This window comes from Labeo rohita, chromosome 10, assembly GCF_022985175.1.
Source record: "Labeo rohita strain BAU-BD-2019 chromosome 10, IGBB_LRoh.1.0, whole genome shotgun sequence".
Taxonomy (NCBI): domain Eukaryota; kingdom Metazoa; phylum Chordata; class Actinopteri; order Cypriniformes; family Cyprinidae; genus Labeo; species Labeo rohita.
Genome location: NC_066878.1, coordinates 24,271,268 through 24,414,053, shown reverse-complemented (window position 1 = coordinate 24,414,053; position 142,786 = coordinate 24,271,268). Strand labels below are relative to the sequence as shown.

The following is a 142,786-nucleotide window of genomic DNA, read 5'->3' as shown; positions in this document are numbered from 1 at the left end:
CTGTTGTCTTATTGTAAGTGATTGCTGACACTCTCAGCTTTGGTCTGTAACGGCTCTTGGCGTCTCTGCTCCAGTGTTTCAGTAGTTCTGCTGATTGGATTAGAGCTGGTGAAATGGGGCAGTTTGCTACACCTGAATACTTCATTTGCATGCTTTAAGGTCGTTACCCAGGTGCATTGTCTCCGCTTCTAAGCGCTGCCCCTAAATGTATATAAACTACAATGCATCACTGCCTTAGTTAGAGTTTTGATGACTGCAGTTAGGGTTCACACACTGTAGTGCAGCACTGGGTATTGAGACACAATCCAAGCTCTTGATTGTGCGGTGCTTTCTTTCAGATGGAGTTTGAGGCTCAGATGGATCAGGTGAAGAAGGGCACCAGATTGTGTTCACTGCCTGATATCTGTGTTCCCAGCGTCCCCACAGTACCCGCTCTACCGGTGAGAGCTGTAGCTCACTCTGAGCTCACAGAATGGTCAAGGGTCATGACATGTCATCTGATTGGTGTGTGTGTGTGTCCCACAGGCCATACTTCCTCCTCCGGTTCCTCAGCCACCCACCTCTCACTTCTACGGTCCGCACAGGTCACTTCCTCCCACCCGCACTGCCACGCCCACAGGACGCGGCACACCGCAGCCCACAGACAGACTTCCTGAAGAGCCTGTGAGCCATCGGCCTTCAGCACCACAGCACCTTACTGTGTACGACAGGATCCTGGAGCGACTGCACATGATGTTCCCTCATTACAACAGGTGCACACACACACACACACACACACGTTTGTTTTTGTGAATTGTGGGGACTTTCCATAGACTTCTATAGTTTTTATGCTGACAAAACAATATTGTCTATCCCCTAACCCAACCCTAACCCTAAACCTAGCCCTCACAGAAAACATGTTTGCATCGTTACACTTTCAGATAAACATCATTTACTATTTTTAATCATTTTTTAACAATGTCAAAAATTTCAGGTTTTACTATCCTTGTGAGGGCCATTTGGTCCCCACAATGTAGCAAAAACAAGTACACACACACACACACACACACACACACACACACACACACACACACACACACACACAAAATACACACACAGACCAGCAGTCAACGTCGTTCATGAGTAAAAACAGTGACATTATTATGATTTAAAACCACTGTCTTCTAAGTGAATGTGTTAAAATGTCATTTATTTCTGTGATGCGCAGCTGAATTTTCAGCATCATTACTCCAGTCTTCAGTGTCACATGATCCTTCAGAAATCATTCTAATCAAGGTGTTTAAAGGAGAAGTTCACTTCCAGAACAACAATTTACAAATAATGTACTCACCCCCTTGTCATCCAAGATGTTCATGTCTTTCTTTGTTCATAAAGAAATAGTTTTTTGAGGAAAACATTTCAGGGTTTTTCTCCATATAATGGACTGATATGGTGCCCCGATTTTTAACTTTCAAAATGCAGTGTAAATGCAGCTTCAGACGATCACAAATGCGGTTGTAAATGATCCCAGCTGAGGAAGAAGGGTCTTATCTAACAAAACAATAGGTTATTTTAAAGGGGTCATCAGATGTCCATTTTCCACAAGTTGATATGATTCTTTAGGGTCTTAATGAAAAGTCTATAATATACTTCGATTAAAGTATATTCCCTTCACAAACAAACGTAATCCACTGCATCTTCAGCGGCTCAGATGTCGGGAGTAAATGACGACCACTATGTTCATTATTACATCCAGCAACACAACACCTCAATCGCTCAATCGGAGATATTCTTGTCTAACTTACATCCCTGCTCCGGCATCGAAACAAAGAGGGCGGACTGTTACAGCTGATCTGAGGAAAAACGCTCTTGTCAATCAACTATTGTGTGACGCCACAACGACAGGCATCTGAGAACGGCTCAATTTGAAAAAGGGGATATTATTTTTACAGATTAATTAAAAACCACTGCATGGATTTTTATCATTATAGGGTAGATTTGTACATACACTGACAACAACATCCAATGACCCCTTTAACAAAAATAATACAATTTATATACTTTTTTTGTTCTGGTTCATGTCAGTTAGTGTATGTTGAAAAACTCCCATCTCATGTTCCCCCTCAACTTCAAAATCGTTCTATATCACTGTTTTACCTTTTTTGTTAAGGGTGTTTGATCTTCTTTGCAAACACTGTGTCTGTTCTTCTGCAGCGATGTAGGATGATTTTGAAATGATTTTTGAAGTTGAGGGAGAAAATACGATTGGAGTTTTTCGACATACACTAACTGTCTTGAGCCAGAATACACAGAGTTCAGGGAGAGAAAGACAAGACGAGCGTTTGACATTAAAAAGTATTTAAATTGTGTTTGTTTTTTGTTTTGTTTTTTTTTTTTTTTTTAAATAACCGATGGTTTCACTAGATAAGACCCTTCTTCCTCGGCTGGGATCGTTTACAACCACATTTGTGATTGTTTGAAGCTGCATTTAAACTGCATTTTGGAAGTTCAAACTCGGGGCACCATATCAGTCCATTATATGGAGAAAAATCCTGAAATGTTTTCCTCCAAAAAACAAATCATAATTTTTTTACAACTGTTGAAAGACAGACATGAACATCTTGGATGACAAGGAGGTGAGTACATTATATGTGAATCTTTGTTTTGGAAGTGGACTTCTGCTTTGATGTGCTTGAAAGTATTTAAATTTGACTTTTTGAAATGTAAGATCTGGAAAACCCTTGAAAATAGCCTTATACCTGAAGAGGTGTTTGAAATAATAAGTGTTTTGTTTTTGTTTGTTTTTTTAAGTGTTTAAGTACACACATTTTCACAAGTTCATCCAATTCAAAAACATCATACTTTTTCACTTATTTCAGTTAATGTCATAAAACTAGTGAGCTAATCCAGTATCAGTGCTGACAGTGTCGTGTAAACAGACTGAAGACGCGAAAAGAGCAACAGACAAACTGATTCAATTGAGTCATTTACGCTGGAGCCGTGCTCTAATTGATTCAGATTTGTGACTTTGATCATTCGTTACAAGTGAAAAACCAAACTGAATTAAATGACACATTAATTTTTGAATTTTGACATCGCTTGTAATGATTTTGAAAAGCACGTAGTGATGGCAAAACTGAACTGTTTCGAAGCTCTTCAATCTGATCACGTATGACAAATCATTTGGTTCGGGACATCAAATCATGTATCACGAATCATTTGATTCAGATCAGGACTTCGGAGCGTATTTAGATCAGAACAGATTTGTGAATCATATTGCAAAATGAATGATTCGCAATACACAATTTGAAGTCCCGATCTTAATAAAATGATTCGCAATACGCAAAGTTCTGATCGAAGTCAAATGATTTGTGATTCGTGTTCCGAGTCGTGATCTGAAATGACGGTCCGTGGGTGATTATTCAGATCTGGACTTCAGTGTGTGGATCATGAATCGTTTGATTCAGATTGTGAGCGCACGTGGGGAATCGTTGGTTTCAGATCAGGATTTCTGAGTGTTTTTGTGAATCTTCTTTCTGATTTTAAATGTTAGAAAACATTAAACCATTAAGGCAGTACAGTTATAAAAACAAAACGAAGAAGAAAGTGCAAAGTTTATACAAATAGAAATCCCTTAAGAAAAGTTAGTGGTTTTACTATAGTAAAAGTGTGGAATAATTTCTAAAACTTTAGAAGTGATGCTTTAGATGTGCATGTCCATTTTTATTTGTGTTTATCTTTTTTTAGAATTTGAAAGATAAGACATTGTTCAGTAAGTGAGATCTCAGATTGAAGTCCTTGAAAATCAAAAAAGTAGTGCTTAAAGTCCTTCAATGTCCTGGAATTTAATTTTACAGTATTTGTATGAACCTGTAATATGCTGATTTGCTGCTCAACAAACATTTCCGATTATTATCAATGATGAAAACAGTTGTGCTGCACAATGTTTTTGTGGAAACTGTCATGCATTTTATTTTTCAGGATTCACAGATCAATAGAAAGTTCAAAAGAACAGCATTTATTTCAAATAGAAATCTTTTGTGCTGTTATAAATGTCTTTACTGTCACTTTTGATCAATTTAATCCAGCCTTGGTCAATAAAAATATATATATTTTACTCAGTCCAAACTGTTTTCAACATTGCTAATGATCATAAATGTTTGTTGAGCAGCAAATCAGCATATTAGAATGATTTCTGAAGGATCATGTGACACTGAAGACTGGAGTAATGATGCTGAAAATTCAGCTTTGAAATCACAGGAATAAATTACATTTTAACAGATATTCACATAGAAAACAGCTGTTTTACATTCTTATAATATTTCACAATTTTACTGTATTTTTGATGAAATAAAAGCAGGTTTGTTGAGCAGAAGAGACTTTCAGAAACATGAATAAATGACGCTGGTGTGTTTGTGTAGACTGGTGCTGAATAGGTTCATCCAGGAAGTTCGCTCGTCCAGCGGAGGCGCTCTCAACGCGCTGACCTACGATGAGGTCATCAACCGAGTGGCTCAGCTCATCCTGGACCATCAGGAGAACGCGCGTGTACGTAACTGTCTCTCTCACACCCAGTTTTGCGAGAGTGTGTGTGTGTGCGCTGTGGAGTGACCATGTGGTTCCCTGTTGCAGGAGCGGATGAACATCACAGGTGGAGACGCTCCGGGTCACACGACGACTCCGTCTGATGCTGTCAGAGCGACCGGGACGCCGCCGCTCACACACGCGTGGAAGAGAAACACGTCGGAGAAACATCGCAACACGGCGCTGGCGGTAAGAATCACACACACGCTTAAACTCACCGAGCTCGTGTAACTGTAACCTCACTGAACGTGTGAACACGTGTGTGTCGTCAGCTGAACATGGAGGATCCGTGCATCATCTGTCACGAGGACATGAGTCCAGAGGAAGTGTGTGTCCTCGAGTGCCGCCACAGCTTCCACAGAGAGGTCAGGACGTTTGTTCTCGTCACGTCTGAGCGTCCGTCAGCTGTCTGATGTACGCCGACTGACTCTGTTTGTGTTTCAGTGCATCAAGTCGTGGCTGAAGGAGCAGAGCACCTGTCCCACCTGTCGGGAGCACGCGCTCTTACCGGAGGACTTTCCCATGCTGCCCGGCAGACAGCGCAAGAGCCACGCGCCCGCCGCCGCCTTCAACTGATCCACTGGACCAGCCGTATGTTCATCTGCACGTATCAGACGTCAGTCTCCTCGCTGAGCTCATGTAATCACACACTCACAGTATAACGTTTGTTTCGGTTTGGGGAAACTCTACGGACCAATCGCTCATGTTTACTTTCGGGGCACATCTGTGTTTTTCATTCCTGTAATAAAGTTCATGCACGTGAACTGTTTTTACTCATCTACTTTTATCTTTGCTTGTCATTTTACCTTGATATTTTACTTTATTAAAACATTTAACAAGTAAGTTTCTCTTGGTGATGTGTTTTAGACGCTAGCGGTGCTACATAAACATTGTGTTTCTGCAGATCAGAGATGTTCAGACTGGAGAAAAACTAAAGATCAATGAAATCATAAAACTAAAACATTTTTATTATAATACATTAATATATTTAATGATCATGTATTATAATAAATGTAAGGCTGGAATACACTACACAATTTTTACCCAGGTTTTTGCTCTGATTTACAGTCTGGAGAGGTCAATCTGCCAGACTTCATAGAACATGCTGTTGTGATTAAAGGATGGTGATGATTCCATCCATGTGCTCCATATTTTGAGCTGATTGTAGAACACGTGACAGCAGTGAGTTTGTTGTGGTCAGAATGATTGCTACGCAACTTGTGTAGTTTATTCCAGCCTTTACTGTAATGTTTTAACATGAAAACCGTCCTCTGGTAATGAAGTGTAATCGACAGAACCAGTAAAATCAGGATTCCTACAGATACTGTCAAATGAAATTGCAGGACTTTAAAGGCACTTTCAAGCACTACTTTTTTTTTTAACTTTAAACTGAGATCTCACTTATTAAACAAGGGCTTGTCTTTCACGTTCCAAAAAAGGTCAATAGAAAAAATATACTAATAAAACAAAATGGCAAAAATAAAAAGAACCATTATTCTGGCAGCAACAGGTGTTGTATACATTAAAATAAATCGCATACGTTTTAAAATAACGGTGTAGGTTTGATTTTGGCATTGGTGGGCAAATAAAGGCAGATCAAAATTGCTGCTCGGGACAATTTAGTAGTGGCTACATTATTGGCAGCGACATGAGCAGTTTCGGTCTGAATCAAATGATTCACGATACGCGATCCAATTGGACCGCTTTGAAACGGTGAATCGTTTACGATGCAATGGTTTAACTGATTCGGAGATTCAAAAAATTCTGTTTCATTCATTACTTATGTGTTTTTTAAAAACATTACAAGCGATGTCGAAATTCGAAAACAAAAGGCTCTTTTGATCTGGTTTTTGCTAGTGAATCGCTTGAACTGAATGATCAAAATCACGTGTTCGAGTCAATCGGACCGGTTCCAGCGTAAATGACTCCCTCAATTGAATCGCTTTGTCTGTTCCTTCACTTTTCTCGTCTTCAGTCTGTTTACAACGACACTGTCAGTACTGCTACTGGTTTGTCTGATTGTATGAGTCTATTATTGAGTTTAAGAAAGTGATCGTGAGCATTGTAATGTTTTTAAAGCAGTGCTGAAAAGAGCTGAGGCTACATCATTTAGTCAAAACACATTCTAGAAACAAATGAAACCCTTTATAGATACATTGTCTTTCAATAATTCAAGCACTTTCAATACCTCTTAAGGAACCTTGCTATTTTTGAGGGTTTTTCAGGCCTTAAAAGTCAAATTCAAGTACTTTAAGCACTTTGTACGAACCCTTAGTTCATGCATACACCAAAAATAAACAGATTGTAATGGGATCAGTGCTTAAACAATAAATTAGCTGAAATAAATAATGTTGGGGGAAAAAAAAAAACTTGAGTAATCGCTGGGATCAAGACATTCACACATGATGACGGACAGGACAACAGACAAAAATGACAATCAAAATGCTTTCTTGACCATTAACCGTCATCACAGAACATGTGAATGTGGTGTTAAATGATCAATGTTAAGTCTATTTGAGCTCAAAGTGGTTCAGCTGACAAAAAAAGTTTGGGAATCACTGCATTAGATGATCGTCTACAAGTAAAATCAGACAGAAATCAGTTTAATATCTGACATGTGAGCAGATGAGTTTAATAAATGCTTTTATATTACAGAAACGCATGTAAATATTCACTCGTGGTCAAAAGAGTCTTTAAATGTAAAGTACTGTGGTGAAAAAGGCAACTCTCATTCATGACAAGAAAAAAAAACAAACGATTCCTTGAACGAATCCAAAGCTTCAGATGCCGCTCGTCAAACTCGGACCAGCTTCAGCGGGAAGTTCTCCGTTATCAAATGATCGTCATGAAGAACAATCACGACGTTCACCTCGAATTCTAGCGGGGCAGAAAGAAAAATGGCAAAATGATTTGTGTACTGAAATAAACACAGATCCGGCTCTGAACGCCAGCAGGATCCTTACCGACTTTAAAGTTGGTGGTCTCCAGCGTGGGGCAGGTGAAGAGACGAGGAAACACCATGTAGATGGGGATGGAGAGGCCGCGGCACACGTCTCCTTCGGCGATCTGGATGTTCTGGATCTCGGTGGCGTCTCGGGCGTATCCCTCCGCGCAGCCTGAGCACAGATTCACAGAACACGCGTCACGTCTGCGCCGTCATAAACACGCTTGCGTGTGTGTGTGAGTCTCACCGCAGGTCTCCACCCGAACCAGCTGCAGCTCGATGCTCTTGATGGCGACCTCTGAACTCTCCACCAGCAGCTCTCCGGTCAGAGGTCGCGTGACGGCGCAGCTGGTGGCGTCCAGGTGACCCCTGATCAGGAATCTGGGTAACGAGCTCCTCTGGAACACAGAGACACAGGCGTGAGAGCCCGCGGCGAGAGCGGACGAGACGAGAGCGAGATCTCCGTACCTCTCTGACGTTCTGCAGCGTCTCTGGAGTGATGGTGAAGTCCACCGGATTCGGCTGCAGCTTCGATTTCTGCGGCTGGAAACGCGTTCGGAGTTAGGATCAGGTGAATCATCGTCTACTGTGCACGTGTGTTTCTGCTCTCACCTGGCAGTGCACCATGAACTCGCAGGTCTTGCTGAGGTCTTTGGCGAGCAGCGGGCGTCTCATGTCGCAGCGGAGCGTGTACTGAAACACAACGCAATCGTCACACGAGCGCCCGTTACGCCGGCGACCCGGCCGGAGAGAAGCTCGCTCACCTGTATGTTGACGAACACGCCGTGGTACGTCTCGTACAGGACTTTGTTGCCTTTGGCCTGCAGCGGGAACTCGAACGGGATCTCGGTTCTTCCTGCGGGGATCTTTCCGGGTTTCACCACCTCCATGTTGCTGGACACCAGCTGAATGGGCTGAAGAACAGACGAGACGACATCACGAAACACATACAGACCTTCAGAAAACCTCAACAGAAAGTCTGAGGAAATAAATAATAAATGATCGCTCTGACATCAGTTACTCTCCTGATTCGTTGTTCCAAACACAGATGTTTCAGTCAACAGTTTCTGAACAGTTAGATTTTTAATGTTTTTTAAAGAAGTCTCTTCTGCTCATCTTCTGCTATTTGATCCAAAGTACAAAACGGTAAAAATTGTCAAATATTTTTACCATTTATAACAGCTGTTTTCTATGTGAATATCTGTTAAAATGTCATTTATTTCTGTGACGCGCAGCTGAATTTTCAGCATCATTACTCCAGTCTTCAGTGTCACATGATCCTTCAGAAATCATTCTAATATGCTGATTTGCTGCTCAACAAACATTTCTGATTATTATTATGTTGATTTTTTTCAGGTTCATTCAATGAATAGACTTTGTGAGCAGAAGAGACTTCTTAAAAAATAATGAAAAACTTTAAAAGTCATTTTGACTAGTAGTGTATTTTGAAGAGCCACTGACTTCCGCAGTGTTGTCATCCCTCCTATGAAAGTTAAAGGGCACCAGCAGTTGTTTGGGTCCCAACATTCTTTAAAGTATCTTTATTTATGTTCAGACTCGGACAGGTTTGGAAGTAAATGATGGCGAAATGTGAAAACACTTCAGTGCCAGTTTTGCAGCGTAAAATGTGCACAAGGTTCCCAGTGTGTGTGAGTGTGTGTCTCGCCTTGACAGAGTTGTAGAAGGCCTCGAAGACGCCGACGCTTTTGGAGCTGAGCTGCAGGTTGACGAGTCCCTCCATACCGAGACAAACTCCCTGATGCTGCAGCGCGTCTTTACTGCTGATCACCAGCACTCCGCTCACCCGCTCCTGAAACAACAGCGAACTCACATCCTGCTCACCGATCTACAGCCACACAATCTGCAGAAACTGCTCTTACCCCCTCATGATACACTTTATTCGCTCGTTTCAGCCTGATATCCAGCGAAACGCTCATCTTCCCTGCGCACTCGCTTCCGCGTCGCCGTCATATGATCGCTGACGTCATCCGGAGGGGGCGTGGCTGCTCCGCGCGGTTTTTTTTTTTACCTTTATTAAACGTTTTTTATATTTGACCTCTTTTATTTATATACATAATAGATAAACTAATCAAATAAATTAATTTTCAAGATAAAAATAAGGCAATAAGCTTCGTGAAGGTTTACAGTGAATTTATAACAGCTAAAGGGCGTTGTTAGCGCCAATAAATTCACTGTAAAACACGGCTTCACGGGGCTTATTGCTTTTATAAAATAGTTATTTCATATACGTAGTAAAGTTTCACAAAATAGAACAGAACAAATAAAGTGTCATAATATTAATAAAAACAGTATTCCTCCGCCAGACAATGTAGTTCCTCAGAAACGGTTGTGATTGAAACAGCACACAGATGTAAACACAGGTGTGTGTTTGTAGCGGGTTCAGACCAATCAGAATCGAGGATCAGAACTATCCATGTTATAGTACTGATTAAATAACTGGATAGGAATTAAGAATTCAGTTAAAATTGAGTTAAAGCTCTTTAAAAAGTAATACTTTACAAAAATAATATACAAAATAAATAATACTCATTTATATATATATATATAATTATACTATATAAATGTATAGATATTATGTTATTTATATATATTATAGTATTTCTTTACAAGTTAAAGTTACAAATTAATTACAAACTAATAAATTCACAAAATAAATAATACTAATTAAATAAATGTGTGTGTATAAATAATATATATATATTAAAATATATTGCAAATAACTTGAAGCGTTTTAGGACGTTTCTTTAAAATGAAAACATTTTAAATACCGCAAAGCTTGGAGCAAATTTCAGAAATCTACTTTATGTAAATACTTTCTCAAGCTCATATTTTAAGTTTCTACATGATCATCAGGAGCGTTCTTACATTCTTTAACCGCTCGATCATTATTGAAAACAAAAAACAAAACAAAAACAGAAGATCTTATGAAATCATTCTGAAGTGTTTATTGAGAGCAACTACTACAATGAGCTTAATTAATGAATTAAAACGTCATGGGATTCATTAAATTGAACATTTTAATGGACTGACAGCCCTATTCTATATATACACACATATATAAGAGTTTATTTGCAAAAACAGATAACTGTTTGTTTTTAAGATGTTTCAAAAATCATGTTTTTATTGTGTTAGGTGTATTTTTTTTTTCTGTTATTATTGACAACCCAACTGCAGTTTGACTGATATGCAGAATAAAAAACATGATTTTTGAAAATGTTTAAAAACTGAGTTTTATCTGTTTTTGCAAATAAACGAGGCCTATATGTACATACACCCATTTCCCTTTAAAATACAGAATAAATCTCAAATTAAAGTGTATTAAAAGCAAATAAAATGACACTTAAGGGGTTAATTATCATATATAGCAAAGAACTTGAGAAGTTTTATGGACATTCCTTTGAAATGAAATGTTCACGACATTTAAATGCTTTAAAACTCCACATTTACGTAAGTAACGTTACTTTCTTAAGGTCTTAAAGAAGCGTGTGTTACAGCGTTTAACCACCGTTGGTCCTGAAGAAGTCAAACACACGTTAGAACTTAAGAAATGCTCCTCTGCAGCGCGTTTACGGGCTGTTCATTGTAAGTATCCGCACGATTCGTTCGTTTGTTTTCGTCGTCTTGTCGCGCACGTTCGGTCGCTTTCGCTACGCCCTACGAAACGTACACTTGATTGGCAGTTTCCATGACAACCCGAGCAGGGTTCCTGCGTCATGAGGTCATCCGGGAACTTGGCCGTGTGACGGACAGTCGTCATGGAAACGTTCTCGCTCGGCTTCCATTTTGTTCCTGACTTTTTTCTTCCTTCAAACGACGGATGCGCGCTCTCCGCGGCGCTCGATAGCGATCGAGAGATCGACCGATCACCGATCCGCGCCTCGCATCGACGAGGAGCAGCGCCGCGCGGCGACTTTCGTGCGTGAGCGAGTGCTGCGCGCGGGTTTGCAGAGCGCGCGCGCTCTCGCGCCATTTTGTCCAGGGGAAGCGGCGGCGGCGGCGCGCGCGCAGGATGAGTGACTGACGGACGGACGGCGGGACTGCTGCGCTGCGGAGCGCGCCGACGCTCACCGAGAGGCGCTGTTCTTTTCTCTACGAGGCTTCGCATCGGACATACTTTGGAAAGGGATTCCTGAGGAATTATCGCTCGTTCTCCCGGAGGATTTTCGTTCCTCTCGTCAGAAAGAGGCGCGCGCGACACGGTGAGTGATGACGGCTAGCGCCGCCGCGGCTAACGGGTTAGCTGCCCTCAGCGATCTCGAGCGCCGCGCACCGGAGGCTCGTATTCGCTCGGCCCGTCCGAATCGAGGCTCGATCCGGCGCGTTTTGCGCCTTTTCGGAGGCGCCGCGCGCTAACGGGGCCGTTTCGTCGCTCGCCTCGTTCAGGCTTCGCTCCGCGTACAGGCCCGCGCTGCTAACGTCCAGCTAGCCTCGGTGTCGACAGCTCAGCGCGAGCGTTTCACAGAGGATCCGTTCGTTTAGCGCTCGACATCACGACCTGTGACGGAACTGTCACTCTGTCCGTGCGGCTTCGTTCGCCTCATTGTTGCGCGGCTCCGGTGCCGCTAGCTGGCTAACGCTAGGCTAGCAGTGTTTTGACAGCTTTGATTCTCGTCATGTGCGCGAAACTGATTTGCGGCGTCAAACTGGCATTCGTGGAAAAAGTTGCGGGAGCCGCTGGTTGGTAGCGGACGAACAACCTTGACTAGAGTCCGAGCTGCTGCCGATGATGATGATGATGATGATGACGACGACGAGCTCTTCTTCATCATGCTTCTGTCCGCTGTTTGTGTTATTGTGTTGAGAAACAAACGCGCCGTGATTGTGATCTCATGTGTGTTTGTGTGCGTTGATAACCTGTGCTAAACTGAGGACTGATCTCATCACAGATCTTCACCAATGGTTGTGCAAGTTGAAGATCAACTCTCAAACCATCTCAAACAACGGCAAGACCCTGCTGAGACATCAGGGCTGTTCTCACCTGGAAACCACTCGCGAGTCGCTTCAGGTACTTCGTGTCTCACACACACACACGCACACATGTACAGTATGTGGTCTCTCACACGTCTGTGCTGTTCTTGCAGTGGGCTGTGGTTTGCAGATGGACTCCCCTGTCACAATGATATGAGATTTGTCAGAAGACGATGCATACAGGTGAGCCCTGATTTTTGTAACCCAGTGTGTGCAACGTTTACTCAGAGTTCTGTGCAACCAACCCTCTTTAGGTGCTTGTCTGTAGCCTCCCGTCAGGCCACGGCAGCGTTCGGAGAGAGGAGCCGAGCGCTCTATTTAGGGCAGACGGCGTGCCGCTCGACTATAAATGTTTAAAAATATAGGCCAGGGTCCCGTGGCAGCGTCCGTCTCCGGGGTGGGCTGCCGCGGGTCCCCTCTCTCTCTCTCTCTCTCTGTCTCTCTCTCTCTCTCTCTTGCACGAACTGATTCCGGGTTCCTCACCCGAGAGCTTTTCTGTCAGCAAATACTGTGTTAAACTGTGCTGGGAAATGTGTCAAAGTGCAATTCAATTTCATGCCTCTTACCCGTTTTCCTATTGGATGGAGCCTCGCAGCTTTGCCCTAGCAACAAAAGTGGGTTATTTGCATACCCTTTCCCGATTGGCTGCCGCTTTAGCCGTCCGGCCAATGGCGCGCCATCTTCCTGGTGGTAGGCTATGGTAATGAGGCACTGTTGCTGGGCTTGAGAGCGCTGGTTACCAGTGTGAATGTGCTGCATTGTGTTTGCTGGTGAGAGACGCTGATAAATGACGACTTAATGATCTGCAGAATTCCCGCTCGCTGCAGACCGTCACATTTCCAAACATCACATCCATCACAAACGCTCACATCTAGTCTTTATTGTGCTGTTATTTGCTGCTGAAGTCCTCAGCTGTCGTCTAGACGTCTGTAGTGTGAAATCATTCGTTCGCTCACGCTACAGGTCTGTCATTGCGTTCGTCTGATTTCAAACCGAAAGACCTTGTTTGTGTGCTGTTTCTGGGTTTACAATGTGACACAGTTCTCTGTGTGTGTGTGTGTGTGTGTGTTTGAGATGCTGATGCTGAGTCATAAACACACACACACACACACACACACACTCTCGATCAGCTCTGATTAGACCTGCATGTGTGTGTGTTTGAATCCATCGTTCTGAAGGACTGGAACACGTGTCCGGTGTCGTCTTGTGACAAAAGCATGATCTGCCATTTCGGGCCGAGCTTTTTCGGATCTTCTGTAACCCGATCAGGGCTTTTGGCTTGCGTTTCACCGGGGCGCTCACTGCCGCACTTTCAAACAATGACGGGAAAAGAGACTGTCATTCATGTCAAGTAAAAGCATTAGACATTTCTACATTGGAAGAGGTGGTCACCTGTCTCTGTGTGTGTGTGTGTGTGTAACAGGAGGAGAGACCTCAGCATGCAAACCCTCCTCTGTTCGGCTGGCCCCCTCGTTTTCTTTCCATTCGGCTGGTGTGCAGATGGATGCGCAGACGCCCCATTCTCACCCGCCGTTCAGTGATGGTCACCCGCAGAGCGCCGCTGACCAATCAGCCGCTGCGCTGCCGTACAACTCGCAGGCCCCGCAGGTACGCGCGGTTATAGTAGGCGCCCGAGCGTCTGTACGAGCTCACGCTCGTGCTCATGATCGCTGTCGTGTGTTTGCGTTACAGGTAACTGCTGATATGGTGATGCTTCAGAGGCGGATGCCTCAGTGTTTCCGGGATCCAGCGACTGCGCCCTTAAGAAAACTCTCCATCGAACTGATCAAAACATACAAACACATCAATGAGGTGCGTTTGTGAACTCATGTTGAACCTGATTCAAACTAATGATTTTTGTCATCCTTGTTGCATGAATAAAGGTGACCCTGGAGCACAAAACCAGTCTTAAGTATCACAGGTATATTTGTAGCATTAGCCAACAATACACTGTATGGGTCAAAATTATCCATTTTTCTTTTATGCCAAAAATCATTAGGATATTAAGATCACATTCAATGAAGATATTTTATACATTTCCTACCGTAAATATATCAAACCTTAATTTTTGATTATTAATATGCATTGCTAAAAACTTCATTTGGACAACTTTAAAGGCCATTTTCTTAATTCTTAGATTTTTTTTTTTTTTTTTTGCAACCTCAGATTTCAGATTTTCAAATAGCTGTATATTGTCCTATCCTGACAAACCACGCATCGATGGAAAGCTTGTATGTATAAATCACCATTTCCAAAAAATGACCCCTATGACTGGTTTTGTGGTCCAGGGTCACAAATGCATCACTTGTACCATATGAAATGTATTTTGCTCTTGTCCCAAGTTAAATTTTTTTATTTCCTTCTGAAGTCCCATTTTATTTTAATTAGAATGTTTTGATTATTTTTTTATAGGTAAAAACGGATGTCTATCAATTCATAAAACCAACCTAATAACCAACTTGTTGACAATAATAGGGCCCCTATGAAATTCTGTTGTGTATTTTAACATTTCTGCCAGTCGAAGACATCATCTTTTAATCTAATGAACAATTCCTTTCATTATTTTGGCAAACAAATAAAGAAGTTTAATGTTAAAATGAATAAAAATTAGTGCTGTCAAACGATTAATCACAATTAATCGCATCCAGAATAAGTTTTTGTTTACATAATATATGTTTTATATAGTGTACTGTGTATATTTATGTATATATAAATGTACACACATGCATGTGTAATTAAGACAAATATGTTATGTTTATATATTAAAAATATTTATATATAATATCAACTTTACAAATATAAATATATACAGAGAAATACATGTAAATGTTTCCTAAATATATACTGTATGTGTGTGTATTTATATATACACAATAAATATACACCGTATACAAACAAATATTATGTAAACAAAATGGGATTAATCGTTTGACAGCACTAATAAAATGTGATTTATTCTTTAAAGTTTCAATAGTAGTTTATTTGTAGTAGGGCAAATCCAGCGTTATGGATGTGACATAACTGCTTAGAGAACGTATGTGTTACCAATATACCAAACCATCTGTTTATATTGTAATATAAACCCTTGTTGATAGAGTTCTATGTTAAAAAAGGGAAATAATCATGCGTTATGGATGTGACAAAAAAGGACACTGTTTGCGAGAGACGACATACTTTGTAGGATTTCTGCAAATGAAAATGCACAAACCAGATGCAATAATACCCAACAAGTAGAGACGCGGTGGCTCTTCACGAAACATAATTTTAATTTTGATGTGTCTGTTTTTGAGGAATGTGTACTGTTATGGATGTGACAAGCCTGAAAATATCTTACCAGACTATGGAAAATCTTGCACTAAAAATTAAATTAAAATTTTAAGAAAGACCTCACAGGCATATTTGAACCACCAAATGTTGACATCTGTGCTGTCACTTTAGTAAAAACCTTTGGTAAAAACTTTTTTTCATGGTAAGGTTGAATTTTACATGGAATTACCTAGTAGCATTATTAGTGTTGGTGTTGTTGTTGTTGTTATTGTTGTTATTATTATTATTATTATTACATTGTTCATCTCAGACTTTTCCGTTTGTTTGCAGGTTTACTATGCAAAAAAGAAGCGTCGTCACCAACAGGGTCAGGGCGAGGACTCCAGTAACAAGAAGGAGAGGAAGATTTACAACGACGGTTATGACGATGACAACTTTGACTACATCGTTAAAAATGGCGAGAAATGGATGGACAGATATGAGATCGATTCTTTAATAGGCAAAGGCTCGTTCGGTCAGGTCAGTGTCTCTCAGATTCGCTAGTAAAGGTGTTTTTCGTTGCGCGGGAGCAGCGTTTGATGCGTGTGTTCGCCTCCCTCCGCGGGCAGGTGGTGAAGGCGTATGACCGCGTGGAGCAGGAGTGGGTCGCCATCAAGATCATCAAGAATAAGAAGGCTTTTCTGAATCAGGCCCAGATTGAAGTCCGACTGCTGGAGCTCATGAACAAACACGACACCGAGATGAAGTACTACATCGGTAATGTGTGACTCTATTACAGCCTGTATTCAAAGATCCTGTGGTCAGAGAAAAGATCACGACGATTTCAAAGCAATGATAATGATAATATTCTAGATTTCTTCTGCTCTCGAATATTACAGATTATTTTGCCCAAGCGTTGGTTTAGACGAGAAATTCACTTCCAGAACAAAAATGTACAGATAACGTACTCATCCCGCTGTCATCCAAGTTGTTCATGTCTGTCTTTCTTCAGTCGTAAAGACATCTCATTTTCTCCTCCAACTTCAAAATCGCCCTACATCGCTGTTTTACCATTTTTTTTTTGTTAAGGGTGTTTGATCTTCTTTGCACGTTCACTTTGTAAACACTGGGTCGGCACTTCTGCAGCGATGTAGGATGATTTTGAAGTTGGAGAAGAAAATGAGATGGGAGTTTTCCTAACTGTGTTGAACATCGCAGAGCTATGCATTTAAGGTTAAAAAGTATATAAATGTAATTTTTTTAAGAAATGACCAATCGTTTCACTAAAGATACAACCCTTCTTCCTCAACTGGCATCATTTAGAGCCTTTGAAGCTGCATTTAAACTACATTTTGGGAGTTCAAACTCGTGGACACCATAGAAATACACTATATGGAGAAAAATCCTGAAATGTTTTCCCCAAGAAACATAATTTATTAACGACTGAAGAAAGAAAGACACACACATCTTGGATGACAAGGGGCTGAGTACATTATCTGTACATTTTAGTTTTGGAAGTGAACTACTCCTTTAATGTAAAGTATGTGTGAGCATGAGGACACATTCTGTGAAATATCTTTATCATGTTGTCGTTTGTGGTGTCCGGATGAATGCTATGGAACAGTGTTTAGGGAATGAAACGCTATGTTTAGGACAGACGGTGTGTTGGTCAAAAAATATAGGTGTTGGTGTGTAAAAATATAGACCAGGGTCTCGTGTTGTCTCCAGGGTTGCTGTTGCAGGACAAACAGACTCCTGTCTGTCTGTAGAGTGGTATTGAAGGTCAGGGTTGTGTGGAGAACAGGTGCTGAAGAAGTCTTGCAGTCTTTCTGTACCTCAGAGAATGTTTTTACACAAAACCACTGAAGAGTCCTTTCAGTGAGGTCTTTATTGTAAATCCATATGAATGTCATTTCAGGAAATGAAACTCTTCCAAATGCACAGTCGAAGTGCCAGTTACGTATGGTCTAAAATCATTTGAGCCACAGAATACGTGCAGGACGTTTACGTCATTTCATTACAATACTTGCCTGAACTTTTCTTATTTTCTTTTGACCAGTCCGACCAGATAAAAGATGGGTTAGAGTTCGGTCATGTGAGTCATGCAAGCAGGGTGCAGTTAATAACATTTTATCAAAATTATTGTAGCCACGTACTTGTAATTTTTCTTACATCGTGGTGAGTTGTTTTGGGACTGTCAGTGTTTCTATGTTTTGAAAGGGATAAAACTGGCTTCTGTATTTTTGTTGTTGTTGTTGGCTGAGGTATTGATTTAGTATTCATGAGGAAGCAGACACTGCTGTTGTATCTGTTATCAGTCCAACACATGGTTTATAAGGCTACGTTTAGACTAGTGCGTTTTCGTTTTAAAACGCATGACTTTTGCTATGGTTACGTCTATCGTTTACAGATTTGCAGACCCGGTTTTAGTTTGAAAACTCCAGGGTTGCGTTTCAGTGTAAATGGACCAAAACGGAGGCTTTTGAAAATGGTGGCGTGGCTGTGCACATTCGTTCTGTGTATCGTTGATGACCGTGTAAACGATAACATCATGCTCATTGTTGTACCCATAGATATGTATAGGTAGATTCCCCATTCGACCACGCCAAGCATGTAGACGCATACAACATCTAAATAATAAAGCATCTATCTATACATATCTATGGTTGTGCCTGCATGAATGGTCATGTGACATGCGTTTTCGGTTGTGTAGTGTAGGCGGAGATCATTTCCAGTGTAGACTAGGATCGTTTTCATTTTAAAACGCCGTTTCAAAACAAAAACACGCTAGTGTGAACTGGACCTAGTCAGTGTAAGTTCTAGTGGCTGGTGTGTTCATGACATGTTCATTGAATCATTCAGCAAACTCTTCCATCCAAAGGGATTTAAAAATGAGTAATAACATAATTACCAGACAGAAACAATATTATTAGCAGAAATATTGAGTTTCAGAAGTAAATCAGGTGCGTAAGCATGGAAAAGCAGACAGATTTGGAAATTGGCCAAAAGTTGACTTATATTGTCTTTATATATGGCTGTAGAGGAATTTATTGTTGATGGTGTGACTGTCGCAGCAGATCAGGTGGATTTTGGAAATTTTACCCATAGGGAATTTATGGGAACAAGGTCAAAAAGTCACCGTCTGATTCGGACAGCGTGTTCTGTGTCTTATGGTGCTCTCTAGCTTATAAGACGTTCGTTTCCGTGTCGTCTGTCAGGCGTTACACTCATCGTCACGGTGTTTTTCTTTCTCCTCTAGTTCATCTGAAACGTCATTTCATGTTCCGGAACCACTTGTGTCTGGTCTTCGAGATGTTGTCCTATAACCTGTACGACCTGCTGAGGAACACGAATTTCCGCGGCGTGTCTCTGAACCTGACGCGCAAGTTCGCTCAGCAGCTGTGCACCGCGCTGCTCTTCCTGGCCACGCCTGAGCTGAGCATCATCCACTGTGACCTCAAACCCGAGAACATCCTGCTCTGCAACCCCAAGAGATCCGCCATCAAGATCGTGGATTTCGGAAGCTCCTGTCAACTGGGACAGCGGGTGAGACAGAGCCGTCGCCGTCTGTCCGTCATCTGTTGAACACGTTCTGTTATTCTGTAGAGTTTGTCAGTTCCGCTTTGAACCTCATTCGCTAACACGGTCGCATGTGTCCTCAGATATACCAGTACATCCAGAGCCGTTTCTACCGCTCGCCCGAGGTGCTGCTGGGAATGCCGTACGATCTGGCTATCGACATGTGGTCTCTGGGCTGCATCCTGGTGGAGATGCACACCGGAGAGCCTCTGTTCAGTGGCGCTAATGAGGTGAGTTCTGATCTGAACCCATCCTGCTCCGGTCCGGGCGCTCGACGGGCGACCCACGTCCGGCTCCGCAGCCTTTGCTTTCTAATCATGCCTAGTTACAGGTCTATATGTGACCCTGGAGCACAAAACAAGTATCACGGGTATATTTGCAGCAAAAGCCAAAAATACATTGTATGCGTTAAAATTATCGATTTTTATTTTACGTCAAAAATCATTAGGATATTGGGTAAAGATCATGTTCCATGAAGATATTTAGTAAATTTCCTACTGTAAATATATCAAAGCTTAAATATGCATTGCGTTGCTTGATTTTCTCAATGTTTTGAGAATCCGGATTTTCAAATAGTTGTATCTTAGCCAAATATTATTATTATTATTATTATTATTATTATTATTATTATTATTATTATTAACGAACTGTATTATTTATTCAGTTCTCAGATGATGTATAAAAAAATGTACCCTTATGACTGGTTTTGTGGTCCTCGGTCACATTTTTGCAGATCTAGGTAGATTACTTACAAATTGTAATCTGTTACAGATTCCAAATTACATGACAAATTTTTGTCAGTAACGTAATCCATTACATTACACATACAGACTACTTTTAGATTACTTTTGACTAACTAACTCGTTTATCACATTGATTTGAACAGGATAATCTTGTACCAAAAAAAAAAAAAAAAGAGTGAGAAAATATATTCCTTAACAACATGAAGTGCATTAAACATGAAATTACATCAAAGTTTCCCAAACTGGGGTTCCTAAAGGAACTGCAGGGGGTTTGTGAGTTTAATGAAAGGCCAACAAATAATTAAATCATAAAAATGTAAACACTTATGTATACACTTACTAAAAACGATTAAATATTTTATATTTACCTGCAAACCATATGACCATTAACCAATGTCAAAGAACCATGAACGAATGTGATACTTAATTGTTAAAATAATTATTTTAAAATCTACTTTAAGAGGTCATTGATTATGATTTCACTTTTATAACTTTAGTGTTGCTGTTTGAGCATAAACAACATCTGGAAGGTTGCGAAACTCAAAGTTCAATGCAAAGGGAGAAATTGTCTTTTACAGAACTGCTGATTGAGCAGCCTTTAAAGTAAATATATTGGGTGAACAAAAGGTTTGAGAATGTCTGCAAACAAGAAATAATGAGAATTTCTGCATTTTATTGAGTTTGAAAGACAAAACCCTTTCAATAACACATGGTTAAATAACCTGCTGAGTGATAATCGTCAGTAGTTGATGCAGTGTTGAAACACTTTAAATCTGAAATGATTTTTTAATCCATTGATCAAATGCTGTCGCCACTGGACTAATGACTGATCTATGTGTGAATGTCCACAAAACTCGACGTAAGCGGTAGACTGTTTTAGAAAGGAAAATTTAAAAGATAAAAAAGAGGAATTGGAGAGAATCAATAAATGATTATTCATTTATTGCTATTGTGTGAATAATGTAATCATGTAATCAATCATAAAAGTAGCTGTGGTCTGTATTTGAAAATGTAACTTACTCTAATTACAAGTACTCAATTTTTTTAATCTGATTACATAATCCTCATTACATGTAATCAATTACTGTCCAGCTCTGTATATTTGTAAAAATGGTAAATTGGCAGAAACCAAACATTACACCTGTAGGTAGAAATTAAACTGGCCCGATCTACACAGAAACGTCTTTTTGTTTTGCATCGTTGAAAATTTTGTCAGCTAAGGTTAAAATCTGAACCACCAGTATAAACACATCCTTACGCTTTTTCTCCTGTAGTTGTTTTCTTATCGTTCGCGACGAATGTTTTGTTGTCGGCAGGTCGACCAAATGAATAAAATCGTGGAGGTGTTGGGCGTCCCTCCCAATCATATTCTGGAGCAGGCACCTAAAGCCAGGAAGTTCTTTGAGAAGATGTCTGACAGCACGTGGTGTGTGAAGAAGACCAAAGATGGCAAAAGGGTACGATTCTTTCTTTACGTTGACTTGCATTTCGGATGTGATTCAGCGATACTGACCGTTCTCGTCTCTCCCGCGCGCAGTATAAACCCGCAGGCTCCCGGAAGCTTCACAGTATTTTGGGCGTGGAGGCGGGCGGCCCCGGCGGGCGGAGAGCCGGCGAGTCGGGCCACGCCGTCGCAGACTACCTGAAGTTCAAAGACCTGATCCTGCGGATGCTGGACTACGACCCCAAGACCCGCATCCAGCCGTATTACGCGCTGCAGCACAGCTTCTTCAAGAAGACGGCGGACGAGGGCACCAACACCAGCAGCAGCGTGTCCACGAGCCCGGCGCTGGAGCAGTCGCAGTCGTCCGGAACCACGTCCAGCACCTCTTCCAGCTCAGGTCAGAGAGGACGACGACGGTGCTCACGCGCTGATCTGAGATCGCGAGTTGTGCCGTCACCGACGCTAAACGCTCTGTGTTTTGCAGGAGGATCGTCTGGAACGAGCACCAGCGGTCGCGCCCGCTCCGACCCGACCCATCAGCACCGGCACAGCGGAGGACATTTCAGTGCCGCGGTGGGCATGGACTGTCACAACCTCTGCCCGCAGGTACCGGCCGCACCCACATACACAAACACGAACACATAAATGAGCCAAAATGACACGTTACAGCTTCTAGAGTCGGTATGTGCACGGGTTTACATCAGGAAGTCGTGTTTATGAGGTCCAGCGGTGTTTCCCACAGGGTTTTCTGAGACTATGGCAGGTTAACCTTGGTCCCACTAGAAAAGTGTGTATATTTCATAGTTAAATCTGGTTAAAGTTGAATCTGATAGCAACCCCATTTTTAGTCACCAAACTGAACTGAATAAAAAGTATCATCGAACTTTAAAATGGACCAAAAAAAATCTATTTTTAGTTGTGATAGTGTCTGCTGTTTTTGGTACTATTTAACATCATAATTGGCCGGTATGGCAATATATATTTGGTTGCCAGTTATCCCAAAAAGAGCAAAACAAACCCCTTTAAAAATGCAGTATAACAAGTAGACATGGCAAAACTGCACCAGGGAACAAATTAAATTAAATTAAATTAAATTAAATGAACAAATTAAAAGGAAATAATTTAGGAAGTAAGAATTTACTATGAAAATGAAAAATAATTCAGAAACATTTTATTTAAAGTTTAATTGCACCAACATTTATTAAATAAAAGAGAAAGAAAAATCAAACAAGGTGAAGTACTTTTCATTTCGGAAGTATTTGAGTTTATTATATAAAGCAGTTTTTTGTCGATTTTTAGAGTAACTGCATATGAAGAGTTTATTTGCAAAAACAGATAACTCCGTTTTTTTAAAATGTTCAAAAATCATGTTTTATTGTGTTAATTAGCTATATTTTTTTGTTTGTTTTTACTTTATCAAAATAACCCAGCTGCAGTTTGAGATTGATTGGAATGCACGATGAAAAAACATGATTGAGTTATCTGTTTTTGCAAATGAACTCTTTACATGTAAATAACTATATTGTGAAATATATCGTTACCGTTATGAGTCATTATTATTATTATCCATAAGACAGTAATGTTATGTAAAACAACAGTGCTTTAAGAAAATAAATATATTAGTGATTGTTATAGAAAAATTACAATACTTGCATCTTAATTTTTTGACCCTTCAGGCTTTTATTTTGGTGGAAAATTGCAGTTTGTGTCTCACTGTAAATTCAGAGAAATGCTGTCTTCATAAATGTCCTCAAATTATTCAAATATGAAAAAAAAAGCAAGCGCAATTTGGCACATGTTTTGTTTACTAAATGCCTGTTAAACACATTTGCTGCATTTACTCTAAGACGCTGAAAACACTGGAATCTGTTCAGTCTGTTGGCTCGAACACAGTGCGCAGCAGGTTCTATAGGCCACTTTTGCAATTGGATAAGCGCACTGATCCATATCACGGTTTCATTATGAAACTGTTGGGCCGCCATTCAGTAGTCAACATTTGAAGTGGATCAGAAAAGTTCATCAGAGTTGTCCTAAGACAAGAATAGGTATTGTTTTGGTTTTAGGACAACTTTGATGAAAGGTTTTGATCCACTTCAAATGTTGACTACTGTAGTCTAGAGAATTAATGGGAAACACCGGTTTCTTCTGAGGAAGAACCTGCTACTGTGAAATTCATCATCTCATGCTCAACGAGAGCTCCTTGGTCACTACTGTAGATGTCCAAATTAAGTGTTGGATGCGTTAGACCAGTGGTTCTCAATCCTGGTCCTGGGGGCCCCCAGCTCTGCACATTTTGCGTGTCTCCCTTATTTCACACACCTGATTGAGATCATCAACTCATTAGGAGAGAGATCCATGAACTGAACTAATGAGCTGATGATCTCAGTCAGGTGTGTTAAATAAGGGAGACACGCAAAATGTGCAGAGCAGGGGGCCCCCAGGACCAGGATTGAGAACCACTGCATTAGACGACTGTCTTCTCCTGTCGAGGTCTACGACTACTGTCGTGCATCAGGCCTCCTATGTGTTTACAGTCATTCAGTACTAACGGAGGGTTTGACTGTGAGAATGTGCTTTGGCTTTGTGACGTGCGGGACGTTCACATCTGTCTGTGCTCTTCCTCAGGCGAGACAGGCGTTCGCGCCGGCGCTGGGTTGGGTGGGAGGAGACGGACTTCAGCAGGCGTCCGGAGAGACTCACCCCGTCCAAGAGACCACCTTCCACGTGCCGCCGCACCAGCCCAAGGCTCTGCACCCCCACGCGTCGTCGTCGTCGTCGTCCCACCACCACCACCATCATCACCACCACCACCACCACCCGCCGCAGCACGGCCAGGGCCCCGCCCGGCCCCGGCCCCGCCTCTACTCGCCCTCTCACAGCGCCTCCACGCAGGACTCAATGGAGGTGACGCACGGCCACCTGTCCATGACCTCGCTGTCTTCCTCCGCGTCGTCCTCGTCCACGTCCTCGTCGTCCACGGGGAACCATCACTACGCCTACCAGAGCCGCCCGCTGCCGCACGGCCTGGGCTTCGGCCACAACGGCAGCATGACTTTGGGACTGGGTGCCTTCTCCAACCCGCGGCAGGAGACGGGCGTGCCGGGTCACCCCTCGAACTCTGGGCCGGGCCACTACATGGCCGAGACTCACATGGGCCTGCGGCCGGGCATGGAGCGCGAGGAGTCGCCCATGGCGGGCGTGTGCGTGCAGCAGAGCTCGGTGGCCAGCTCCTGACCAGCCTAGGCCGAGAGCGCGGGATCGGAGCGGAGCCGCCGGGACGGGACGGGGGACGGGACGGGACGGGACGGGAGAGCCGCCCGCGGACGCTTGACGCGAGGCCGTCCTCTCCTCTGACCTTTGCTTCTGTTCTCCGATCCTCAGATGGTCTCAGCGATCGCGCCGGAGCCTGAGCGCCCGCCCGCCCGCCTGCCCTTTCCCTCTTCATGTCGTGCAATCGTGTGCTTCGAGCAGAGCTTTCCCAGAGTGCAATGAGACCCCTGCGACGGGCGGCCGCGGGCAGCGCTTCTTTAAACATGGCCTTACCGTTACGGACCGAACGAAGACGAGCCGGACGTTTCTTCTTCTTCTTCTTCTTCTTCTTCTCGGAGCGACAAAAGCTTTCATGTATTTTCGACGTGCGAACGCCCTTCATTCACGACGCGCCAGGACGGAACGGCGATTCGAGGCCTTTCTTCACCACCGCGGGGCGTCCCTCTCGATGTCACAGGACCGACGTGGGCGGCGGCCGCGTCCCTTCCCGTTGCTCTTCTGTTGTGCTCGGCATGTGCGTGTTTTCCGTTGGCCCTTTCGCTTCTTTGATTTGGCTTCACGATTATGCTGTGAATTTTACACCACTTTCGTTTCTCCCTTTTGATAATTTATTGTACCAAAGGCGTTTTTTTATAGAACATAGATGTCTGTAACCAATAATGTAGCAGTTCTGCACTTTGAAGCAAAGGTGTGTGTGTGTGTGTCCTGTCGTGTCAGTAAACGACTGTCAGAACTGGAAGTGACGATGTTTGATGTGGCGGCACATTACAGAGAGCCCGATCCTGGACGCCATGGCTTACGAAATTCTGTCGCTCTGTTTTTCTTTCTCTTCATTTCCTCTTAGCAGACGCCGGTGGCGGCGGCACGAGCCGCGAGCGTTTCCCGTCGGTGGTTTTCTGTTGATTTCGCTCTGTCACGGGACGGTGGACGCGGACGCCGCGAGCTGCTCGGCTGGTCCCAGAGCAGCTGGACAGTCGGAGATCCTCTCTCTCTCTCTCTCGCAACTAAAGCAATCCGGCGGAGACCGGGAGGGAGGCGGGCGGGCGGGCCGCCCTCGCTCTCTCCCTCCGTCCGTCCGTGCGCGCGTGCGGTCGTGGCGGTTGCGAGCGGACGCACGGTTCTTTAGGGTTCCTGTGGTCACGGCATACGGAGGGAGTCCATGAAACAGGCTTCAGGTGTTTACTTTGTGACCCCATTTTAATAGCTGAAATAGAATTTATGTACATATTTATATTTTTTTAATAAAGGAAGTTTAGAACTCACTACTTTTTTCCTAATGGTATTTTGAGTACATTTACGTCAACTTGGTAACATGCAGTGGAAGTTCTCTATGGTAGTCAATGGGTATCAGTGCTTCCAGGCCAAAGTAGTTGACGAAGACGATGACGACGACGACGCTAGTACAAATGCAAAACTCTAGGGTTGAAACGGGACGGAGAGTAGATCTTCATACTTTAATCTTCTAGACAGGGTATCGTGTGTGGATGTGTGTCTCCAATCAGAACGGCATCGGGCGGCGTTTCACATGTTCGTATACTCCAGCGCTGACGTAGTATACGTAGTACAGGAACTAATTTTCCGTTTAGTTGTGTTCTTACGGCACACGCTTCAATAAATGGGTCCATTTGAAAGCAGAAGTCGGCTGTGGCAGCGGTGCGTGTGTGTGTGTGTAAGAGTGTGTGTGTGTGTGTGTGTGTGTGTGACAAACATCAGCAGCGCTCACAAACTCCTGCTAGCGTTTCAGGTTACACGTTATGATTTGAAATCTCTCTCTCCCTGGTCCGACTTTCCCCTCGGCTTCCCGTCCGGTTCGCATTCTCACTCCTCGTTTGGTTCCAGGACATGTGATGATGATGATGATGATGATGTAAACAGAACGACAGACGGATATTTGGGATCTTTATCCACAGGTTGTAAGATCAGGACTTTCTGTGTAAATTAAAGTGTCACTGAGGGGCAGTAATGGACAAACCCTTTGTACTATATTCAAGCGGTCTTATGTATGATTATAAAAAAACAAAGTTGCTTAACTTGTACCTGGTCTTCTCTCGTTTCTTCCGTTCGTGCGAGTCAAGGGTTTTCCTGCTACGACCAATGACAATCCACACACATTGTCCACAGCTCAGAGTCTGATTCTTCAGCCGGCAGCAGCTCAGCTCTCGGGGTTTGTGTCCTAATGCACAGATCACAGGGATCATGGGAAATGAATCACTGAACAGAGGCAGAGGAGGTTAGTCATACTGTACAGGTGGAACCACACCAAAACACTGCACATGAAGCCACAGCGGAGAATAGAAATAGTACAGAAGCATCAGAACAGCACCGTCACCACCATAGACTTTGACAGGGATGAGTTTATACCAATAATTAGAAATGGACAAAATGTGACCACAAAACCAGTCATAAGGGTCAGTTTATAAATTGAATAAATAATCTTTCCATTGCTGTATGGTTTGTTAGGATAGGACAATATTTGGCTGAGATACAACTGTTTGAGGGTGCAAACAAATCTAAATATTGAGAAAATCACCTTTAAAGTTGTCCAAATGAAGTCCTTAGTAATCAGAAATTAAGTTTTGATATTTACGATAGGAAATTTACAAAATATCTTCATGGAACATGATCTTTACTTAATATCCTAAAGATTTTTAGGAAAAAAATTATTTTGACCCATACAGTGTATTGTTGGCTATTGCTACAGATACACCCGTGATACTTACGGCTGGTTTTGTGCTGCAGGGTCACATATTTGATGTTAGCGCTGCTCCGTTTTTTTGGGCTCTGATTACAGCTCTCATCAATGCCAAAATGATTGAGATGATCATTTGAATCAAAGACGACAGACTTCTTAGCTCTTCTAATGTTCTTTCCTTTTTTTTTTTTTTTTTTTTTTGAATACCTTTAATTCAGTTCTTATGGGATAAAAATATCATTACAGCCCAAAGCTCGAGGCATAGTACTGGTTTGCTTCTAGCAAGTCTTTTGTGGTAAACTTGAAGGTAGTTTTGCAGCTCTTCACCAACTTTGGAAACTTCAGTGAATGTTTGGCATTATACTGAGAAACCTGCAGAATCCTCCAGACTACAGTTACTGAAAACCTCTATGAAAAACGTGAGATGAGATGAGAAGATGATCTCATCTGACAAAGTAGCTGATACATTGGACAACCAATGTGCAAACAAATGCTTCCCGTGAGGTTTATTTACATTTGTGCGTTTTTTTTTTGTTTGTTTTTTTTGTTTTTTTGTTTTTTTGTTCCTATGAACTTCTGATCGACAGTTTGACCTACTACTGTTCGTTTTTTCTATAAACATACAATAAAAGCAGAAGTTTACCTTTTTTTTACATGCAAAATAACGAAACAAACGATTTTATATGATTGTACTTTCTATTTGATTTAGTAAAATAAAAAATAAAAGAGAGCAGTAATAGTAATTTAAGATCAAATATTATGGTGCGGATATATTGCGAACAGTGAGGAAAAACTGGTTCATATGAAGTGACTTTTATTTAAATCGGTAAATTAATCAAGCCTATACCTGTTCATGTTTATTTTCTACCCCTCTTTTCTTTCTCATACTGTATTAATTTAAGTTAAAGTGAAAATCACGCTGCTTCTTTAAATGAATAGTTCACACAAAAATAAAATCATAATTTCGTGAAAATCCGCGATTTTTGTCCATATAAAATAGTTTAAACATTGTTCAAAAAAATCATCTTTATCAAAGCGAATGGGAAAAATACATATGTTTGAAAGAAGTGAACTATGACCCGTGAATAATGATAAAATTCAGTAAATAAATAAAAGGATTGATTGTTTAGGATAATAGTTTTCAAAAGAACGCTTTCTACCTTACAGCTAATTTAAGCAAAATGAGTTTTCTGTTTTCTGTCTTCTTCCAAAACCCATCTTTTTCTGATAAACAGATTTATGTTAACTAATCTTTTAATTATCTTAAAGTTTTATATTCACAAAAATAAGTCAAAAGAAACCGTCAAATATTACATTTCGTAACACTGATTTTAAAATATACTTTGAAACCGTTTCTAATATGAGATCTCGAAATAAAAAGCTTCTAAAAATACAAAATCTAAAGCTTTTCAAATTTATGTAATTGCCCTGAAATTTTATTTCTTTCTTTTTAGTATATGTTCGTGTTCATTTTGTGTTTTTTGCATAGTTTGAGATATGTAATGTTGCCTATATTTGCCTTGTGCTTTTGTATGATGATGGAACTGAAGAAAGAAAAAAAACATTTCTTCCAGGTCCGCGTCATCACGCAGTAATCCGAAGCGCCTGTGATTCGCGCGTTATGATCAGCGCTGAGAAAAGTAACGGGTACCACGTGACAACGCCGTGCTTTAAAAGCTGCGTGTGCGTAATTTACAACGGAATAATGACACTAACGAACGTCCACAGACATCCAGTCGACTCAAAGCGGAGAGTGTGAATAGCTAGGACAGTGCTTATTTATTTCTTTTATGTTGACGTCGGTGGCGTAACGGGAAGAGGCGGAGTCTGCAGCTCGACAACAGGGAAGAGCGAGATGACAGCGGGTCAGTGATCGCACTCCGGAGACTCATGGGCTCCACAGCAGTCGCTCCGCGCGCCGAAAGATGCTCATCACGCTGTGCTACATCTACCTGTGGGTGCGCTTCCAGAGATATTACACGGCCGTGATCCGCAGCGCGTTGTACCGGCTGAGCGGCGGCCAGAGCAGCTTCACGTTCTGCGCGCTGAAGCCGGAGAGAGTCGATCTGCCCCGCGAGCAGCGCTACAAACCCCCGCGGGAGGACACGCTCTTCCTCAGGCTCGGAGACAGAGTCATTTACATCACCGAGCCGCAGGTGAAGCGCCAGGTGTGTGTGTGTGTCTGTGTGTGTGTGTGTGTGTGTGTGTGTGTGTGTGTGTGTGTGTGTGGACTTGTTTTTGCTACATTGTGGGGACCAAATGTCCCCACAAGGATAGTAAAACCTGAAATTTTTGACATTGTGGGGACCGGCTTGAGGTCCCCATGGGTACAAAAGCTTATAAATCATACAGAATGAGATTTTTTGAGAAAGTAAAAATGCAGAAGGTTTTCTGTAAGGGTTAGGTTTAGGGGTAGGGTTAGGGTAAGGGGACAGAAAATACAGTGTGGACAGTATACAAACCATTGCACCTATGGAGAGTCCCCACAAAGATAATGAACCAGACGCGTGTGTCCACAACTCAGGTTCCTCATTGTTTGCATCGCACTAAAGAGCAGGTTACTGAAACATTGCCACATATGTTGAATGGCTGCCATGTTTACAAGGGAATGAACAGCCCGTCATGACAGAATAGTGAAGGACATATCAGAGCATCTGCCACCTGTAGTAAGAATATACAAGCATTCTTGTGTAAAGACGTCTATGTTTCAGTGTCTTAACAGTAATTCTGGAATCTTTTCGCATTTGTCTGCTAATACACCAGATGTTGTTGTGGTTAATGAGGGGCGTAGAGAAGTGTTCATTCTGGAGGTCGCATGCACTTTTGACTCTAGTATGGAGGAAGCCTTCATGACCAAAGTCATTAAATACCAGCCACTCCTAAATATTATTACGGAGATAGGTTATCGGGGTTGTTTATCTGTTTTTATATTTGGCAGCTTAGGACACATACATAGGTTGGTTGTGAGAGGACTTCAGCAACTTGGGATGCCAAAAAAGAGGGCAAAACAGTTAGCAAAGTATTGTGCTTTGTCTGCTATCATAGGCAGCCGCCATATATGCGGAGACGTTGTTATGTATATCCATAACATGGTGATATGCTTAATATTGTGAAGATCTGTTGTATGCTGCTGGTCCATGATTTTGTACATGCATCTTACTGCATCTGTAATATTTATGTCTCTGTAAATTATTTTCTTTTAAGTGGATTTAAATAAATTGTTAAAATGTGTGTGTGTGTGTGTGTGTGTGTGGCCCCTTCATGTGCGAATGAATCAGTGAAGTTGTTCTGGTGATTTCTCAGAATGACAGTGTGTGTTTGTGATCTGTAGGCGTGTGACGACCTCAGTAAGTGGACTCTGTTGGGCTCTTCGCTGGTTTGTGGCCGAAGACTAGAAAGCATCGCCTTCATTATTGAGGCCACTTCAAGACCGAAAGTTCCAGCGTCTCCACACAGAACCAATGAGAAAGTAAGCTCAGATCTCAGTGTGTTTACACAACACACACACACACACACACACACACACACAGATAAACAGGGTGTATCTGCACGCTTCCCTACTATACAGCAGGCGAAAAGAGACCATTTGTGTCCCAAATGATGTACTCTACACTATTGGCTATGTTCTTAACCATCTAGCGTGTGAGGTTTGAAATCAGGGTTTCTGTGGGTCTTAAAAAGTCTTAATTTGCCCATTTTAAGATTCAGAGCAGAAAGTGTTAAGGGAGACAGTTTTTTTCATGCACCTGTAAAATTTGAGATTTTGGGCTTTTTGGTTTTTCATAGTGTTTTTTTGGACTAGTGGAAAGAAAACTTCCAAATGACAATATTAAGTGTTTCTTTTATAGCACTTTATCTATTTGTGTCAACAGATTTCAATTACAATACATTTTTTCTAAGGCCGTTTTCTCAAAATGAGTTTTTTCTTCTCTTTATACTTTATTCCTGTCTATATCCTTACAGAGGGATCTGTTCAAAACAATTTATTTATTTATTTTCTTTTTCTGAATTATGGAGTGACAAAAGTGAGATACCCAACATTCTCTCTTTAAAAATATTGGACTGTAATATGTCAAAATTTTAAACCAAAATTTTTTTTAACCGACTTCATCCAGTGTTCAGATTTTTGTACTAGAAATGTATGCAAATTAGCCCACATTTTATTAAACAATGCATTTTATAAAACTTTTTGTTTGCAATTATCAATGTAATCAATCAACTGGGTAAGTAAAGCAAAAACTATTAGTTCATTTTTTTTTACCCTGTTCACCTGCAGTGTCTCGCCTTAAATTCATGAAGTTATAATTAAAGTTACAATTAAAACTGCAAAACAATTAATATTTTCCTCAGTGTTTTTGTCTTGTTTTCCAGTGCAAATATCTAAACATCCTTTAATCAATACACATTTGCTAGAGATGCAAAATGAAGATGTGAAGTCTTGTTTTTGAGAAACTGATTAGAAGTTAAATTAAAGCAATAACAAGTATCTGTCAGTGGGGAATGAAAACTTGTTTTTCCTTTGAATGAAGTTGATTTTTTTTTTTTTTTTTTTTTTTTCTTGTTTTAATCATAAACTCCTTCATTTCGATTCATTTTTCAGAATACAATACTTTTTATTTTGTTGTTTTGCTTCTCCAGTAAATGTGTCTTGATTTAAGAATCTTTAGACATTTCAATCCATCCCGCTCTTTAAAATGCACCTGTAATTTTCGGTGTGAACGCACTGCTCGCACTACTGATCCTACAGAAGAGCATAGAATAGTAAGTGTGTGATTTGGGACACACCTTATCTCACAGTGTTCATTAAACACAACACAGCCATAAACACATTGCATAACATGGTCAGATGCTAATATAGTTAGCTTTATCTTTAGAGCTGTTGGTGGGAACATCTAAAAGCTGATGTATAAGATAAAAGGTTTGTTAAGAAAGGACAATATTTGGCTGAGATACAACTATTTGAAAATCTGGAATCTGAGGGTGCAAAAAAAAAAATATATATATATATATATATATTGAGAAAATCACCTTTAAAGTTGGTCAAATGAAGTTCTTAGCAATGCAGATTACTATCAAAAATTACATTTTGATATATTTATAGTAGGAAATGTACAAAATGTCTTCATGCAACATGATCTTTACTTAATATCCTAATGATTTTTGGCATAAAAAGAAAAATCAATTTTTACCCATACAATGTATTGTTGGCTATTGCTACAGATATTACAAACAGTTTGTCTGTCGTTCAGGTGCTGAACTGGTCTGATTACTGTCTGCCGTTGGCGTACAGTCCTGGACAGCCGTACCGAGCCGTCGCTGAAGCCAGCCTGGAGAATTTCAGCCGCCTCGGTGTGGCTTTTATGGAAGACCGTCTGCATATGGACAATGGACTCATCCCTGAAAAGATAGTTTGTGAGTGACGTCACAGGGCTCTGCGCTTACTTTTATGTTTAGGAGTACTTGTGCTCTTAACTTAAAAATTTAGGAGCACATTCAAAATTTCAGGAGCACCTTCTCATCAATAATCAAAAAATCCAATCAAAAATTATCCTTTCCATTACGAGGTGAAATTTGACTCCTTAAACTGATTTACAGGGGAATTGAGTTTTTACATTTGTAATGGCATTTTTCTAACTTGAGTATGTCATCTTTTAAGTCAATTTTTTTTAAATTATATTTTATAAGCTTTTTTTCAAATTTCTAATTAAAACAACAGAATAAGAACAAGTAGAATAATTAATGTTTAAATATAACATTTTGAATATAGAAATATTAAATGATTTAAATAACTAAAAAGATACTTTAAAAATGAAACTAAATCTGCCAGTAGGTGGCAGCAAGTCACTGGTTTAATTACTGAATCATTCATTCATTTGATTCATTCGAACGGCTGATTCGTTCAGTAATAAAGCACTCTCTTTATGAATGGGAAATTGAATCATTGACTCACTAGATTCGTTTAAAAACACGTGTGTGAATGGAGATGTGCAGCGACTTGTTTCAGACTATTTTTGACGACAAATTAGCGCAAAATCAGGCAATAGTGTTATAGACAATGTAAGTCAGGTCATAATAACTTCCTGTTTATTTAATCGTATTAAATCAATATCTCATTTACAAACTCCCTTAAAATCATTCAAAGCTGTCACTCAGCTTAGTTCATTGCGATCTCTCTCTAAAGGATTGCTGAGAGATGTGTGTGATTCATTACTCAACGCTGCAAAAACACGTAGAAACCCTTGAATCTCCCCTCAGCGCAAACACACACATGCCGATGGTGTCAGTCGCACTGATGCTCATAAAGATTTTTTCATTTTCATAGTTTTCAGTCACAAACGTGGCAGGTGCGTGAATTCCTAGAGTCGCGCTAACGCCGTGTCTGTGTTTGTGTCTCCTAGCCGTGTTACTCCGAGAGACGGCCCTCAAAGAGCTGTTCGAACAGCAGCAGGACGGCAGCGTCGAAGCCAAGCGCCACAGTGAGCCGACAGAGCCGCGAGACTCTCCGCAGCTTCCCAGAAAGAGCAGCCTTCATCTGGAGGAGCCGGAGCTCCCGTCCGAACACCAGCACATGGACGGACACCACCTGCACCTCTCCAGCTGCCACGAGTGTCTGGAGCTGGAGAACAGCACCATTCTGTCGGTGAAGTTCGCCTCCGTGGAGAACATCCCGGATCTGCCCGACGACTACGCCGCCGCCGCCGCCGCCGCCGACGAGGAGAGCGTGAGGAGGAACGCCAGCGGGAAGCCGCCCAACGTGCTGGTGTTCACGGGCGGCTGCGAGGAGCGCTTCCAGAAGATCCGCTCGCTCCTGGAGGAGTGCGTGGACACGGACAGCTACGTCATCTACCACCTGCGGCCGCAGCAGGCCCTGAGCGATCCCTGGCTGGAGAACACGCTGCTGCTGGTGCTCGCCACCGACCAGACGCTCACGCCGCAGCTGCAGCTGCGCTTCCTGTCCTACCTGAGCCAGGGCGGGAAGCTCCTGGGTCTGTCGTCGTCGCTGTGTCCCGCCGGGCTCGCGCTGCGGCCCAGAGACGCGCAGAAAGACCGCATCTGCACGCTGACCTTCACCAAGTCCGACAGCACGGAGCTGCGGCTGAGCGCGTTGTCCAGCGGGAGCGTGTACGTGCGCGACGGCGACGGCGAGGTGGAGCTCTGGGGCGAGATCGGCGCGCAGGACGGCCGCGAGATGGCGATCGTGCGTGTGACTCACGGAGAGGACAGCGGAGAGGCCGTCCTGTGTCAGGTAATGACCTCTGCTCCACACGCTCATCTGCTGCTTCTCACTTCACCCACTTACACTCCGCTCTTGGTATGTGTGTGCGTACATCTGAGCGTGCAGTGCAGGGGAGTCAAACTCAATTCCTTTAAGGAGAAGGTCACTTCCAGAACAAGAATTTACAGATAATTTACTCACCCCTTTGTCATCCAGAATGTGTCTTTTCAGGACACATTTCAGGATTTCTCTTCATATAGTGGACTTCTGTGATGTCTGTGAGTTTGAATTAACATCTAAAATTAAATCTAGATTTCAGTACACCATTTGCAGTGGGTGTGTAGTTTTGTGGCATTTGCACAGTTTTGACCAGCAGGTGTCGCCAGCGTGTGGTGTTTTAAACATTTCAAAACATTGAATCAATTTGCAGAGAAATTCAGTTCAAAAGCTTTTTAAAGCTTCGCACGGCTTGATTCTGTCGTCACTACAGAGCGCTTCTCGTGTTTGTGCTCCGCAGGTGCGTTTGGAAACGGCTCCGGACGCCCATGACGCTCAAGGCTCCGCCGGCTTCTCGGAACTCAAGATGAGCAACGCCCGGCGCTACGAGGTTCTGACGGAGATCCTGACGTCTCTGGGTCTGAGGTGTGAGCTGAGTCAGGTGCCGCCGCTCAGCCCCATCTACCTGCTCGACACGCACACGGTGAGACGCGCGTCTGCGTCGCTTCATACAGCACCGATCCGTTCGGAGCAGCTTCTAATTCATCATTTATCAAACACGTTCCGTTTGATTGGTTGTGTGAGTCACAGCACCGATAACCAACACTAACCCTCACCTGGAGCGCAGGTGATGCCGAGTTCTGTCCACTAGGTGTCAGTCTTTGTTTTCATTTCAAATCAGATCGTCACAAAGAAATGAGAAAAAATGAAGGCATCTTTAATATATGTATAGAATTATTAAATGATGTGTCAATATGCATTAAATATAATTAAAACACACACACACATAGATACTGATGGATAGATATGCATGCATTTCAAGAGTAAGGGAACTCGCAGTGAAGGCAGTGAAGTGAAGCGTGTTTGACATCCGTTCCTTTAGTTTTCCAGGATCTGCTCTGGTTAACACTGCTCTCCACGACCCTCGGACAGAAACGCTTTCTTCGATGTCGATCGTTTATTAAGTGTCGTTCATCCAGTGTTGCTGGCTCTTTCAGTTGTGAAGTTTGCGTTCGCGTCTGCCATTTCCCACAATGCCTCTGTGGGCCCCCTGCTGCCGCCGCGTGCGTGTGTCCTGATGCGGAGCTGCGCTCTGCTTGTTAAGATGTTAAGGTTCCCCAGGGACGGCCGGATTGTGTGGGTCTGATGGGAGATGCGCCTCTAATTGATTAAGCGGCTCGATGTTCTCCAGCTGATAATGGGGTCATTAGCGCAGCGTTTGTCTGTTTTCACGTCCTCCTCACGTCTGCCGCCACAGGTGCTTCATCTGCCCTGATTGTATTTCACATTTCATGAAAAAAAAAAAAAAAAAAAATATATATATATATATATATATTTTGAAATGATTATTAATAATATTGTAAAAAAAAATATTTCAATTATTAAGATTATTTTAGATTATATTGTTACATAAATGTTAAGTATAAATTATTTGTTATTAAAAATAATAATAAACATTTATTTAATTAATAATAAAAATTGTTATTTTATATTTATATTTAAATGTTATTACTAATATTTTAATTATTTAGTTAAATTATTTAGTTTTTTTTTAATTATTTTTATTGTTAATTGTAGATGCTGCACAGATATATGTGACCCTGGAGCACAAAACCAGTCTTAAGTATCACGGGTATATTTGTAGCAATAGCCAACAATGCATTGTATGGGTCAAAATGATCAATTTTTCTTTTATGCCAAAAATCATTAGGATATTAAGTAAAGATCATGTTCCATGAAGATATTTTGTAAATTTCCTACTATAAATATACCAGAACTTAATTTTTGATTAGTAATATGCATTGCTAAGAACTTCATTTGGAAACTTTAAAGGTGATTTTCTCAATATTTTGACTTTTTTGCACCATCAGATTACAGATTTTCAAATAGTTGTATCTTGGACAAATATTGTCCAATCATAACAAACCATACATCACTGGAAAGCTTATTTATGTGATCTATAAATCTTAATTTCAGTTGTCTCTTATGACTGGTTTTGTGGTCCAGGGTCACATATTTCACTATATAGTTCTGGTTTTGGTGCTAATGTGATTAGCATTGGCTGGTGAACACGAATGCAGTCTGAGCGTTTTAATATACAAATCAAATCATAAGAGCTTCTCTTGCAGTTTAAACAGAAGAAGAGCAGCCAGCATGTGTCGTCATCGATTACCCGTGTTTGCTGATCGTCTCGTCTAATTAATGAGACGCTGCCAGTCAAATGGAAACACACTTTATTCACAGGCGTGTGTCGGTGAGCTGAGATTGAGTGTGTGTGTGTGTGTGTGTGTGTGTGCAGGAGCAGACGGGCCGCTTTCTGCGCTGGCTGCGGGCGCAGACGGACGGTTCGGGTGGAGTTGTGCGGAGCACGGCGGGCGTCCTGAGGGCGGTGTGGGCCGGAGACGAGCCTCCGGATCTGCGCGAGGGCGAGCTCGCGTTACACGCCGAGCCGCCCGAGAGCTTCTCCGAGCACTTCAGCCCGCAGACGTACCGCCGGCACCTGCAGACGCGGCGGCTCGGCCGGACCGTCCTGTACGCCGACGTCACCTCCACCACCATGGACCTGCTGGACGGGTACGTAAGCGCGGCTCCTCGCTTGGGGTTTGGGCCGGCGGGGGGGCTGGAACTCATTTAATGCTCGAGTGAGCTCACGGCGGTAAGAGCGGCCTAATAGAGGCCTTTGTGTGCGGCGGGACTCGCGCTGGGACGCGGCCAGCGGACGGAGCGCGGCGGCAGGTGGAAACCATTAGAGCTGTCATAAAGTTTGACAAATGGACGGCGGAGCGCGGCTGAAGTGATTGGGAGTGACAGTGTTGTCATTAGGCCTGTAAGGTAACGAAAAAGGGGCCGTGGAAAAAAAACATCTACAGTTTGATTTCCCCTCGCCTGATTATCAGAGTAATTTCCAGATGTCCCCTGTTACACTCTGATTAAGTGGTATTATTCTAGTATGAGAGTCTTGAGTGGGCGGCGTGACGGACAGGAAGTTCAGAACACCCGGCGCAGATCGTGTGCTCACAGCTCAGGGCTTTTTAGGAGCACGGTCAAAATTTCAGGAGCACCTTCTAATCAATAATCAAACAATCTCATCAAAAATTAGCATTCTTATTACGAGCTGATATTTGACTCCTTAAAGTGATTTACAGAGGAATTTTGTTTTTACCTTTGTAATGGCATTTTTCTAACTTTATTAAAAGTATGTCAGCTTTTATGTCAAATCTGTAAAAAATTATATTTTGAGCTTTTTCAAATTTCTAATGAAAAGAACAGAGAATAAGTGAGTGATAAATGAGTATTAACAAATTAATGTGTACTAATTAGTATTAGTATTAATTAGTATTATTAGTGTTATTATTAATATTATTAGTGTTATTAGTATTAATTAGTATCAATTAATTTGTATTAGTATTAATTAGTATAAACATTCATTTGTACTACAGAGGTGCACAGAAGAACAAGAAGTGTCTTGTAGGTGTATTTTCATGTGTTTAATGAGGCTCAGAGGAGCATGAGTGCAATTAAATTCATAAATTCATGTTGAGATTAATGTTTTAAATATAACATTTTGAATATAGAAATATTAAATGATTTAAATAACTGAAGGTACTTTAAAAATTAAATTAAATCTACCAGTAGTTGGTTTAATTACTGAATCATTCATTCATTTGATTCGTTCGAACGGCTGATTCGTTCAGCAATAAAGCACTCTCTTTATGAATGGGAAACTGAATCATTGACTCACTAGATTAGTTTAAAAACGCACGTTCATTCATAAAGGAAACAGCGCCGTGTGTGAATGGAGATGTGCAGCGGCTCAGTTGTGACTTGTTTCAAACTATTTTTGACAATGAAATAGAGCAAAATCAGGCAATAGTGTTACAGTCAGACAGTGTAAGTCACTTCATATTAACTTCTTGTTTATTGAACTGTTAAATCAACAACTCATTTACAAACTCCCTTAAAAATCATTCAAAGCTGTCGCTCGTCTTAGTTCATCACGATCTCACAAAGTTATAATCGCTGAAGTTCTCTACACTGCACAATCAATGTCTTATTTACACTTAGTTTATGAGAGGATTGCTGAGAGATGTGTGTGATTCATTACTCAGCGCTGCAAAAACACGTAGAAACCTTTGAATCTCCCCTCAGCGCAAACACAAATATACTGATGGCGTCAGTCGCACTGATGCTCATAAAGATTTTTTCATAGTCGCACGCAGGAGTCCTGCAGTTGCCGAACCTCAGCGATTGTCCTCTGTGTTCGCTGTCTTTACACTTCTGTCAGTTGGTTTCTCATCACGGAAGCAGAATGAGCTCTCAGCGTTTATTATTACTGCTGTGCTCACTATTATTAATATTGGAGTTTATAATATTATTATTGTGTTGATTTGATGATCACTTGAGCTCCAGATAAACAGACATTTGATTTGTCTGATCTGCGGAGGATGAGGAGGGTTATGAGAGGTGTGTGTGTGTGTGTGTGTGTGTGTGTGTGTGTGATGAGAGTATTAGTGCTCTGTTTGAGCTGCACACACTAATAATGGGCAGCCGGAGACTCTCGCTGTTTCTCACAAGGTCACAAACGGAGCGGAATCTCAACGACCCCGTGACCCCCATCACGTCTCTATTAAATCACCGCTCTGAAGCTTCACTCGTGAGATCTGCTAGAGCGGTTCAGGCCGTGAACAATTCTTTTGCTGTTTATGAACACATCTTTTAAATGAGCAGTACAGTCTTTTCCCCCCTAATTCTTTCACCAAAGCTATTCTTAATTTGCGAACCTCATAAAATAATAGTCAGGAAAATCAAGTTTGCATGCGTTTTGTTTTATGTCATATTTGATCATCAGGCTTTTATGGCTCATATAGTCTGATATAGTGAGAATATGAAGAAACAAAACAGCTCAATTTTATTCAGAGACTCAAATAGAGCAAAAATATGAATGTGCTGCAGATGCTGATGTTTATATGATGAAATTCTGATGCTTGTAAATCAATGAGATCTCTATAACAGTAGAGCAGATACTGACATCAGATGATGTAAATATCAGTGGTAAGATGAGATTGAATTGATTCAAACATAATGCAATGCAATCCAATGATGATGATTGACAGATGAACAAATAAAGATCCCGATGATCAGATTTGACACTAAAAAATGATTCATGGAGACTCGAGTAAAGCCCAGATGCTTCAGTGCTCAAGTGTTACAAACTACAGTTATTCTGACGTTTACTTTATAAAAATCAGTCAAAATTTGCTGGAAAAAACACATGTGAAGCACCAGCTAAAGGTGAATGTTTGTACAATTACACTAAAAGAGCTTTTACTGGATAAAAAAACTCTAAACTATCAATCAGACGTGCAGTAGACTGTGTGTGTCAGGTTTAACAGCCTGTTTTGATCCTTTGGAGGCCTTAAAATTCATATATAACATAGGAAAATAGTTTTATATGGTTACTGTGTTGCCTGATTAAATTATTTTGTGCACTAGAGAGAGTGAGGGATGCACTGAGCGCCTTCATTTGTGACCCTGCACCACAAAACCAGTCTTAAGTATCACGGGTATATTTGTAGCAATAGCCAACAATACATTGTATGGGTCAAAATGATCGATTTTCCCTTTATGCCAAAAATCATTAGGATATTAAGTAAAGATCATGTTCCATTAAGCTATTTTGTAAATTTCCTACTGTAAATATATCAAAACTTAATTTCTGATTAGTAATATGCATTGCTAAGAACTTCATTTGGACAACTTTAAAGGTCATTTGCTCCATATTTCGATTTTTTTTTTTTTTTTTTTTTTTTTTTTTTTTTTGCACCCTCAGATTCCAGATTTACAAATAGTTCTCGGACAAATATTGTCCTATCATAACAAACTACACATCAATGGAGATCTTATTATTTCAATTTTTAAAAATCTCATGTGAATCGTCTTTAATGTTTTTCCATTTTCAGGCAGTTCATCGTCATCTGAAGATCGATAAAGAGAAGGCATCACGTTTTGTCATTTGTGGGCTCAAACGTGGCCTGCTGGAGTTTTATAGAGGAACGCGAGACCGTGTTTTCGGAGCGGGTCGGATCTCTTTCTCTTCTTTCTCTGAGCGTAATTAACACTCTCACACACTGAGGTCGTCCTGTCGTGTAGCAATCAGTGTTTGTTTTAACAGCGAATCCAAAACCCAAACTGACACCGTGTGGAATTAAACGGCACTTCCTGTGAAAACACCGGCTCTGTGTCACGAGGGGCCGGAGGAAAAGCTGCCCAGCAGCCAAAGCATCAGGTTAGTACATGAAGTGAAATTAGTCCAATTGACCTGCGTGCTCCAGCAGCAATTACCTCAAATCGTAAGCAGATGCTCGTCGCTCTCATTTCATATTCTCGTACATCTGGCGCTCGGCGCTGGAGGAAAAGTGCGCGTCTGTGGCGAGTGTTGAGGAGCGGAGCGGGTCACGAGCGCGCGAGATCGAGTTTCAGCGACGCGCCGGGTTTCATCTGAATGCGGCAGCTCTGGATGAAGATCTCATGCTGTGAGCTCAAGAACATCACTGTCTGCTCAACGACCCTGTGTGTGTGTGTGTGTGTGTGTGTGTGTGTGTGTGTGTGTGTGAAAGTGAGAGTGTGCGTGAGAAAAAGTGTGTATGAGAGTGTGTGCAGGTTGTGTGTGTGAGTGTGCATTCATGCGGGTTTGTGTGTGTGTGCTTGTGCAAGTGTGTGCACAAGTATTTGGTTTGTGCAAGTGTGTGTGCACATTTGTGTGAGTGTGTGTATGTGCACACCATTTTGAGCGTGCATTTTTGTATTTGGTATTGTGCAAGTGTGCGCGTGTGTGTGCATGAGTGTGTGCTTTATGCGAGTGTGTGTGTGTGCATGAGTACAAGTGTTTGGTTTGTGCAAGTGTGTGCATGAGTGCGTTTATTCAAGTTTGCACGAGTGTGTGCATTTGTGAGTGTGTGCATGAGTGTGCAAGTGTGTTTGTGTGAGAGTGAGTGTGTGTTTTTGTGCTCAAGTGTAAGAGTGTACCTTTGTGCAAGTGTGTGTGTGTGTCTGTATTTTTGTCCAAGTGTGTGTGAGAGAGTGGGTGTGTGTGCATGAGTGTGCGTTTGTGTGTGTTTTACTAATAGCAGAAAGTGATTGATCAGCTCTGTTTCTGTTTGAAGATGGTAATTGCTGCAGCTCCTCCAGAAACAGGATTTTCCCAATTAATCACATTTACAGATTAGACGGCTCTGATCGATCATCACATTTATGCCCCTGACTGATCAATACTAATATACTTATGCTAATAGTTGGAAATCCAGTTTTATCGCCACACATTGACGAGTGCCGTGCGTCATATTTCTGCTCCGTACGAGTGTTTCTGCGTCTGATCGCATGTGTCCGTTTAAGAGCTTCTGTTGGACACTAACAGATCCGATGTGCTGTAGATTCTGTGACCATATGCTGAATATTAGCAATATTATTGCAGTATCTTTGTGATACTTAGGATTGCAGAAATATAAGCATAAACTTGTGTTTCCTGTGTCCAACATGCTTTTGCGTGTGAATGGAAGTCAATGAGAGTCAGAATAGATTTCTGCAATTAGAGCGTAAATACAAACTAGAGCTGCCGCTTGTTCTGTTTCTGTGTGTTTATTGAGTCTTGTTGCAGCGAGCACAACTTTTTGTAAGAATATTGTCTTTTTTTGTATCATTTGAATATTTTTATAATTCACATTTTTATGTTGGTAAATTCCAATTTGATGTTTCTTTTGTGTTCATTTAGTAAAAAGCAGTAAGTGGTCACTGTCTTTTTAATATTTTTTTTTTTTTCTGAGTTTGTTTTTTGGGGGAAGCAAATGCACAAAAATATTGAGATATATAATGAATATCACCAGAAATACAGTTCCCACTTCAGACCTGTGCTGAGACGCTCGAGCACTGCTGGGAAACATCTTCATCTGCACACCCGTGCGTGTGTGTGTGTGTGTGTGTGAGACCCCTCAGGTCTCTGGGTAACTGACCCTTTGGCTCAGCGGCCACAACAAAAGCACACACACACTCACTCGGTTGTGGTGTCTGTCTGTGTTCTGATCATCTGTTCACTCAGTGGTTAGCAGACACTTTTGTAGTGCATCTTGTGTCTGATTTACTGTGGTTAAACACTGATTTAGTGCATTTCTAGACACATTTGTGTGTCATCAGACTGTTAAATCATGTTTGTTTGTCTGCAGCGTGAGGAACTGAAATTCGTTCTTTGTTTGTGTCTTAATTACTAATGGAGCGTCTTTTCTTCTTTCACTCTTTTCAGGCCGTTACTGAGGTTTGTTCGTAATGCGGCTGCAGACGAGCTGCTTTCACAATGAGATTAACTGACCCTCGACACACACACACACACACACACACACACACACACACACACACACACACCTCATTGAGCCGCTAAGAGCATTACTGTGTGTGTGTGATCCACGGCTGATCTCATATTTGTGTTGCTGAAATTAATTTGATGCCTCTTTACATGTTAATCTGAGAGGGATTGATTTCTGCTGAACAAAGACAGAGCGAGAAATTGAGAAAGAAAAAAACAGTGAGAGCCTGAGTGGTTTATTGTAGTTTTTTTTGTTTTTGTCATGTTCGTCCAGGGTTTGTGTGTCGCTCAGTCAGTTTCTACATTTCTCTCTTTGAAGCTTTGATCTCGGTTGTTCTTGTATTTTTTTTTCTTCCCTGGCATTGAAGCAGTGATCTTGTGTTGCTAGCGCTGTGTTCCAGTTGAGCATCAGGAAAACACAAAATAGACGCTGAATTCATTTGTGATTTGTTTTTGTGTTTTGTCGTTTTATTGTGTGTGTGTATGTAGTGTTGTGGGTAACGCATTACAAGAAACGCGAGTTACATAATCAGATTACTTTTTTTTCAAGTAATTATTAAAGTAACATTACTTTTTAATTTACAAGAAAATATCTGAGGTACTTTTTTTATATATATATATATATATATAATATATATAAATAAGTAACACCAGTTACTTATTTGACCCCATGTTGAGAGAGATCAGGAGTAAGATGTTACTTTAGTTCTAGAATAAATGTGAACATGCATTAATTCATCTCACTCACAAAAAAAAAAAACTGATTCAGTATTCCTCAATATGAATAAAAACAATGAAATGCAAACTCAGAATTTGACACAAACCTATAATAATTAATAATACAAATATCCTGTTTAATTTAGTTTATTAACTAATCTCTTTGCTGCTGACCTTTGATGATCCAATTCAGCCATACTAATAAGCAAAAATTACTCAAACTAATATTTTTATTTTTATTTATTTTTTTTTTTTTTGCTGAAGAGTGTTGAGTTGTTTCTTCTCCCATGTTCTACTGCACAGACGTGAATTTACTTTTCCTTCAGCCTGAGGCTCATTCATTTCACTTTTGGTGTGAAAGGACTTTTGCATTTGCTGTCAACAGAACTTGTTATAATAAAAAAAAAAAAACAAGCCCTGCGCAGATTTAAAAAGTAATGCAAAAGTAAAATAACGTGTTACTTTTCCAGAAAAAGTAAATAAGTAACGTAATTACTTACCTTTTTCGGGAGTAGTGCAACATTGTAATGCATTACTGTTAAAAGTAACTTTCCCCAACACTGTGTGTAACATCTTGAAATGAGATAATAAATTAGACAAAAATATTTGAGTGACACAAAGCAGATTTACACCTCTCCTTTCTCACAGAAAATCAGTTAAATCAGACACACACAGGCGAGTCGTGGCCGTCTCTCTTTGCGCCGTTAGCGGCTGATGTTCTCATTAAAAGTTCATTTGTTCTGCTGAAGGACTCCAGAACCGCGGCTGCGCCTCCGTCTGTGCTCGTCAGCTCCTGATGCGCGCGGCTGCGGCCGCGTCACGATCCGCTCGCGGGGGTCTCCGCCGCTCCTGCCCAACTGTGAAAGCTCTCAATTAGCTGCACAACTCTGAGCGTCTGGCTAACCGGCCGCTGCTGCTCTGAGGTCATGATCTCGACAACTGCATCTGTGTGTGTGTGTGTGTGTTTCAGCAGAACACAGACTAAAGATCTGCCGAAATCCCACTCACTTTCTGCAGCGTTTTGCACATTTGATCATGGCTTCGGTTCTTTTTTTAGCAGTTCTCTGTGTCTGCGTTTGACACGTCAGACCGCCGGGGTTTCTGTTTTTGCAGTTTTCTTCTCATTTCTTGCTCTTGCAAGAACGTCCAGTTCAATTAAAACTCTGAGTAACGAATTCCTCCGTCTGCAAATTAGCATGTGCGGTCTGCACCCGTGTCGCTCTAGAAAACACTCTGGCTTTCAGCGTTTCACAACACCGGACGATCACACACCGACTGGTTTGCTGTAAAAACACTGTGAACTCTGTTCTGGTTCGGCTCTATCTGAACACGCCGTCCCATGATTCAGCGCTAGGTGCTCTGACGCCACGGCCCGCTTCAATAGATGGATTACGGCAGAGTCGCTCAAAGGACGGTCGCTCTTTGCATCTGAATGCTGCTCTCTGTGTGTCTCGGGCTTACGGGCTTTGAGCGGCTCAGCGGACTGAAGACGTGTCGCTTAAGCTTTTCTGTAAATGTATTTGCTCTAAATGACACGCGGATCCGAGATTCCCGAGCCTGTTACGCGAAGAGAGCTGCTTTGACCTGCGATTTGAGGACGGTGAGATGCGGCAAACCCTCCTGCGCCGGCGGTGGAGCGTGATGGGCGTTTGAGAGGATGAGATGGCACGGAAGTGACTTTATTAAAGTTCTGCAGGAGTACTGGAGGGTTTTTGCAGCAGTTACTGTGAGATTGACGCGTCCAGCGCCACCGAGGTCAAGTGGACGGCTGTTTGCTTTAGCGGGGGTGTTATCTGACAGGGCTGCTGGGATAGGAAGCCTGTGATAGGGGTCAAAGGTCAATTACAGTCCAGTGAGAAACTCTCAGTCCTCAGGGCCTCAGTGGCGTTTTTTTTTTTTTTTTTTTTTTTTTTTTTTTTGGGCGTATCAAGAATTATTTTCCTGTGTGTTGTTGTTGTTATTATTATTATTATTATTATTATTATTATTATTATTATTGTTGTGAAGCAGCTTTGAAACGATATGTATTGTATGAGGTGCCGTCTGAAGCGCTGACGTTCTCTTTGTTCCTCCTGCAGGTTGATGTTGCAGTCGCCACAGGAAACGGGGTTAATTGCCATAGCGGCGCGTCAGACGCAGGGCAAAGGTCAGCGGGTTTCCATCGGCTCTCACGCAGCCGCATTAACTCTGGTTTAACATGTAAACGAGCGTGTCATTCATTAATGCTGTGTGTCTCAGGCCGCGGGGGGGAACGCGTGGTTGAGTCCGCTGGGATGCGCCATATTCACTCTCCACCTGCAGCTTCCTGTGGACTCGCGGCTCGGCCAGAGGATCCCGTTCCTGCAGCACCTCGTCGCCCTGGCCGTGGTGGAGTCTGTGCGAACACTGCCCGGATACGAGGTGCTCACACACACACACACACACACACACACCTGTGCTGCTGCTCTACTGAAGCGGGGTTGTGGTTTTGTTTGTGTGTGTGTGTGTGTGTTTCTATGGGATGCAGAGGAAGTACTTTAAATTAATTTCAGGATTATCTCTTAAACTAGTGTGATTCAGCAGACAGGAACTGAGAGTTTGAAAGCATCTGATTGTCTGTGTCTCAGGTGTTTGTGTCAGTAATGACTGAGAAACCGTATCTTCCACAAGCACATATCAGAGTTTACATGACTAGGAAAAATCTGCTTATCATTTTGTTTTTTATTTTAGGTTTTCAAACTTTGAGGTGCCACAGATATTATTATTCTCATGCGAGGGACCCCCACACTAAAATGTTATATATAAAGCGTATTAGGGCTGTCACTTTCATGCGTTAACTGAATGAGTTAGTGATGAAAAATTACACCAAAAAAAAAACAAAATTAGTACAGTTAACACACTGTCCCCGCCCCCAGACCTGTACATCATCTTATATTTCATATAGTTGACTGACAAATATAATGCAGGGCAACAACTCCACAAATACAGTTATGACCTATAATTTAAGATATTGGTGCAAAAAAATGCCCCGCATGTGTTTTGTCTCATTTATATCACACAATATCACAGAGCAGTAGGCCACGAGTGCTGATTTTGTCCCGATCTCACAAGCTTAAATGTGTTGTTAACTTCTTATTTACAACAGTTCAGTAAATAAGAAGTTGATAGTGTTATATTTTAAACACAATATTATGTGTGTTTGCTCAACTCTGCAGAGAACATATTACCTATAAAGCCACAGCAGAATTGTTGCACGTCTCAGAGCAACACAGCGGCGTTTAGTTTCTGAATGAATCTGCGTTTTGAATGAACCGTGTGAATCAATGATTCAAAGGCCCATTTATAAAGAGAGTCATTTACTTCATTTGAATGAATTAAATGAATGAATGACTCACAGACATTTACCTTCAGGCAGATTTTTTAATTTCTTATTTAGAGTGTTATTTCATTAAAAAAAAAAAACATATTAATAAAAATAAAAACACTACAGGGATAATTCATCCAAAAAATTTAAATAGTCATTCACCCTTGTGTCGTTTCAAACCTTTCTTTTGTGGAACATGAGAGAAGGTGTTTTGAAGACTGAAGTTTTGTTTACCAGTGACTTTCATCGTATTTACAAAAAATACTGAGATGTTTCTCAAATGATCTTTTATGTTCTGTAGTTTACGTTAGGCCGTTGCAGCCTAAATGTTTGTGTAATAAATTTTATGCTGAATCAAATAAAATATTTCTTTCTAGAGCTACTGTTTGTAATGTCTACTTGATACTTTCTCATTTAACACCATAATAGTTTTAAATAATCTTTTGTGGGTATTTTCACAGCCAAATTTACTTTGCGATTAATTAGATGAATTAATCAAAACATCATAATTAATTAGATTAACAATTTTAATCGACTGACAACTCAGTTCAACATTCCAAACATAAATTTTGCCATTAATTGTAATGATTCAGTGAGATTTTAGTCTGACAGCAGCCAGTGCTCCACACACAGATCTGATCTCATCATCATCCAGTCTGTCTGGCGTCACATGAAAAAAAACAAAAATATAAAAAATAAAGAGACGGACTAAATCCAGAACTGTGGCAATGTCTCCAAGATGCTTGAAGGAACCTTCCTACAAAGCTACAGTAGTGTGGAAGGTTTTAGGAACTTGTGTAAAAATGCTGTAAAGTGAGTGTGTTGTCAAAAATAATGTGTTTAAAACTTTGCGTTTAAAACCGCTTTTGTCCTCGGTTCACTTGTGCGTAGTTTTTCAGGTCATTTTGCAGGAAGCAAAGATGACGGTCAGATCGGATCTTTGTATTGTGTGTTTTTTTTTTTTTTTTTTTTCAAGGACCCCCAGCACTCTTTTATGATCCCTGGACCTCTGCTTTTGGCTGTGCAAAGTATATGCAATATTAATAATAACCAAACAATCATGTCAACTGAAAGATAAAACTTTATTTGTTACTGTTGCTTTTCCACTATTTGAAATAACAAATGACAGGAGTGGAGTGGGTTGTTGAAAGCTCTTTCATGATGTTTCCACTTCTTCAGAGAACCAGTATCACAGGACATGTTCGTTCACACAAAAATGAAGGTTTGCTCTCAATTCAGTCACGCTCAGGCCATTCAAGGTGGAAATTGTTTTTTTTTTTTTTTAGTGCAAGTCAATGGCTACCGTCGCTTTGAGAGTCAAAACATCCTATCAGGCAACACCAGATTAATAGCTGTGGCTTCTGACCATATAATGGGGTCTTGTGAAGTGAAACGAATGAACATTGTTTAAAACATTACTACTGTGAACATTCCCGTTAAATGATTGAATGCAAACTTATATTTTCACATATTTGTGTAGGATGTCGACCTGCGGCTGAAGTGGCCCAATGACATCTACTACAGTAACCTGATGAAACTCGGCGGTGTTCTGGTCAATTCCACCTTCATCGATCGAACCTTCCACCTCCTGATCGGTAACGTCTCGCCGCCGCGTCAGCAGGTCAGTGCGTCGGCCGTGTCGCACGCGTGACGTCTGTCGTGTTTCCCGCAGGCTGCGGCTTCAACGTGAGCAACAGCAACCCGACCGTCTGCATCAACGACCTGGTGCGGCAGCAGAACCGGGAGCACGGCCTCGGCCTGGAGCCGCTCGCTACGGCGCAGCTCATCGGGCGCTCGGTCACGCTGCTGGAGCGCTACGTCTCGGAGTTCCAGCTGCACGGCTCGCAGGCGCTGCTGCCGCTCTACTACAGGAGATGGGTGCACGGGTGAGCCGCCGGCGACGCTCCTCCACATACACACGCGTGTCTGTGTGCGTGTTTGCTGACGCGTGTCTGTGTTTCAGCGGCACACGCGTGCGTCTCTGGAGCGAGGACGGGCCCGAGGCCGAGGTGCTGGGACTGGACGAGAACGGCTTCCTGCAGGTGATGGGAGATCAGGGCGTCGTGTCCGTGCAGCCGGACGGAAACTCCTTCGACATGCTGAGGAACCTGGTGGTGACCAAAACCAGCTGAAGATCTCCAGTATTTTCACATCTCTTCAGCTGACCACGACCACACAGCAGAGTTGCTTATCTGTCTATTAATACGAATTTATTTCACAGAAATGTCTCTTTCTGAGTTGTTTTCAGGTCAAACGGCTGTTTGTGACCCTTCCTGCTACCAAGTTTATGAGATTAAAGTCAGAATATTTCGAGAATAAAGTTGAAATGCTATGAGAATAATGTCAAAATACTACAAAAGTAAGGTCAAAATGCTACAAGAATTAGAAATATTTAAAGAAAGTAGAAATTATGAGAATAAAGTTAAAATAGTTAGGGTTAGTTGTAGTATTTTGACTTTATTCTTGTAATATTTCTACTTTTTTCTCATAATTTCAACGTTTTGTTTTAAATGTTTCAATTTTATTCTTATATTTCGACTTTATTTTCTTAATTTCAACTTTATTCTCGTAGTATTTCAACTTTTTTCTCGTAATTTCGACTTTATTCTCAAAATATTACAACCTTAATTTCGTAATCCTAGATTTTATTTTTTAACCTGGCACTACAACGCTGTTGTAAGAGTCAAACAGGAGATTCAACAAGAAAACGTGAATGTTGAGAAGTGGATGTGATGTTTTCTATAGAATAACAAGCATCATTGAATCACTAATGTTTATTAGTAATTATCCCGTTTTGTTTGCATTAAAGGCATGAGCAGTGTTTGCTGTGATGGATCCAGTGTAATCAGTCGCATATGCTCTTCAGGTTACGCTCGTATGACTCTCAAAATCTTCATTTGAAATCATTTAGTGGAGAAATGAGAAGGATTCTTCAAGACGTTTCCGCGCTGTAAAACTGGACTCATCTCAGGTAGACAGACGAGACAACATAATCACTGAAAAACACACTGGTTTTAGTTTGCCTTTTCTCATTAAGTGATGAGTTAGTTTAGAGAGGATTAGTGATCTGTAACTGGTTACTGTCTATTCTCAGTTAACTGAAGAGTTTGATGTGGAAATCTGACTGACGCTCCTTAAAACTTGTCTGTAGTTCTCATTCTCGATTCTGAGCTGATTTCTGGATGTTCATATCATACAACATACTCAATATTTTATAATGATTCGTGGTTTGTAAACAGATACAGGCGATTCCTTTTAAGGAAGACATTCCAGAGTTGTACAAAATGAAATAAAATGATTGTGACTGATTGATGTGTTGCTGTGAGATTCGTTCTCCGTGTTTATTCCATCAGCGAAGCGCGATCCCGTCAGTCCAGCGGCGTGTGGGTCGGGGAGCGCGCACCGCAGGTGTGTGTGTGTGTGCGCGCGCGCGCGCGCGTGTTTCCTGGCAGTGTCATGTCCATCCGTCCTCCATAAGCAGCAGCTCATCTGTCATCTGCACCTCGTGCTTCAGCCTCGTCTCTCGTCTTGATGAGGTGAAAATATTCCTCCGAGCTTCGCTAAACGGTCTGAGATCTTTCACCTCATTACAAAGACATTCATCGCCTCCCACTTTCTCACATTCGAGCACATTCGCAGCGATCGGTCTATTAAATCGCTGATCCGGTTCTTCAGGTGTTCCGGTGCTCGGCAGGACGCGTTTACTCATAAAAGCGTTTTTAAACCGAGCCTTTAGAAATCATTAAGCAAATGGCTCACCTCGGATCCATAAACGCCACATCCACAATATCCTGTTAAACAATTTCAGCTGGGGGTCCCTGAAGGTCAAACCGAATCTATCATCTATAATACCGGGCTCCAATCTTCTGTCCCCGGGGACGGACGCGGAGCCGCTGGCTCTTCTTCAAAATCATAAAAAGCCGCAGTCTTCATCAACAAACAAACACGGCGAGTATTAAACCTCCTCCGGAGGAGTATTAGATCCCGGACGCTTCATCAAAGCGTCATGTTTTTCAGGCTTTTCTCACTCGGAACGGCAGATGAAGCTCCTGCGCCAATAACAGCTTCAGTAACGGCCTGGAAAGAATCGCCACGTGTGTGTTCGGTGTTTTGTTGCTGAGAGACGCGACGCGACGCGCTCCTGTGTCATCTCATGTTTATTCAGGTTCTAATCACACTATCTCCAGTCGTTTTAGTAATCTGTTAGACTCCTGGTCTGCACCGTCAATAACGGAGCTGCACAGTGGTCGAACAGTGTAAATATGCAGCTGAATATCAGGATGTTGGACACAAGTGAGTGACCGGTTAGAGACCTGCAGGACTGGCTGTTAAACAACAGAAAACTGGACCAGCGCCCCATAAATGAATTGTGTTTCCAAAAATATAAGAGAATTATTTTCCAGTTCATTCCATTTCATCTCAGCTCAGATACAGACACGCTTCAGAAGTTGTTGATTTAACGCTGAAGTGTGTGATGTTCAGTTCAGTTTGCAGTGAAAATCAGGGTTCGCACAGAAACTGTAAAATGAAATTCCAGGACTTTTCAAGCACTTGATTTCAGTCAGAGGTCTCATTTATCAATGTCTTCTCTTTCAAACTAAAACCATGGTTCATTTTCTATTTTTTATTTTTTATTTTAAGGGATTAAAATTTGCATAAACTCGAATTTTCTGTTTTTGTTGTTTTTATAACTGTATTGCCTTAATGGTTTCAATAATCTGTTCAATTAATCCGAAAGAAAAGATTTGTGAAACCACTCCGAAATCCTGATCTGAAAAATGATACAAAAATGATACACGCTCTGAAGTCCAGAACTGAATCAAATAATTCGCAAACCCGCACCGAAGTCTCGATCAGAATCAAATGGTTTGTGATCCGTGCTCCGATCTAAATTAAATGATCAGCCATACACGCTCCAAAGTCCTGATTTAAACCAAATGATTGGCGATCTGATTTTAGCTATGGGGTTAGAATCGTTGCATAATTCCAAATAAATACATTATGATCCACAATAAATGTAAAGCGATTGACAAAAACAAAGCATATTCACAAAATAAATAGAATGAAATCCACAAATAAATCTTAGAGTTCCACAAACATGAATTATATTCACAAGTAAAAAAAAATAGAATTGCAAATAAAAAACATACTCACAAATATTTTTTTATTTTACAAACACAACTTTGCCCGGCATTTATATGTGAATCGCGTACTGTGCATTTGTGGATCGCAGCGCATATTTGTGGATTGCTCTCTGTGCATTTGTAAATCGCTGTGTGTATTTGTGGATTTTGAAACATTTCAAGCGTCAAGACGCACACTGATCCACAAATGCATGGACTCCACCCACCTTGTACTTAAGACAATCAGATACCGGCCACGTGGGGCTGACCAATCGTTGCATGTTCTGGCTCTAACCAATCACGTTTTGCCCTACAATCAGTGCGGGACCAGCCGTAATTCAGGACAATTAACCAGTCTCTTCAAAATGGACGATTAGGACAGTGGTGCTCATCACAGCATTATTGTACTAATATCTAAAATAAAACAAGTAATGTTATGTGTAATGTAATCAGTGTTTCATGTATCACTGAGTCGATGCGTGTTTTGACCGTGAGTGTGTTTAGCAAACTGGTATTCTACGGTGACCGGGAGGGGAGGTCTTCGGTGCACTTAGTTTTGTCGTGGCCACGACATATAAACTCGTCAGAACGTGATAATATAACACAGCCACGAGATATTAATTTGTGGGAACGTCATATTATGTCGTGGCCACGAGATCGTTTTGTCGAGGTAAGGATGTCGTGGGATGTTGAGGGAACGACATCCATTTTTCATGGCCAGGTCTTATTATGATGAGGGAACGGCATATTTTTCTCATGCATAAACAAACCTTCGTGACCATAGCAACCTGGGATTATCAGAGTTGTTTAAAACATTTTTACTAACATGAAACATTTAATTTAATATTTGTATATTCTTCTTCTTATTATTATTATTATTAATAATAATAATAATAATAACGTTATGTAAGATCGAAATGAAGGGGAAATATAATAATAGGCTAATAATAATGATGTTGATGAAGATGATGGTGATAATAATGGCCTAATAATAATATGTTAATAAATAATAATATATAAAAATGTTTTCTTGTATGCCTATGTTATTTAGACTCCTTTGCTAACGTTTATTCATTATAAACTTAATATGAATGCTGTTTACATTGCGTGCAATATAATAATTTATATTATAAAACAATAAAAGAAATTATGTTTGTTTATGCAATAAACTCGTGGCCACAAATATGTCGTTCCCTCAACGTAAGTCGTGGCATAAGTATGTTGTTACCTCGACAAAACGATCTCGTGGCCACGATGTAATATCACGTTCCCACAAATTAATATCTCGTGGCTGTGTTATATTATCACGATCTCACGAGTTTATATGTCGTGGCCACAACAAAACTAAGTGAACCGAAGACCTCCCCCCCGGTCACCGTAGAATACCAGTTTGCTAAACACACTCACGGTCAAAACACGCATCGACTCAGTGATTACATTACACATAACATTACTTGTTTTATTTTAGATATTAGTACAATAATGCTGTGATGAGCACCACTGTCCTAGTCGTCCATTTTGAAGAGACTGGTTAATTGTCCTGAATTACGGCTGGTCCCGCACTGATTGTAGGGCAAAACGTGATTGGTTGGAGCAAGAACATGCAACGATTGGTCAGCCCCACGTGGCCGGTATCTGATTGGCTTAAGTAGAAGGTGGGTGGAGTCCATGCATTTGTGGATCAGTGTGAGTCTTGAGGCTTGAAATGTTTCAAAATCCACAAATACGCGCAGCGATTTACAAATGCACAGAGAGCAATCCACAAATATGCGCTGCGATCCACAAATGCACAGTACGCGATTCACATATAAATGCAGGGCAAAGTTGTGTTTGTAAAATAAAAAAAATATTTGTGAGTATGTTTTTTATTTGCAATTCTAATTTTTTACTTGTAAATATAATTCTTGTTTGTGGAACTCTAAGATTTATTTGTGGATCTCATTCTATTTATTTTGTGAATATGCTTTGTTTTTGTCAATCGCTTTACATTTATTTGTGGATCGTAATGTATTTATTTGGAATTATGCAACGATTCTAACCCCATATTTAGCGCTTCGAAACAGAAAGTTATTTTGCGACGCAATGGTTTAACCAAGCGGCAACCTCCCAGTCTCCCTCTTGAAGCCAACCCGGAAGTGACTAAAACTGCAATTCATCGACTGGCCGCTAGAGATTGGCTGCAAAAGGGAATCGATCCCATAAACTCCCCTTACAGCAGAAAAAAAATGTTTACAGCCTGGTACAAGTAGTGGTTTTGGTCTGTGTAGCTAATTTTGCCCTTCGTGTCAACTGTGAGGGGGCTGAATTTTTTTTATTAACTCATCCGTTTACATTATATTAAAGGGGTCATCGGATGCCCATTTTCCACAAGTTGATATGATTCTTTAGGGTCTTAATGAAAAATCTCTAACATACTTTGGTTAAAAATTCTCAATGGTTTTGTAAAACAACACCCTTTTTACCTTGTCAAAATCAGCTCAGCAAAAACCATCTCATTCTAAGGGGTTGTTCCTTTAAATGCAAATGAGCTCTGCTCGCCCCGCCCCTCTCTTCTCGCTGTGGAAAGAAGGTCTTGTTTACTTCAGCCGCATTTAGCCGCTAAACTTCCTAACTACCACGTTATTAGGAAAGGCGATCGCAAAGATTCATAATAAAAACCCTTATACTCACTTCTGCTGTAAGTGAAGCTGGATCACGAATGATTCGCGTGAACACAGACGGATATATGTAGATCGGGAGGTGCATTCCCTTCACAAACAAACGTAATCCACTGCATCTTCAGCGGCTCAGATGTCGGGGTAAATGACGACCACTATGTTCATTATTACATCCAGCAACACAACACCTCAATCGCTCAATCGGAGATATTCTTGTCTAACTTACATCCCTGCTCCGGCATCAAAACAAAGAGGGCGGACTCTGACAGCTGATCTGAGGTAAAACGCTCTTGTCAATCAACTATTGTGTGACGCAACAACGACAGGCATCTGAGAACGGCTCAATTTGAAAAAGGGAATATTATTTTTACAGATTAATTAAAAACCACTGCAGTGATTTTTATCATTATAGGGTAGATTTGTACATACACTGACAACACACATTAATGTTCAAACAACACGAAAAAGTGAACTTAGCATCCGATGACCCCTTTAAGCCTTAAAGTTCTGCATAATTTAGGGCGTGGCCACTTGAGTGACAGGTGGATTGCCGCTGCTGTCACCACCGTTGCGCTAGGCAGGCGTGGTTTCAGCAACCAGCTCCACCCACCTCCCGCCTCTTTGCCCATTTTTGATTATCCGGGAGTGACGTGCAGGGACGCGATTCCAAGATGGCGACGGGTGACTCCCGCCCACTAAGAGCTTCAAAAATGCTCTTCAGAAACCTACGTTTTTTTTTTTTTTTTTTTACAGTCTATGGGTTTAACTGATTTAGAGTTTCGGAAAAAATTTGACTCTTATGTCATAGATACACTGTCTTTCAATAATTCAATCAGTTTTCAAGTACCTCTTCAGGAATATTGATATTTTCAAGGGTTTTCCAGGCTTTAAATTTCAAAAAGTCAAATTCAAGTACTTAATGCACTTTAAGCACCTTGTACGACAAGAAACAGAACAATGTCTAAAAGCTGCTGTGTAAACAAGCTAACCCCCCAAACCCCCCCCCACCCCACCCCACCCCACCCCCCAGAACTACCTTTTTATAAGCTGTTGAGTGTTTAAGGACACAAATAGTTGTAGATGTCGGGTTGTTTCATGTTTTGCATCAGTTGAATCATTTCTCCAACAAAAGGAAGGTAAGGAAAAGGGGCACTGACACAGACCAATAACATTTAGTTTCTCAATATATCTCCTCCTCTCAGGTTCACATAGGGTGGTGAAATAATGCTCTGACATGGTTAAAAATAATGTCGCCAGTTACGTTTCCCTCCAGTGGGTGTTGTGTCCTTAACCGCTCGTTTTTGTTTTGGGTTGACAGCTTATAAAAGTGTAGTTCTGGGTTTTTGAGCTTGTTTACTGTTTACATAGCAGATTTTAGACATTGTTCTGTTTTTCTGTCAGCTTCCCGCATTACAAAATTAATGGAGAGGCTTGGATTGTTTTCCTAAATGCACTGCAAACATCTGCGATTGGTCAGTCAGACAGTTAGTCCCGCCCCAGGCTCTGTGATTGGTTGAGTCAGAAGCCCCAGTGGGTGTGGTTTTCAGATTATGACATGTCACTCTATAAATCTGTTTAGTCACATAGAATTGACACACTTCTCCTTTAAAGGTTAGGTTGGTGTGTTCGGTGCTGCACAGACTGAGAAACATCAAAGTATCGAGAGAGCGATTAAAAACCATATGAAGTCATCTGCTCTCTAATCGCTTTTGCGGTATTTTGATGTCATACATCGATCGGTCTGCAGCGCCGCTTCACGTCGAACACACCTAGAGATTTCTGAGAAACACTGATGATATTTGAAATCACCAAAACCCCTAACTTGGTAGCCCCGCCTCTCAACATGCTTTGCACCGCCCCCATCATGAGTGGACACGCCCCTTACTGCTGATTGGCTACACGTGTGTGTTGGTGCTCGGTCCGATCCAGTCTCAACAGCACTTCTCCTAAATCACTTACTGCTTGTTCAAGTTCTGACATTTTTACAGAAATATTTGCTTTTTTGCTATGGCTAAATTTGATGAAATATTTTAATTTTGTAAATGTTGGCACAAAAACACGTGGATGATTATGTCTTGCATATCTGAGTTTAGAGAACAATAATGTGCAGCAAATAGAAGGTTCATCTGGAGGCCCTGAATGACCGAAACGCGTCTCTCGTTCCTCTGTACTCCAGACGTCATGGCTGTAGTATCCCGGCTTCTTCTTGTCAAAACAGATACTCCTGACTGTCCTGCAGGAGACGCTGCTGTAGGTGTGAACAGAAGCTCTGTAGTTTTGCATAAGCAGCAGAAGCGGTTCTGAGCGGGTCACCTCTCGTTGCTGATGATGACAGACGTGCCGATGTAATGAGGAACGCGGTGCGTGTCGTTCGCGGGGCTCTGGGTCCGGTACAGGTACGGGTTGACCTCCTCGTCCCGGTAACCGTCCGTTAAGTGGCTGAGAGCATAGGGTCCTGACGGGACGTGTTTGGCCCAGACGTGGTGGAGGTTGAGAGAGACGTACGGGCTCTGTGTCACCAGCACCCTCTTCTCCTCCGTGTGGTTCTGCTCCGAGAGTCTGGGCGCTGAGCACCGTTCGCCGCTCCTGTCCTCGTACGGCGCGTCCGCCGCACACGGCCTGCGTCTCTGCACGGGCGACTGTTGGCCGAAGCCCTGCAGCGCCTGATGCCGTCTGATCTGCTCACAGCCGCCGCTGTCCCGTTCGTCCTCTCGCCCTCTATTGCTGCGGTTCTGACCGGGTTCCTCTTTAAACACCCCGACGGGTCTGTAGCCGCCGTGCAGCAGCTGGGCTGTGAATGCGCCGTCGCCCGCCGGACCTGACGGAGAGACGGTCACTGCTGGTTAGATGTGCCGTCGAGTAATGCAGGTAATCAAACATTTACATGTATGCATTTGGCAGACACTTTTGTCCTTTATACTTTGGTGCGCATTTTATCAGATCTTGTTTTCTTTGGGAATCAAACCCGTGACCTTGCCTTCGCAAGCGATGCCCTAATTCTACTGTATGAGTGACAGGAAGGCTGAAGTCTGTCTGTTGTCTGTCTCAGTTATGGCTGTGAATCTTTGTGTAAATGGTGAACTGATCTCATTCACCGCCAAGGGTGTAGAATTTAGTAGAGACGCTATGACGTGTCCCTACCAATATCCAGACACTACTAAATTGTCCTTAGCACTAATTTTGATCAGACAATTAAATGTATGTGTATGTAACCACTGTTGTAATTTTGGCTGCATCAGAAATAGGTCATATTATTGATATAACCTGAGAAGTTAAAGAAATACACTAGAAACTTGCACGCTTTCAGTTGGTCAGCAACTGACCTGCAGCTCAAACTAAAAATATAGTGAACCCTAACTCCATCATAATGCACAATGTTTCCATCTGACATATATTTTGAGCCGCAGCTTGTCATATCCTTGCTAAAAAAACAAAACAAAAACAAAAAACAATAGAAACCATCACAGAATTTGTTGGTTATAATGGGAATTGTAGTAGTTTTACTAGAAACTGTAATGGTGCCTATCAGTCTCTAACTGGTAATTGGTCACCTTCTTGCCTTCTATTGGTGGCCTGTTGAAATCACAAAATCCTAATGGAATGTCTTAAAACACACTACAAAAACATTTTTTAAGGTTTTAATGGTTAAAAGTTGATGGTTTGTAATGGTATATGTAGTGGAAACCATTAGAATTTCTGTCATGATTTCTAGTTTGTTTGTTGTTTTTTTTAGCAGGGGTTTCACTAGTTTGTAAACTGGTTACCTCTCCTGGAAATAATGGAAATATTAGGGTTTTATTTGTAAATACTTTTAATACTTTTTTCGCTTATTTCAGTTAATGTCATAAAACTAGCTAGCTAAGCCAGTAGTAGTACTGACAGCCTTGTGTAAACATGACTGAAGAGGCGAAAGCCAGAGGAACAAAATAGAGTCATTTACGCTAGAACCGCTCCGATTGATTCAAACTCAAACTCGTGACATCGATCATTCGGTTCTAGCGATTCACTAGCAAAAACCAGACCAAAAGAGACAATTATTTTCAAATTTGGACGTCGTTTGTAATGACTTTAAAAAGCACATAGAGATGGGTGAAATGGAGATTTTCGAAGCTTTTTCGAATCATTGCAGTCAGATCGGGTCGGGAGTTCGGAGCGTGTTCGCGAATCATTTGATTCAAATCGGGAGTTCGGAGCGTGTTCGCGAATCATTTGATTCAGATCGGGAGTTTGGTGCGTGTTCGCGAATCATTTGATTCAGATCCGGAGTTCGGAACGTGTTCGCGAATCATTTGATTCAGATCGGGAGTTCGGAACGTGTTCGCGAATCATTTGATTCAGATCGGGAGTTTGGTGCGTGTTCGTGAATCATTTGATTCAAATCGGGACCTCGGAACGTGTTCGCGAATCATTTGATTCAGATCGGGAATTCGGAGTTTAATTTTTCATGATCAGTGCAACAGCAGAGTTACTGCATATACACAGGTTGTATTAGCAGTAGTTTAAAATTTCCAACAATTATTTTTAATTTTAGTTTTAATACATTTTACAGAACAGAACATAAAAAATTGCATGTTCCGATCACACTGCAACAATGTGTTTTTTTTTCTCAGTGTTTTTGTCTTGTTTTCCAGTACAAATGTCTAAAAATTCATAAGTCAAGATACACTGGAAAATGAAGTTGCAGAAGGTAGGAAGTAACTATGAAAAAGTCTGTGGAGGTGAGTGTCTGATCTGTACTCAGTGTTCTGATGTGCGTGTGTTAGGGTTTTTACCTGAGTATGCGCTGCAGGTTGTAGGTGTCTTCAGGTGCGCTGCAGGTTTGTTTGCGCCGGCGCAGCTCCAGGGCGTTTCTCTGTGGGACGGCGGCGAGGAGAGGATGTGGCGTCTGGGGGAGCGAGGGATCGTCTGCGCGTGTGCGTATGCGTAGGACAGCGTGTAGGACGGTTCGGGTCCGTGCGTCAGCGGGACGGGGCTCTGCTCCCGACAGGACGACAGGCTGCAGGGGGGACTCGACTTCCACGAGGGACACTCCGGTTTATCAGCATGCAGCAAGGTCTGGAAACCAGAAGCGCCTGACTTTACGAGGGTGTCAGAAGCCGCACGTGTCGGCACGTTCCCGGGTGAGCCTGCGAGCGCTCTTACCTGCGGATACGGGGACGCTTTGGGTTTGCTTTTGATCTTGGCTGCTTTGGCTTTCAGCTGTTTGCGTGAGTCCTGAGGAGCTGCGAGACTCGAGGTCTTATAGGAGAGAGACGGTCTGGATCTGCTCTGGTCCTGAGAGAACTGCATCTCTTTATATTCCACATCCCTACAGAGATACACAGCGTTAGTGTGAATGCAGGGTTTCTGACCCTTTCACAAATTAAGCTCTTAAAACGTCTTAAAAATCAGAGCAAAAAGTCTTACATTCATAAAGTCGTGGCATTAAATGTTGCATGAACTGCAAACAATTAATGTCTTCCTCAATATTTCTGTCCAAATATCTAAACATCCTTAAATCAAGATACATTTACTGGAGAAGCAAAATGAAGATATGAACTCTTGTTTTCTGAGAAACTGAACAAAATGAGTTTATGGTTAAAACAAGAACAAATATCTGTCAGTGGAGAATGAAAACTTGTTTCCCTTTGAATTGTTTATTTTTCAGACTCCATTGGCAGATATATGTTTGTTTTAATCATAAACTCACTTCATTTAGGTGTTTTTTTTTTTGTTTTTTTTTTACAAAATAAGACTCATCTTGTCATTTTGCTTCTCCAGTAAATGTAGCTTGATTTATGAATCTTTAGACATTTCCACTGAGGATGATTATAATTTGTTTACACTGCAATCAGGAAATACATTAAAGGGGTCGTCGGATGCCCATTTTCCACAAGTTGATATGATTCTTTAGGGTCTTAATGAAAAGTTTATAATATACTTTGGTTAAAAATTCTCAATGGTTGTGTAAAACAACACCCTTTTTACCTTGACAAAATCAGCTCTGCAAAAATCATCCCATTCTGGTCGAGGCTGCTTTAAATGCAAATGAGCTCTGCTCGCCCCGCCCCTCTCTTCTCTGTGGAGTGACGAGCCTGTTTACTTTAGCCGCATTTGGCGCGTTTAACCGCAAAACTTGCTAACTAGCACGTTATTAGGAAAGGTGATTCCAGAGATTCATAAAAAAAACCCTTATATTCACTTCTGCTGTGAGTGAAGCTGGATCACGAATGATTTGCGTGAACATAGACGGATATATGTAGATCGGGAGGCGCATTCCCTTCACAAACAAACGTAATCCACTGCATCTTCAGCGGCTCAGATGTCGGGAGTAAATGACGACCACTATGTTCATTATTACATCCAGCAACACAACACCTCAATCGCTCAATCGGAGATATTCTTGTCTAACTTACATCCCTGCTCCGGCATCAAAACAATGGAGGTCGGACTGTTACAAATGATCTGAGGTAAAACGCTCATGTCAATCAACTATTGTGTGATGCCACAACGACAGGCATCTGAGAACAGCTTTGAAAAAGGGGATATTATTTTCACTGATTAATTAAAAACCACTGCATGGATTTTTATCATTATAGGGTAGATTTGTACATACACTGACAACACACATTAATGTTCAAACAACATGAAAAAGTGAACTTAGCATCCGATGACCCCTTTAAAAGTTATTTCCGTATTGTAGTGGTTGAGAGCTGAAATAATCAAACCCTATATTGTTTTTTGTTCTTGTAATATGAACTAATAATGAATGCAGATCAACTGGTAGTTGTATTTTCAGTATTTTATTTTGCTACTATAAGTCATTGTGCTTTCAAGCCATATTGATGTGTTTTCTTCAGTTAATTCCTTAAATCTTCTTGACTTGATCTTAAAGAGTCCTATATTTACCTTCATGAAACCTGCAGAAACCCTAAAACGCACTGTGTTCTGGGAGGGAGGTGAAGGTCACTCACGTGAGGACGTAGTTGACGCTGACGATGCAGTGCGGCCGGGACGAGCGGCTGTTGTGAACGATGGTGGCGCAGCTCTGCACCCAAACCCAGCCGCCGTGTTTGGCCAGCATACGGTAGTACTTGGTGGTCACCTGCCCTTTAACCAGCACTGACACACACACACACACACACACACACACACGGAGAGAGACTGAATAACACACTTCCTCTAGCTGATTTAATGTCTGTTTCTGTGCAAACACCAGCAGTGGTTCTCAATTGCGTTCCTGGAGCACAACCAAAACACGGCATGTCTGCTCAATCACACACTCCTGACTCGGCTCATCAGAGACTCCAGATGTGACACAGGTGACGTGCAGCACACGCGTGTCGGTGGAGCTCCAGGAACGTCGCTGAGAACCGCTGATCCTCAGAGCATGCAGTGACTCACATAAATGATGCGCGTATCGCAGGTGGAACACGTCGCAGCCGTGGACGTGGTGGTAGAGAGTCTTCTCAATCAAATCCTGCGGCTCGTAACCCGTTAACTCGGCCACCCTGACACAAACAAAACTGCATTTAGACTCCAGTAAGACACACACACAAACACATGTCTTAAATCTTGGTTTAGCTATTAGTATTTACTATATCATACATGACCCTGGACTACAAAACCAGTCATAAATGTGATTTTTTTAAATTAGTGTACTGATGTATGGTGTGTTATGATAGGACAATATTTGGCTGAGATACAACTATTTGAAAATCTGGAATCTGAGGGTGCAAAAAAATCTAAATATTGAGAAAATCACCTTTAAAGTCCAAACGAAGTTCTTAGCAGTGCATGTATTACTAATCAAAAATTAAGTTTTGATATATTTACGGTAGGAAATTTACAAAATATCTTTATGGAACATGATCTTTACATAATATCCCAATGATAATTTTGACCCCTACAGTGTATTTTTGGCTATTGGCTACAAATAGTGCTACTTAAGTCCGGTTTTGTGGTCCAGGGTCACATATAGAATTTACTATTCTAGAAAATGTTTGAAACTTTCCATTGCTGGCACATCTCATGTTGCTTTGGACAAAAGCATCTGTTAAATGAATACATGTAAATGTGAGATTGTGTTGTTCATGAAAGAGGCTCTTTGTGTTCTGCTCGATGAGCGCTGCATACGGTGCACACCTTACATGTTCTTGTGTTTTTAATGTCTCAGTAGGCAGTATGAGCAGTGTGGTTTTTGTGTTTTAGCACTGGCCAAAAATGTTTAATGGTTAAAAATCAAAGCTGCCATTTCTTCTGGATCATTCAGGACTGGAAGTACTAGCAACTGTGAAAATGGAAGATCACAGGGCTTCAGCAGGTCTTTCATGAAACAGCAGAAATTCTTAAATTCATAAAGTCATAGCATTAGATGTTGCATGAACTACAAAGAAATTATGAAGCAAATTATCTAGCGAAACAATCGCTTATAGTTATTTTAAGTTACTTTCTTGAAAAAACTAAAAAACTATTTATATACTTTTTAACCACAAATGCTGATCTTGTCTAACTCTGTGTTTGATTTTCTTTGGACGTTCACTTTGTAAACACTGGGTCTGTACTTCTGCAGCGATGCAGGATGATTTTGAAGTTGGAGGAGAAAATGAGACGGGAGTTTTTCGACGTACACTAACTGTCTTTACCCGGAGTGCACAGAGTGCACACAGAGCTAGACAAGACGAGCATTTGAGGTTAAAAAGTATATAAATTGTACTTTTCTTTTTTTTTTAATGCCCGATCATTTTGTAGATAAGACCCTTCTTCCTTCCAACATCTTGGACGACAACAGGGTGAGTACATTATCTGTTCATTTTTGTTCTGGAAGTGAACTACTCCTTTAAAAAGTCTTACATTTGCTTTCATTAGGCCTGCAGGAACCCTGGTCAAGCGGAGTGCATTGCATTGTGGGATACAGTAGTGTGTTGAGTGTCATGCAGGTGTTTTGTGCATGCTGTGCTGGAGCTGAACCTCACCTGCTGTCCAGGAAGATGAGTTTGAGGTCCAGACTGGCACGGAACATGAACATGTTGCTGTGGAGTTTGATCTCGGTGACGCCGCTGGGAGGAAGCGAGTGACCGACCGCCACCAGCCCCACGATCTGATAGCACGACTCGTACAGCGACACGTCCATCACGAACTGACGGATCTTCAGGTAACCGCTGCAGTGGATCACCTGCACACATCAGACCGGTTCAGTGTGTGTGTGTCGTGTGTGTGTGTGTGGAAGCGGGAGAGGACGTTTCCTCCGTTGCTTCAGATTCGCCTCTCCTCATCTGGAGAGCAGCTCGAGCCCAGAGCGTGTGAGAGACTGATGAGAGCGGCTCTGTCAGAGCTCATGTCTGAGGAATGAGCTCCACACACACGCACGCACACGCATTTTTTTCTCATTCTCAGATATTTCTACGTCCTGTTCACCCGCCCTTTGAATCCTGATTTATTCTCTACTTAACTTAAACCACTTGTTTATTGCCAAGGTAAATTTTAAACAAATCTCCAAAGCGTGATTGATGAAGCACTGGGGCTCGTGCACGTGCGGCTGGAGACGCCGTGGAAAATGTGGTGTCGGGCGCGTTCATGATGTAGTCAAATGTGCGGTTCGCATCCGAGCAAACAAATCTTGGCTACATTTAATCAGTGTTGTCAATTTAGCACTTTTTTGGTAGGGTTAGCAACTTTTCAGACTACGCTAACAATGTTTTTTTTTTTGTTTTTTTCTCAGAAAGCACCTGCCAAGAAATTTGGCTATTTTTAAAATGTATTTGGTAACTTTTAGCAAAAAAAAGTGACTCAAATGATAAAACTTAACCACACAAAAAGAGGAAACTATTGAACAGCCAGCCAAGCATCACATCAGCTGGTGCCTACACACACACACATGCACACACACACGCACACACACACACGTGTTTGTTTTTGTGAATTGTGGAGACTTTCCATAGACTTCTATAGTTTTTATGCTGACAAAACAATATTGTCTATACTCTAACCCAACCCTAACCCTAAACGTACACCTCACAGAAAACATGTTTGCATCGTTACACTTTCAGATGAACGTCATTTACTATTTTTAATAATTTTTTAACATTGTGGGGACCGCAAAAATTTCAGGTTTTACTATCCTTGTGGGGACATTTGGTCCCCACAATGTAGCAAAAACAAGTACACACACACACACACACACACATATCACATGTGAATCAAGTTGGGTTACGATTTTCTTAATATTTGGATTTTTTTGCACCCTCATTATTGAAATTATATTCTTTGCAGAGTTTTAAATAATTTCATGCACATTCTAAGCAGTGATGAGCAACTTTACCTGAAAATGAGTTGGCAGCACTGCATTTAATCAGATTTTTGATGGTGCTTTGATGGTGAGTTCATGCAGCACGATCTCGCTGCTCGGCGACAGTGAAATGGCAGCGAATCGGGCTTTAAAGTGGCTCTCCATGTGAACTCGAGCTCTTGACAAATGTTTTGACTTAATGACATTTGCAATGCAAAACTCGGCTTTGAGATGCGCTCGCAGAAAATAACGCCCGCGGGAAAGTAACCATGAGAATATCAATTTACCGGCCGTCAACTGCTTTAATTCCATCTAAAAACACGTGCGTGTGTTGTATGATTTATTAGAGAGCAGCTCACCTTATAACCGCCGCAGGTGAGTCCCGCGTTCCGCTTCGCCAGCACGCACTTCATGCGCAGGAAGAACGAGCGCTCGATCTCGAACTCTGCAACAAATCAGAAGAGCTTTGTGATGAATTTGAGTTTAAATATGTGTGTGTGTGTGTGTGTGTGTGTGTGTGTGTGTACCCTGCAGGAAGTGCGGGTGCAGCGGCTGGTGCGCGCTCAGCACTGCGCTCATCTCGTCGTGGTCTGACGGATGGATGTACTCAAAGATGCTGTTACCGGTCAGTTCCACCTACGACACACACAACAACAACAGACTCTAAATCAGCATTCAGCCATTTTGCTTTGCCTTTTCCAGATAATTATCAGGCTGCCTAAAGAGAAATCAGTCAAATAGCTGAAAAGTGGGGGGAAAAAGCCAGCTGAGATTAAGATGAGAATCTGTGTCATTTAAGAAGATTACATCAACTCACAAAAATGCCTATTGTGAACAGGGTGTGTATTCACACGTCTGTGTGTGTGTGTGTGTGTGTGTGTGTGGTGTGGAGCTAAGCTCCTGTTTGTCTGAAATTGATCTGCGTCCATCTCAAAGAGACAGTCTGATTCCCGCTGCAAAGAGTTCATGTATAAAAACACGATTTGCATGTGAAAACAAAAGCGGATTGTGTGCTGGACTTTGATCCATTTTTGTGTGTAAATTAGCAGGGCACATCAGACACAGGGAAGGTCACTTCACAGCACTTCAGCGACAAATGAGTTTCTGCGCAGCTGCGGCGCGGCGCGCTAATCTGGTCTTTGTAGTGCGGCGCAGCGTTCGTGCAGGAATGCGCACTTTACTAAACATACTGTGTGATTCGCTTCATATCTGACTGCAGTCCTGCTGCTGCTGCTGCCGCTGCACGATGGCGCACAATAACGTCCTGTCAGAGTATAATCAGGTCCCTGTCGACGCCGTTCCTGCTGGAGTTGTGCTCGGCGTCCAGCGGTAACCAAACCATTTGAATGCTCGGTAGTCATCATTACACAGGTGTTCCCGCACTAACAGCATCATTTGCGTCGTCCCGTGCGATTGGGGCTCGTCCCATGCGGCCGCTGCTGTTTTGACTAGGCAATGAAAACAGCGTTATCTCGTGAACTCATCCGTGTAGATCTTCGGGAACCAGTTGTTCAAAAATAATCTGGTCGGGTTTGGGCCATCATGTTGGGTCAAATCTTGAAAATGGGTTGTTTAAAAGAAAAAAGGATTCTTTAATTCGCCTTAGATCACAAAATCTCGCTTTTGATCTGGATTAAATCCTCAGTTTGTGGTGTTCAAAACGTTTTAGTGCGACTGGGATACTTTTGATCCAAAAAAAAAGGATTATTATGATCCCAGCAGAAGGATTTCGGGAACAAAACTGTCATAAAACTTTAAAACTGGTCCAAAAAATACGTTTTTGCATGTAATATATTCACAAACAGCTGTCAATATCAAACAAAGTTATTATATTTAATTATTTTTAACTCACTGATTGTAAACTACATTGGCACAATCATCACAGATGCAGCAGTTGTTTGTCTTAATGCAGTGCAAAACACTGGCATTTTTTTCTCCATCACCATGTCCCTTTAGGGGCTCTGCAGAGCACTAGTAAACCAGATCTGGAAATCTAAAAAAACTGTGTATCTGGACCAGGGCGATGCAATCCAATTTTGCTTTGAAAAACCAGCACAAAATGGGTTACCTGATCCTGGATAGCAAAACGTGGGATTTCCAGATTAATCAGATTCCTGATCCTGATTAAACTTTTTGAACAACTGGCCCCAGGGTTTACACACAAGCCTCTTTTTTTTATAAATCAAGGTCATTATCAAAATCTACACAATGTTCTTCTTTTATGCTCCTCATCTAGTTAAACATGTTGGACACACCGATATCTTTCACTAAGAAGCGCATGTTTGATGTCAGTCATTATTTTTATTGCTGCATTAGTGAACTATACAGTAGTTCTAATACAGGTAATTAAGAAGAAGCTGCAAGATTTTTGACATCTTTGTCACTTCTACAGATCGTTTTTTTCCAGGACAAATTAAATTCAACAATCCCTCAACCCAGACCGACACTGGGATTACATGCTGACCATTCATTTCCATAAGTGTATCTTTGTCTCTCGTGTCTGCCGTAATCCATCTCTTTTCATATTTTGTGAAGTCGTGGAAAAGCAAGAGCAAAAATAGTTTTCCATGATTATCCTGCTGTAGTTTATTTCCATGTGTGAAAAGTCTCCATTGACACATTCAGCTCTCATCTTATTTCCTTCATCTTATTTGCCAGTCTTGTCTTCACTGGTCAGACGAAGCTGCTGTTTGTGGCGTTCAGTGGAGTTTCCTCAGACGAGAGGCTCTGATTGTCGTCTTCTCTCCACTGCTGTGAGATGCAATTTGTTGTCTTTATCACAGTATAGGGCAGAGCCTGTATCTCTCCACAGATGGAGGAATGTGTTTGTTTGCTCATTTTTTAGAAGCAAAATGTAGCTTGAAAAGTGTAAATCTGACGCAGAGAAGAGACACTGTGGTTCTGTTTCTGCACTTTATGAAGCTGTGCTAATATTACTAAAGAACTGAATCAGCACAGAAGGATTTCATAAAGGGCTGTTTCACCCAGAATGTCATCATTTCCTCACACTCATGTGGTTCCAAACCAAATTTTGAGAAATGTGAGTTGTTTTTTGTCTATACAGTGGAAGTCAATGGGCACCAGTGTTGTTTGGTTTGCACCGCTCTTTTAAAATAGATTCTTTTGTGTTCCACAGAAGAAAGAAACTTGTACAGGTTTGGAAGGATGTGAGGGAGCGTAAATTACTTTGGTTTTTGGGTAAACTATTCCTGTAAGGACTATATAACACAGGGTTTTTTTAATTGCAGTAATGGACACTGGAAAAAAAAGAATTAAAAATGAACAACCCTGATCCTAAACCTGCTGTAACAACTCAATATCCAAAAAAAAAAAAAAAAAAAAAAAAAAAACAATTATTTCAAACTGTAAAAACATATATATTTACGTGAATTAGATTCTACATTCCTTAAATTCTACAATGTTTGGTCTCTTTACATGCCCAGACATAAAATCTAAACATATTAAACAAGCAGGAGCTCAGTGTTTTTTCAGACTTCAGAATGTCTTGTCTGAATTTCTCAATAGAAGCACAAAAGACGATATGGAGCAAACAATATTTCGATTGAATTCACTTCACATTCCCCAGATATAATGACATTCTTCTGAAAGTTCATATCATCTCGGTTATGTGTGTGTTGAAGTGTGTTATCACTGTGGCCCTGAACTGACCCTGATTTCATGTTAAACTCTCACCTGTGACAAACCCAGATGCACTGAAGCCGTTTCTGAAATGTACATGATTTTACCGTCAGACGCGACGACAAACACAAACCCGTCCAACGTCTGAAAAATAAAACCAGACACACGTGAATAAAACACGTTATGGTATGATTCGTTTGCGTAATCATCAGATGCGTTTCAAGAAATTTGCGTCAAAATATGCAGTAGTTTTTAAAGGCTCGCACCTGCAGCAGGTGAGATCCCAGATCTTTGGCCATGATGTCCAGAGGGCTGACCCGTGACGACTGACCCCAGGCCTCTCCGAGCCCTCACACACAAACACAAAACACCGCAGAACATTCAAATGCTGACCTACACACGGAAGGACCCGCTTTGAAAACTTTTATTAGCTCTATAAATCACATTAGCAGAAGAGAAGCTACTGTTTTATCATTCTGATAAACAATTCATTTAGATTTCGCGGTTTTTCTAAATCAAAGAGTTGGCAAAAATGGACAGAATTGAAGCCTCATTTAAACAGCAGCTTAACCTGAGGTATCAGTATTTTTTATCACACATCTTTTATCACGTGTTGAGAAAATGCATCTGTCAACTTCGTGTAGCAAATCTGGGGGAAATGATTTAGATGTAACGTAACATTTTCCTGAAGCCGTAGCGTGTTTATCATAATGACATGGAACGAAACTCATCCGAGCTTGTAGTAGACAGATTTTATGCCATATTGTTAAAAGGCCACTTAATTACAAAATATGTATTTACCAGAAATATTTGTAAAGGCTAAACTTAATCTCATATTAAAATGTATGATTATCGCTTTGTTTTATTACGTGTTATATTACCAAGTCCATTAGCAACAAACTGACAATATATAATTTACTCTTTACAACAGCACATTATAAAGCACAATTAAATATTGTTAATCTAAAGTACTCATGTAGCCGACAACGGAAGTTAAAAGAAATTAATTGAGATTAATTTGAATTCTGCATAATTTATAGGCAAAGAAGAAACATTTATTCGTGCTAAATTGATAGACTGTAGCGTCAGTGTAAATCGATACATTTTCTTTCCTCCTGTTTGTGAAATAGTTATCCAGTATGTAACTTTTAGATCTGATGACACGTTATAAATGTATCTTTTGACACTCAGCAAAAAGACAAAAAGGAAAGAAAATCCTGAACAGCGACGGAAACAGAGAACTGAATTTGCGATTATTTTAATGTGAGAATTACAGGCAGTAATTTTTCCTAGGAAATTGAAAAACGCTATAAATTATTTTCGAGACCTAAAGTCGTTCACTGCTGTGGTATTTTCACATGATTTCCCCCAAATTAAGTTCATTTCATCACGCAGAGCACATCTGATCAAAACGAATTCAGATATGTTAATTATCTTAATCATTGTTTTTTATTATTATTATTAATTTTATTTTAAACTCGATTGGTTAAACTAATTAACCAATTGAAATGCTATGGTTAATTTAAATAAAAATGGTCCGCCCTTAATTCCTCCCCCCCCATTTAATTATTAAAGCATTAACAAATAAAAACAAGAGATTAAACAGAATGATGGCATTGCGAGATGATACTACAAACTGCAAATCAGTGGGACGAGTTGCGTTAAGAGCCTACTTTAAATCGGTCTCAACTTACCGTCTGGAAACACGGCTCTCATTTTCAGGTAGCTCGTGGTCAGTCTGATGATCGACGCTTTGTCCAGCTGAGATGTGATGGCCGAGGGCAGCGGCAGCAGTTTGGCCAGTTCATAAAATTCTCCATTTTCTTTTTCTCTTCGTGTCTTCGCTGCATTCTTGGACTTTTCCTTCATTTCTGACACATGGAGAAGATGAACGCGTCTAAAGCGCTGCTGTCGTTCGCTATTCCCGAGCTGAACGCGACACTATAATCATTGTCAGTCGCTACGACTCGTTACACGCTTTATTAATTCCGTTTCTGTTGCAGTGAATATGATGTGCTGCTAACGGCCTTTGGGACCGACCTTCCTGATAGTCCTTTATTGTGAATCGAATGGATAAACTGAAACAACGGAGAGACTGGAAATCTCCTCTAAAACTGACAAAACTCTTCACACGCTGAAGGTCTTTGCAGAGAAGTCCTTCGATACATCAGCCAGTCTTGTCGCATTAGATTTCGATTCTCATAACTTTACTTTACTATACACTTTAGAAAGATAGTTAAACTCCATTTCATCGAGCATCACATTTATGCGACCGGATCGCTTTTGAATTCGACGCGCTTTGACGTTTTGATTTGAATCGTTTAAAGATGACAAATACAATGATACGAACTTATGATAAATCCATGACGATCAGCATACGAGTAAAAATAGTAAAGGTGAGTTTACACGTCTGTTCAAAGTGTCCATGTTCTCCAGTCCTCCATTTCACGAGTCTGTGTTTATTTCCATGTTAAAATCTTTTATTTTCCCTTTTAGTCCTCTGAATGGTCCTCTGAGTCCGCAGATTCTGTCCAGCCATTCGATTATTCAGGCGCTTTGATCGCCGATGAGAGAATATTGAGAGAGAGAGAGAGAGAGAGAGAGGGCGGTTCAGAATGACTCCTTACGTCACACTCTTGTGTGTGAGGAGGAGGATGATGTCGAAGGAATAAAGAACAACATTTAGTTTGAGTGATTGTCTGTCTCACCGAATTAGTTTTTTACGTTAGCGTTTATTGACTCTTAACAATGCAACATGCAATTCGTGTCTGGCGGTTTTATGCTGTTTGTACCTTTGGACACAAAATATCCTGATGTTTCTCGGCGGCGAGCGGTCAGTGTGTACAGCAACGCGATTCGAGACGAACACAAGTTTGGATAAATGTTCTTTAAAGCCGCTCGATACTCATCTTTTTCACTGTCATGCGAAAACTTGAATATATCTGATGACAGTTTAGTATATAGGCCTGCATGTCGATAATATACAGGTCAGTTTGAATAAATTCATCTTTACGGTACTTACGGCAAACCATAAACGCGTAACGACTGTGGATATCGTTGGAATCTAATGGAAGTATTACAAAATAATTCGGGTATGACAAACCATTATATAGAAAGTTCAGGCGCTAAGTTTGTGCACATTTGTTTGGAGTCCGTAATAAATTTTTGTGCTTCTGAAGTGAGAAAATATGACGAAATAATCCCGCAATTAATTATCAACTACGTATGTGCAGATTAATTGTTCTTAGACACCAGTGCATTAAATGATATGCATTTGCTCTAATGATCCATTTTGACCTCCACATTTGTTCAGATGTTCTGTCTCAGGTACAGTTTTTTACAATCCCATTTCTCAATACTCACTTTTTTTTAAAACAGCAGCATCCCTGTGACTAAACTGGATCATTTATTTGGATTATTCCAAATAGATAAAACTGTATTACTCACTGCTTTGGTAGAGCAACTCAATGAACCTACAGGCCAGTTTACACTCTGTACACAACTGATCAAAACCTAACTTAATACAAAACTGAATAAGAGAGCCTTTTGCTACACTGTAAAATCCAATAGTTTACCTTACTTAGATATAATTAGTTATCTTTACTTAGTTGCTATACTTACTAGGTTTTATTAAGTTACAGCTACTTTCAGGCGAGTAAAACAGTTTACTTACTACTTTGAGTGACGCTTACTTAAAATATTCAAGTAGCCACAAAGAAACCAATGACATTAATAAACCAGTGAGAGGCAGCAGTGCACTAATATGTTGCTACTTTGCAAAATAACAACAGAAGAAGAAGAAAAGCAATTTTTTTTTGAGGTGGCAATTGTTAATCTGCAGTTATTTTTCACTAGTTACATTCACTCATTTCCCAAAGTCATCTTGAATGTTGTTTCAGTACAACTATATATTTGAGAGAACGTCACATAAGCTGACTTCATAAATTGATGTTGATTTTCGTAAAATGTTGTTGGTGTGTCTTATTTTATTTATTATTATTATTATTATTATTATTATTATTATTATTATTATTTTATTTACTTACCATTATAGTGATTAATGTTCTGTTTGGTTGGGCACTTGGAACTTTGCTTTTCTTGTTATAATTTTCTTCCTATTGATGCAGCAATGCAACATGAAGTCATAATTTTTGATTTCAAGGGAAGAAAAGTAATAAGGAGGTTGCTTTTAGAAGGTAACCTTCAAGTTCTGTTATTGCAATTAGCTAAATCTTTCCAAATCTTTAGCTAATGTATTTTTTATATTTATTAATGATCTTTTACAATTTTATTGTTCTTCATAAACACCTTGAGAAACTTTATTGGGTTGAGACAGTACTTTAATATTTGTGATAATGTGCTCAAGTCACAAACTTCAACATTCAGCACGTGAATCACAACGATGGTAACAATTCAATTTTATTTATTTTTATTAATTGTGACAATAACCATTATATTATTTTATTTTCTCTTTTTGTTGTGTTACTGCTGACACAAGTCAGTAAATAAAATTAGCAAATAAAAACAACAACAACAGTCAAACAAACCATTTGCATAATTTATTCATGCCGCAATGCACTCTGGGAGTCAGTGAGTAGCTATACTAAGTCAAGTGTAAGCCTAAAGTAAATGATCAAGTACCCCCTACAGTTCTTTTTTAGTTACTAGAGCTCCCGTGTAAGTAAACTATACTAAGCATTTGTCACTACAACATACTATTCTTATTTCACTTTACTTAGTTTTTTTTAAGGCAATCGGTTTGCATGCTTTTTTTAAGTAAGCCCAACTAATTAGATTTTACAGTGTACATCTACATTAATACCATATTGAAATATATTCCAAATCTAAATGTTTTTTTGTAGATGAACAACTACATACGTGTTAGTCTTTTAATTCCATTCCCGTCTATGCAAAAATAGTTAACCCTCAGGAGTAGTGTTGTAAATGGAGTGTGTAACATTTACTGAATCTGAACAGGAGGAGTGGCGTTCTTGTTTGTGAAGAAATGTAACATAGGAGAACATTATGTAATGCAGTTTCTAGTGTTTATGGGTCATAATAGTGTTATGAAGAATGAGTGGATTGGAGACTGTAGGGAGTGTTTCCTGCATTTCGGATGTGAAATGAACTGCAGACGAAGCGTTTTTTTTTTTAAAAAAAAGTGACCTACGTATTGATAAATGTGTTCGAGCGATTATAGAAACCCTAATGCATTTGCTCATGTGATTTTGGAAACCGGACTGGAACACATTTGGTTCAGTTTGCACATTTTATTTGATCCGAATATTTCCTGCGGACAGCCGCGCGTCTACATGAATGTCGTGAGTGTGCGGGGCCGCGCGAGAGCACAATCACTACATTTATTTGTGTTGGAGGTTTGGCTGTGATACTGGCCTATCGCTTTCTCTCGGCCTGTCACCGCTGATGGATGAACTTCGGCGGCTCTGGATGGAAAATGCAGGAGGAGACCACCGCTTTCCAAAACCAGCCTGCCTCGATAGCATGTAGAAATCCACACAAACCCGCCGTCCTCGTTCAGATCAGCACGTAGAAACTGTTAGGAAGCGTTGGCTGTGAGGACCGTAAAGCAGAGAGGGTTCGAGGGAGGACTCCTCTTAACCTCTTTTAGCAGAAGTCACGCTCATTATCGTCTCTCTCTTCCAGGTGTTCAGCTCTTCTCCAGAGCCGCGGCGCACAAATCCAGCCTTTCCTGCACTGGAGGGTTTTCCTCTGATCACAGTCTGTCCTGCAGGTCAGATACAATTTAATATGACGTTTAGAGGAAACTCCAAACACGCAATCAGTGACACAAGGAAAGCACTCAGACGGGGTGTTTTAATGATGTACGCTTGTTCGCGTGTTGCACTAATTGCATTTCTAATGAACAACAGCGTTTATCATCGCTGACAGATCGTGAAGGGCGATGGAAAAACTAAAGCGCTCACTGAGTGGCTCCGCTTGAACTGACTGAACACACAGAAGTGCTGGGGATGAAACTGGACATGAATCCGTGTGCCTCCCAAATCTTCCCACAATATGAACAGAGAAAATATACGAGGTGTCGAGCTCTGATGATTAATGAGGAGTGTATTTAATACCTAAATTAGCGTCCGCCCAGATCCAGCGTTTAGTTACGGCCGCCGCTGTCGGTGCGTTTGCTCTGGAGGGCGATTGAGAAGATGCAGATATCAGTCCGTCTGTAAAACCATCATATCCACACTCTCACACCATGAATGGTATCGTTGTGTATTGAGTCTGTGACAACGACACATATTGTCGTTGGACACTAAATCATTATCAGAGTGAAAGTATTTCATGGGGATCACTCAAAATAAATGTTACACATATATCATTGAAAAAGCAGTCTGTGGACAGGTGTTGTTGTGAGTTTGGACCAAATGAAGTGCTACAAAATGGACTTGTGGTCCATTACCCTTAAAGTAAAAAAAAAAAAAAAACTGTCTTACTTTGACATCTATAATCATAAAACCAGATGGAAATCTGCTTTCATTTCCTCTTGTCCTCAGCCCAGACATAAAGACCGACCGAAACACTCGGCTTTGAATTCACATCAGTTACTCGAGACGTATCCAGTGTTGCTGCTGGTTTATTCATATCTGTTGAATGTATTTGCTTGCAAAATATATTTTTGATTTTATCTTTTAGTGTAAACGTCTCTGGAGAAATTCTGAAAGAGACATTCATTCATAAATGCTCTTCTCCATTTGGCTTGGCATTTGTCAATGTCACGTTGTCATGTGAAAAACCTGTGTGTTAGTTGTGAGCAGGCCTGTGTGTTCACAAAGATATAATAACTTTCTGTTTTTTTATAAACAGATATATGATGTGACTATATGTGACCCTGCACCATAAGTATCACGGGTGTATTTGTAGCGATAGTCAAAAATACATTGTATGGGTCGAAATGATCGATTTTTCCTTTATGCCAAAAATCATCAGTAAGGATCATGTTCCATGAAGATATTTCCTACCTTAAATATATCAGAAATTAATTTATTTTTGATTAGTAATATGCATTGCTAAGAACTTCATTTGGACAACTTTAAAGGCAATTTTCTCAGTATTTTCATTTTTTTGCACTTTCAGATTCCAGATTTTCAAATAGTTGTGTCTCTGCCAAATATGGTCCTATCCTTATTTATTCAGCTTTCAGATGATGTATAAATCTCAGTTTAAAAAAAAAATGAACCCTTACGACTGGTTTTGTGGTCTAGAGTCACATATGTGCATTTATGTTTCAGTTGAGCCTCTTTGAAGTGGACAATTAGTAAAGTCAGTAAAGTCACAAATGTTTAGTTTTGAACAATTCTGCCCTCTGGTGTTTATAAGTTAGAAACAAAAAGTCTTAAGTGAGTTGTGTGTGCAGATATTGACTCATGTGTTTGAGCAGCTGTAGATCTGCAGAGGTTTGGGTTGCTAATGATTTTGGCAGCCTGAGCACTTAATCATTGGCCTATTAGACACACAATGGTCCGTATAAACCAGCTAAAATGTTTAAACGGCTGATGCTGTGCTGTTGGATAAAGCTGCTGTGTGTGAGCGGTTAGCGGCGTCTCTGGAGAGAGTTTTCCTCTGTTCGGTGTCATTAGTCGAGTCATTTATTACAGGAGAAAATCAGCACTGTAGAGGCCTGTCAGTTGCTGCACCTGCATCACACGTGTGTGTGTGTGTGTGTGTGTGTGTGTGTGTGTTTGGACTCAGTGTTCAGCTCAGTAACATCAAAGCAAATACCCTCTTCTTGGACAGCGGTGATCCACAACAACCAAATGAGTAAAATCCAGCATAAAACCATTCGGCTACTGTGAATCTTGTGAATATTCAGTCAAGCATGTGGGAAACATTTATTCTGCAGGCTTGTTGGAGTGGTTGCCTAATGCAGTTTGACCCTGTAAAGCTCCACAATTAACCAGACTTAACCAGACGCGCTCCAAATGCTCCTCTGTATTCAAAATAGCTCCGAATCTGGCACTCCAGACTGTTTTCATTAGCCAGCGCTGATCACACGAGCACAAATCAATCTCTCATTGTCAGTGGAATAATGTACAAGAGCCGAGCGGCTGATGAAACCCAGACCGAAGCGCCGCCGCGCCGAGGAATGGGAGGTTTGCTCTGGAAAATGTAGCTCTGCATTTATAATATCACACAGTCTCTTTTATCCTGTGGTCGGGCCCCGGGGACTAATAACTCTTACTCAGTTTGGTGGCCCCTGGACTGCTTTTTCTCTTACTGATGGCAGACATATGGCTTCCGGCTTTGTGTGTCGTACAACAGATGTCAAAGCCGAAATGATCATTCAGCTTTCCTTATAAAAGCTCACCCTACCGCAGTCGGTCCAAACGCCCGAGTCTATCAGGACGCTCCTCTCTTTCATCAAGTGATGCGCTTTCTATTGACCAGTCTCTTCTCTGCTTCAGAGTGTTCAGATCTCAGGTTTTCACTTGACATTTTTACCAACTGAACTGAAGAATCGGTTTCAGTCAAACGGTTTTGCTGGATTTAGTGTACCAAACATACGGTGAAACCAAACAGCCAGGCAGACACACGAGCCGCATGTGCCACTGGGCTGAAGCCTTCACTGCAACATTGTCAAACAACTGCAGAAACACTCCTATATTTGGTGTCGTGTTTCCTCATAACATCATGGAAAGGCATCGGGCTGCTGGTCTCTGTGAGAAAGCGAAAAAAAAAAACACCTCTTGGTGAAATGAATTTTATTGAAAATAAACAGATAATTAAATAACATGAGATCTGTTTCCTCTGCTAGAGATCATTTTCAGCTGTTTTAATCAATCTGGCTCCAATTATGTTCAGCCTCATTCTGAGCCAACATGAGCTTTTCCATGAAAGAGCAACACGTATGTTTTATTTCAGAGAGCTGCCTGTTAAAAAGTACTGCTATTATTCTCCTTGGACTGGTGCGTGTTCAGTCTCAACTCCGAGACACAGGCGTTTGTGCAGCGCTGCACACCTAATGACCCAAACCTCGCGGTCGTGGCGGTGTTGTTGTCGCCTGTGGAAGGCAAAATAAGATGTTTTGAGAAATGTCTTTTTGTCCATACAGTTGAAGTCAGCAGCATTCAAAGCTCTTTGGTCGCACACTTTAATTAAAATACGGTCATGCGGGTTTGGAGGGACACGACGCGAGGGCCAATAAATGACAACAAGCTTGTCATTTTTTGGTGAACTGTATCTTTAAAATTAAAACTATTTTTTTTTTCTCTTTAACCGAATTGATTGTGCATAACATAATTCTCTCTACTTCCCCATCATTGAAACACAAAACGCGTTTCAGTCACTGAACGCTTGATGGCGCCACTGGAACAGAAAATATTAAACAACTTAAAGTTTCAAACTCATCTCACTAAACCTCCATCATCTATCAGTTTATTAATGAATGTATCAACCATGCATGACCCTGCTGAAAAAAACAATAGACACCATCACAAAATGTGTAATGGTTTTACTGGTTATAATGGGACTTGTATTGGTTTGAACTGAAACTGTAATGTGCCTGTTGGTCTCTACTGGTAACTGGTCACCTTCTATTGGTGGCTTGTTAAAACCAAATCCAAATCCTAATGGAATATGTTCCATAACATGTGATGGTTATATTGATGTTGTTGTTGCTGTTGTTGTTGTTTTTTTTTTTTTTACAATAGAAAAACACAATAGAAACCATCACAGAAATTCTAATGCTTTCTACTTAAAATTACAAGCATTACAAACCATCAACTTTTTACCATTAAAAGCATTAAATGTGGGTTCCTGTAGTGTGTTTTGGGACATATTCCATTAGGATTTAGTGGTATAACAAGCCACCAATAGAAAGTGACCAATTACCAGTAGAGACCGATTAGAGTTTCTATTAAAGCCAGTACAATTCCCATTATAACCATTAAACCATTACAAATTCTGTGACGTATCTATTTTTTTTTTTTTTTTTTTGTCTACAGCAGGAGAGAGAGTTTCTTTATTATCCACATTAATCTGAAAGTATGATGAATGTTGGGCCATTTTATGGAAATGTAAATTTTTCTGCCCCTAGCATTTACAGAAATATTACATCGCTGCATATGTCGATATTATACCCAGCACTAGGTTGGTTTTAACCCAGCAGTTTTTACAGTGTACACTTGAAAAAACTTTAGGGTTATAATTTCTTCATATTTTAAAATTAAACCATGTTATTTGAACAACTACACCACCTTGAGCCATTAATGTGGCAATATTTATTTTTAAATTAATTATTGAGAATTATATAGAATTTCAAGCATCACAAAACCACGCGTCCCCACAACCATGTACAAAAACATTTTTTTCTACCATTTAAAATACAATCATGTATTCATAACTATCAAATATATGATATAAATGGCATAAAAACTAAATGCTAAATAAATATTATAAAATATATAATAAAAGTAGTGGTCTCCTGGAGTTTTGTCACTGGTGTTACAGATGAATCACAAACAGTGTAATGTACAGTTGAACAAAAATTTGAAATATTGATCACACTGATGACACCACTTGACTTCCCTCTTCCTATTTCCTAAAGATCTATGAAAAAAGGCCCATGATAAGTCCACTGTCTCTTTTCACTTATCAGAAATTTCACTTATCATTTATGTCATGCTTTCATATGAAGCTACTTTACTGTTAGGAAATAAAAAAAAAACCTTGCAGCAGTTATTTTGTAAAATGCATTTTTGTCACTGAAAATTGTCACTGGTGTCCCCTTCCTGTCAGGTCTTATGTATGATTCAGCGTGTCACTGGTGTTACTGTTTTTTTTCTGTCACTTTAATTAAGACATAATCTCCTTATTTCTTGCATTTTCATTATTTTTCCACATGTGCTGAGAAAAAAAAATGGAGAAATAATATTTCATAAAAACCTTTAACATTGCCAAAGAAAGTGACAAAAAAGATATGTGTGGTCTTTAAATAATTGCACAAAAAACCCATTAAACTGCCATTTATATGTATTTATACAGTCAAAAGGTAATCTAATAATAAGTTTAAATGTTAGAAAACAAACTCAATTTTCAGACATCTTGCCAAAAGTGGACATTTCTGTAGAATGGCCCAGCTGCATCAGTCGAGCTAGCACAGACATGTGGAGTTGAACAGGTAAATGGTGTTTTATACAGTGTAACATTCTGAGCTGTTGAAGTGTGAATCAGGGTGTGTGTGTGGTGTTGACTTTTCAACGTTTATTCATGTCTGCTGCCTCATTCACTCCCACACCAGCACTAAAACATCAGCAGGACTGACACTGTAAACCGCTTTAGCGGTTCTTTTGTTACCACGACTAACCGAGTCGAGTTTATTCGCCTGTCAACGACACGTGCTGACTCGCTGTGCTGGTATGCTGTACAGCTGACATGTTTGTTCGACGCTCCTGTATCTCCACATATGTTTTAATCTGTCAGGAATATTCTTGCAGCCTCGCACGAGTTGATCATTGACTTCGACTCCTCCCAAACAAACTTCCTCAAACTCTCAGTGCGATCTGTTACAGCGCAGAAATGGAGATCACACTCAGTTCGGAAGCGTTTTGGCCTCTCGAGTCTTTTTAGATGTTTGCTTCGTTTCCTCACGATGTCCGATCTGAAGAGGCAGATGTCCTGGCACGAGGATTTCGCCAGAAACATTTCCAGATTCTTTTCCAGAAATAAATCCGCGGACAGCGAGAGCAATGAAAGGTTTGTCTCAGCTATTTTTTTACTCTTTTTTTCGGCTATTTTTAGCTCTTGAACGAGTGAAGTCGAAGCACGTTTGCAAACGTGAACATGTTTGGTGTAAGTTTGTGGCACTTTTGCACGTCGAGTCTTGTTAGTGAATTGTTTGATGTGTTTGTTCTTCAGCTGCTCTTTCTCTCTCTGTGTCAGTCTGTGCCAATCGAATCACCACAGCGCTGTGTTTGTTCTGCATTTCAAGTATATTTAATGCAGATGATTCAGTTCCGTGCCTTTTTTTTTGCTCCTGTCCAAACGGGCTGGAAAAATTTGGAAGAAAAGAGTCATTAGACAATCGCAGGGTGTGTCGGCCTTACTATGCTTCACGTCTCTCTCTTTTGCCTCTGGAGAGAATCTGATATCCATGAACAGTTGAAGCTGAAGGCAGGTATCTGGGCTTGTGGCTGAAGTTGAGAGTTCATTATCAAGACTTTGCATATTCCTCTGATTTGTTTATTTCCCTCAGTGAGGTCAGAGAGACGGATGGATCCGCCGGAGTCGCCTGCAGCGCTGAGCCAGATCCTCATCCAACACCTGAGCAGCACCTGAACGCAGCAGCAGCACAGGTACGTCCGCCACGTGCCGTTACTTGACAGATAATTCAGTAACGCTCCATAAAAGCACTGGTGTTTTGATTGGTGTTGAGTGGATTCTGAGATCAACAAACACGTCTGTGACTTTTACTGCTGCAAAAACAGTATAAACAGACGAACGTTTGACACACATACAGTGTTCAGCAAAGTGTTCGTCCGGTCTGTGTCACCAACGTGCTGTTATTTCAGTTTCAGCTGAAGGTGCACTTGCTTTCGTAGAGCCGCGTTTGGATTTCTGCTTTCTCATGTTAAATTGGGTCAGCGGCGGCAGAGGTTCAGACGGCTCTTCATCTGAGCTTCTCGTGTTTGTCAGAGAGCCAAACATTTGAGAGCGGACCCGTCAGGACCTGTTTAACTCTGATCCCGCAGATCTTTCACAGAATGCAGATTCTTGAGATTTAAGGCCTGTTCACAGCTAAGACTGTAAGGACAGTTTACATTTAATAATCGCTCAAACTGTACAAGAATAGTGAGTCTACACTATGACTGTAATGACACAGAGGAACGATATGATGGGAAGCACTGTCAGGGTGAATTTTTTATTTATTTTTTCTTCCCCTCAGCTGATGAGCGATGAAAACAATCAGAATCCACTCAAATGTTAGGTGTTTGAGCGTTTAAAAGCGGCAAATGGCAAAACCGCAACACACGCTTATAATAAACAGAACTGAACTGTAGTCTTGTTTTGAACAAACTGATTTTTCAGTTCTGCGTTTTTTTTTTTTTTGCTAAAAGTAGCTGCTAAACCCAGGAGTAAATATTCTGGAATATTACAGTAACACTGGACTTTTAAAAAGGTGTCGCCTGAAATGCAAAGATGTTTTAGCTGTAAACTTAGTCCAGTTTGCCTTCCTTTGTCTTTTCTCTGATGGTTCTTGGCTTTATGCGTACAGTATTTTGACGTGTAGTTGAAATGTTTTCTTTTAGTTTAATTGATTAGGAACAACCAGAGGTGACCCTAGGGGTGGGCTAAGGGGGTTGAAGCCCCGAATGTTTTCAGTAATATGTTTTGAACATAAGCTAATTTTAACGATTTTTTTCATTTGTACAAACATATGTCTGCTGTTGGCAACAGCACCTCAGGTAGCACTGAGACTGGAGATGATGTGAGAAATATTGCCTAAACACCACTGAAAGCTGTTGCTTAAAGTCACTGTTAATGTCTCTGGGCTAAGCCCCGGATATCCACTCAACCTAGAACCGCTGACTAACCGTAGGTGTGTAGCCCGTACTTGAATATGTTCTGTTTAAGTGTTTGTATTTCTTATAGTTATATATTTCTCCTTAACTTCTCTCTAACAGCCACTCAAACCGATTTAAAAGAATGTCATCATCTCTCTGAGGTCAACCCCACTTTTACTGTGATACTAAGAGTGTCTTAGGAAGACTTGGACTGAAAAACTTTGAGAATTGTTTTTTAAAATACGGCCCTGGTGGCCAGTTGCATAAAATGATGAGATAAGTTGAAGTTAAGTAGAATACACTACATGACTTTTGCTCAGATATTCAGTCTGGAGAAAGTGAAGCTTGTTGCTGAAAGTCCGAGTGAGTTCATGTTTGTTTAAGAATGGTCATAATGTACTGTATTACATAAAAATGTAGCTTGGTCTAATTTTGAACTAAGACTGATTACTCTATGGCTAACTGCTAATTGGTGAGAGTAGTTTTTAGGACAGTCTTAACAGAGAGGCAGAGCTTAACTGTGTGTTAAGTCAGAGAGTCACCATGCCCAGGATTGAAAACTACTGCTTTTCTTTCTTTCATTGTGTTTTGAGATCGTTTTTCTCAGATGTTGGCCGTCAGACGGTTCAGGACTGAAGGGGTTAAGTGTTTGGGTGGGATGTACGGGGGGGAGGGGCGTGAGCGAGCGAGAGAGAGAGAGACGCTGCTGCTGCTGCTGGACTCGCTGTGCTCGCGCTACCGTCGCAGGAAGAGTCTCAGCGCTGATTTCCTCTCCTGCTCTCTCTAGGAGTCGCAGCCGTCTGACGTGCCGGACGGAAACACAGCGTCACCGACGGAGGACGGATCGAGAGGGGATGCCGGGGGCCCGGCTCCTCCGAGCGCCTCCACCGCGCCCCCTGCAGACGGCTTCCTCAGACGCCTGGGCAGCCTGTTCCATTTCAGCCGGGCGGAACCGGCCGGAGTCCAGCGAGAGAGACGGAGCGACGCGGACGGCAGCAGTCTGACTACAGGACAGAGAGACACGCAAACTAGCGCAGAGACACAGGAGAGCGGAGGAGGGGCGGGACCGGCCGAGGAACCGTCTGTGTGTCGTTCAGAGCTCACACACACACCGTAAGTCATTTTGCCGTCAGACCGTGTGTGTGTGTGTGTGTGTGTGTGAGAGAGAGTGAGAGTCATGAGGACACACTGGTTTCTCTCATACTTCACTCCATGTGACTGCGGCCCCCTGAGGCCTGGCGCCCGCTGATGATGTCATCGAACCAGCTGTGCACATCCAGAGTGCTGAGAATCATGTGAGGATGGTGTTCTTCATCAGCAGCTCCTGTGTTTTACTGCGTCTGTTATCACACACAGGAGCTGCTGATATGAGGCTGTTTCCAGATAAACAATCCAAACTCTGATGATTATGGATCGTATCTGCAGTTTATTGAGCTGTAAACGGCTGCAGCTGTTTCACACTGACACATTTCTTCTGTTTGTTTATACAGGACTGATGTGTGTTTATTTGGTTTTACTTTAGGGATGTTTTCAATTAGAAGAACAGTAAATAAACCGGTTCCCTGAGCGTGAGTGTGTGTCTGTGCACATAAATATTGTGTAAGTCTGTAGTCGTTGTGATGAGCTGAATGTAAAAGCGGTCTGTGGTAAGAGCTCATTCTGTGAAGGTGTGTCGGTTGAAGAAAGCGTCGCTCGTGGATTCTTCAGTTGTTGGACAGAGTCTTCTGTCTGCCCTAAAGGGTTGAATGTGTCGTTTGTGGTGTTTTATGTGAAGAATCTTCTTCTTGATGTTCGCGGGGTATCAGTAGATGAGTGGAGTGAAAAGCAAATGTCTTTTTTCACGATGGGGCAAAACAGTACGTTTAACAGCAGCTGATAAATCAGAGGGAAATGTCTTGTATGTCATTTATTTTAGAGAATTAGGAAAGTGTTCTGAGGATTTCTGTGATGAAATGGCTTTGTATCGAATCATGGCAACCAGAGGCTTTACAGTCCTGGAGACAGACGGATGTGTTCAGACAAGCCTGACAGACGGTTAATCAGCAGAAAGACACCGCAGAGATCCGCAGGGCACGAAACAATGCGAAACCAGCAGAACTCAATCAGACGCCGCTCTCTGCTCTGTTAACATGAGCCCTTTAACAGCATCTTTGCTTCAAACCTGTTTAAAGTTCAGGGCTCGTGTTCACAAAACATTTGATCTTACCACTAAGAGTTCTCTTAAATAGCAGTAAAAGTTTTTAGCTAAGAGTTTTCTCTTAAAAGCTATTCACAAAGCTGCTGAGACAAACTCTAGAGAGGAGTCTTAAGCTGAGAGTAGGGGCGGGGCTGACCTCGTTACTATGGATGATGTCAGCATGTTTACTAACAATGATTGGCTGATAGGGGAGGGGTCTCTGTCAGATTTACTCATTGAAATATTGTAGAGCACCATATCATGTTGCCATATTCAAATAAAGGTTTAAAAATAAACATGTTGCCACATTCAAATAAAGATTTTAAAATGCAGGCTAAGTGTCACTAGTTAAACAAGCATATGTTCAGCTAAATGTCAGCCTCTTACATGTGTGCTTCTCGTAAACAGTTAGCAGATGTGCATATAAACAACCTTTTAATTATCAAAGTAGAATAATCATGGCTGTAAATGTAATACAAATGTAAAAGAAAACCAAACTGCATGCAAGAACAGCAGTTACTTCTTGCCCAGCTTGTTAATGGAAAAACAACGATTTAATCAAAGGAAAATTTGGAGTTGAGAACCTAAAAAGATGCGTGGGGAAAAATATGTGTGCAAATAAACGTAGCTTGTTTTCAAAATTTTTATGTTCAGAGTAGGGCTACACGATTAATCGAATGCGTTTATGAGGTGCGCTTAGTCAGTGAAGCCGGTACTTTGAATAGTAGTAAAGCTCCATCACGTGCGTTCAGCTGGAGCGGCAAGTAATACACAGAGCCGTAAATCACTGACGAGCTACGCCAGTTCATCGTGCAGCCCTAGTTCAGAGGCAGATTGTAGGCAACAGCCATTTTAGCCCTGCTGAAAAAAAACTTAGAAATCATCACAGAATTTTAAGTGGTTTAATGGTTATAGCGGAAATTGTACTGGCTTTAACTGTAATGATGCCTGTTGGTCTCTACTGGTAATTGGGCACCTTCTGTTGTTGGCTTGTTAAAACCAGACACACTACAGGAAACCGTTTTAATGGTTAAAAGTTGATGGTTTGTAGTGTTTATAATGGTGTGGTGAAATCAGTAGAATTTCTGTGATGTATTGTTTTTTCAGCATGGAGCATAGTGTGTGATTTGGTCTTAGTGACTTAGGAGTCCTGTTCACTACTTCTAATGTTTCACAGATCTAGGAGCTAGTTTAAGCACTAAAACTGCTCATCCCAGAGAGAGAGACTACTTTGTGAAGTAGTCTTGGAACAAACATTTAGGAGTCTTAAATTTAGGATTGTCGCGCCCATTACTTTTAAGATTCTCTCCTAAATCGGCAAGTTATCAGCTAGTCCACTTCCAGCACAACAATTTACAGATAATGTAGTCACCCCCTTGTCATCCAAGATGTTGATGTCTTTTTTTCTTCGGTCGTAAAGAAATTGTGTTTTTTGAGGAAAACATTTCAGCATTTTTCTCCATATAATGGACTGATATGGTGCCCCGAGTTTGAACTTCCAAAATGCAGTTTAAATGCGGCTTCAAACGATCTCAAATGCGGTTGTAAACGATCCCAGCCGAGGAAGAAGGGTCTTCTCTAGCGAAACAATCGGTTATTTTAATAGAAATGATACAATTTATATACTTTTTAATGTCAAACGCTCGTCTTGTCTTACTCTGTCTGGACTGTTTTTGTTCTGATTCATGTCAGTTAGTGTATGTTGAAAAACTCCCATCTCATGTTCTCCCTCAACTTCAAAATCGTCCTATATCACTGTTTTACCTTTTTTGTTAAGGGTGTTTGATCTTCTTTGCATGTTCACTGTGTGTGTCTGTTCTTCTGCAGTGATGTAGGATGATTCTGAAATGATTTTTGAAGTCGAGGGAGAAAATACGATTGGAGTTTTTCGACATACACTAACTGTCTTGAGCCAGAATACACAGAGTTCAGGGAGAGAAAGACAAGATGAGCGTTTGAGATGAGAAAGTATTTAAATTGTATTTTTTTAATGAAAATAACCAGTTGTTTCACTACATAAGACCCTTCTTCCTCAGCTGGGATCATTTACAACCGCATTTGTGATCGTTTGAAGCTGCATTTAAACTGCATTTTGGAAGTTGGGGCACCATATCAGTGCATTATATGGAGAAAAACCCTGAAATGTTTTCCTCAAAAAACACAATTTCTTTACTTTATGAAGAAAGAAAGACATGAACAGTTTGGATGACAAGAGGGTGAGTACATTATCTGTAAATTGTTGTTCTAGAAGTGGACTTCTCCTTTAAGTTGTTTTGTGAATATGGGCTCAGATGTTCAGCTAGTTTACGGTGTTTACGGCAGTAGTTTGCCGTTCTGGGGAGTGAAACGCTTTCAGAACATCGATGTGTTCATTTGAGTGGGACTTAACCAATCGCATGAGTTTGGGGGCGGAGCTATCTGTCAGACCAAACAATGGTGGATGAGGGTTAAAGCAGAAGAATCTGCTCTCAAAACATGACATCGGAAACACTGAGCATTTGATTAGAGATCTAGCTGATGTGTGCATGTGTGTTTGGTTGGGCTTTTTTTTTTTTTTAAGGTTGTGATTTATAATTGAATTATTGTGATTCTGTTTAGTGCTGCTAGTGGTATTTTTAGAAAAAACATGTAAATAGTTAGACGTGTCACGAAATAGACCATCTCTTCTTGGAGGATGGAGAAACAGAAGACCACTGAAAAGCCTTGCGTGTCTCTTGCATAATATTAGTGAGTCCAAAAATAGAAACACCTCAGTTCTTTCATTGTCTTACTTGAGCTCGCACTTTTATTTTTAAACCGTATTTATATCCCAGTTGGCTTTAGATCTAAGGGTGTTGTTAGAGCTGCTGGGAAAATGTTCTTTTCTCAAGACTATATTGGGACGGCTGTAGAATGAGCTCTAGATTCCTGATGAAATGTTTAGTATTAACCACTTTGCCTTTTCACTCTGCAGTTATTTATATTACACTCCCATATATGTCTATGCTTCCATGAGAGCACCGTCAGGTCTGCAGTTCTTCCGTCATGTCATTTGCGCGTTCTGTCTTTGAGCTCATCCCAACGAAATTTTTTCTTCATTGCCTTTCATATTGAAATGTATAGGGTGTTTTATGTGTTTAGTTTGTAATGCTCTTATTGAACTTGTTTTACCTAGTATTTTATGCATTTATTTGCATTGCACGGCACTTTGGTACGATGTCTGTTGTTTTTAAATGTTATTAAATGAAAGGACCTTGACCGTCAGTCATCATCTTTATCAGCAGTTGCTTGTCTGCTGTTTCTGTGACCGTGTACATCAGCAGTACTTTCTAAATGTTTTGTCACCTGTGAGGGCGACCCGGGGCTGGCTTTCTGTACTGTAGGTGCTTTGTGTTGATGCCGTTTATGAATATTTCATGAGAATGTTCTGAAATGGTTGTTTTAGTTCCTGCTTTTACATAACAGCCGTATGACACACAGAGAGTGCTTCAGACGTCACAAGTGTGTGCATTAATGGATCTTGTGTGTTGAGATGTGTATCCTAACATAAAGGCTTCACTTTGCCTTTCTTCTGTTTTCCTTCCACAGTTCAGAGGAGCAGACTGAGGAAGATAGGAGTGATGCCGTAAACATCGATGCCAAAGAGTGCTTGGAGGACAAGAGACGTTATGATCTAGCCTGTCCTCCTGTAGTGACTTACGGCACGTACCGTGGATTGAGGGAAGTCAGGAAACCAAAGAAGAAGCATCGCGTCGAGCTTCATTCGCCAATCTCTGAGGGAGAAGAGGCTACACAACCCGACGGCCATGAGGACAAAGAGATTTCCTCTTGCGCCGTAAACACCATGAGCTCTGATGGTCAGGAAAATCCCACTGCCGCATCTTCTTCACAGACACAGCAGGTAGACGTCGCGTCGGCACAGAGTGTCTTATCAGACCAGGTTTCCGCTGTTGAATCGGAACTAACTCCAGCACACCAACTCCCTGATGTTGCAGGCTCTGGTTCGTTGCTTACCTGCGTAGAGACGGACTCGGCCTTCCAAAGTACTCAAGCGGAACAGAGTCCACCGAATGACCCGGTTAAGAGCGGACCTGAGCATCTCGAGAACGCTGCGCTAGAGACGTCATCAGGCGACAATGAAGATCTTATGGTTTCAGTCATCAACATAGACCATCACGACGCGGTTCCCGCTCAAGAGCAGAGCTCAAAGCAACAAAAGCCATCTTTAATTGCAGACAGAACAGATGGTCTAGCCCCTGATTCTCAGACGTGCTGGACTCTTGAGGACGTTCAGCTGAAACGGGCTGGGGTGGATTCTGGGATGGATGAAGAGGTCCTGCGAATGGAGTCTAAAAAGATGGTGGATAGCATCCTGACAAATGCCGTCGCTGCCCTGCACAAGATGGACGCATCTGAGACGGAGCCTGGCGTCCTGTTAACTTGCAAACCTAACGAAGGCTCAGAGGCACTGCTGTTTGAAGATGGTCGTGGAGATGGAGGCACTAACGCAGAGCATCAGTTTCGCGGGATGTTGACAGACCACACGCTGTCTGTTGTTCTCGAGGAAACACTAGGAGGCCACGTGGACTGCAGCAGGTCGCCGCCTTCCTCAGGGTACGAGTCAATCGCTGGCTCTGACACGGACATCAGGTGCATCGTGGGCGTGGCCTCTGATGTCACCGCTACCAGCGGTCCAATCGGCTCTCAGAATGAGAATCAGGCCATTCTTGAATATCTCTTTGAAGAAAAGGAGGATGCAACTGCTTCCCATAAGAGCAGTGGGAGAAACTCTCTGCTCAGTGCTGCTGCTGCTGATGAGCTATTATCCCCAAATGTCCACAGTCATAAGGAGGAGTCTCTCTGGGATGAGCAGCACACGGGTGACGTCTCCATATGCGAAGCGGAGTGGGTTAGAGGGGAAGAGAGACCTCAGGATACAGCCAAAGACAATGCAACGAGCAATAACTGTAGACTCAGCCTGAATGGTTCTTGTGGCACTGCTCCATCAGGCCATCAGGAGAGTCCACGACAAAGCCAAACTCTCAGTGTAATGGGAAAGTCAGAACCTGTTAACCGCAGTCTTTCACCTGATATGACGGATTTGGATATGATGTCAGGAATCACACAGCAGCCACCAGCTACACAAAGCCATAAATCTGAGCAGTCTGAAGCACCTTCTTCAGGCAGTGAAGAGCAGGTCTGCCAAGTGTCTCGGGCTGGAATAGATTCACGTGTCTTGCCATCCGTGGGTGAAGTCCAATATTCTGGAGGGCTCCATCCTTCTCAGTGGGCCTCGGTTCGAGCGGTCTGCTGCGAAGTCACCGAAGACCAAAGCCTGAGCCCTGCGGCGCTTGACGAGCATTTCAAGACAGAGCTCAGCGTGAATCGAGCAGATGCTGGAACGTCAGTCGTGTCAGTTTCAGGCCGTAGAATTCACCTTGACCCCGTGGACAGTTCCAGCAGAACTGCGGCCGTTGTTCCCCAACACTCCCGATTTCACGATCTTGATCTCCACCAGGTCGACGGAGGCTTCGCCATCATCAGCGAGGAGGAAGAGAGTGACATGGTGTTCGTGAACGATACGGGGCCCATGCACAGTCCCAGCACGCGTCGAGCCAAAGCATACCCTTTCTCCTTGTCCCCCATCTACGAGGAGGAGTTTGGCCGTGAGGAGGCTTCAGGGCCGGAGACACTGCAGGTTCCTCCAGCTACAGAAGAGGAGCAGAGGAGCGTGGAGCAGCCGGCGTCGTCCATCCTCTCCCTCCTGCAGTCGGTCAGCGAAAAGCTGCAGTCCAGTGTGATCTGCAGTTCAGTCGAGGAGTCCGTCCAGGCACCGCAGAGCAATCGCTACTCCTGCGGAGACGACAGTGAGGACGATGATGAGAACCCCAGCATTCTACAGAGCCACCAGCTCACTGCGGCCGAACCGGAACACGAGACTGCTAGTGACACTCCGGACGGAATGCAGGAGGAACGGGACTGTGACGGCACGCTGGGTAACGTCGGAAAGAATGCCGATACGCCTTTCTATCAGTACTTGAAGTCTAGGATAATGCCATCAGGTGATGAAGAATCTGAAGACACTGAATGCATGTGTCCTAGTGCAGGCAACACAGTGGTTACGGTAAGCAGAGTCTGATTCTTAGTCTAGAACAGGAGTGCCAAAACTCGGTCCTGGAGGGCCGGTTCGCTGCAGAGTTTAGCTCCAACCCCAATTAGACACACCTGAACAAGCTAATCAAGCTCTTACTAAGCATGCTAGAAACTTCCTAGCAGGTGTGTTGAAGCAAATTGGAGCTAAACTCTGCAGGACACCGGCCCTCCAGGTCCGAATTTGGTCTAGAACCTAGGTCTTCAACCCTGCTCCTGGAGACTCACTGTCCTGCAGTTTATTTCCAACCTGCTCCAGCACCCCTGGCCTGATCCTGATGAGCTGGTTCAGGTGTGCTTGATTAGGGTTGCAGCTAAGCTCTGCAGGACAGTGGGTCCCCAGGTTGAGGCTTGAAGATCTTTGGTTGAGATAGATTGAGATATGCTTACACTTATGTTAACAAGCTTTAATGTCCTCACAGGGAGAGATCGGAGGGTTTGGAAAGGTCAACCCTAGACCTACAGCAGTAAGTTCAACTCAACTCATACGAATGGCGGTCTGTTTAGTTTGAGCACTTGAGCTTTTAAACTGCTTTTCGCATTGTCTTTGCATTGCCCAGTGGGGCTTTGTTCCAGGACTCTAACTGTAGAATGTTGAATCACATTTGTAATGTTACCAATGTCGGTGATGTCTTGGCACTGCAATAACAAATCCATTCCACTCTCAGCTTGCCAATGTAGTGCTCTACAGTCATACATTTTGCAGCTCTACAGCCATATCCTCATTGTCTTTGTTTGTTCAGATTGTGCCAGTGTCTTAGTTTCGGGAGTATAATGGTAGCACTGTACTAACCTATGTGTCCACAAGGGTCTTTTCCCTGTCGCTGATGTCTCCATATAAACACAGGTGCTCATCTACGAGAGTCAGTCGCTGAGCGGCGAGAGAAGACAAATCTGCGATGACGTGGAGGATGCTGGGAGGGATCTGTTTGCTCACAGAGGAACGCTTCATGCGCTGAGAGGATGGTAGTCACGTTTACTTTCATAAGATAATACACCTCACTACAGTGCTTACACAATACACACACACAGCTGGCAGGCAGTCAGTTTCCTGGCCGAGTCAGAGTTGCAATGAGTTGGTAATGATTTTTTTTATGGATGTGAGCCGTAACAGTCCAGTTGTGCTGTTGTCTTAGAAATGAGCTCATAATTTAGTGTCTTAGTGGACTCCCATTGGCTCTTAGAGAGACACAGTGTTTGTGTGTGTATAAGAGTGCTGTAGCTCATGTCTAATAGATGAAGTCATTGTGCCTCCATTTTTTGAGTGCTGAAAGCTTATGCAATGTCGTTTTGCTAATGCATGTCCACAGACTCGCCTGCCTTCTCCATTATTCAGCAGCACTCAAACACGCGTGAAAATCACACGAGGGATGTTTTTCCCTTGTTTTTCATAAACTTGTCCCGTCAAATCATATCTTTGACAAAAATTTTACATAAAATATTTGTTTAACTTCTTTTGTGGCGAGTTCTGAGTTGTTCCTGTCTTCTGTGTGTTTCTTAATGCTTTGTGTTCAATCACTTCCTGTTCACTTCTCTGTTCCGTTCCTTCAGACAGAGAGTCTGAGACTCTGCTGGTCTCTACGGCAATGTCCTTGAAATTCTGTGTGTTTGAGACATTTGTTGCGTTGGCTTGTTAAGACGGTGATGGATGTTGAAACTGTGTTTGCGTGTGTTTAGTTGGCTGCTCTATGTGGATCCGTGGTACCGTGGCTCGTGTGTTCTTCTGGAGGAGGGTCAGACTGTGAAGACCAGCGGAGGATCTCAGCAGGACCTGAAGGAGACCACAGAGCCCAACAGGCCTGATCTCGGTGACGCGCTGTCTGTGGGCTCCCTCCGGACGCTGCTGAAGGTATAAGGAGCCGTCTGTCTCTGTGTCACTTAGAGTACATTTACTTCATATACATTTCTGGAAATGTTTCTGTACACAGATGGTACCGGCACTGAAACACTGCTGTGATCTGTGATCTCTTGTGGTGTTTCTTGTGAGAAATCTGTCAGTACAAGCTATGCCCACCAACAGACTTCAGTGAATGCAGATTGATAGCTTATTGCACCACCTTGTGGCGGATTCTCTCAAAAGTTGATACACAACTAGCCACCTTGTATGTATATGCTAAATCTCCTTATGAACAGACATATCTGTATTTCTGTAGTGCTTAATACACTACCGATTGTTTCAAACAGTAATAAGCAGGAAAATTAAGAATCAAAGGTGCAAACTTCACCAAACAGAAGACCAATTCAAATTCAGCTGTAAAGCATGTCGATTCACTTAATCTATTAATTAAATAATTATTGAAGGAATCAAAAAACAGCACATAAGTTGTTGTGATTGTACAGTGCATGTGAATATTTAATGAGGCAAGAGGTGTTCCATTTAATAATTTAATTTGTATTCCAGCACCGTACCTATATAGGGTCATTCCATGTCAAATCGAACAAATATCAAAAACATTCCCGGCTCAAATTTTTGATATTTTTTTCTGAAGAGAGATAGACGTGTATAGAAATGAAAGCCAAAATATTAAACATCACTGATTAATATTTACTGAGTAAACCACTATTTTGTTGAGGGAGGTCAAAGTGGCAGTTTTCACCTGAAATTCAGAATCAAGTTATAGGGGAGTAAAAATAACATCGGAAAGATGCCAGCGTCATGATGTTGTATTTACACAGAGAGTGGTAGTAAAATCTGTTGATTTTATCAATCTTTGTTGCATTATGTGCCAATGGTGACCAGTCAAAAATGGGGAAACGGCACTTTTAAAGTTTTTCTCCAAAGTTTTTATGGAAGTATTAAAGATATCTTAATGCCCTTATAGATATTGGGTCTTATATGGGTTCCAGAGATATTGGAATTTCAGTATGGCTCCAGGAGTAAATCGTTAAAATTTACACGTTTTCAGTGGTCAAAAACCAAATGTGGGTCATATAAAACTTTTCTTTTAAAGAAGAATGTACAAGTAATGTTAAAACTAGAGATGTATCCTCTGTTTCTTTCTGTCAAGACAACTGCATTGAACACACCTGTCTGAGTGCCATAAATATTCTTTTTCCAAAGTTTGTGTGCCTATAACTCAAGAAGTACTAAAGATATCGCAATATGATTTTAGATTCTAGCTCTTCATAAACGTTTCTTTTAGAATCTTCATTTTCAAGTCCCTACGTCATTCAGTCCCACAGATATGGGGATCTCAGTGAGGCTTGATTGTTGAATATTACACATTTTTAGTGGTTAAAGACCAAATTTTGGTCAGTTTGTTTGCAGCTGATGCTTACTTTATTTTAAGAACAATGTCCGAAGAAGAAATAATGTTGAAATTAGAATTGTATCTTGTTTTGCCGCATTTGGTTTTTGACCACTAAAAAAGGTTAATTTTTTCCTGGAGCCATTTAAAAATGTCGATATCTCTGGAGCTGAATCTCATAGGGCCTTAAAATAAAGATGCCAAAAGGAAAGTTTGTTAAGACCCAATATCTAAAAGGGCATTAAGATATCTTTAATACCTCTTGAGTTACAGGCATTCAAACTTCGGAGAGAAAAACTTTAAAAGTGCTGTTTTCCCATTTTTGGCTGGTCACCATTGGCACATAATGCAACAAAGATTGATAAAGTCAGTCAACAGATTTTACTAATAGAGCCACCAATCTCTGTGTAACAATAAGATAATGCCATCTTTCAGAAGTCATTTTTACCCCTCTGTAACTTGACTCTGACTTAACCCAGCAAAAAGCAGTGCTAATTCTGCTCAGGAGTGCTAACAAGGCAATAACCCGAGGATAAACGCAGCAGAGGGGAAAAAAAAACAAGTAACATACCACAAAATTTGAAAATTCTGAATTCTTCTGCTATTTTTTTTGTCTTTTTGGCCCATATTTGCGTCATCTTTGCCTCAGGGGGGGTTGAAAAGGGTTTTTTTTTTTTTGTTTGTTTTTGGAAGGAAGGAAATACTGTAAAGCATACATCATTTCCATTTATCTCTGCGTTTCATGCAGTTCTCATGCTACTGCTGGGTCAGTCGTCTCATCAGGATGCGTGTTCACTCTGTGTTCATGAGCTTTGATGGAGTTCATGCCGGTGTTTTCTTCATTCAGCAGCGCAATGAAGCATTTCGTGTTGTTGTGTGCAGGACGACAGTGTTCCAGAGATCCATCTGTATCCCAGCTCCTCTCAGACCCTCCGTCTGTATTCCGCGACAGACCTGACGGAGCGGCGCGGCCCCGTGCTCCTCTCTGAGCTCTGCGTCAGGACCGGATGGTAGGGCGAAGCCTGACATCACACCAGACTAAAATGTCAAAAAAATGATTTGTTTTGAGCTTGTTGATGTGGATTTCGTTTTTTCTTAATGTCTTGACATTTCTTTCTCTTCAGTAAGACGTTAAAAACAGCCGTTGTTGTGCTGGCAGTGGTTAATTTTGTTCCCTAAATATGTGTGCAGCTGGTTGGTTTGCGAGCAGCCTGGATTCAGCGGCAGATCCGCCGTTCTGGAAACAGACGCGAGAGCCACGCCGCTGCTCCAGAACACCCTCCTGTCCTGCGTGAAGAGTCTCCGGCCGTTAAAAATGGTACGTATGCAGCGCTCATTCCAGTGCGATCTGACACGAGCGTTTCGTGCTTTTCAAACTAACGTCTGCTGTGTTGCTGACGCAGGGTGGGCTGCGGGTGACGAGGCCGTTGGACCCAAAGGTGAGACGGACTGACGGACACCACAAACGCGCTGATGTTCAGAGCTGTTCTTGGATCAGTGGATGTGATTGCTGTGTCTCTTGTGTAGGTGGTGTTGTTCGAGAAGCCTCAGTTCCAGGGTCTGTTCAGGGAGCTGCCGGATCACGATCCCCGTCTGACGGACTCCGCTTCATCTCTGCGCGTCACGGGTGGGATGTGCGTGTCTTTGCCGCTGAGACCAGCGATCATGCGATACATTTACAGATGTGGTCATTTTGGTGTCTTGAGACGGACGCACACCGGACGAGAAGCGCCGCGTCACCTCTAGAACGACTCGTGGTATCGCACACCAGACACGTGTGCACGTTTTCGAATCACCAAACGGGCAAAAGTTCACTGCAACAATTAACGAAATAACATGGATGAATTTAGGTGTTTGAAAAACAGCACAAGTGGAAAGACTGTATTATCATCTCTATATAACACAAATAGACCAGAAACGCCCAAACTTCGACTATAAAGAGACAAAAGTAAATTATATAAAAATTAATATAAAAAAAAATTATGCAGTCAAACAAAAATGATTGAGACACCAGATGTAATTTTGGATATTTGTAATTTTTACTTGAGGGTGCAGGACACTATAGTTCATTTATGTAAGTGAGGATAACAAAGTGAAGTAAACTGTGACATATTATATCCAAAAATGGACAGATATTGACCCAAACTACCCCTGAACATGTTTTGCTTAAGTGTTTTTGGCAACTTTTTACATCACAGACGGAACAAAATTAAACATTGCTTGGTAATTGATTGACCTAAATTGGCATTATGTAATTGTAATAAAATGTAATTATAAGAAAAGTAATTTCCTCTATATTATCTAAATTTCAATGCAAAACGGAACAGTGGTAAATGGTAAAAGTTTCTTATTTTTATGCCATGATCTGGCATGGCGACCCAGATCAAAGCCTGTGGTCCTGGTTTACGCATCTTATGCACAGTATATTCAAGCCACAGAAAGTCAGAGCTTTTCTGTGCAAAAACCTCCAGTTTAGAGTGAAGTCGTCATGTGCGTTAGCAGTGATTTGAAACAAATGTGAACCTGGAGCACAAAACCAGTAGCACTAGTATATCTGTGGCAATAGCCAACAATACATTGTGTGGGTCAAAATGATCAATTTTTCTTTTATGCCAAAAATCATTAGGATATTAAGTAAAGATCATGTTCCATTAAGATCATTTGTAAATTTTCTACCGTGAATATATCAAAACTTAAGAACTTGCATTGCTAAGAACTTCATTTGGACAACTTTGAAGGTGATTTTCTCAATATTTAGATTTTTTTGCACCTTCAGATTCCAGATATCTCAGCCAAATATTGTCCTGTCCTAACAAACCATGCATCAGTGGAAAACTTATTTATTCAACTTTCAAATGATGTGTACATCTCAGTTTCAAAAAATTGACCCATATGACTGGTTTTCTGGTCCAGGGTCACAAATATACTGTAATGTAATAAAAAACTGTGAGGATTGAGTCACAGGTGTACAAACATCCGAAAACAATGTGTTTGAAAGTTAAAAGTGTGTCGTAGCGCTTCTCGCCAGATGTGTGTGTCCCTTTAGGCAGCAGACGGCTGATGTGTGTGTGTGTGTGTGTGTGTGTGTGTGTGTGTGTGTGTGTGTGTGTGTGTGTTAGATGGGTGGCGTTCTCCAGTGAAGGGTTCAGAGGTCATCAGTGCGTGCTGGAGGAGGGTGAATATGCCGACTGTACACGACTGTTTGGCGGGACGGAGCTGTCGATCCAGTCGCTGCGCTGCATTCAGACCGTGAGTCTCCGTCTCTTCTCTGCTCGAGTTTCACGCACTGTATGGTACAGGTGTGAGCCAGCGGTCTGCTCTGAACGTCAGTGTTTGACAGCAGAATCACTGCAGATGTTCACTTTGTCCTCAAACGTTTGCAGAACAGTGTCACTTTTTTTTTTTTTTTTTTTTTTTTAGCAGGTCAAAATGGTGCTAAAGACCAGCGCGTTATTTAATAATGTTGATGTGTTTTGTAACTAAACATGAGAATATGAAAATGAGAATCACTGCATAACAGAATGATCGTAGCAGTTCATCGCGGGTTCGCCGACGGGCTGTAACGCAAGTGTCGGTCTTTCCCGCAGGATTTCCTGGAGCCGGCAGTGAGTCGGAAGATCTCTGATGAGGAAATCGACATTCATCAGGAGATTCCTGATCTGCAGGAAACCGACGGCATCTCCGTGAAGAGCGGAGCGTGAGGCCACATTTCATCCACGCGATAAGAATCACAGCCAGTAAAGTTCCCTGTTCACACCAAGAACGATAACTATATTAGCGATATATTAAAACTTTATAGTTATCGTTATAGTTATCAATATGGGCTTTCACACCGGAGGAATATTTTTAAAGCTCCTGTAACTATTGGCAGAAGTTCACACGTTTTGGTTTGTTTGCACTGCAGGAGCTGGGAACGAGTTGAGTTAGAGGAACGCCAGTAAATTAGCTCCTGCTTCAGAATACAGCCTAACCCAGGACGATAGTGCAACGGGGCGGTCATGGCCTAATAGTTAGAGAGTCGGACTTGTAACCCACAGGTTGCGAGTTCGAGTCTCTGTACAGGTAGGGATTGTAGGTGGGGGGAGTGAATGCACACCGCGATTGAGGTGAAACCTATGAGCAAGGCGCCGAACCCCCAACTGCTCCCCAAAAGCGGCTGCCCACTGCTCCGGGTGTGTGTTCACAGTGCGTGCGTGTTTGTTTGTTTGTTTACTACTCGCTGCTATCTGTGTGCAGTGCACTAATTCCGAGTATGGAACCACCTGTGACAACTGAATGCTGATTGGCTGAATTCATGACATACCAAACACCGCCACTTGCCATATTTATAAAGCTGTGTAAACGCACAGTTTACATATAATTAATCCACAAACATGGAAAACAGCGATAGACGGACTGATGCTGAGGTCCTGACACTTCTCCGTCCTCTAGCTGTTGGCGCTTAACTGACGTCACTTGTGAATTCAACCAGGAAAATGGCCTTAGGGGAAAGTTCAGTTCCCGGGGGAGTGACCTGGTGGCTTGTTTCCTGTAACTACCTGGTGCGAAAGCCCTTGTTATAACTGTGGTGTGGACTTATTCTTTGAGTTAAAACCAGAGGCGGTTCTAGGGTGAGTGGATATTCGGGGCTTAGCCCAGAGACATTAATGTTTCTATCAGAATACACGGGATAGGGGATGTTTTTTTTTAAGAGACAAGTGTAATTAATTAAAATTTACAAACTGCATTATGAATTTTTTTTGAATATAAATTTTAGAACACAGAAATGTGAAATGTAAAAAGAATGATACTTTTAAACATGAGACTCAAATTTCCAGTAGGTGGCAGCAAGCCGCTGTCTTAATGACGGAGTCGTTGAGTCATTTATTCAGTCGATTCGTCAAAACGGCCGTTTCATTCAGGAACGAATTGCGCTGTTGCGCTGACTCTTAGTAAAGTCTATCACAGACCATGCTAAACGCTTACTAATCGTATCGTTCTAAATACGTGAGTCCTAGAAAATCTGTGCGTAATACCATGATTGAAAATCTGTATTGTTGCTATACAGCAACAGTAATCTAATTTTGACAGATGGTAAGATATATGAATTTATAGGCTACAGTAAGCTAGAGATACCTGAAGCAGCTGAATTTTGCTGTTTTAATAGAAATAAGTTTAATGCGCATGAAAACTCAATCTTGATGCACACAAGACATGGTGATTAAAAACATCTGGAGCTTCAGCCCCTAGCGCTGCCTCTGGTTAGAACAGGGGCACAAAACTCAGTTCCTGGAGAGTTTAATTCCAATTTGCTACAACACAACTACCATGTTGTGTTCGAGCAAGCCTGAAGGACTTGAGTATCATGATCAGGTGTGTTTATTTAGAGTGGATAAGGTAAACTCTACACGGCTCTGACCCTCCAGGAACTGCAGCCCTGAGTTATTAAAACATTATAGTTATGGTGTGAACGACTCTTAACACAGGGAGTTTGTTGTGTTTCAGGTGGGTTGCGTACAGTGAGAGGTGTTTCACGGGACAGCAGTACGTTCTAGAGAAAGGCCGTTATCCGGGGCTGCTGGATTGGGGCGACGGACGGAGCTCGGCTCGCTCGTTGCGGCCCGTTCACAGGGTGAGTATCGTCAACTGAGTGCGTTTGCATTTGAGTTCATGACACACTTTCACTGATGCATCTTAATTTTGCCACAGGACGTCTGTCGGATGGTGGAACCAAAGTTTTTGGTATGTTTGCGTTTCACGTGCCGCTAACGTACAGGCGTGGAGTCCCGGCGTGTGCCGCTAATGTGTTTCTCTCTGAGCGCAGCTGCGTGTCTACAGCCGGACGCGGTACGGCGGCGAGAGCCGAGAGTTTGAGAGCGACGTTCCCGACTGTGGCGTTCCAGCTGTTGCGTCGTTGCGGGTGATCCGGGGAAGGTGAGGGTCTATAATAGCTGTAATATAGCTATAAATCACACTTTCAGCTGTAGTTCTTCAGCCCAGCTGTGTTGCCAGATTGGATGGACAATTTCCAGCCCAAAAGTTCATCAAAACCCACCCACTCCAACAAAAAAAACACCCAACTGTCAAAATAATGTGATGGAATATTGACCTGTCAATCAAGGTTGAGAAGGATCATTTTTAAAACCTTAAAAAATGTAATGATGAAAAATAATATAAATGTATTCAATGTAATTGGACTTTATTTATTTAGTTATTAAATAATAAACAAAATAAAGTGTGACAATACTATTATAATTTAATTGTAATTTTGTATTAAAATAAAAAAAAATTAAATTAAATTAAATTAAAAAGAGTATTAAATAAAAATACAATTATTTTATACTAACCCAATATAAAATGATCATATTTACTTTTTTAAATATGCATTTTCATTATTTTGAAACCTAAAATTAGCAAGCTTTTATTTTGGTGGGTTTGTCAGCGGCCGATTGTAGAGCGTCAGTGAATGAAATGTCACATTTTTGCATTTTTAGCGTACGTTTGTGTTTAGCCTACAATTATGCTTTCAGTTCGAGTGGAACTCATACAGTATTATAGTTTGTTGATCTAAAATGGTGATTGTGCATTAACAGCTGTCAAACATGTCGGTACGCAAATGCACGCTCTGAGCTTATTTACACAGCGCATTTCCTTATTTTAGTCGCGCATGCGGATCTGCGTACAACTTGCGTGCAACCCTGATCGTGATTCAGTTATACATTCAAAACCGGATCCGTTATTGGGCTAAAACGCTGTCATTCATGAATCATCACGTCTGTCTGCTGATCCACAGTGTAAGTGTAGCAGGCGATGTCAACATCAAGTCAAGTCACCTTTATTTATATACCGCTTTTAACAATACAGAATTGTGACAAGAATTGTGCATCAGCGTCAGCCGCCTCTACAGTTGTGTGTGTGTGTGTTTAGTAATGTGATGACTGATTGGATGCTGTACATGCAGACTTGGATTTGTTTGTTTATCAGTTAGCCTATACAATTTAGACAGTTAAAAAAATGCCAAACTGACCCCAGACTAGCCCAAATTTTGTCCACCCACACAATCAAATTTAAAACCACCCAATTGGGTGGGAACCCGTCCAATCTGGCAACACTGCAGCTCTCTCTTTGTCTCTCTCTCTCTCTCTCTCTCTCTCTCTCTCTCTCTCACACTGTCTCACTCTTTCTCTTTCTCTCTCTTGTAGTTGGCTGCTGTTTGATGAGGAGCGTTACTCTGGTAACCAGTATATCCTGGGGGAGGGGCTTTACCCTGATCTCACTTCCTGTGGCTGCACATCAACAGCCATCAAGTCTTTAAAGCCCATTCCATACGTGAGTCGCTGAGAACGAGCAGCCACCGCAGTCTTTCAGGAGACACGAGAAATAAACGTTTGTCTAGTGATATCAGTACACAGGGTTTCTTAAGTGGGTCCTAAAAAGACTTAATTCACCTAAACTGATCTAAGGTCTTAAATCAGAGCAGAAAATCTCATGACATGTTGCATGAACTGTAAAAACATGAATCTCTGCAGTATTTCTGTCTTGTTTTCCAGTACAAATCAAGACGCAAAATGAAGAAAATGTGAAGTCTTGTTTTTGAGATGAATGAATGAAGCGAGTTTATGATTAAAACAAGAACAAATATCTGTGAGTGGGGAATAAAAAACTTGTTTTCCCTTTCAATTGAGTTGATCTTTCTGAGCCCACTGGTTGATATTTGCTTGTGTTTTAATTATGAATTCACTTAATTTTGATCAGTTTTCCATAAAACATGACTTCATACAGGGGCGTTTCTAGGATTTTAAAACATCAGGGGCGAGTGGTGTTGGGGGGGGAGCTCACATCATGCTCACATAAGATTTTGTTAGACACAGGTGGTTGAACCTGGATGGGGTCCGGGGGCATTAAACTGGGGGTTAAAGACCTTGTCACACTATGCACAATAGTAAATAGTAATCACTGCAAATAGCAAACATATCAAAGTATTATAACAAAATTTTACAAAAATATGTTAGACAAATAAAATAATAAATTTGAAGATGTATTTATAACTGTAGCAAATATATAGTTGCATGCAAAAATAGGGCCCTATTTTTTTTTACAGTAGCCTTATGGAAATTCTGTGTTGTGTATTTTTCTGGTTATCAAATGAAGGTATAAAATATTAAATACATTGATCTTCTAATGAAAATGATATTTTATTTTTGGCAAATAAAGGGGGTTTACTATTTTTAAAACATGGAAGAAATATTGTGTGAAAAAATTGTATAAATTTAATTAATGGTAGTAGTAGTAGTAGTAGGCACGTACATTATACTGAATGGTTAATAAAGTTAAACCGAACTTTTTTGACGGGTTGCCATAAATACCTGTAAATTTCTGTGTGTATATTTGACGCTTGTTTTACTCAGATGAAACAGTGAAATGCTCATGAAGTGACTCTCAGAGCAGTTCTAGAGATGTTGTTAATGTATTTATGTCCTCATTTAGTGCCAATCACTGCGAGCGTCACGCGCATCAGTATTACAAGTAAAGAAGCCACGAGTCCGCCCCGTTCATTCATAAAAAGACACGCAGAACATGCAGGATTCATATTTAAATAGTCTTTTGCGGCATAATATTTAAAGATACCAGTCCATATCGCGACTTGATGTAAGTGTAATGACCAACTTTTGATTAATTCATTGAAACTTTGACAAATTCCATGGAAATCATAGGGCCATACAAAAACAAACAAACAAAAAAAAACATTCGGGGCTGGAGTAAAAACATTCTGGGCTCCAATGGTTAGCCCTAGCGACGCCCCCTGACTTCATATCTGACGTTATTTTGCATCTCCAGTAAATTAATCTGGAAACACTGGGATGTACTGATGAACATCATTTTTTGCAGTGAGATCAAAAGCTACATTAGAAGTTATTTCCATATTCTAGTGTTTGAAGCAGAGATATTCGAACATTTGTGACCCTGGAGCACAAAACCAGTCATACATATCACAGGTGTATTTGTAGCAGTAGCCAACAATACATAATATGGGTCAAAACGAATTTTTCTTTTAAGCCAAAAATCATTAGGATATTAAGTAAAGATCATGTTCCATGTAGATATTTTGTAAATTTCCTACCATAAATATATCAAAACTTCATTTTTGATTAGTAATATGCATTGCTAAGAACTTCATTTGGACAACTTTAAAGGTGATTTTCTCAATATTTAGATTTTTTTGCCCCCTCAGATTCCAGATTTTCAAATAGTTGTATCTCAGCCAAATATTGTCCCTAACAAACCATACATCAATGGAAAGCTTATTTATTCAGCTTTCAGATGATATATATATGATTATATATGATATAAATATTATGACTGGTCTTTGTTGTAAAATACATTAAAAAGTAATGGAGATCTGTTGGAAGTTGTATTTTCAAACGTTTGAAGTGCTGCTAACATAAGACATTTACATTTAGAGATTATTTTGACGTAATGTGTTCCCTTCAATTTCTTGCTTAAATTTTCTTGGCTTGCTCCTAAAAAGTCTTCAGTTTGCCTTCATAAAACCTGCAGAAATCCTGAGTTAGTGTTTCTCTGTCGTTCCGTTCAGAGTTTCGCAGAGCCGTCCGTGAGTCTGTTTTCTCTCAGCGGTTTTAAGGGGCTTGAAGAAACCGTGTGTTCAGACTCGGAGAACCTGAGCCGCCACTTCATCCAGTCTGTGAGAGTCCACAGCGGCCTGTAAGAGCTCATTATCACTCGCTGTTACTGCGTAAACATCCTGAGAATCAGTGATCAACACGCCTGTCGTCTCACAGGTGGGTGGCGTACGAATACGCTCGTTTTAAGGGCCGTCAGATGCTGCTGAAGCCGGGAGGATATCCGGTTTGGGTGGAACACAGCGGCTGGGATACGATCGGGTCACTGAAGCCTCTCAAACAGGTCAGCCTTCAGCTCATCACCAGCTCAGCTAAAAATAATCACAGTCAGCTAATCGTGAACGGTGCTGATTTCAGCTTCTGTGTGGATGTGGATGTACAGCTTCACATCATGTTTTTTTGCAGCGTTAGGCATTGTGACCAATCACAGACGTGAATGCATTGGCCAGTCAACGGCAAAGAAGAAATCCGCTCTCATCATAACCAAAGTATAGAATAAGAGATTCATTGAGTCACTCAAGTGATTCGTTTAATAAACTTGCGTCATCTGGTTGTAGTTTCCTAGTGAATCCGGGAGTTTGTTACAGAAACAAAACTTGATTTAGGATTCCTGTCCTGTCTACGATCCAAGCAGCTGAACATCTGATGTTAAAATCAATGCGCTTTTAATTTCAGCGCTGCACAAACAGACATTTTGATAAGATTAATAATGATAATAATGGATGCAACAGGTTGATATCACTTTATATTGTGGGAGCCTGTAATTATTTACAGTCTTCAGAAGTCTTTCCACCAATCAAACATCACTGTTTTTCATCTTGTATTAAATAAACCTGTATGAATGTCTTTCTTCTAAGAAGATATTTTGAAGAATGTTAGGAAACATACAGTTGCTGGTCCCCTTTGACTTCCACAGTGATTTGTTTTTATACTGTGAAAGTCAATGGCTACTGCAGCTGTTTGGATACCAACATTCTTCAAAATATCTTCTTTTGTGTTCAACAGAAGAATTCTCATTTTTGGGTTTACTGTCCCTTTAAAGCTATCAGACCAGTGGGTTTTTTTCGAAAGTTCAAGCAGTTTTTTGGTCAAGCTTCTGTGATTCCTTTCCTATCAGTAGTTTAAATAAGACGTGTTATGCAATTCTCTAATAGTTTTTAAATGAAATCTTAAATAAAATCGGCAAACACCAAGCAGATAAAATAGGATTCTAATGTCCTTCTGTCAAATGGCCAGCAAAGCTTTGAACAAACCCACTGCTGTGTGTGCACATTTGTTCCTGTGTTTCTCTTCAGCCCAAAGCGTTCGTCCAGCTGCGGAGCCGCGCTCTGGGTTCGGTTCTGACCAGCGAAAGCGTTTCAGACGGGTCCTTTCCAGCCAAACTCTTCCTGAGTCCCGCCGATCGATCGCTGGACACGCAGCGCTGGATCTTCACTGACGGCCTCCTGAAGAACATGGTCAGTGAGTCAAGTCACCTTTGTTTATGTAGCGTTTTTAACAATACAGATTGTGCCAAAACGGCTTTACAGTGTTAAATAGGAAAATAGTGTGTCAATAATGAAAAAGAGCAACAGTAAACACTCAATTTTCAGTTAAAGGCAGTTCATCATTGATTCAGTGATGTCATCATCTAGCTTCGTTCAGTTCAAATAATATTTCGCTGGAAATTAAGTGTCGTCAACTAAGCAAGCCGGAGGCGACAGCGGCAAGGAACCAAAACTCCATCGGTGACAGAAATGGAGAAAAAAAACTTGGGAGAAACCAAGTTCAGTCGGGGGGCCAGTTCTCCTCCGGCCAGACGAACCAGCAGTTGGAAATGTTACAGAAAAGTCAGATTGTGCAGAGGACTGATCAGATTCCCGTGCTCTTGTGCCGATGGCCGTCTAGGTGACGAGGTCTTCACTGGGGATCCGTCTCTAGGGCTCATCTAGTTGACATGCTCTCCGCTGACATTCAGGGCTGTGGAGGTCATCTCTAGATGCTGATCCACCATCTGATCTGGATACAGACTGGATCTGGTGGCTACAGTGACCTTGGAATAAGAACGAAACAGGCTAATATTAACATAGATGCCATTCTTCTTACGATGCAACAGATACATTGGGTGTTATGGGAAGTGTTCCTGGTTCCTGTTGACCTAATTAATGCAGCCTAGGTTAAACTGACAGAGTGTGTCTGCGTCCCGAACGGTGTAGGGTAGATTGTTCCAGAGTTTGGGCGCTAGATAAGAAAATGATCTGCCGCCCACGGCTGATTTTGATATTCTCGGTATTATCAAATTGCCAGAGTTTTGGGAACGCAGCGGGCATGAGGGACTTTAATGCGATAAGAGCTCGCTCAGGTACCAAGGAGCTAAACCATTTAAGATTTTATAAGTAATTAGCAAGATTTTAAATTCTATACGATGTTTAATAGGGAGCCAGTGCAGTGTTGACAGAACCGGGCTAATATGATCATACTTTCTGGTTCTAGTAAGAACTCTAGCTGCTGCATTTTGGACCAGCTGGACTTTGTTTATTAAGTGAGCAGAACAACCACCCAATAAAGCATTACAATAATCTGTCCTCAAGGTCATGATTGCATGAATTAACGTTTCTGCATTTGACATAGGTCAAGATTCCAATATATTTTTGAGATGGAAAAATGCGGTTTTGCAGATGCTAGAGATGTGGCTTTCAAAGGAAAGATTGCGATCAAATAGCACACCTAGGATCCTAACTGATTAAGCCATCAAGTATTAGACAGTGGGGTTATTACACGCGGAGGTTTTAGTTCTGATAATTAACACCTCTGTTCTCTCAGAATTTAGCAGTAAGAAATTACTCGTCATCCAGTTTTTTTTATATCAATTATGCATTCCGTTCAAATTGGTATTTCGCCGGGCCACGTTGATAGGAAAGGATGACCAATATGAAAAATGCGTACAAAAATTTCGGACTCAGTGTGCAATGACCTTTAACATGTAAAGCGTAAAAAGTAATGGCCCTAGTACTGAGCCTTGTGGTACTCCATACTGCACTTGTGATCGATATGATACCTCTTTATTCACTGCCGCGAATTGATGGCGGTCAGATAAGTTTGATTTGAACCATGCCAATGCACTACCACTAATGCCAACATAATTTTCTAGTTATTTCAAAAAAAAATGTTGTGGTCAATGCTGTCAAACGCAGCACTAAGATCCAGTAGCACTAACAGAGAGATACAACCGTGATTGGATGAAAAGAGCAGATCATTTGTGACTCTAATAAGAGCAGTCTCAGTACTATGGTACGGTCTAAAGCCTGACTGGAAATCGTCACAGATACCATTTTTCTCACACATAATTGTGAGGATACTACCTTTTCTAGTATCTTTGACAGAAAAGGAAGATTCGAGAGCGGTTTATAATTAATTAACTCGTTGGGGTCAAGTTTAATGAGAGGCTTAGTAACTGCCAGTTTGAAGGTTTTGGGGACATATCCTAATGACAATGGTGAATTAATAATATTCAGAAGAGGATCTATGAGATCTGGAAGCATCTCTTTTAGTAGCTTAGATGGAATAGGGTCTAACATACATGTTGTTGGTTTAGATGATTTAACAATATTGTACAGTTCTTCCTCTCCTATAGTAGAGAATGAGTGGAATTGTTCCTCAGGAGATCTGATGCGATACTGTAGCTGACGGCTGCATGGTTACGATTTTATCTCTTATAGTATCAGTCTTGGAAGTAAAGCTGGGAAAAGTCAACGCCGGTTGATGCTTTATTTTTCTTTAGTTAAGCCACTGTGTTGAATAAATACGCAGGGTTATGTTTGGTTTCTTCTAAAAGAGATGACAAGAAGTCAAGAAATCACAAGAAATCAGATCTAGCAAGAAATCAGATCTAGCAGTTTTAAATGCTTTTCTGTAGGATAGGGTACATTCACGCCATGCAGTACGAAATCCCTCTAGATTTGTTTTCCTCCAGCTGCGCTTTATTTTCCGAGCTGCCCTCTTTAGGGCGCGAGTGTGCTCGTTATACCCCGGTGTCAGACTGTTTTCCTTAATCTTCCTTAAGCGTAAAGGAGCAACGGTATCTGAGGAGAACACGGGCCACGTCTGTCGAGAGGATCTGGATGGTGTCTGATGAAAAAAATATGCAAAAAACAAGCTGTCACTTTTATTTCTAAGACACTGATGGCTTCAAAGCAGCTTCACAGTGACAAACAGTGAGATTCTGCTGTACAGCCACTCTAAGCCACGTTATGTGTCATTATTCAGCTCAAGTCAGATCAGCTTTTTACAGTTCATCAGTTGAAGACAGCAGATAGTGATGTCAGACATCAGAACCGTCCAGGAGCATGAATGCTGTAGTTCAGCCGGTGTGTGTTTCTACAGGCGCAGAGGGGCTGTCTGTCTGTGATCGGGGCCAAGGCCTGTGCCGGAGCCCCAGTGGCATTATGGGAAGAGCACGGGCGCGTCAACCAGCGCTGGAGTCTCAATGAGGATGGAAGCATCTGCTCTCATTTAAATCGCAGCCTGGCACTGGACCTCAAAGGTACGTGGATGTTCTCAGTAACCCAGCGGAGTGTGTCACATTTATTAGCCGTCTTCTGCAGGTCTTAAAAAGGTCTGAATTCACCCTTTCTCAAATGAAGGCCTTAAAAAGTCTTAAATCAGAGCTGAAATTAAATGCATGAATTTCCGAAGTCGTGGCATCAAATGTTGCATTCACTGAAAAAAAAAAATGTCATGAGAATAACTAAATAATTGAAAATAACAGAAAAATACAACTAAATATTTTTGTCGGTATTTTAGTCTTGTGTTCCATTATAGATTTATAAACATCCTTAAATTTACTTGAGATGCAAATAATTTTTTTCTGAGAAACTGAACAAAATAAAATGCGTTTATGTAAAATCAAATATGTCAACGAGGAAGTTGATTCTCTGACTCCATGTTCTAATTATCATAAATTCACTTGTTTTCGATCATTTTTTTTAGAAACAAGATCTCTGATGTTGTTTTTGTATCCTGATTTCAGAATTTGCAAAAGAGATTTTACACATTTGCACTGGAAAACAAGACAAAAATACTGAGAAAGAACTTTTTTTTTTTTTTTGCAGTGTAATCAAAGCTACAGAAAAATGTTTTCCATAATACAGTCAGAGGTGTTCAAGCTATTTTTATAAAATTAATTAAAAAGTAATGTCATGTCTGTAGGATGCTGTCATTCCAATCTATGAAGTTCCGCTAATAAACTTGTTGTGCTCCCTAGACATTTACATTGAGACATAATGATATATTGTGTTCCTTTCAGTCTATTCCTTACATTTTCTTAAATGAAATTAGTCTTAAAAAGATCTTTAAAAATTCATAAAACCTGCAGAAACAGGAAATAACAGAACTGTTGAACTTAAATAAATATGAGACAAATATGGAGTGTCTATTTAAACTGAGTGCAAATAGCCTGCTTTGTTGGCAGAGGCTATTTATACTAGCTCCGCCCACCAACGTGTGATTGGGCTAGTCTACACAACAAAATACAGTCATTAAACACCAGCTCCAGTGGCGCAGGTGGTGTAACGTGTTGTACTCTTTTCAACACAATCGACCCGGGTTTGAATCCGCCTTTTGGCAAACTTTTTTTTTTTTTCAAATGTCATATAGGAAAGGCATTTTTTTTTTTTTAATAAAAATGAAGGAAATAATCAAAAAAGGTGAAAAAGTAGCACTTAGGGCTAGGGTAGGTGTTATTTTCCCAATAAGGCAGCATTATTTAATAATTTGAATTACAACAATTTGCACTTAATGTTATTATTGCATGCTGTTTTATAATAAATTACAATACTGAAGTGCAGATAATTGCCTCTATTTGCAGTAAGTATAATAAATAGCAGAAAATCCTGCTGTTTTAGCATAGTATGAATAGAATGTATAGCTATTTGCACTTAGTGTAAATAGCTTCTATTGCTAAGAAAATATGCTATTTACACTTGGTCCAAATAGCCACTGCCATAAAATTAATATCACACATACGATCGCGCTCACGCTAATATTCAGGAAAACGGCACTCTAGCTTGTGTGATCATATCTTATAAACACAAAACAAAGAGGCTCTCTTTTGCCTTACTTTATATTATAGGGAAAATGAAACCGCAGTCTAACAGGCTTCATCACACAATGAATGCTTTTTTTTACTCTCAAGGCGTGTTTTTGTTTTTTGTGTACTCATACATAATGTCAGCTCACATATCATAAAAACAACAGTTAAGGAATTACTGTAGCTGATACAAATCGCACAGAACTAGACTAGAATTTTAAGTGTCTTGTAAGTATGTGTGTGTGTGTGTGTGTGTGTGTCAGAACTGAATGTCTCGTGTGTCTCTCAGGTGGATGCGGCGCTGACCGAGATCATCTGATCCTGAGAGAGCTTCACGCCGGCAGCGCCAGTCAGACCTGGGACGTCGATGTGCTGTGATATGGACACGATTGCACGCGAGCGTATCAGGGACTGAAGCCAAACTGAGATCAGAACCAATCGTTTAACTACAAGCCAATAACTGATCCTAGGCCGTTTTCTGGGAACAGGCGGTCTGGTCCTGTTTTAAACTGCACTGTGAAAGCGGAGGAACCAGAGGAACGAGGCTCTGCGTGTTTGTTTTTATCCCGTGAAGCACATTTGCACTAGCAGAAACCTCATGTGCGTTCTGCAGATGTTCAGGTGAAGTCACGCTGGAGTCGTCCTTTAATCTGCCGCCAAACAGTCACAGATACCTTTTGTGTCGGCTCGAGCTGTAGCGTCACGCCGATGAACGCGTTCAGACGGTCTGCGTTAAACTTAGTCATGTCACTGGAGTCCTTCAGGAACACTAACGTGTGCTCAGAGTCGCACATATGTAATGTGTACGGCGGTGTTCACGAGCAGCATTTTTAAAAGAACCTCAACAATAAATGTAAATTGTAAAATGCATTACGTGTTTGTTTGAATTTGTTACACAATATTTCACACAGGGCTTGGATAATGACACTTGTTTTATTTAGCTACAGTTAGTCACAATAAGATGTTCATAGCCGCTGCTGATGAAGACGGATGCTGTAGAGCTGCAGCGTCATTCACGAGGAGGATGAACATGAGCTGCAGCACATGAGCCAATCTTTAAGGCGTTTGGCAGACCTGCAGTAGTCCTTCACTCCACAGACCCAGCAGCAACCCCACTTTATCTTCATCCTGCAGGAGCTGCAGCTGCACAGCCGGGATGCGCTCGCCGCTCAGCAGCTGTTTCAGAGCAGCCAGATGAGACGAGGGGAAGCGCAGACCCTGAAACCGAAGAAGCTCAGCGTGAGAACAATGCGACTGGACAATCAAGACAAATGAGCACTGTTCGTCTGAGGGCTGACGGACCTGCGAGACGACATCTTCTTCATCATCCTCCTCATCCTCCTCATCAGATGTTCCCATCATGTGCGTTTCTCTCTTGTTCTTTAAAGAATGCAACACAAACACAACCAGCTCTGTGGCCTCGTCCTGATACGAGAGATGAATACAGTTAGAGCCTGCTATATATATATATATATATATATTTATTATATATATATATATATATATATATATATATTATATATGTATGTGTGTGTGTGTGTGTGTGTGTGTGTGTGTGTATGCACACTACTGCCCAAAAGATTACAAACACAAAACAATATTGGGTAGCACAACTGTTTCCAACATTAAAAATAACAATGATTTCTAAACGATCATGTGACACTAAAGACGAGTAATGATGCTGAAAATTCAGCTTTGAACACACAAATAAACTACATTTAACGGATGTTATATTGTAGAAATATTTAACTGTTTTTACTTTCATTTTGATATAAATACACATTCAAATACATGTATACATATATACACGTGTATATATGTATACATATATACACGTGTATATATATATATATATATACACGCATGTAAGTTTATAAAGGTATGTATAATGTATATATATATGTCTATATATATATCTTTATACACGTGTGTGTGTGTATGTATGTGTATGTCATATACACACATACACACATATATATATATACACAAATATATACATGTATGTATATGTACACACATGTATGTAGGTATATATGTAAAGGTATGTATGTATATATATATATATATGTATGTAGACATACATATACACACATATATAGACATTCATACATAAATACCTTTATACACATACATATGTTTTTTTTAGGTATGTCTATATATAAACACGTGTATGTATGTGTATGAAGGTATGTATGTATGTATGTATGTATATATATATATATACACACACACACAACCATATACATACATAACCTAACCCTATTCATACAGGCATATATATAGACATACATACCTTAATACACATACACACGATATATATACACATACATACGTACGTGTGTGTGTGTGTGTATATAGACATACATAAATACATATAGACATACTTGTGTTTGTATATATATATATATATATATATATATATATATACACACACACACGTATGTATGCGTATAAAGGTATGTATATGTATGTATGCATGTATGTATATATGTATGTATGTATATATATATACACACACACACACACACATATATACATACATACATACATAATATATAACCTAACCCTATTCATACAGGCATATATATAGACATACATACCTTAATACACACACATACATACATTATATATATATATGTATGTATATATATATATATATATATATATATATATATATACACACACACACACACACACACACACACACACATACATGCATACATATATATACATATGAAGAGTTCAGATGCAAAAGCCTCTAAATCGATCTGATGTTTTTCTTTAAAATGAGCATTTGTTTCTGGCTACTTTGTGTAGGTTTCTATGTAAGTACTGGTACTTCTGATTGGACTGAGGCTGGAATTTAGTGAGTTTGAAGTAAAAGTATTTGATGGACGTATAATATGTGTCAGGAGCATTCACTCACTATCATCATCTCATTTTTGACCGAAAGACCTCTTCATATACATATTAACATATATACACATACAATATATACAATATATATATATATATATATATATATATACACACACACACAACCGCTCAAAAGTTTGGGATCAGTAAGGTTTTTTATGTTTTTCTTATGAAAAATGTTTGTTATGCTCATCAAGGCTGTATTCATTTGATTAAAAATAAATTTTAAAAATTTATTATTGTGAAATATTACAATGTAAATGCTTTCTATATTAATATACATTAAAATGTAATTTATTTCTGTAATTAAAGAATTTTCAGAATCATTATTCCAGTCTTCAGTGTCACATGATCCTTCAGAAATCATTCTAATATGCTGATTTATTAATGTTGAACAAAGTTGTGTTACTTAATATTTTTTTGGAACCTGAGATACTTTTTTTCTGGATTCTTTCATCCATAAAAGGTTAAAAACAACAGCATTTATATAAAATAGAAAGGTTTTCTAACAATATACACTACTGTTCAAAAGTTTGGTGTCTGTCTGTTTCTACTGTTTCTTTTATTGAAAGAAATTAATACTTTTATTCACCACGGATTTCTGAAGGATCATGTGACACTTAAGACTGGAGTAACAGCTGATGAAAATTCAGATTTGCATCACAGGAATAAATTATATTTGAACGTATATTCAAATAAAACCCATTATTTTATATTGTAATGACATTTTGCAATATTAATGTTTTTTCTGTCTTGATGAACAGAAGAGACTTCTTTAAAAACATTACTGAGTCTTACAGATCCCAAACTTATGAGCGGCAGTGCGTGTGTGTGAGTGTGTATGTATGTATGTACATATACATACATATACACATATATACAAATACACACACACACACACACACACATACATATATTCATACATTCATACATACATACATACATACATATACAGGCGCTGGTCATATAATTAGAATATCTTCAAAAAGTTGATTTATTTCACTAATTCCATTCAAGAAGTGAAACCTGTATAATGTATACATTCATTCCACACAGACTGATATATTTCAAGTATTTATTTCTTTTCATTTTGATGATTATAACTGACAACTAATGAAAACCCCAAATTCAGTATCTCAGAAAATTACAATATTGTGAAAAGGTTCAGTATTGAAGACACCTGGTGCCACACTCTAATCAGCTAATGAACTCAAAACACCTGCAAAGGCCTTTAAATGGTCTCTCAGTCTAGTTCTGTAGGCGACACAATCATGGGGAAGACTGCTGATTTGACAGTTGTCCAAAAGACGACCACTGACACCTTGCACAATGACACAAAAGGTCATTGCAAAAGAGGCTGGATGTTCACAGAGCTCTGTGTCCAAGCACATTAATAGAGAGGCGAAGGGAAGGAAAAGATGTGGTAGAAAAAAAAATGTACAAGCAATAGGGATAACCGCACCCTGGAGAGAATTGTGAAACAAAACCCATTCAAAAATGTGGGGGAGATTCACAAAGAGTGGACTGCAGCTGGAGTCAGTGCTTCAAGAACCACTACACACAGACGTCTGCAAGACATGGGTTTTAGCTGTCACATTCCTTGTGTCAAGCCACTCTTGAACAACAGACAGCGTCAGAAGCGTCTCGCCTGGATTAAAAACCGCTAAAAGGACTGGACTGCTGCTGAGTGGTCCAAAGTTATGTTCTCTGATGAAAGTAAATTTTGCATCTCCTTTGGAAATCAGGGTCCCGGAGTCTGGAGGAAGAGAGGAGAGGCACAGAATCCACATTGCTTGAGGTCCAGTGTAAAGTTTCCACAGTCGGTGATGGTTTGGGGTGCCATGTCATCTGCTGGTGTTGGTCCACTGTGTTTTCTGAGGTCCAAGGTCAACGCAGCTGTATACCAGGACGTTTTAGAGCACTTCATGCTTCCTGCTGCTGACCAACTTTATGGAGATGCAGATTTCATTTTCCAACAGGACTCGGCACCTGCACACAGTGCCAAAGCTACCAGTACCTGGTTTAAGGACCATGGTATCCCTGTTCCTAATTGGCCAGCAAACTCGCCTGACCTGAACCCCATAGAAAATCTATGGGGTATTGTGAAGAGGAAGATGCGATATGCCAGACCCAACAATGCAGAAGAGCTGAAGGCCACTATCAGAGCAACCTGGGCTCTCATAACACCTGAGCAGTGCCACAGACGGATCGACTCCATGCCGCGCCGCATTGCTGCAGTAATTCAGGCAAAAGGAGCCCCGACTAACTATAGAATGCTGTACATGCTCATACTTTTCATGTTCATACTTTTCAGTTGGCCAAGATTTCTAAAAATCCTTTCTTTGTATTGGTCTTAAGTAATATTCTAATTTTCTGAGATACTGAATTTGGGGTTTTCATTAGTTGTCAGTTATAATCAACAAAATTAAAAGAAATAAACACTTGAAATATATCAGTCTGTGTGGAATGAATGTATACATTATACAAGTTTCACTTCTTGAATGGAATTAGTGAAATAAATCAACTTTTTGAAGATATTCTAATTATATGACCAGCACCTGTATATGTATGTACGTGTATATATATATATATATATATATATATATACACACACACACACATACATACATACACACACACACATTTTTTAAGACACAAACAATGTAAGACACTTAGCAATGCATATACTAATTAAAAAATTAAGTTTGATATATGTACGTTAGAAAATTTACAAAATATCTTCATGGAACCGGATCTTTACTTAATATCCTAATGATTTTTGGTATAAAAGAAAAATCAATAATTTTTACCCAAACAATGTATCGTTGGCTATTGCTACAAATATACCCGTGTAATACTTAAATACTTAAAGACTGGTTTTGTGGACCAGAGTTACACACACACACACACACACATACATACATACATACATACATACATACATACATATATATATATATATATATATATATATATATACAAAGGTGTGTAGGTCTCTTACAGTGTTGTCTTGACTGGGCTCCACCGTTAGAAGAAGATGCTCTTTGAACCGGATACACACCGTGTCCTCTAGCGACGGCAGTTTCCCAGCTGGAAGAGAAAGCCAATCATTGGTGACAGACATCGGCAGTACGTCAAACAGGCTACAACAGGCCCGTGAGGCTCACCGGGTTCGAGTTCGGCCTGGTCCAGCAGGTACGGTGGCAGTCTGTGGGAGATGAAGTCTCGTTTCATAGCAGTGGAGCGCAACTCGTGATCGTCCTGCTCAAGACCATCGGCCAGGCGGCGCAGAAACTCACACACCCGCTTAGTAACATTGGGACCGAAACCGGGAGCCTGATATATGAGAAAACACGCATACACATGCTGTTAGTCCGTGTACAGTCTGTGTTAGTGTGCTGATGGTAAATTGCTGTGCTCACCGTTAGGAGGTTACGAGGCAGTCCGGATCGCATCTCACGGTCTCGGCTCATGCAGTCGAACACGCAGCCGGGAATCACGTCCAGCATGAAGTCGCCCCACGACCTGAAACACAAGCAGTTCACATCTGAACCCCACTGTCAGTTTGACCCACGTCGAGGTTATTTTCTGATCCCACTGACAGATATTTGTTCTTGTTTAAATTGTAAACTCATAAACTGGTTTTGTTCAGTTTCTCAGAAAACAAGACTTCACAGCTTCATGTTGCATCTCAAGGTTATGTGTCTTGATTTAAGGATGTTTAGATATTTGTACTGGGAAACAAGTCAAAAATACTGAGGAAGAGATTTTTTTTTTGTGCAGTGCGTGTAACATTTAATGCCATGAGCTTTGCTCTGATTTAAGGCTTTAATTTCTGGACAGGTGCATTAAAACTTGTTAAGACCCAGAGAAACCATTTCTCATAATGTGACTTATGCTGAGTTGTACTGAATATAATGAGGGCGAATTTGACTCGCACCATGAAGATCATACTAACAGAACACAAGGGTTAATCGAACGCTTTCACAGAGTCTGCGCGTCTGTGTGTCACACGTAACCCGAGCGCAGACACGTACGTATTTTGGTAGGTGCTGAGCGTGAGGTGAGTGGATCGCTCCACGCCGGCCGGTGTGTCCGCCTGATGGATGGTTCCTCTGGGGAAATACAGCAGGTCTCCAGGCTAGAAGAACAGCAGCAGATTCATGTATTAAAACACAAGAGACATTCACCCGTCTTCACATCTCGTCTCTTTTTCAGTCACAAACCTGCAGGATGAAGTCGTGTGTCGGGGGACCAATGCGGTCCTCGGGCTCCAGGCTGTACTCGCGGGCCAGAGGGACGGTGGGCTGATAAAGCCTCCAGTGTTTCTGTCCCTCCAGCTGAAGGATCAGCACCTAAACAGACACCAGCAAAACACACAAAGGTCAGTTGGTGCACTGGAGGGTCAGACAGGGTCACGTGACCCAGACATTAATGTTTTCTCTAGACCAGAGACGGCACAAAATCTCATCTCAACACTTCTGTCATTTCATTGGAATATCAGCACTTGTTAGATTCAGTCAAAACACTTTTGAGGTTAACCGACAGAATTGGGGTCTGGGGAAAATAGATTTGTCTAGTGTTTGTCTGACATGACTAGTGTTTGTGAACTAGTGTTAGTGAACTAGTGTTTGTCTGACAGAACTAGTGTTAGTGAACCAGTGTTTGTGAACTAGTGTTTGTCTGACAGAACTAGTGTTTGTCTGACAGAACTAGTGTTTGTCTAACAGAACTAGTGTTTGTGAACTAGTGTTTGTCTGACAGGACTAGTGTTTGTTTGACAGAACTAGTGTTAGTGAACTAGTGTTTGTCTAACAGAACTAGTGTTTGTCTAACAGAACTAGTGTTTGTCTGACATAAATAGTGTTTGTTTGACAGAACTAGTGTTAGTGAACTAGTGTTTGTCTGACAGAACTAGTGTTTGTCTGACAGAACTAGTGTTTGTCTAACAGAACTAGTGTTTGTCTGACAGAACTAGTGTTTGTCTAACAGAACTAGTGTTTGTCTAACAGAACTAGTGTTGTTTGACAGAACTAGTGTTTGTCTGACAGGACTAGTGTTAGTGAACTAGTGTTTGTCTAACAGAACTAGTGTTTGTTTGACAGAACTAGTGTTAGTGAACTAGTGTTTGTCTGACAGGACTAGTGTTTGTCTAACAGAACTAATGTTTGTCTGACAGGAAGTGTTAACTGTTTTGTCTGAACTAGTGTTAACTGTCTAAACTAGTGTTTGTCTAACAGAACTAGTGTTTGTCTAGTGTTTGTCTGACAGAACTAATGTTTTTGTCTGACAGAACTAGTGTTTGTGTGTTTGTCTGACAGAACTAGTGTTTGTCTGACAGGACTAGAACTAGTGTTTGTCTAACAGAACTAGTGTTTGTTGTTTGTCTAACAGAACTAGTGTTTGTGAACTAACTAGTGTTTGTGAACTAGTGTTTGTCTGACAGAACTAGTGTTTGTGAACTAGTGTTTGTCTAATAGAACTAGTGTTTGTTTGACAGAACTAGTGTTAGTGAACTAGTGTTTGTCTGACAGAACTAGTGTTAGTCTAACAGAACTAGTGTTTGTCTGACAGGACTAGTGTTAGTGAACTAGTGTTTGTCTGACAGGACTAGTGTTAGTGAACTAGTGTTTGTCTGACAGAACTAGTGTTTGTCTGACAGAACTAGTGTTTGTCTAACAGAACTAGTGTTTGTCTAACAGAACTAGTGTTAGTGAACTAGTGTTTGTCTAACAGAACTAGTGTTTGTTTGACAGAACTAGTGTTTGTGAACTAGTGTTTGTCTGACAGAACTAGTGTTTGTGAACTAGTGTTTGTCTGACAGGACTAGTGTTTGTGAACTAGTGTTTGTCTGACAGAACTAGTGTTTGTGAACTAGTGTTTGTCTAACAGAACTAATGTTTGTGAACTAGTGTTTGTCTGACAGGTTTGTGACTAGTGTTTGTCTGACTGGTGTTTGTCTGACAGGACTAGTGTTAGTGAACTAGTGTTTGTCTGACAAAACTAGTGTTAGTCTGACAGAACTAGTGTTTGTCTAACAGAACTAGTGTTTGTCTAACAGAACTAGTGTTTGTCTAACAGAACTAATGTTTGTCTGACAGGACTAGTGTTTGTGAACTAGTGTTTGTCTAACAGAACTAGTGTTTGTTTCTAACAGAACTAGTGTTTGTCTAACAGAACTAGTGTTTGTCTGACAGAACTGTTTGTCTGTTTTTGTCTGACAGGACTAGTGTTTGTGAACTAGTGTTTGTCTAACAGAACTAGTGTTTGTGAACTAGTGTTTGTCTGACAGGACTAGTGTTTGTGAACTGGTGTTTGTCTAACAGAACTGGTGTTTGTCTAACAGAACTAGTGTTTGTGAACTAGTGTTTGTCTAACAGAACTAATGTTTGTCTAACAGAACTGGTGTTTGTCTAACAGAACTAGTGTTTGTGAACTAGTGTTTGTCTAACAGAACTAATGTTTGTCTAACAGAACTGGTGTTTGTCTAACAGAACTAGTGTTTGTCTAACAGAACTGGTGTTTGTCTAACAGAACTAGTGTTTGTGAACTAGTGTTTGTCTGACAGGACTAGTGTTTGTGAACTGGTGTTTGTCTGACAGAACTAGTGTTTGTGAACTAGTGTTTGTGAACTAGTGTTTGTCTGACAGGACTAGTGTTTGTGAACTGGTGTTTGTCTAACAGAACTAGTGTTTGTCTAACAGAACTAGTGTTTGTCTAACAGAACTAGTGTTTGTGAACTAGTGTTTGTCTGACAGGACTAGTGTTTGTGAACTGGTGTTTGTCTGACAGAACTAGTGTTTCTAAACTAGTGTTTGTCTAACAGAACTAATGTTTGTGAACTAGTGTTTGTCTGACAGGACTAGTGTTTGTGAACTGGTGTTTGTCTGACAGGACTAGTGTTTGTGAACTGGTGTTTGTCTAACAGAACTAGTGTTTGTCTAACAGAACTGGTGTTTGTCTAACAGAACTAGTGTTTGTCTAACAGAACTAGTGTTTGTGAACTAGTGTTTGTCTGACAGGACTAGTGTTTGTGAACTGGTGTTTGTCTGACAGAACTAGTGTTTCTGAACTAGTGTTTGTCTAACAGAACTAATGTTTGTGAACTAGTGTTTGTCTGAAGGACTAGTGTTTGTGAACTGGTGTTTGTCTAACAGAACTAGTGTTTGTCTAACAGAACTGGTGTTTGTCTAACAGAACTAGTGTTTGTGAACTAGTGTTTGTCTGACAGGACTAGTGTTTGTGAACTGGTGTTTGTCTGACAGAACTAGTGTTTCTAAACTAGTGTTTGTCTAACAGAACTAGTGTTTGTGAACTAGTGTTTGTCTGACAGGACTAGTGTTTGTGAACTGGTGTTTGTCTGACAGGACTAGTGTTTGTGAACTGGTGTTTGTCTAACAGAACTAGTGTTTGTCTAACAGAACTAGTGTTTGTGAACTAGTGTTTGTCTGACAGGACTAGTGTTTGTGAACTGGTGTTTGTCTGACAAAACTAGTGTTTCTAAACTAGTGTTTGTCTAACAGAACTAATGTTTGTCTAACAGAACTGGTGTTTGTCTAACAGAACTAGTGATTGTCAACTAATGTTAGTGAACGAGCGGAGCACAGACCTCCACATCATCGTAGTGCGGCGGGAGGCCCTGTGAGGCCTGAGGAGTGATGTAGATGTTGGATCCGACCAGCGAGCCGAAGAAACACTCCAACCGCTCCTGAATGCGCCACAGCTCATCCTGCGAACACATGAAGATCACCGTCAGCTCCCTGACAAACGCCGCGGCTCAGTCGTCCTCTCTGCCCGTCTGACCTTAAACCTCTGTGGCTGGTGCAGCTGTATGGTGGCTCTCCTCTCCTCCAAGTCCTTCTTCAGCTGGTTGAACTTCACTTTCCCTGCTTTATTCAGTACCTTCTTCTTGCCGTCCACACAGCGGCAGACGTTGAGGTCCGTGGCGTATCGCAGGCCACGAGCGCAGAGCTGCTTCACGTCTGACAGCTGGAACAGAGAGCCGTAATAAGAGGCCAGATCCGGATCGGACCGGTGCAGGACTAACGGCTTCTGCTCCCAATAGTGCTGGAAGAACTCGTCCAGCCCGACCGGACTGATCAGACTCTGGAAGAAATCACGCGGCGAGTCGAAGCACAGAGGAGCGGAGCCGTTCACCACCTTCATCTGCTTGACGGGCACATCCTCCTCCTCTTCCTCCTGTCCATCACGCTGCTTTGCTCTTCTGCCTTTATTTGGCATTTCTGTGAAGAAAAGATGCTCTAAACATCATTACAAAACAGATAGTTCCGCTCCTTGATTCTGATTGGTTGAGCCACGTTCAAAGCTGTTGTAAATTACTCTACAAACGTCTTTGTTTATGTCTGCGTGCTGCTCGGCAAGCATAACCGTTTCTGAGGAACTACATTGTTTGGTGAAAGAATAATGTTTTTATTAATATAATCACACTTTTTTTTTGCTCCGTTTTAGTTTGAGAAACCTTACTACGTATATGGAGTAACCGTTTTATAAAAGCAATAAGCTGCGGTTTACAGAGAATTTATAACCCCTTCACTGTAAACCACAGCTTCCTGGGGCTTATTGCTTTCATTTGTTCTTCATCCCAAACATTAGAATATGAAAGTAACTTTCACTGCACCTTTAGATCACACTGTGGAACAGGGCTGTTCTGCTCTGATTTACAAGACAGAAATACTGATGAAGATATTTATTTAGCAGTGCATGAAACATTTAATGCCATGACTTTTTGAATTTACAACCTGCTTTGATTTAAGAGATTTTAAGGCCTTGATTTGTGGAAGGAAGACCTGCTGAAGGCAAGGATAATCTTTGAAGAGAAGATCTGGCCCGTCCTGCCACATCATTGGAGCACATCTTCATTTCTAATTGACCTTTGTTTTAACACTCTTTGTTCTATTTTTGCGCTTAAATTCTGAGAAGTGGATTTTAATACCTTTGGATGTATTGCAAACATTTACTTCAAGTCTGAGCTATGTATTCTTTGAGTTAGGGTTGCTGATACAGAAAGATGAAATAAATTAATTAAACGAGGCTTGACTGAGCATTTAACGTTAGTTATAGGGGAAAAACGCCAACACGTGAAAATAGGAGTGGTAGAGAAGGGGAAAAGTGGATGTACAAACATTTAAATTGTCATTTTAAAACGCATCGTCCCTGTCAAACTAAATTACAAAATGCAACTGATGATTAGACATTTTGTCACTACTTTAATCTCGGGACAAAACTGCCAATATAAACCTGACAATGTAAATAATTGTTTTTCCTTACCGATTCAAAAATATATAGGATATAAATAATGGCAAATTTCGATTTTTTTTTTAAACCTGTTTTTCGAAAAACACGTTTAGTATTCCCCATATTCTCAAGAGAATTTCTCAACAAACAAACGTAAAGACAACTATATTAACACATGTATTAAATGAATTTAAGATTCTACACATGGTCGCCATCATAAACTACATGCGAGAAAATAACGCATTAGTTTAACAGTCGCGATTCTGCTAAACATGCAGTGACTTACCGACACAAACACACGTGCACGGAGCCCTGTGTCACATTTAAAGCGCTCCGGGTAAAAACCTTCAAAAAGAGTTCCCAGATTATTGACACAAACCACAATCATCAAGCCAGTTGTTTAAAAGGAAAATAATAGGATTCTGAATTCGGATTAGATCACAAAATTCAATCTTGGTTTAGATCTGGATTAAATCCTCAGTTTGTGTTGTTCAGAGCGTTTTAGTAAGAATTCTTTTGATAGAAGGGATACTTCAGATTAAAAAAAAGTATTATTCTGATCCCAGCAGAAGGGTGAATTTCAGGAATAAAAATGTATTAAAACTGGTCAAAAACACAACATTCCTAACATGTAATAATCCCCTAATCCCCAAAACAGCTATCAAAATACCAAAGGGTTTTTTTTTTTCTACTTTTTACTACGTTAGCACAATAATTAGCGATGGGCTAGTCAAAAGTAGTTATTTGTGTATATGCAATGCAAAACTACAGTCCAAAACATTGGCATTCCCCGCCATGTCATTTTTTTTTGTCGTTTTTTTTTTCATCACCATGTCCCTTCAGAGCCTCCGTAGAGCACTAGCAATCCAGACTAGAAAATCTGATAACGTGTGTATCTGGATCAGGGTGATGTAATCCAGTTTTGCTTTGAAAAACCGACCCATAAGTAAGATGGGTTACCACATCCTGGATAGCAAAACAAATCCAGATCACTCTGATCCAGATTCGACTTTTTGAACAACTGGCCCCTGGAGTTACTACAGTTCTTCTCGCTTGCTAACACACAATTCATAAAACAATTCACTCTTTTCTCAATGGTATAAGCACAATCACCATCATCTTAAAATAAACATATTCTCTTCTGTTATCGTCAAACTTTAACCTCAGATGACACGCAAGAAAAAAACCCAAATACACAGACTGACACTGCCTAGAGAAAACTAGTGAGATCGGCTGACAAAAACCTCTAACTGGGAGATACCGTAAAAAAATGAGTTTGAGGAAAAATTCATTTTCCCCTCACACTACCGTGAAGAGACCTGAAACACACTGAGAAACTTCAACACGATGAACTGAATATGAAACGCAACAACACAGCACACCGCCAATTCACGTACAGTAACAGAACGCGTTTACAGTTTTGAGAAATGTGACCCTGGAGCACAAAACCAGTCTGAAGTATCACGGGTATATTTGTAGCAATAGCCAACAATACACTGTATGGGTCAAAACGATAAATTTTTCTTTTAGGAAAAATCAAAAATCATTAGGATATTAAGTAAAGATCATGTTCCATGAAGATATTTTATAAATTCCCTACCATAAATATATCAAAAACTTCTTGATTAGTAATATGCATTAAGAATTTCATTTGGACAACTTTAAAGGTGATTTTCTCAATATTTCGTTTTTTTTGCACCCTCAGATTCCAGATTTACAAGTAGTTGCATCTCGACCAAATATTGTCTTAAGTATTGTCCCAGTAAACCATACATCAATGGAAAGCTTATTTATTCAGATTTCAGATGATGTATAAATCTATATTTCAAAAAATTGACCCTTATGACTGGTTTTGTGGTCCAGGGTGACAAATGTGTCTTTGTTTAGAGAACTGAAGGTTGTGAAATTGTGACAACCGATTCAGTTACAGTGTTAGCGATAGAGAAAAACTGAAGTGGAAGCGGTTTCAGTAATCGTTCATTCTCATCACCTCTAGACATATTTCTGAATCCAGCAGAATCATTTGAAGGATTTTAATGAAATCTTCCCCAGTGACACCCAGATCAAATAAGCATCACATTGAGAAATGTACAGCGTTCAGCATTAGTGTCTGTGAGACGGCAGCTCCGCGCCGAGACGTTTGACGCTCACGCTCCACGGCTCCGGGTTCGAGTCTTTAGCGTGCGCTCTGCTCGCGTCACTCTGTTGATTCTGCGTGCGTCGCTCTCTCTGGAAACTCCAGTTTCTCGCACTCGATGAGTTTGAGCGGCAGGTGCTGGGCGATTTCATTGGGGTCTGTGTAAACGGCTGGAGGAACGTGCTGCGGAGTCAAGAAAAGACACTCAGTGACGCAGGAGGAATCGCTCACAGACAAACCCCTCAAACCCCTGCTGCTGCTCACCTCACACTCAAACATGACTCATTTATTCATGCTTTTCTTTCAATGAAATGAATGTACTATAATGTAGTTCCATAATGATTTTTACTTAACCCCTTAAGCGTCACCGGCCCACCTGTGTTTTTTTCATCGTCTTTCTTCTCGATCACATATTTTAGAACTCATCATAAACACGATTTGAAAGCTTAAAACCTCAAAATTCATCCTGTGAAAACCATTTTGCGTTACCATGGAAATGGTACTTTGACTCTTTTAGTGGGCGGCGTCAAGTGTCATATTACGAAATGTGTTTTAAAAACAAAACAAAAAATACATCTGGAGCCTCATATTTGTGGTTATTTCGTGGTAGAAGAACAACACACCGATATTTAGACATTTTTGACAGAAAAGTTCATTTACTCAAAGGAGTTTTAACGGCACCCGGTGGCTGTTTGTGGTAAAACACCCCCTTTTTTTTCAAAATTGGAACATCATTTATTTGGACATAAGGCTTTATTTTATTTAATTTTATAGCAATTTTGGATTCAGAATAATAGTATAAATTAATACAAATATTTTGTACATATTTATTTTATATTTATACTTCTATAATTTTTTGATACTTTTATATTTTGAAATAATAGGTACAGACAGACCAACCTCAGGTCTGTATTCCAAGGCGTTCATAAATTATAGCAATTTAAGTTTAGATTAGTGCACTTTCATGTCTAAAAAATTTTTACTGCCTATTTGTCAACTACCCCTATGCATATGAAAAATAATGTGATCATCAGCACTAAACCGCATAGAAATGAAAACCGCCTAATGTTAATGAGTGAAATGTCAATCCAGGAAGTAGTAAAAGCCTGTGTCAACCTCAGGAGTGATGGAAGTGATCTACTGCATCTTTGCTTTGATAATAGTACTGAATATGATGCAGATGTAGCATTTGATCAAATGTGATTTTCTCAGCTGTTACCTTTTTTATGAAACCAACCAACATTTGTGTGTTGATTAAAAAAAATGAAGCCAGAATAAAACTGATTTGTTTTGTTTAAAAATAGAGGGTCTGTTCTTTATTTTGATGTATTGCATGTTTAGACATTCATACAAAAAAAAAAAAAAAAAAAAAAAAAAAAAAAAAAAAAAAAAATCAAAAATGCTGACGGTGGCTGGCAACTCGGTTCAAAAATGCTGGTGGGGAAAGAGGTAATAACTTTTTCGAGAATAGACCTAAAAAATACATTTTTTTAAACTGCTGAAAATCTAAATGTTTTGGAGCGGAGACTTAAGTTTAGTCTCTTTTCAAAGAATCCACTAGGCAGATTACTGAGGTGGAAAAAAGTAAAAGTAAAAAAAAAAACAAACAAAAAAAAAGTTTACCGTTATGAAAAATACTTTGATATGAAAATCTTTTACAAAAGATGTTTTACTCTAAAGCTGGACGAAAATCAAAGCCATAAATCTAAATCAGTTGTGCTCCAAAATCTGATATTTTGAAATGATATCTTGAAATTTTATATTTCAAAAAAAGAGTTTGTAGCAAACGTTTCCACTAGATGGGTTAGGGTAAGCGGCAATTTTTCAGTAAGTGTGGCTATTTTTTTTTCAGGACCATTTTATCTTTTCAAATCATGTTCATGATTGTTTCATGCCATTCTGATGAAGTAAAACGGTCTAAAAAAACATACACATACAAACGGTTCTGCCAGAAATGACTGAAGAGCAGCAGAGGTGAACGTCTCACTCACCTGGAGGTCTGACATTTGACTTTCACGAGTGCTGAATTCTCGAAGCATGTGGTTTTTTCCCGCCTGTTTAAAGTAGTGCAGAGCAATGAGGTTTAGGATACGATCAAATCATACGGTATTTGCCGTTTTCTCCATCGGGCAAGCAGGTCGAACTTGCCTCGTGATACAGACGTGTGTCGTTTATCCTGATCATCACGCCGTCCACTCGCAAGAAGAACCGCAGCAGGAGGAAGAAACTGGTGGGCATCACTCTCTGAAAGAAGCAAACATCATATTTCACACGGCAGCCCGCGACGGCGCAAATCGAGAAGACGAATCAGATGAAACTCACGATTTTCACATTGATCATAGACACGCCGTGATCGTGCAGCTCGTCCTCGAACAGCAGCACGTCCTCGAAGAACTTGATCTGTTCTCGCGCTCTCAGCTTCTCCATGTCGATGCGCTCGGCGGTGGGCGTCACCTGTTCACAAGCGCTGTCGGTCAGTCCGAGAGATCAGCGCTCGGCTGGCGTAAGTGTTAAAGCGCACAATACCTTCATCTGCGTGTGCTCCCCGAGCAAAGTGCCCCTGTAATCTGTGGTGTAGGTCCAGTCGTAGCGTTTCACCACCTCTTTGGAAGCCTCCGACTCGGCCCTGCGCAGACACCAATCAAAGCATCTCACCAGGTCACAGCGAATAACACGGCGTTTCAAGCGCATTTACCTGCTTTCCTGCCACTCCTGTGCACAAGCCACTTTCACGGAGTCTTGCAAGTTGTTGACACGTTTAAGAGCGTCGATGGCGTTGAATTCGATACCGAATCCGTCGGCGTGCTGAATGCGCAGCACGTTGTCGCCGAACAGCATCTCTGGCAGAGCCGGCATGTTCATGGTCTCTGCTAACCTGCGACAGAATCAGACTGGAAACTTCAGTCATAAAGGTTTTGTCGTAAAATTGTGAAATATGTTTACTGTTTCAAATAACTGTTTGCTATTCCTTTTTTTCAGGATTCTTTGATTAGAAAGATCCAAAGATCAGCATTTATCTGAAACAAAAAGCTTTTGTAACATTATACTCTATACCATTCCAAAGCTTAGAGTCAGTTTTTGGGTGATAATGATGTACTTCTATTTAGCAAGGATGCTTTAAATTGATCACAAAGTGATGATAAAGGCATTTATAATATTTTTAAAGGTTTCCATTTCAGATAAATGCTGTTCTTCTGAACTTTCGATTCATCAAAGAGACCTGAAAAACATCAGTTGTTTTCAACATAATAATAATAATAATAATAATAATAAAAAAAATGCTTTTTAAGCAGCAAATCAGAATATTAGAATGATTTCTGAAGGATCGTGAGACTGGAGTAATGATGTAATAAATTGAGCTTTGAAATCACAGGAATAAATTACATTTTAAAATATATTCAAACCGAAAACAGTCGTTAAACATTAAAAATGTTTCAAACTTTTTGCTGTATTTTTGATCAAATAAACGCAGGCTTGGTGAGCAGAAGCGACTTCTTTAAAAACAAATTTGACTGTTCACAAACTTCAGACTGGTACTGTAAATCACTGACATGAGGAAACATTTGCACCCAAACAAAACAAATCCTGTACCCTTTATACTTTTTTTTTTTTTTTTTTTTTTGACTTCAGGAATAATCTGCCAAGCGTCTTCACTCCAGAGCACTCATGATTTATTGGATATTGTATTTGTAGATCTATTCTCAAAAAGTGGCGAACAGGTAAGAAATGCATTGTAATTCAGAAATATAATTCATCACCACAGAATCCCCTAAAGTACCGTCCGACTCAAGTGTAGTACATGAATTAGTTTGAAATCCGAAGCTGCAGCGGTTTTTACCTCTCGATGTCTTTAGATTTCATGATGTGAGTCTTGGCCGCGGTCACAGTCCAGGGCCCGAAACTAAAGTCCTGTTTACTGCTCTGAAACCCGTGAGAAATCACTGAAGACATCCTGCAGAACAACACCACACCTGAGCAACAACACACAGAATCAGCACAGGTGAATCTCTCGTACTGCAGCTGTTCATGTACAGAAACGCAGTGTTTATATTTATACTGTGGACTCGAGTCAAGACGCGCTCGCTTGAACAGTCTTTAGTTGGTCCAAAACTGGTACACATACATCAGTTTCTTCAAAGCTGTTGAAAACACAGCAGTAAAAATTAATAAACACAAAGCTGAACACAAACATCATCAAGTCTCACCTCGAATCCGTTTCCATGTATCTACGGAGCGCAACCTCGAATTCGTCCCGACGTCGAGCGAGCAGTAACTGCCGATAGTTCCGCCTGTGATAGTGACGATGGTGGTTTAGTTGAAGAATAATATATATAGTAATAACCGATTACATGTAACCTGGATTACGCAATCAAATTGTATTAATGCAATAAAGGCACAGATCCGTTATACTGACACACATCCAGGATTGTTAGCTTGTGATCGAGGGCGTTTCTAGGATTTGAAAACGTCAGGGGCTAATGGTGGTGGGCGGGGCTCACATCATGCACTCACGTGAGATTTAAGCCGGCCTCACACTACAGGATTTTAGCCCGATTTTGGCCGGATTTTGCCCTCCTGAGAATCGGAGCAAAAATCGTGTCGAGCACCTCGATCGGTCCCGATGTTCGGCACGGATTATCTGGTAATGCGAGACGTTCACAGATCGAATCTTGCACCTCCCGATCTGCTCGCACACAAATCGGGACCGCCCCGATCACATCAAACATGATATTCACAGTGTTGGGAAGGTTACTTTGGAAATGTAATAGGTTACAGATTACAAGTTACTTGATTTAAAATGTAATAAGTAGTGTAACTTTTCAATTACTTTATTAAAGTAATGTAACATTACTTTTAATTACTTTTTGATTACTTTTCTAAATTTCTAATTTTTCAACTGTTAATCATTTTGAAACATTTAAACCAGGCAGAGTGAACCTTACAGTAGCACTCAACACTGATTACTGTCAGACTTTCAAAACCCTTTATCACTTGAATTAAGATTATAATAAGTAATAATATACATCTTTATTTTGCGATAACAACTGGCTGAATGTACATTATCTCACTTATTACACAGCTGCTTGATAGATTATTTAGATGTTTTGTGTCAAAATAATTAGAGTTGAAATATTTGAATGAAAAGCTTCCATGGAGAAATCAGGGATACAGTGCAGTCATACCACTTTTCTTACACAACATTTCACCACATAAATAATTAAGTAGTAGTACTAGTTTGTTAGTTATCTTATAATCCATTACAGTGTACAAAAAAAAAAAAAAATGGCAGCAGCTGCGTTTGTATAAAACAATACAGCAAGTCCACCATACCAGGATGACAGAATTAAGAAACTGTCCACATAATATTGAATTAAGATTTAATATTTTATTAGCAAACCAAACACAAAGCTTCCGCCAAGAAAAATGATCAAGCATATAGCACTGACTTAAGTTGCCCCGAATGAGTCTGAGCTGTGTAATAATTTAATTTAAAGCACAGCCACCACAAATTCAGACTTTTTTTTTTTTTTTACATATATCTTTGGGCTTTTTATACCTTTTATTGTGATAGGACATTAGAGAGATGACAGAAGAGAGCTGGGCGGAGAGAGGGGAGCGGGATCTGCAAAGGACCTCGAGACGGGTTCGAACTCGGGTCACTGCGCTATATGGCATAACAAGACCATAACAAATAACATCATAACAAGAAATAGTTTAATAGCTATGATACTGGGTTTGAAATCAAATGTTTGCATAATTATGACAGAAAACACTAGCATCTAACAATGCCTTGGAAAAAACAATCTTAAAAAATAAAGTTTATGCATAAACCCAAATAGGAAATAAAACAGTTATTGAATAAGCATGTGTCCTATTCTGTGTCCTAAACTCCTGAAACATTGGTGTCTCATTTTAGAGCAGTCAATGCAATTTAAAATAAGTCAATTAAATCTGTAAGTGGGTGTGTGAAAAAATTCAGATGTAATCCCCTTTGTAATCACTGACATTTTTCAAAAGTAGCTGTAGTTTAGTTACATATTTTTTCTCAGTAACTGTAACTAATTACAATTACATTTATTTTGTAATTAAATTACATAATTCCGTTACATGTAACTAGTTACTCCGCAACACTGGATATTCAGGATTTTAAATCAGGATGATCACAGCTGTGATTACGTCAGTACTTTCACAACAGCCAATGCGCGACCGCAAAACAGCTGCTGTACGGTCCATTGGTTAGTGGAGATGGAGGAAACTGCTTCTTATGTTTTTGTAGTAACACTGTCTGTATATGTTGAAAACATACCACAACCGCATAGAGCAAGGAAAGCAATGCTCCATGTGGCCCGAGTCCGACCCGAGCCTATCTTTCTTCCCCTTCTCCCAAAACAGCTTGCTTAGGTGTCGATCTTCCCATCCCTAAAGGTAAGCAACAGGCTTCTATCCAAGGATTATTGGGAAAAAATATTTAGCGCCTCAGAATGTTATACCGATATATCTGATGGAAATGCCATTTATCCACAAAATTTCTCATGTGTCAAATCATTTTACGATTAACTTTAGCGCATCAATTCTATATCGATAGTTCAAGTGTCGCAAAAATTTGTTTGGAAACGTTCTTTGTAGATAAAAGGGGCTTTACAAATAAATGTGGTGCTCACCTTAAATATAAGAGTAAGACATTATTCGAAACTGTTTTAAATATTTCTTTTATTTGTGTACATTCGAAATAATAAAAAAAAACATTGCTTAAAATAAAGGAAACTATCAGGATTCTCAAGAGCGCATCACAAAAATAAAACAAAATTCTGCATATAGGCTGCTACTTGTTGTACTTTTTTTCCATTTTGTCGTCAATTGATTAATTATTTAAAAAATATATTCGCATATAAGCCTATTTATTTCTTTTACATATAGCTTTATTTTGTTTTTCACTATTGGCAGAAGCGCTGCAGGTGCGTGTTGTGACCATGTGAATCTTCATGTTCTGTTGTTTCTGCTGCTTTTTGTGTGTATAAAATTAATCCCTGGAAAACAGGTATTTTTAATGGGTCACAGCCACATAATTTAAGGAAAAGGAAAGGACGGGAGGCCAAGCATGGTGACCCATACTCGGAATTTGTGCTCTGCATTTAACCCATCCAACACACACACACCCACCCCAGGGAGCAGTTGCTCAAGGGACTCACCTCAGTCGTGGTATTGAGGGTGGAGAGAGCGCTGTTTTTTTTTACTCCCCCCAACTTCAATCCCTGCCGGACCTGGGACTCGAACCCGCGACCTTTCAGTTACAAGCCCAACTCCCGGTGCAATAAAATGATGTAGGAAAACCTACAACGCATAGGGGAGCGCGGGGCAAAACCTAACGCGGGGTTAGTTGTAACACACTGTCACGTAACATGGAAGGAATGGGCGAACGAAGATGACGGTTCAAGATAAAGTCTTTATTATAATCCACAGATCGTTTCCAAACAGGTAAATCCACAGGCTGAGTAGCATAGACATTGATATTGACATTCACATAGACGAGACCGGACGACAAACACAGAACTGAATGCAGCTTATAAAGACAGGTGATAACGATGAACAAGTCGCGTACGGGCACAGGTGAAACAAGGTTAACTAATGATGACTAAACGACGACAGGAAACAGGAACGAACAAATATGGGCACAGGAGGGAGAAACCAACATAAACAGTCCACAGGGGTGTGACATTCACGTGGTTTAATTATTTCCACACATGCTAGCATAACCAAATTTATGGTATTTACTAGTTGGCATAGCAACACTATACAGAGAGAAAAAAGTGCGCCAAAATTCAAAAGCCTTTTGAAGATATCACTGAATATTTATTTACCATAGTAAACGTAAATTTTTGGCTGAAGTAAATTTTTCATCTCAGTTTTTAGTATTTATTTAAAATGAGACAAATCTGCCATTATTTTAATATCCAATCTGTTATTCATCAGTTTAGATAGTTTATTAGTTTATTGATGCCTCGCAAACCAGCAGAAGACACTAACCAAATTTAAATTCCAGTCCCACTGATGGGGAATATTGTAACACTGCGTTACAATCTGCCTCACTGTTATTAAACTATGCTATTCTATGACATTAGCGAGGCCATTTTTACTATTTACTTTTATGGATTTTAATAAGAAACCGCAAGAAACGGGTGGATAAATACTGACAGTCGATGTTTAATGTTCATAAATTATTATTTCAAGAAATGTAACGCATTTTGGCTCGTTTATGTGTCTCCTGTTCTATTTAGAGCTGTGTTTGGAGGGAGGGGGAGTGTTTTCTGAATGTTTAATCTATTTGTGCACATTGTTTGAATTATACTGTATAGCTGTGTTTTGCGATCAGAGCCACACCACGCATGGTTGCGATGTGTTTATTGTGAAACTCAAAAATTAGATTACCTTTAATTCTTAAAAAACGGCATTTTTTTATTTGAAAAAGTTAATCATTTTATTTTGACGAAATAATTCAGTTTGTCGTGTGTATTTTTTTGATTCGATCAGAGAACATTTTAAGCTGTCATATGGTCATGTTACAACGTGCCCCTCACTTGTTACAATGTACCCCACAACGGGGCATGTTGTCACATTTTACTTCCTTTCTTTTGAGGTAAATAACGAAAATCCTATGCACTGTAATTATGAAACAACGCCACATATTTGTACTAGACAAGTGTGGAATTAACCTGGATAAAACATTATACTCGGAACCCCACGTGGATTTACACAAACTGAGAAATTCAAAAAATGTTAGGCTGTGCCCCGCACTCCCCTATTCTCTAGTCTCTGAAAATATTGCCAAAAAATAAAAAGACACATGGAAACGTGGTGTCTTTAAATTCGTCCTTTTTTGCACATTTGTTGTAAAGTGTCACGTTAGAGTTGTAGCTGTTTAGCCACTTTTGTCCTAATGAATGGTTGAAAACCTAATTTCAAGGTTGTGCCTCATATCCTTATCCGTCGCTGTTAGTTTTCATTCATGCTCTGTTTTCTGAAGGCGAGAAAATAACAACGCTTGATATTTTAAAGTGACATGATAATAAGAGAGGATGTAGCCTTTATAATAGGTCATATATATACAGGGTGGGCCATTTATATGGATACATCACACATCAAACTTATTGGGAATTTCACAAGAAAAACAATGGTGTGCTTGGTTTTAACGTAACTTTATTCTTTCATGAGTTATTTACAAGTTTCTGACCACTTATAATGTGCCACAAACAGGACGTTAATATCACCAACCATTCCCATTTTATTAAGGTGTATCCATATAAATGGCCCACCCTGTATATATATATATATATATATATATATAATATATATATAATAGTTAAATCGTATAGTGCATGAACTGATTAAAATGGAAAGATAACTTTTTAATTTTGAACATATAATGCCTAAGTATTGTACAATTTTTGGATTTGCCTGTTGTGTGAATACTTCATTCGTGTTACAAATAGCTGCTTAAGACACGCATTTAATGTCAGTGGAATATTCTGAGAGGCAGAGGGATACAATTTAAAGCCGCGGTCACACTAGACTTTTAGCATCATGCCTTTTTTAGCGGGGTTAAGTTGGTTTTGTTTTCGATATTCGTGACACATTCAGCGATAAACGCCAATAACTTTAAAACGACTTGCCCTAAAAAAGTCTAAACGGCGTGACCGCCAAAAGGGCAAAGCTGATCATGTTTCACAGCCTTCATTTTCAGTATTTTCGCTCTATATAATGAGCACTGCCCCGCACAAGCCGTCACAATGTGGATGAAGCCGGGAGAGCTCGCTCTCAGCGGAGCGTTCAGTAAGGGACCGTGGGGAAAGTGCAAGTTTTCTTCGTTTTTTGCTGTAGCTCAGTGGGCGGTGTTTTTGTAATAGCTTCTTTGCCTTTTGCCTGTCAAAACAGGTACAGCACAGGTCAAGGAGTCAGTACAGAATAATAGAGAATATCCCAGAGGACAGTGGAAGTAAGATAAGGATGAAAATATAATACGTTCTTAATATCAGCTATTTTTAATTTGATTTTTATGATTTGCCTATATTGCTAATAGGTTTCTGCATATATGTAACTACTGTTATTCTTCCACCTCCTACAATATGTTTTATTGTTATTATATTGTAATATTATTGCTTTTAATAACTGAACTGATATAAATAGCATAACAAATTAAAAAAACACATTATTACATATTGTCAGCTGTGGCTTTATGTCCCATTTTTCTCCTTTGTTCCATGATGTCAGGTAAATATTTTTTTTAATAAAACTGAATTTTATTAAAACAAAAGGATTTCAATTTTAGCATCAAATTAAAACAATAAAAAGAATCATAAAAAAAAAAAAATCAAGATAATGTTTTCCATAATGCATGCATGAAAGGGTTAAAGGGCCTATAGACATGAGACCAGTGTCAATCAATAGAGAGGGACAGTGGACATTTTTCACAACTTTACGTTTTACTCCTACTGGTAGAAAAGGGAATTGCATGTCCAAAATTAATTTCCTTTTTGTAATAACTTTTGTCAGCAGGATCATAGAGACATGAGACTAGTGTCAGTCAATAGAGGGGGACAGTGGCCATCTTTCACAACCTTCCATTTTACCCTTACTGGTAGAAAAGGGAATTGTATTGAAACAGACTCATCACTTAACACCAATTGTACATACACTATATAGACAAAAAGTATTGGGACACCCCGTCTTTAGAACATAAATAGTGGCAACAAAGATGAGACTGAAATATATGTATTTAAAAATCGTATTTCCATCTCTGTTGCATTAGTTTTAAAACTGTCTAAAATGACAGTACCCTTATGTACAAGTCATTGTTGTTTACTGATGATTTTTTGGCTCAAGGTTTGCATTTACAATCCCTCCAGGGGTGTTGAGCTGGGATTGGGATGTGGCTTTCTGCAGACTACTCAAGTTGTTCTGCACTGACTGAATCAATTATTTATTTTTGAGAAATTATTCATGTTAGATTAGAAAAGGGTCCTGTCCAAACTATTTCTATAAAATTAAAAAAATATATATATATATCTACATTAAAATTATATGCTTTAACTTTCACATTTGTACTCATGGAAATCACTGAAATTGTAAATCATGTTCATTAGAAGGGTGTGTCCCAATACATTGGTTGAAATAGTGTATCAAGTTCTTCTGAAGACCATTCAAAATACATCTATTTCTTTTGGTTGTTTAACATGAAATTACAAAAGATGAAAATTTTGTTAGATTTTTTTTCCATGTTGTCCACTAGTGACACAACAATGTCTATGCAACAATCAGGAAGAGTGGATTGCAGATTAATGTAACTTGTCATGCACGTAAAGGCATTTGTAGGATGGTACTTTTTAAAATAATGTATTCTTATTTTATATAATTTTATATAATTGTTTTGCTAATACAGTCCAGAATGCTTGTAGTTCATGAAATATTAGCTTCTTTTTAATAATATAGTTTAACTTAGATGTTGTTAATATAATAAGAAGAGCATTTATACATACATAATCATATAATTTCATGCCACTGTAATTATCAAAATTATTTGGTAACACTTTACAAAAGGGAACACTTATTCACTATTAACTATTAAAAGACTTTCCCCTCAATAATTTTCTAATTTGCTGCTTATTAATAGTTAGTAAGGTAGTTGTTCAGGTTAGGTATTGGGTAGACTTAGGCATGTAGAATAAGGTCATGTAGAATAAGTCATTAATATGTGCTTACTTACTACTAATAAATGGATAATATTCGAGTAATATGCATGCTTATAAGCAAGTTAATAGACCCTGGAATATAGTGTTACCAATTATTTTAACTAATTACATGTATTTAATTTGCATAAGTGAATAGTCCAATATCATTTTTTTTTTTTTTTTTTTTTTTGGTTTGGTTACTACTTATTACCCATAAAGTGTTTTCACTTCAAACATAGTGATGGTAGGTCTTGAGATCTGAAAGCTTTAAAGAACATTATATTTAGTAGTTTCACACTGAAGCTAGTTTGTAGAAAAAGGTGCACATAGGAGAAGATTTAGAATGTATTTATTCCACATGACAGAAAAAAGGTATCCACAGATAGCAAACATGAGGTTGAAACATTAACCAACAAAGTCAAACTGAAAGGGCAAGAACGTAAGTAGACAGAACAAATGAAATAATTAGCAACACCACAGGTGAAGTAGTCTTATTAAAAATTGTACCAATTTTTTATTCACTCAGGTCTTACAAAATGGAAGACATAATGTAGCTTATTGTTGATATTATTTTAATCATTTTTTTAGCACTCCTTTTTGCAGACCTGTGGTGTTTTTGGTGTATGTTTTGTTACGCCTGGATTTTGCATTCCACACATATAGGTCAACTTGCCACCTGGCACCTGATTGTCTGTGCACATTTATGTATTAATTATAGTCTTCCTGCTAGTAAATCTATCCATCTACCTCTCTCACTCTAACCATATGCTCATCTATACAGTGGTGAAAATTATTAGAACACTATAATTTTCGAAAGCTTTAAATTGTTTAAAGTCAGTTATCTATATCTTTATCTGTAGCTGTCAGTAGAAAATTTAAGCGATTTCCACACTTTAATTTAGCAATTACTTTTAATAATGCAGTCAGAATTTTGTACTACACACAGTGATCTGATCTCATCATCATCCAGTCTGTCTGAAATGACATGAAGAAACTGAGACAGACTAAATCCAGAAGAAATGTAGCAACATCTCCAAGATGCTTTAAGAAAGCTACCTGCAAAGCTCCTGAGAAACTATGCGCAAGTGCACCGAGGTCAAAAGCTGAGTTAAACACAAAGTATGGTCACACCAAATGTTGATTTACTTTAGTTAACAGAAGTTAATTGATAAATAAATGATATTTATGACAATTTTTGACAGCATCTTCATTTTACTGTGTTTTTACACAAGTTCATGAGGGTTATTTAAACATCTTGGAGAAATTGCCACAGCTCTTCAGGATTTATTCTGTCTCAATTAATCTTAATGTCATTTCAAACAGACTCAATGATTATCACGTAAATCAGATGTCTGTGTGGAGCACTGGTTGTTGCCAGACCAACATTTCACTGATTTGTTCAAATTAATGGCAAAATATATGTTTGGAAATGTAAAATGATATTTCGTACTGACACACTACTCCAATAAATAGAAAAAACAGAATTAAAATCATTTTTAGCCAAAAACATTGGTCACCACTTAGTTAGCTATTTATACATCTGTCTGTCTGTCCATCCATTTAATCATCTATATGTTTCTATGTGTCATCCATCCGTCCATCTACCTATATGTCTGTCTGTCTGTCTATCCGTTTGTCGATACACTGGTCTGTCTGTCTGACCAAATGGTTAAAATAAAACTTTGATTTGTGATATTGTATTTTCAGTATTCAACCCCAAACAGCATTGCTCCCTGTGTGGAAAAGAGTCTCCATTTGGAAGCGTGGGTCTGAACACACGGGTTTGTGTCCTTTTCAATGAGAAATTAGTAATTTGATGAGCTGTTATAGAATCTGTAGATCTCAAATGTTAAATTATTTCAACTAAATAGATAATTATTATGCAGATAATTAGTATACAGTTAATCTAGAAATGACATTAAATCAAATATTTAGTAGTATTTTGTATTAGGTAAATAAAGATCAAAAAGTTTTATTATTTTTACTGTATGTTCATGTCATGATCTGGTCGGTGAGCTGCGGACCGCTCACCACCAGATGTCGCTCTTGCGTTTTGTCACGCACGGACTGCCACACTACACCCCGGACTACACTCCCCATCAGCCATTGCACTTCCTCCTGTCCAATCAGAGACTGTATAAATACCCCGGTCTTCCTGTCACTCCTCGCCGAGTATTGGATTGTATTGTTTATCTTTCATACGAAGCGTTTCTCCTAGTTTTCCCCGTCTAGTTACCTTGTTTGCCTTGTTGTTTTGATCTCTCGCTTGTCTGACCACTCTCTTGCCTAGCCCCTCTCGGATAACGTTCGCCGCTGGATTGACCCTCGCCTGTTACGGTTTACTCTTGTCTCGCTGTCCATACACCTGTCTGCTGTTGTTCGACCCTGCCTGCCTTTGACCATGTCTTTGTCACGTCCTTACAATAAAAGTTTGCGAATGGATCCGTTCGTCTCTCGCCTCACTCCCTACGTTACAGAATACTCGGCCACTACAGGATCCAGCAACTTCTCATCCGGACGCCACGCAGGTATGAACACCACAAAACTGTTGTTAGCCCTCGAGCAGGGCACACGAACGCTCGAGGGCTACATCCAAGAATTTCTGGACATTGCCCATTACTCCGATCTCCCAGACTGTGTTTTAGTAGATCTGTTTCACGAGGGCATGAATCAGCCGCTCAACTCACGGCTCCGTCGTGAGGCTCCGCGTTCTTCCCTTGAGCGTTTTCTGGATTATGTTTTGTTGTGTGTGGGATCGCCGTTTACTGTGGGTGTCGCGGAGGAGGAACGCGACAACGCGGTAATGGCGGCCACGCATCCCGCTGACGGAATGGTGGCCGCGCCGGAGCGCGAAGCCACGGACACATTTGCCGCCTGGATCGCTCGTGAGATGGCGGCCGTGTCGGAGCGCGCTCGAGCAATGGCGGCGAAAACAGAGCTCCGTCACGTCACAGCTGCCATGCCAGAGCCAAGTCACGCTGGAGCTGTGTTTCCTGCACCAAGTCAAGTCAGCGCTGCTCTTTCTAAGGCAAGTGAAATTAAAACTGTGTTTCCTGTGTCAAGTCAAGTCAGAGCTGTTGATACTATGTCAAGTCAAGTTACAGTTGTCGCTTCTGTCTCAAGTCAAATTACAGCCATCAATCCTGAGCCAGAGCCACTGCACAAGATGGCTGCCACGCCAGAGCCACTGCACAAGATGGCTGCCACGCCAGAGCCACTGCACAAGATGGCTGCCACGCCAGAGCCACTGCACAAGATGGCTGCCACGCCAGAGCCACTGCACAAGATGGCTGCCACGCCAGAGCCACTGCACAAGATGGCTGCCACGCCAGAGCCACTGCACAAGATGGCTGCCACGCCAGAGCCACTGCACAAGATGGGCGCTACGTCAAAGCCTGCTAACGCCTCGTCAGCCAAGCCACAGCCTGTTCACGTCATGTCTTTTGCACCCGAGTCTGCACCCATCATGGCCGCACTTCCTGAAGCGGTTTCTGAGTCAAGTCACATAACAGCGGCTGTTCCTGAGTCAAGCAAAGTTGCAGCCGTGGTTCTTGAGTCCGGTCACGTCTCTCCTGACATCCCAAGACCACGGCTTATGATGGCCCACGTGCTGGACTCACCCCTAAGGGCCGTATGGGCAGCTAAAGTGGCGCTCCTTCACGTCGCGGCTGCTACCCCAGGGTCAAGTCAAGCTTCCAAGTCCGGTCAAGCAACTGAGTCAGGTCAAAGCACAGCTGCCGTTCTCCTTGAGTCAAGCCAAGATACAGCTGTCGTTCTCCCGAGTCAAGCCCAGTCACAGCTGTGCTCCACGAGTCAAGCCCAGTCACAGCTGTGCCCCACGAGTCAAGCCATGTTGTTCCTGAGTCAAGCCACGTTACAGCAGATCCCCACAAGCCAAGTGACGTCATCGCTGCTGCTCTTCCCTTAGTGGCAGTGGCCATGTGGTGTGTGTGGGCGGCCCACTGTGCTCCTGAGGACACGCCTGTTCCCAGGTCAGCACCAGAGCTCTCGTCTGATCACAAGCCTGCACCAGAGCTCTCGTCTGATCACAAGCCTGCACCAGAGCTCTCGTCTGATCACAAGCCTGCACCAGAGCTCTCGTCTGATCACAAGCCTGCACCAGAGCTCTCGTCTGATCACAAGCCTGCACCAGAGCTCTCGGCTGATCACAAGCCTGCACCAGAGCTCTCGGCTGATCACAAGCCTGCACCAGAGCTTTCACCTGATCACAAGCCTGCACCAGAGCTCTCACCTGATCACAAGCCTGCTGCAGAGCTCCCATTTGATCACAGGCTTTCTTCAGAGGTCCCGTATGGTCTCAAGTCTGCTTCAGAGGCCTTCCCCGTCGGAGAAGCTGCGCCAATGCCTCCAGAGGTGTCGGCGCCGGCCGTAGAACCTCTTACGGAGGGGGCGTTAACCACCAAACTCTCTGCTTCTCCCTTTTTCCTGTCTGCATCCTCTGTCACTGTTCTCCCCAGGTCCCAGTCAATGACGCAGCCTCCTGTTCCGCCCCGGAGGGCTGCTCCGCCTCCTGTTCCGCCCCGGAGGGCTGCTCCGCCTCGGAGGGCTGCTCCGCCTCCTGTTCCGCCCCGGAGGGCTGCTGCGGCTTCTCCCTCTATTCTGTCTGCCTCCTCTGTCCCTGCTCTCCCCAGGTCCCAGAGCGTGATGCAGATTCCTGTTGCGCCCCGCAGGGCTGCTGCGCCTCCTACTCCGCCTCCGGCTCCACCCTGGAGGGCTCTAGTGCCACCTGTTCGGCCTCCGGCTCCGCCCTGGAGGGCTCTAGCGTCGCCTGCCCTGCCTCTGGCTCCACCCTGGAGGGCTCTTGCACTGCCTGCTCAGCCTCCGGCTCCGCCCTGGTGGGCTCTAGCGCCGCCTGTTCCGCCTCAGGCTCCGCCCTGGAGGGCTCCACCGGCTCCGCCCTGGAGGGCTCTAGCGTCGTCTGCTCTGCCTTCGGCTCCGCCCTGGAGGGCTCTAGCACCATCTGCTCCGCCCTGGAGGGCTCCACCGGCTCAGTCCTGGAGGGCTCTTGCATTGCCTGCTCCGCCTCCGGCTCCGCCCTGGAGGGCTCCCGCTCTGCCGGTCCTGCCTCAATCACCGGGTCCTCCGCAGGGGCCTGGCCCTCCAACCCTCACCCTGTCTCGCTCCCTCCCCACCACTCCCATGGACTGTTGTTCTGTTGGAGCGTCTGGAAGCCGCTCTTTGGGGGGGGCTATGTCATGATCTGGTCGGTGAGCTGCGGACCGCTCACCACCAGATGTCGCTCTTGCGTTTTGTCACGCACGGACTGCCACACTACACCCCGGACTACACTCCCCATCAGCCATTGCACTTCCTCCTGTCCAATCAGAGACTGTATAAATACCCCGGTCTTCCTGTCACTCCTCGCCGAGTATTGGATTGTATTGTTTATCTTTCATACGAAGCGTTTCTCCTAGTTTTCCCCGTCTAGTTACCTTGTTTGCCTTGTTGTTTTGATCTCTCGCTTGTCTGACCACTCTCTTGCCTAGCCCCTCTCGGATAACGTTCGCCGCTGGATTGACCCTCGCCTGTTACGGTTTACTCTTGTCTCGCTGTCCATACACCTGTCTGCTGTTGTTCGACCCTGCCTGCCTTTGACCATGTCTTTGTCACGTCCTTACAATAAAAGTTTGCGAATGGATCCGTTCGTCTCTCGCCTCACTCCCTACGTTACAGTTCAATTGTGTACATTTTAATTTGATGTTTTTTTAGCTGAAACTGCTATTACTTTCTTATTAATAGAGTATTAAAAGAATGTAGTACAGTTTATTTTGAACTTAAAATGTTCAGTATAATTAAAAATTAAGTTTACTTGTGACAATTTTTATTTCCACTAGATTCAGTGCAGCAACTGTGAAAGATGGCACCACTTTGTCTGTCTCGGCATGACGAAAAAAGAGGTACAGAAATGGAAGACAAGAAAGTGGTTGTGTGTTTTCTGTAAGTAAAAAGTACTTTACAAGTGTATGTGTTAAAATATATTGCTTACTATTGTAAGTTTTTTGTTGTTTTTTGCTTTGATCAGGTACTTATAAATGTTAAAATCAGTACATTTCAAAATCGATATAAATTTTTGATCAGTGTATAAATACCAGTTCTGTCAAAATGGCTATTGCACTGTTGGCTGTTGTTGTTTCTAATTAGTTTACAGTATTAACAGGAAAATTCTGCATTACATAAATGTTGTCATTGAAAGGATGTAAATAAGGTACGATTTGTAAATGCAACTACTTTGTGCAACAGTAAGGAATAAATGTGAGGTTGTGTAAGTTGACCACTGTCCCCCTCTATTAACTGAGTTATTACAAAAAGGAGGTTAATTTTGGACATGCAATTCCCTTTTCTAGAAGTAGGGGTAAATTGGACAGTTGTGAAAAATGTCCACTGTCCCCCTTTATTGATTGACACTGGTTTCATGTCTCTATCTTCCTGCTGTAAAAAGTTATTACAAAAAGGAGGTTAATTTTGGACATACAATTCACTTTTCTACCAGTAGGAGTAAATTAGAAGGTTGTGAAAAATGCCCACTGTCCCTCTCTATTGATTGACACTGGTTTCATGTCCTCTGTCTCTGTAATGTAAAAAGTTATTACAAAAAGAAGGTTAATTTTGGACATGCAATTCCCTAATCAGCCATTAGGGGTAAAAAAGAGGTTGTGAAAAATGCCCACTGTCCCCCTTTATTGATTGACACTGGTCTCATGTCTCTATCTTCCTGCTGTAAAAAGTAATTACAAAAAGGAGGTTAATTTTGGACATGTAATTCACTTTTCTACCAGTAGGAGTAAAACATAAGGTTGTGAAAAATGTCCACTGTCCCCCTCTATTGATTGACACTGGTCTCATATCTCTATCTTCCTACTTTAAAAAGTTATTACAAAAAGAAGGTTAATTTTGGACATGCAATTCCCTAATCAGCCATTAGTGGTAAAAAAGAGGTTGTGAAAAATGTCCACTGTCCCCC

General features: G+C 40.8%; 8 protein-coding genes across 23 annotated transcripts in view; 4 read left to right on the top strand and 4 right to left on the bottom strand.

Moving 5' to 3' along the window:
- ttc3 (tetratricopeptide repeat domain 3) overlaps positions 1-5,340 on the top strand; it is a 43,436-nt gene extending 38,096 nt beyond the window's left edge. For all 13 annotated transcript variants that reach the window (XM_051121047.1, XM_051121045.1, XM_051121040.1 and 10 more), the window contains 6 exons: positions 339-440; positions 526-752; positions 4,401-4,527; positions 4,612-4,752; positions 4,836-4,928; positions 5,008-5,340. In XM_051121047.1, the coding sequence (XP_050977004.1) occupies positions 339-440; positions 526-752; positions 4,401-4,527; positions 4,612-4,752; positions 4,836-4,928; positions 5,008-5,139 (822 nt within the window). In that variant the 3' untranslated portion in view covers positions 5,140-5,340. The remainder of the gene's footprint in view (positions 1-338; positions 441-525; positions 753-4,400; positions 4,528-4,611; positions 4,753-4,835; positions 4,929-5,007) is intronic.
- Positions 5,341-5,510: 170 nt separating this feature from the next.
- On the bottom strand, positions 5,511-9,540 carry vps26c (VPS26 endosomal protein sorting factor C). The gene is made up of 8 exons (XM_051121058.1): positions 9,388-9,540; positions 9,174-9,317; positions 8,272-8,421; positions 8,120-8,200; positions 7,976-8,050; positions 7,755-7,905; positions 7,527-7,679; positions 5,511-7,440 (listed from the first exon to the last, which is right to left on the bottom strand). The coding sequence occupies exons 1-8, from the start codon at positions 9,442-9,444 to the stop codon at positions 7,358-7,360; spliced, it is 894 nt and encodes a 297-aa protein (XP_050977015.1). The 5' UTR covers positions 9,445-9,540; the 3' UTR covers positions 5,511-7,357.
- A 1,763-nt stretch (positions 9,541-11,303) lies between these two features.
- On the top strand, positions 11,304-24,881 carry dyrk1aa (dual-specificity tyrosine-(Y)-phosphorylation regulated kinase 1A, a). The gene is made up of 13 exons (XM_051120977.1): positions 11,304-11,727; positions 12,415-12,533; positions 12,610-12,679; positions 13,920-14,104; positions 14,189-14,308; positions 16,094-16,282; positions 16,372-16,519; positions 19,002-19,288; positions 19,405-19,551; positions 21,381-21,521; positions 21,602-21,905; positions 21,993-22,114; positions 24,134-24,881. The coding sequence occupies exons 3-13, from the start codon at positions 12,670-12,672 to the stop codon at positions 24,740-24,742; spliced, it is 2,262 nt and encodes a 753-aa protein (XP_050976934.1). The 5' UTR covers positions 11,304-11,727; positions 12,415-12,533; positions 12,610-12,669; the 3' UTR covers positions 24,743-24,881.
- A 4,295-nt stretch (positions 24,882-29,176) lies between these two features.
- hlcs (holocarboxylase synthetase (biotin-(proprionyl-CoA-carboxylase (ATP-hydrolysing)) ligase)) lies at positions 29,177-50,623 on the top strand. 3 transcript variants are annotated; one of them, XM_051120930.1, is made up of 11 exons: positions 29,181-29,626; positions 30,802-30,939; positions 32,720-32,882; positions 33,869-34,716; positions 35,204-35,386; positions 37,202-37,476; positions 46,051-46,126; positions 46,211-46,372; positions 48,796-48,910; positions 48,988-49,201; positions 49,279-50,623. In XM_051120930.1, exons 1-11 carry the CDS (start codon positions 29,396-29,398, stop codon positions 49,445-49,447), a joined length of 2,574 nt encoding a protein of 857 aa, XP_050976887.1. In that variant the 5' UTR covers positions 29,181-29,395; the 3' UTR covers positions 49,448-50,623. The 3 variants fall into 3 exon arrangements, 1 of the variants encoding a protein (XP_050976887.1); XR_007828575.1 differs by lacking the exon at positions 49,279-50,623 and having other exon boundaries at positions 29,177-29,638; positions 46,051-46,118; positions 48,988-49,127; XR_007828576.1 differs by lacking the exon at positions 49,279-50,623 and having other exon boundaries at positions 29,179-29,626; positions 46,051-46,118; positions 48,988-49,127.
- Positions 50,624-57,129: 6,506 nt separating this feature from the next.
- On the bottom strand, positions 57,130-71,504 carry sim2 (SIM bHLH transcription factor 2). The gene is made up of 11 exons (XM_051120931.1): positions 70,696-71,504; positions 69,268-69,350; positions 69,056-69,145; positions 65,890-65,998; positions 65,722-65,807; positions 64,050-64,249; positions 62,479-62,585; positions 62,049-62,196; positions 60,238-60,403; positions 59,868-60,150; positions 57,130-57,913 (listed from the first exon to the last, which is right to left on the bottom strand). The coding sequence occupies exons 1-11, from the start codon at positions 70,868-70,870 to the stop codon at positions 57,405-57,407; spliced, it is 1,956 nt and encodes a 651-aa protein (XP_050976888.1). The 5' UTR covers positions 70,871-71,504; the 3' UTR covers positions 57,130-57,404.
- Positions 71,505-80,199: 8,695 nt separating this feature from the next.
- LOC127171950 (beta/gamma crystallin domain-containing protein 3) lies at positions 80,200-110,641 on the top strand. The gene is made up of 22 exons (XM_051120926.1): positions 80,200-80,725; positions 81,225-81,324; positions 83,321-83,646; positions 88,277-90,812; positions 91,261-91,305; positions 91,686-91,804; positions 92,516-92,687; positions 94,969-95,096; positions 95,278-95,404; positions 95,490-95,525; positions 95,614-95,720; positions 97,206-97,335; positions 97,674-97,783; positions 99,571-99,697; positions 99,775-99,807; positions 99,890-99,999; positions 101,268-101,394; positions 103,661-103,788; positions 103,866-103,989; positions 105,002-105,163; positions 108,069-108,228; positions 110,063-110,641. The coding sequence occupies exons 1-22, from the start codon at positions 80,622-80,624 to the stop codon at positions 110,149-110,151; spliced, it is 5,100 nt and encodes a 1,699-aa protein (XP_050976883.1). The 5' UTR covers positions 80,200-80,621; the 3' UTR covers positions 110,152-110,641.
- A 46-nt stretch (positions 110,642-110,687) lies between these two features.
- Positions 110,688-123,827, bottom strand: riox2 (ribosomal oxygenase 2). The gene is made up of 10 exons (XM_051120932.1): positions 122,231-123,827; positions 120,493-120,932; positions 120,299-120,418; positions 116,916-117,044; positions 116,727-116,830; positions 116,112-116,214; positions 115,857-116,025; positions 115,691-115,779; positions 111,076-111,198; positions 110,688-110,991 (listed from the first exon to the last, which is right to left on the bottom strand). The coding sequence occupies exons 2-10, from the start codon at positions 120,928-120,930 to the stop codon at positions 110,830-110,832; spliced, it is 1,437 nt and encodes a 478-aa protein (XP_050976889.1). The 5' UTR covers positions 120,931-120,932; positions 122,231-123,827; the 3' UTR covers positions 110,688-110,829.
- A 135-nt stretch (positions 123,828-123,962) lies between these two features.
- Positions 123,963-128,472, bottom strand: tiprl (TIP41, TOR signaling pathway regulator-like (S. cerevisiae)). Of its 2 annotated transcripts, none has more exons than XM_051120936.1 (8): positions 128,287-128,472; positions 127,920-128,033; positions 126,777-126,956; positions 126,608-126,707; positions 126,404-126,535; positions 126,230-126,325; positions 126,073-126,135; positions 123,963-124,264 (listed from the first exon to the last, which is right to left on the bottom strand). In XM_051120936.1, the coding sequence occupies exons 1-8, from the start codon at positions 128,301-128,303 to the stop codon at positions 124,142-124,144; spliced, it is 825 nt and encodes a 274-aa protein (XP_050976893.1). In that variant the 5' UTR covers positions 128,304-128,472; the 3' UTR covers positions 123,963-124,141. The 2 variants fall into 2 exon arrangements, with proteins under 2 accessions (XP_050976893.1, XP_050976894.1); XM_051120937.1 differs by having other exon boundaries at positions 127,920-128,052; positions 128,287-128,466.
- Between the last annotated feature and the right edge of the window lie 14,314 nt (positions 128,473-142,786).

What these genes read in the sequence shown, in the direction of transcription:
- LOC127171950 (XM_051120926.1), top strand. Translation starts at nt 80,622, where the DNA reads ATGTCCGATCTGAAGAGGCAGATGTCCTGGCACGAGGATTTCGCCAGA. An exon ending in CCCTCCGGACGCTGCTGAAG is followed by an intron (nt 92,688 to 94,968) that starts GTATAAGGAGCC and finishes TGTTGTGTGCAG; the next exon opens with GACGACAGTGTTCCAGAGAT. An exon ending in ATCTCCGTGAAGAGCGGAGC is followed by an intron (nt 97,784 to 99,570) that starts GTGAGGCCACAT and finishes GTTGTGTTTCAG; the next exon opens with GTGGGTTGCGTACAGTGAGA.
- tiprl (XM_051120936.1), bottom strand. An exon ending in ACACACGTCTGTATCACGAG is followed by an intron (nt 126,136 to 126,229) that starts GCAAGTTCGACC and finishes TACTTTAAACAG; the next exon opens with GCGGGAAAAAACCACATGCT. An exon ending in GTCAAATGTCAGACCTCCAG is followed by an intron (nt 124,265 to 126,072) that starts GTGAGTGAGACG and finishes TTGACTCCGCAG; the next exon opens with CACGTTCCTCCAGCCGTTTA.
- riox2 (XM_051120932.1), bottom strand. Translation starts at nt 120,930, where the DNA reads ATGCCAAATAAAGGCAGAAGAGCAAAGCAGCGTGATGGACAGGAGGAA. An exon ending in CTCAGCACCTACCAAAATAC is followed by an intron (nt 116,215 to 116,726) that starts GTACGTGTCTGC and finishes CTTGTGTTTCAG; the next exon opens with GTCGTGGGGCGACTTCATGC. An exon ending in CCAGGCCGAACTCGAACCCG is followed by an intron (nt 115,780 to 115,856) that starts GTGAGCCTCACG and finishes TTTCTCTTCCAG; the next exon opens with CTGGGAAACTGCCGTCGCTA.
- hlcs (XM_051120930.1), top strand. Translation starts at nt 29,396, where the DNA reads ATGCTCATCACGCTGTGCTACATCTACCTGTGGGTGCGCTTCCAGAGA. An exon ending in ACCTGCTCGACACGCACACG is followed by an intron (nt 35,387 to 37,201) that starts GTGAGACGCGCG and finishes GTGTGTGTGCAG; the next exon opens with GAGCAGACGGGCCGCTTTCT. An exon ending in ACCATGGACCTGCTGGACGG is followed by an intron (nt 37,477 to 46,050) that starts GTACGTAAGCGC and finishes TTCCTCCTGCAG; the next exon opens with GTTGATGTTGCAGTCGCCAC.
- dyrk1aa (XM_051120977.1), top strand. An exon ending in TGTTCAGTGGCGCTAATGAG is followed by an intron (nt 19,552 to 21,380) that starts GTGAGTTCTGAT and finishes TGTTGTCGGCAG; the next exon opens with GTCGACCAAATGAATAAAAT. An exon ending in GTCACAACCTCTGCCCGCAG is followed by an intron (nt 22,115 to 24,133) that starts GTACCGGCCGCA and finishes GCTCTTCCTCAG; the next exon opens with GCGAGACAGGCGTTCGCGCC.
- sim2 (XM_051120931.1), bottom strand. Translation starts at nt 70,870, where the DNA reads ATGAAGGAAAAGTCCAAGAATGCAGCGAAGACACGAAGAGAAAAAGAA. An exon ending in GAGAGCCGTGTTTCCAGACG is followed by an intron (nt 69,351 to 70,695) that starts GTAAGTTGAGAC and finishes TTTGTGTGTGAG; the next exon opens with GGCTCGGAGAGGCCTGGGGT. An exon ending in GCGATACGCGCATCATTTAT is followed by an intron (nt 62,197 to 62,478) that starts GTGAGTCACTGC and finishes TGTGTGTGTCAG; the next exon opens with TGCTGGTTAAAGGGCAGGTG.
- vps26c (XM_051121058.1), bottom strand. Translation starts at nt 9,444, where the DNA reads ATGAGCGTTTCGCTGGATATCAGGCTGAAACGAGCGAATAAAGTGTAT. An exon ending in GCGTGTTCGTCAACATACAG is followed by an intron (nt 8,201 to 8,271) that starts GTGAGCGAGCTT and finishes GTTGTGTTTCAG; the next exon opens with TACACGCTCCGCTGCGACAT. An exon ending in AGTTCATGGTGCACTGCCAG is followed by an intron (nt 8,051 to 8,119) that starts GTGAGAGCAGAA and finishes ACGCGTTTCCAG; the next exon opens with CCGCAGAAATCGAAGCTGCA.